Source organism: Pogoniulus pusillus, chromosome 27 (assembly GCF_015220805.1).
Source record: "Pogoniulus pusillus isolate bPogPus1 chromosome 27, bPogPus1.pri, whole genome shotgun sequence".
In the NCBI taxonomy this organism is placed as follows: Eukaryota; Metazoa; Chordata; class Aves; order Piciformes; family Lybiidae; genus Pogoniulus; species Pogoniulus pusillus.
The window spans coordinates 14789314-14911209 of record NC_087290.1 but is presented as its reverse complement, the minus strand read 5'-3'; the positions used below and the strand labels follow the sequence as shown (position 1 = coordinate 14911209).

The window sequence follows — 121896 nt, the reverse complement described above, 5'->3', positions numbered from 1 at the left end:
TGCCTGACATTAGCAGTTGCTGGAAATGTGACGCAGACTAAATGGACCATGCATTTATTTATGCAATGGTCTCAGCCATTTTTGGTGGTGTGGCTTGGGTGTCTTTGCCTGCCTCCCACCCCCTTCAAATCCAACCCTTTCCTCTCCTCTGAGCATCACTGTTTGCATTAAACACTCTTCATTTCGCTTTGTATTAACTGCGGAGCAGTGGCAGCTGGGGATTTGTTAAAGATGGAAAGGAAACCATGAAATTTGAAGCCACTGGAAAAAAAATACAGTGGAAACTCCTATCTCTACAGTCATTCCAGGCAGCCTTTGAAACACTAAAGCAAGTTTTATTACAGAGATCATGTTACGTTACACTCGGTTATTAAAACCTAAGGACATCTTTATAAAAACTACTGTATATAAAGATGAGCAGTGCAATAGCAGTGTAAAACACGTTTTTGGTTTGCTTGGCAATCACTTCAGAAAGACAACATGATTCATAATATGAAGTTGGAGGATGCTGCAAAAAATAGGACAGGATTAGATCAAAACCTAGATTAGCAAATCACTGGACACTGGCACCTACTGATTTCAAACACCAAGTGTTGTGTAAACAGTATTATTGTCAATGTATTAAAGAGTGAGAAACCACTGCAACCCCAGAACTTCTAGTTTCTTAAATAGCCTAAAATGTTTCTGCTATTAAAACAGACTATTTTACTGTATATATTATCATCTTAGTGATTTACTATTTATGCAAAAGGAGGACTAGAAGAAATGCCTTGTCCTGTACAAGAGACTTTTTGAGGCTGAGAAAAGATGCTTCTTCCTGGTGAGTGAGGTTTTCTCCTTTGCATGACTTTTCACTGTCACTGGCAGCAAAAATAGAACTGACTTTAAAATTCACTTTGACATGTTACTTCATTGCTTCAAGTGGACAGTCCTCAAGTAGAAATTACAGCCATAGTAAAACTATTAAAAACAGTTATCTAAAATAGCTGCTACAGTATGCTGAAGTATATGTTAAGAGGCCAGATTGTTTTCATTCTGTTTTTGTAAGATCCATAACTAGGCACAAAAGATGGTTAATTATAACACTAAGTCCTGCACAAGCTTTATAGCTGCATTTTATTTTCTACCTTAAACTTAGCAATTAGTAAGGAGTTGGACACTCAGCTCTCGAGCAAAACCAAAGAGAGAAAATGAGTTGGACGAGGAAAGAGTGTGAAGGTCATTATTAGTCACTAAGATAGACAGCTGCCATTGTTAAAGAGGGTGTATAATGGATTGCACACTTCTGTAAATGGTAATTTTAGATTCTTTATTTTTCCAATCATATCAGGATGGACACAGAGGAAAGTGCACCTGCTTTATTCTAAGTCTTGTCTTTTCTTTTAGAGACTGCTTGTGTTTGAACCAGCCTCTCTGCAGCAATAATTGAAGAATTGATTGCAGTTTATCTGGTTCACCATAATTTGATCAGGTTAAATGCAGAGGAATGTCAGAGCTACACAGATGGTTGAGATGTTCAGGTGACTGCCTAGACAGTGCTATTCTACAATGTCCCTAACACTAGGGCAGAAGGTCCAACAGTGATGGTGAGAGTGAAACACGTGTGGTGCACTATTCCCCTTTAGTTTAAGGCCCAGTAAGCTTATTCAGGATCTTACGTTCTGCTAAACTAGAGAAGCTATCAGATGATTGCAACAGCACAGCTGATGAACAATTGTTCATCTACTTACGTGGAATTACCCATAAATTAATTAGTAGGCAAAATCAGAATTTCTGCCAGAGAGTATCTTCTTTACTGGCTTGGTAGAGAGAATGAGAAGGGAAGAAGCGAACCAAAAGCACAGCAATTACAAGTATACAGGTACCAGAAGTAAAGCATAAAACTGCTCATTAATAACGCACAATTCCCAAAAGGGAAAAAAAACCCTTACAAAATACAGTAAGTCACACAAACCATTCTCTAGTACAAATTCCTCCATGAACATAAGCTTTTTACAAAGCTCTCTGTGGTGGTCACCATCTCACAATGAAAGTAGAAGTGGGTAGAAGGTAAAAGAAGCAAACGGTTACGGCCAAGCGCCAAGGTAAGACTGCTTACTGGGGATGTGTGCTGCTTTGGGTGTCTGCAGGAGTAGCGGAGCTTGGGAGCCAATGTGGGAGTGTGGAGATATGATATTAACAGAGCTATGCATGGCACTGCTTCCAGCTACTTGGTTTCCACTGCTTTGCTTGCAAGTTGGCTCTAGAGCACCACCTTACATCTCAGAGGATCAGCTCTCCCACTGCCAGGAGTGCTGAGCCTTTCCCTGCCGAAGCTCTCATCATCAAGGAGAGAGCAGTCTGCACGGTTTGCCTGTATCTGCAAGCTACTTGCAGCTTATCTTTGAAGGTCCTTTTTGTTCCCTGGTGAAGTGCTTCGAGTGGTTCTACAATGCTCTGATCAAATACTCTTTGGAAAACTAGAATCTCTCAGGTTTATTGTGAATCAAGGTTTTGGAAACACTGACTCCATCTTACTCAAAGCTTCTCACAAGGTAGAACATCCTAGTTGCACTGTGGCAGCTGTGCTACGGCTCTACAAGCTGTGCTGCATGATGTGGTGTGGAAGCAGTAGCTTCAGTGAGAAGGGGTCAGGCATACCTAGGACAGGATGGAGTCTAATGCCTGCAGGGTGGCACTTGAAATCTGTCTTACCAGCTCTTGCCTGTCCTGGTGATACTCTGCATTTTTTTATTAGATGGCTTGCAAAAAAAAGAGGCATATGTGTGTGTTGGTGGCCTACTCAGACCCTTGAACTGCCCATTCCTCTGGTCTCCAGCCTTGTTGGGTCCCTCAGCACTATTTATTTCTCTGTGGCTATACTCATGTACTGTCATGCACTCTGGTAGCCAAGAGATAGTTCGAATCACTAAGTAGCCTATCCTGTGTTCAGCAGATTAAAATCCACTCAAATTGACAAGCCAGAAAAGGAAAATTTGACTGCTCACTGATGAGGTGCTCCACACATGTTGGTTATGCAGTAAAATATGTGATGTCCTGGAGTTACTCAGGTTTGCAGGGTGAAATATTAAGTGTGAAGGAGTAATTTGGCATCTCATGCCTTAGTGTCACAATTTCTAGATTAACTCCTCTGTATGGTTGTCATTGCCAAGTTCTCCATGTACAGATCTTAAATAATTGAGATTTGCTCATGTCATTGATACCTTATGATTGTAAAATAAACTTAGCCTGTGGAAAGCTAAGTCAAGCTATTGCAATCTAGCAACCAAGTACTCCACACACTTTCTCCTTCTGGTTTACAAATGGGTTCTTTTATTTGTGAGGGATAAGCTGAGGAAGTTGGATTATTGCCTCATAAATGCAGAGGGAGAGTGGTATTATTGCTTTTAAAATACATAGTTGGGTGTATTTTTTTTCCTGTATCTCTTTCAGCTTCAGGGTGTATAAGGGTGGGATGGGGTGTCTGTGTTGCAAGCTGCTACCCTCTTCAGGAGAATGTGAGGCTGAAGCTGAGATGTGCCCAGATGTTTGATGTTTTGGCAGAATTGTTGCCAGTTAATGTTCAAATATGCATTAGGGCTGACGTCATCACAACCCTGCAGCCTGACTTAATGAAAGGGCTTCATTTACTCAGTAATATGACAATATGTTTAACAGAGGTGAGGACTGCCAGCATCTACCCTAGCCTGATACAGCATTGACCAGAGAACTTTGGAAAAACTTACATTCAGTATTCTGACACTTAGATTAGGCTCAAATGGCAATAGATGGATGGGAAGGCAAAGAAAATTTATCTACCAAAGGTTTGTCTGTGATCTTTTTCCACCTTTGTGTATAGGTTTGCCAGAACAACTTGATTTTTTTTTCCTATTGAGCATTTCCTTAAATATGATAATATCCTCAGTCTAGAGTTAAAATATTGCTTGCAGACTGCTTTCTTCCAGAGACTTTCTACACCATTTGCCTGTAGAAGTTGTCTGAATGGTGTTTCTCTTCAGGTGACTTGCTTAATCTCCCTCTTGTAGTCTTTTTCTCTCCTGCTTATCTACCATTGGTTTCCATCTCTTGTCGCTTAGTTGATTTTCTTGAAAGCTGCTCCTTGAAGTCTGATCTTAGCTCTCCCATCTCGAGGCACATCAATGTAGTTTTCTGGAAGACACAAACCAGAAATATTTCCCTAATGGTTCATGAGCATACAACATCAAAGTATTTCCTGTAAAGAAAAACTGCCTTTTTTTTTCCCCCAATGGCAGATTTATTTTGGGGAGGCAAGAGAGAGGAAGGAAAAAGGTGAGCAAGGAAGGTGTTAGGCAGCTTCTACCTTCCCTCATTAACTCATTTGGTGCAGTGTAAGCTTGTGTGATATGGATTGTTGTGTTCTTCTTTTCTATGTTGTTGGGGTGGGAGGCTGACCTTGTTTTTTCCTGTTCATATTAAAGTGGTCCTGGTTCTGCAAAACATTAACCATGCAGTAGGTGTGCAAGTTGCATATTCGTACCTGTTATCCTGGAGGAACAGAACATGGATTGCTGCCTGGCTAACACCTGGGAAGAGGGAACCCTGGCAACTCATCAGTGAAGGGAGATGGGATTTTTTTTGCAGGTCATGGAGCCTTAGCTGCTGGAGACAGCAGGGCTGTAGGCTACACAATCAAAATTTCACCTCTATTGTGTACATAGTCCACATTGTTGTGTTTTCTACTACGTGTCAGGTGAAAAGATTAAACACTTGCGTGAAAAGGTGAAAGAGGAAATTCAAGGAACTGCTGCAGTCTTCTGCTTGTATTCTAATCTGAAAGTAGAAAGTGCAGAGGGCTTCCTTCTGCAACCATAAAATTACTTAGAAGCAACTTCTTTTTTTCTGTGGACAATCTCACTGGAGCTATTTACACGACTAAAGTGTGCCTTCATCGAAGGTCATGCAGTCCTCCTCTCAGCACTCATTACCAAGGTGTCCATCTGACCAAGTATAGGCTGCTTGCTTTAACCCCTACTCTTCTCATTCTCTTATGATGAGCAAATGCACTTCTGTTTCCACATATGTAAAAGAGCAAATATTACATTCATGTGCTTTCTTCACAGAAGTGTTATCTTTCTTACTCTGTAACTACAGCTTCATCTTATTTCCAAGCCATCTGAGCTAGTCTGCTAAGTCTCAATTTTTTGCTTGCAGTGACTCCTGAACATAAGTGCTTTACCTATGCCCTTCCTCACCTTGTGCAGAGTGTGTGTAACTGGCTCTGTGATCCATGTATGAACTATGACAGTGTGCAGATAAATTGGCTGAAAGCCTAACTAGAGGAAGTTTTGAGGTAAGCCAAGGTTACTAATCGTAGAACTACTGAGGCTGGAAGAGACTTTGAGGTCAAACCAAACTGCTTGCCTACAGCTCCCAATCCCACCACTACTGCTAAGCTTCTACCACTAAACTGTCTCTCAAGCAACACATCTTTTAAATATCTCCAGGGATAGTGATTCTACCACCTCCCTGGGCAGTCCATTCCAATGCCTGATAACCTTTGCTGTGAAGAAATCTTTCATAACATCCAACCTGAATCCCCTTTGGCACAGCTTGAGGCTGTAAATAATTGTAATAATAAATCACAACAACACATCTGTTTGTTCAAGCAGGCAAGCATAATGGTACAAATACAAGCTGTTGGAGGCACAAATTGGTATCCTAGTAGCAACAATACTTAATTAACTCCTCCCACCAGAGTTCTTTGCATATGGTGTTTTTCCAAGTCTATGTGGTAGGTGATACGTATTGCGTTCCATTAATGAAGAAACATCTGGTTCAGGCAGCAGGGTATCTGTGGGAAGCAGCATGTTGGAGGTTATCTACCATTTTACCCATCAAATCTATTTAGTATGTGAGGCTCGAGTCTCAACTTTTGCAGCAGTGTAACTCCGTTGAATTTGCAGTGTTGAATCTGCTCTGAAGTGCAAGGCTGGGCAGCTGTAGCTCAGGTGTGTTAGACTGATTTCAGTATAAGCGTTTCCTACCATACTGTAAGCCAGGGAAAACCTCTGAGCAGTTATCTCATCATTAACTGTGAATTTAAGCCTTTGCCCAAAAGTCAATCAAATGAAGCCTATGTGAAGGAAGGTCTGACAGTTAATCACCTTCTGATCTTTGAATAGCCTGGATAGCCTTAGGGATGTGAGAAGTAAAAGAAAAAAATGCATTACTTTGTGGTGGTTGGTTCTCTCACTATTTTGGTGTTGGTGGAAAGAGATATTAACAAAGCATGCAAACATGGCTCTTGTTTGCAGGCAGGCAAAGTTTAAAACAAGTTGTTTGTCTCTCCAAAAGAGTCTTCTGAGCCTGTAATTAATTTGCAAAATACCTAGGGAGGGAGAAAGTAAAAAATAGGAGCCCTGTCATGGCTTGGAGCTACACACATCCTTCAGTTCTTTCTTCTCTTCTGCAGAGTCCTATGTGTTTAGTGCAGATGAAATGTTTTATCAATCTACAGCCTGTATGATCACTGGATTGGGTGGCAGGATGCAGTTTTAGTTATTTCGGAGGTGGAGCTGTTAATTGTGTGCTCTCTGCAGACTTTCCAAACCCACCTGGATGAATTCCTGTGTGAACTACCCTAGAGAATCCTGCCTTTGCAGGGGGGTCAGACTCTGTGATCTCTGGAAGTCTCCCCAACCCTCTAAGGCTCTGTGATTTTAGATGTCAGACCTGTCAGCCAGTTGCTCCCTTTTCTGTATCTCAGAGTCCCAGAGTTGTTCCTGTCCAGATCCCCTTTCCAAGGCTAACGTAAAATCAGTTGTCACCAAAGTGGTGTAGGATGAGAGTTCCCAGATCCAAAGACCATAGGCAAGTTTATGAATATTTATATGCAGCACAGAAGGTAAAATACCATTTGTGTGAGTAGCTTCAGTTCTCTGACAGTTCCCCTAATGTGCTTATAAAGCTATGGGAGAGTGAGTGGGAGGATGTGAACAGCAGAGCCAGCAACACATAGACCATACTCGGCTCTGAGAGACTCTTACATCAAGTACGAAGTATTCACCCTGCATTTTCTTAGCTCCTGTCTGAGCCTGGTGCTGAATTAGCAGCTTCTGCCTGAAACTGAACCCTGCCAGGACAGGTGGCAGGATAAAGTGGTCTTCCTCTAGTAAGAAGGGAAGTGTATGGTTGATTGATGGCTGGACCAGCAAAAGTGAGAGGTACTGCTTCAGATCACTTTACAGTAGGGGAATCACTGAAGATACTGGCATTATCCTAAGACAGACAGATGTTAATTCCCATGTGCACTTTGCCAACACAGTATGCTTGGCAACAGAACCCTGCATTTGTCACTTTTGGTCACTTCTACAACAGTTTAATGTATTTAGAGCTGAAACATGCTCTAGAGGTGGCTCACATTGCTCTTACTAGCAAAGGTTAGTCATTGTGTAGCACCCTAGATGGCCATTGCTGCTCTGCTTGACTGCTCAGTGATGAGCACCCAGTTGAGCTGCAGCAATTTTCACTGCCTGAGAAGTAACTAACTTAGATTGCTTCCTCTTCCAAAGCAACACCTTTTGCATATAGGCTTAGTTCTGCTGAAAAAAAAATTACTTTGATTAATAATGCAGGAATGATTCAGAGCCTCTGTAGACAAGGTGGGTTTTTTTTTTTTGGAGTGGGGGAGACACTTTTGTCATTTTCAGACAAATGAAGTAAACAGTTGCTACATTCACTGTTCCAGGGTGTCTTGCTAAGGTACTGTTCACATAAAAGTGCCATCGATCACCTCAGTGTCTTCAGAGCTCAGATAACAAAGCACAGAAACTTTGCAAATCTCCAGATCTCACTCTGGCATAAAACTGCATCACAGTGATCTAAGCATCTAAGTGATGCCTGCCTGTTGAGGTTCTGCTGCAGTGCATTCAAACCTGGTCATGGTGGGTGTGGATGAAAAGCACTTGCTCATCCTGTTCATAGGAAGAGCTTGGATACCAGGCTCAGAAGCAGCTTTCTGCATTAAGGAGCCCTTGGTGGGTAGGCTATCACAGGCAGCAGGAATATCCTTCTTTCCCATAAATGGAAGGACAAAGGAGGATGAAGCACAATGCACTATGGTTTGGAAAAAACCTTACAAGATTAAAAGGAAGGGCATGAAAATGAATTGCAGGACAAGTACTAAATGAAAAGCCATTCAGTTGTCTAAATGTATCACAGACTAGAAAAAAGTAGGACATAATCAAATCCCTCTGCTTGTGGAGTCTGCCAAAGAGCAAGGAAATAACTTTCCTATCTTGGCATCTGCACACTTTGATGGCTGTATCATGTACAGCATTTAGTATTATACCCAGGATGTACACTGAAGTGCTGCTCAGGTTACTAAGTCTTAGTTAGAGTAAGTTCTGAAATGCCAGAAAAAACACTAGCAGTGGAACCTCAGTTTGGCTCTCTGGGGACTATGGAAGAAAGCAAAAAGTCTCTCACTTTGAGGTGGGGCTTCTTGTCTTTTTCCTTTAGGAGAACATCAAAATAGCTTTGGGGTTTTACATGGGAGGTGGAACTTGAACGGCAGCTAAAATTTGCTTCAGGTCAGCTCAGTCCTGAAGCAGTCAAATGTTTTGCTTTTGTGAATCAGCTAGGGATACTTCAACATTAAGCTGTGGCACTGGATGTTGCCATCTTGCCATAAAGGAGTTTGGCCCTCAGGCTGAATGATCTTTTACTGGGTTGCATCACCTTTGATGTAGTACTAATTTGCCTCTAGTCCAGCTGTGAAATGCATCCCAGCACCTCCCTGATGTGAACTGCTTCCTCATTCAAGAGCAATAGGCAAAAGGCAGGTCAGTTGCAACAGTGAGTGGAACAATGCACTTAGCTGCTTTCTTCTGGACAGACAAGGCCTATGTACACATCATCTGTGACATACTCTGAGCAGAGCTGGGATGTGCTACAGGCTTCAACATACGTAAGGCTATCAGGAGACAAAGTTTTTGCTGGGGTGGGCTAAAAATTATACTAAGTTCATAGTAGTCCTACTGAAACACCAGAAAATCTGCTTTCCATCACTGATGCTGGGAAAGCCATGATTCTCTTGGCAGGTGGCAATCAACCATTTGGATTAAATAGGTTTCCTTTGGACTGTGCTTTGCACCACTACATTTGCTGGTGCTGCAGTGTGTTTGTGTCAGTGCAATGGCACACTGAGGAACAAGTCAGATGTGAGATGTGGAGGGGACCATCTCAGAAGTGAAGATACCCATCAGGGGAAATGGGGCTGCATGTCACTGGTCAGACCATTCACCACTCTTCCACTTGGGAAACAAGCGGTGGGAGCCAGGCATGTCCCTACTTGCATTGTGCTTTCAGAGCAGAACTGCCTCTCTGCCTTATGGAAACAAGTTATCCCATAGATGTTTTATATCTCTCTAAAGTGGCTTCTGCAGCTGTCTTAGGCATTGGAGCAATATATTCAAGAGTAGCACTGACTGCTTATAATGCTTGAGAAAGGGTTACTAGGGGAAAAAAACCCACAAGAGCACCACTGCTGAACTCTTATGGAATTTCCATGCTGATAACTTGTCATAAGCATTGGTAAATTTGTCTTTTGAGTTGCTTGCCCTGTTTCTGAGGAATCGTACCTCTTTTAGCCCAGATTACACTTGTGTAACTCCTGTGAAGAGTGGGGGACATAAAACAAACTGCACTTCATATCAGTGCTGAGAGCTGCTCACTGTCTGTAAAGGAGCTTCAGAAACCTTGGGAACATCTTGCATTCCCTGGGGGTACACTGGCTTGGGCACTTGTATGGGAGAACGAGCTTCTGGTGGGTGGTAGCTACCTACTGGCTTGGTCCTTGTTTGTGCTGCTGTCCTGCAGAGGGAAGGTTGGTGAAGCAGGAGGGATGCAGGGCTGCTCTTGGTACTAGAGGGACATAGAGCATCTTAAAGGATCTACACTCTAGAGCTGCTTACTTCCTAGCTAAATCTGAGCCTCATATTAAGACCTGCTAATTAATGACAGCCGAAGACCCATTATAAGTGTGGTTACACCTGGTAAGGTTACCCACATTAATAGGTGGTCTTTGTTTGCCTCTTTTACAATACTTATACATCTACTTCTATGACTTCTTGTTGCAAAAGGAGGTAAAACTTGGTTTTCAGAGGAATGCTTTGTCAACAGCACATGTTCAGGCTTCCTACTACTGGGTCCAGTGGTTCTGATTTGTGTCTAGAACAGTGCCACCAGAGGGCTGGGAAACCAGCTAGAAATTGCTTCCAGCTCTCCCCTGCAATGAAGGGAAGGGCCTTGCCTCAGTGCTGGTTTTGGCATGCATATGGCTTCGTTACCAGTGATCTGGCTGCCCTTTTTGGTAAGTGAAGCTTGGGATCTGCTGAGATTCCAAGTCTCTCTCATAGGCAGATGTGGGAGGAGACCTGGCATTTAGAGCTGCTGCAGGCAAGGACTTACCTTCCTCATCTCCTCCACCAGAATTGTAGATGTTAAAACAGCAGTTGGCTTAATTTTTGTTATCAGTATGGCTGCCTGGCTAACAGATTAAAGCTCAGGGAGAAAACAGGTTTCCTGTAGTGTTGTTGGAGTATCTACAATTGTACAAATTAAACATGCCTTTTATCCCATCAGCTGGAGGGGGGGGTGGCAGAGGATGAAATCACACAGGCTTCAATTTTCTCTATTATTTACTAAAGGCCATAGTTGACAATTCTCACAAAGAGCAGTGATGTGAAACCAACAGGCTTGCTAGCATAAATAAATATTTCTTGCTGTGAATAATGGCTCTTGAAGTAATCCTATGCTTCTGAAAGGCAAGTATTTTTTCAATTAGTAGCAGTGCTTCCCATTTGCTAGTTCCTGAAATGGTAGATATCTCTGAACACAGCTGTGGAATGTGAAAACATCCAGGAGAATCTCTGAGGCTGGGGGGTTTTTAACAGAAAATATGAGGCATTCAGAGTTCTGATATATGAATGTTGAACAGAGAAAAGATGAACACTTGAGGGCATAAAATGAAAGATGATCACTGAAAGTATGCATGTGTCTTCCATCACTGAAAAGTATCTTTAATGACCTGAAATGAAATGCTTTCTACAGCTCCTTAAGTTTACTTACATACACAGTTTGATTTTTCAGTTTCTATATATATCTGCACTCAAAGCATAACAAACACATATATTCAAAACAAAATGCCCTGAGCCTTCCAAAGCATCTTAAGACTGTGGTTGGCCAATTGCAAGTAAAGCTGAAACTGAGCTGGTCTTAGTATTTTGCCAGACATCTATGAAATCCTTGAATCACTACCACAGTGCCCAAATGAGATGCAGTGCTTGGGGCTGAAGTTCATCTGGCTGATTGTTTCCAAATTTGAAGGCAAATTGCATGGTTCACACACACACTCTCTCTCAATTTCATTGTGCATAGAGTTTGAACTGCCTTTGTGTTGGTTTTCTTTGAGACCTCCATGGGTCACAATGCTAAACTGAAGAGGAGTATCATGTAATGAACTCAAGACTTGTTCTACTTCAGACTGTGCTCCTTTTCCACATACTTTCAGCTAACTGGAGTGACCAAACAGCACTAATTGCCTTCCTGTACCACAGGAAAACGATTTGAGATGTTTAGACATAGAAAAGTCGTGAGGAAGTATTGCTAGAAGCAAGATGGTATTTTTTTTCCTGCTTTTTTAACATCTAGGGCAGGCATCATGCTTTGGAAAGGAGATTATTGCTTTGTGTAATTCAGTGAAATAGATGCTATAAGAGGATTTCATCAAAGGGGTTAGATGTCTTCACTCCCAGAGTCATTTCTGGTTACTTTATTGTCAACAGAAAGCAACAGGCACCTTTGCAAAGCTACTTCCCTCTTCCTGGGACAGGCATCAAGTAAGGTGAGGGATGCTGTGAGGACTGCCCTTTGCCATTACTGGCTTCAAAAGAAACTAACAGTTAATCTATTCAGATTCTGTGGGAGACAGTGTTGAAAACTCTGCTGAAATCCAGGTAGACAACTACTAAATACTCCAGGCTCTTCATTCTGCTGGTAGTAATGAAGGTGCTGCAGCAGCAGAAGGTGCCCTGAAGCGTAGCAGTTCTTGCGTTCATACCTAACAACCATCCAGCAGCAAGGTGGGTGGTGAGCCTCTCTGGATGTTGGCACTGCTCCTCAGTTCTCACCTAGTCTCTGCATTTCATTTGACTTACAAAGCTGCTCCTCTGTCTTCCATTTTTTGTTTTCTCTCCCATGCACAAAAGATCTCCTATAATACTCACTGCTTCCTCCAGAAGGGATGAACCAAGACGTGTGTGGCTGATGAGGGGGCTGGAGGGCAAGTTTTATGAGAGGCTGAGGGAGCTGGGGCTGTTCATCCTAGAGAAGATGAGACTTAGAGGGGACCTTATCATTCTCTACAACTATCTGAAGGGAGGTTGCAGTCAGGCGGGGGTCAGGCTCTTCTCCCAGGCAACCAGTGACCGGACAAGAAGGCATGGTCTAAAGTTACACCAGGGGAGGTTTAGTTTGGATACTGAGAAGCACTTCCTCATGGAAAGGGTGATGAGGCACTGGAATGGACTGCCCAGGGAGGTGGTGGAGTCACCATCCCTGGAGGTCTTTAAGACAAGCCTGGATGTGGCACTTGGTGGCATGGGTTAGCTGATGTTGTGGTGCCAGCTTGTAGGCTGGACTTGATCTCTGTGCTCTTTTCCGGCCTCAATCATTCTGTGTGCTGCTTCCCTTAACCTCACCAGAGGTTGAACCTCCTCCAACTGCAGAACAGTCTAGTTAGGAGAGTGGAATCTGTTTCACCACTTGAATTTTGATCTTCAAACCTGAGGTTCAGCCTGGAAATGGTTATTCACTCCCAGCTAAACTGGGGTTCTATTTACTTCCACACAACATGTTTCTGGAAATCTTTCAGTTCTGGAAATGGTTATTAATGGCTTATGGAAAAAACCAAAAGCTGTATTTCTGGAAATGACTATTTCATTTATCAGAGAAATTACCTTCTGCTTTCATGTTTCAGTATTAAGAGGGCTAGTCTTCTGAGTCAGAGCTTGAGGGGAAAAAAGTGGTACTTACTGCGTGAGAGTGTAGTAGATTTTCATGTTGGCTGGAACAGTCATTGTGTTTCCTTTATTCTTTCTGTGCATGATTCCCCCTGCCTTCATTTGAATTCCTGTGGCTTTTCTAGCAGTATGAAATCTAAAACTATTTGTTTTAAAATACATTTCTGAAGATATTTTTTTAAAAAGTCACAAACCAGATTTTAACCATTAACAAAACTACCAACAATCAAAAAGAAAAACAAAGGTGAAGCTGCTGTGCTTTAACCTGGTACTCTGCCTTTCTGCTGTAGAGCCACAGTGTGTTTCCCTGCATATAACCATCCAAGCAGTAAATCATTTTAAACTTTGTTTATTTGTAGTTAGAAGAAGGGTGTTCCCCACACTGCATCACTGGAAAAGGACAACATGCTAGAAGAGATGTTAGAAAGACAATTCACAAGAGATAGGGACCTGCTGGAGAAAAGTCCAGCAGAGAGCCATGAGGATGAGTGGGGGACTTGAGCATTTCCCCTATGGAGAGAGACTGAAAGCTCTGGGGCTGTTTAGTCTGGAGAGGAGAAGACTGAGAGGAGATCTGAGCAATGTGTACAAATATCTGAGGGGTGGGTGCCAAGTGGATAGGGACAATTTCTTTTCACTGGTCAGCAGCAATAAGACAAGGAACAATGGATACAAACTGGAGCATAGAAGATTTCACCTCAACATGAGGAAAAAAACTTGTTTACAATGAAGGTGACAGAGCCTGGAACAGGCTGCCCAGAGAGGTTGTGGTGTCTCCTCCGGAGACTTTCAAAACTTGCCTGGATGAGTTTTGTGTGAACTACCCTAGGGAATCCTGCCTTGGCAGGGGGGTCGGACTCAATGATCTCTGGAGGTCCCTTCCGACCTCTAATACTCTGTAATTCTATGCAGAAATGTCTCTTCTATCCTTTGTCCCTGCCTTTCCCATGTAAAAAGCCATAGGAGAAATTGAGGTGTGTTGAGATGCAGACAGAGGGCCCTGGACAATTTCAGCAGAGTGCAAGAGGCAAGAAACAACTTCTCTTTGGTGGCTACCTGAGCTAGATTGCCAGCTTTCCAAACACACATGCCTTGACGCCAGCGCTGGGGCTGTCGCTGGTTTATTACCTTTAAGTTGTCTCACAGTTGTGTCTAGGTACTCGTCTGCTGGCACACCACATGTCCTCTGGCTGCAGTCGGATCTTGGTGCGTGGCTCAGTGACCGTGTACAAGCCCTGCTGAGCAGCGTTTCTGGAATCCCAGGGAAAGAAAAGCAGCGCTCGCTTAGTGTCATTGGGCTGAAGTATTTCGCTTGGTCTGGCTTGGTTTGAGTGATAATTTATGAAGTATGGAAATTGCTCAGAATCATTCTGACTGCCAGCTGCTGGGCTAGTCTCTGTGTTCTTCCTTACTCCTTCGTTTGCATGTGTGTGCATGCTTTGTATTGTGGGTCAGCTGCGTGCTCCCTATTTGATGACAGACACTCAGGCTTCTTGCTCAGTGATGAGTCTGGCTTTCAGGTGTGCACCTTAATATTAGATCATCATCATTCAGGATGAATAATTCAACAATAGCTAGCTAGCACAGGCACACACTCTAACACACTCCTGCTGAGCTGAGTCCACTGTAATCTTGCAGCACTTCCACATAAAAAATTGGAAGCCAGTTACTCACAAAAATAACCCTCACCTCTCCAGCTCTGCTACCATCACCATTTTGTTGTGCTCACATAATATGAGAGATGAGAATTTGGCAGGTGGTGCCAAGATGAGATTTTTGCCCAGAGATTTCCATTCTTTGGTGTGATTATACAGTCACCCACAGTCTCGCTACCATCAGCAGCTATTATGCAGCAGCTGCATAATCAGGCATTTATGGGTAGAGGTGGGGAGGAAAAAGCCACACATTTGTCCCCCGTGTTCCCTAATAGTGGAGGATGAAACAAGCAGAAAAAGCATTGTGTGATTTTTGATGTGCAGATGTTGGCCAGTGAATACTGGCTGCTTTTCAATCACAATTTCTTTAGAACTCAGGTGGAACTATGCTGGAGATGAGCTGTTAGCATCAGACAGATAAAAGGTGTGGGGTTCAGCAGCTCCCTATGACTCATCACTCTTCAGAGATGGGGAAATAGGGAATGCGATAGAAAATAACTTGCCTCCTTTATCTGTGTGTGATTGACTACAACCCATACCACCAATCAACACAGAATACAGCTAATGACTCTTTAATTAATTTACTCTAATTTTTAAGCAGCACACTGCAATTACTTTTCCACATTTTGCTATGTGGCAGTAATGATCTCTAACAGAAAAAGACAACCTGTGTGGCAGGTGTCAGCTCTCAGAGCAGCATCACTTTGCCTGTAAGGAATTGCTGTAATACAGAATTCAGCTGAGAGATATGATTAGCTGGTAACTACAACTCCTGTAACTACTAAGGCTCCTTTGTGCACAAACTACTCAACTATGTAGTGGAATATCAGTCCCTCAGAGAGGAAAAACTGTAGTTAAACCTCATGCCATTTGAGATTTGAGCCCAGCAGCCATTGCTCTGCCATGTGAGCACATGAACTGCTGTGCAAACACCTTTCTATTGCAGCTTTTAACGCTTACAGTATGTGGTTATGCCCCCACAGTGGAGTCTGAGTAGAAGTTACCAAAACATATAAACACCAGGGAACAGCCTATTTGGGACTAAAGTGAGGTAGCATATTTCAGAGATAAGCACTCTTACAGCTTTTTTTACTCTGCTGTCTCTCATTATGAGTGGTTTCCACCACCCACTCATAAAATGGTATAGGTTGGAAGGGACCTTGAAGATCATCTGGTTCCAATCCCCCTGCAATGGGCAGGGGCACCTTCTGCTAGACCAGGTTGCTCAAGCCCTCATCAAACCTGGTCTTGCACACTTCCAGCAAGGAGCATCCACAACCTCCTTGAGCAACCTGTTCCAGTGTCTCACCACCCTTACTATGAAGAATTTCTTCCTAATATCCAGTCTAAATTTCCCCTTCTCAAGCTTTAATCCATTCCCTCTTGTCCTATCACTAGAAGCCCTTGTAAAAATGTCCCTTCCAGACTTTCTTGTAAGCCACTTTCAGGTATTGGAATGATGACAAAAGGTCTCCTCAGTGCCTTCTTTTGTCCAGGCTGAACAGCCCCAACTCTCAGCCTGTTCTCATAAGGGAGGTGCTCCAGCCTTCCGATGATCTTTGCGGCCCTCCTCTGGACCTCCATGGATCCAGAAGGTCCATGTCTGCCTTATACTGGGGGCATCAGAACTAAATGCAGTACTCGAGGTGAGATCTCATGAGATCAGGGTAAAGGGGCAGAATCCCCTCCCATGCCCTGCTTCATTCATAACACTTCTTTTGATGCATCCCAAGTCATGGTTACCTTCTGTGCTGCAAGTGCACCTTGTTGGTTGTCATGGGGTGAGTTGAATCTGCTGCTGATATTCAATCCCATGTGTTGCTGTCATGTCAGCTTCAGAATGGAATTGCTGGCTGGACCAAAATACCATGGGGATTGTAGTTTGGACTGTAACATGAGAAGTTTCCTCCTCCAGTTGCTGCTTCTGGTTTCCAGTTTGGGGTGTTGGTCCTTTCTACTGGGCTGGCTGTGGGTCAGGCAGTGGGGAGGAGGTCACTGGCTTCTGCTTCTCCTTTTTGCTGCACTTCTCTGCAAACAGGCTCAGGTAACTGTGCTTTGTATTCTTACCAGTAAAACTCTTGATCTCAATCCATTTTCTTTTTTTTGGGGTGTTATTTTCCCTCCTGTCTGTGTGGGGAGGGAGGAGGATTTGTGAGAATGGCAACCCAGGACACTGTTTCATGTTGAGTTTTTCCATCAACTCACCCCTTTGATGCTGCCCTGTACTGCTATGCACTGTTACGCCGATGAACCTAATTTCTCTGATGTTTAAAGTTCTGCTTTAGGGTTGTGTTATCACCTAACATGGAACCAACATTAGCAGCATTTCTAATCATGTTTGTGACATTTGTTGTATTCCTGTCAGTATTTTAAACTGGTTTTATCTCTTTCATAAAATCATGGAATGCTTTAGGTTGGAAGGGACCTCAAAGATCCTCTAGTTCCAACCCTCTGCCATAGGCAGGGACACCTCCCACTAGAACAGGTCGTTCAAGGCTTCATCCAACCTAGTCTTTAGCATTTCTGATTTCCAAGAAATTTTTTCTAGTGGATTTCACTGTCTATTCAGAGGCATGATTTTTTTTCTGCAGTGAAGAGACTTTCTTCACAGTTATGGCTGCAAATGTCTGTACGTGTACTTGTGACAGTGTTGGTCATTTAACTTCTCCACAGCTTTTAAAGTTCTTGAACACTGTTTGCTGATGGACACTGGCTGAATGAACATTAAAACGACTCCAGTATCTCTCATAGGTCAACACTTTTTGATTTATTTTGCTTATGAGCCTTGAACAGCCATATATCTCTCCTCTTCCTAGTGATGAACAAACCAGCTGTGTCTAATTGCTGGCCTCTTCTTGAACTGTGCAGTGGTACATCATTATAAACCCAAGGTCATACAAACATGTTCTATCACTTTCCTGATCAAAAGGCCTAATTGCTTGCTTGCAGTCATCTTTGTCATGATCTAACCAGGGAGAAGTGACAACAAAAGTAATGATGTGGTAGAACCTTGACCTCAGCTCTTGCTGCAAATAATTGTCTGATATTGTTACCATTTATGGTCATGCACTCATCATTACCATATAAGCTTCTGATGAATTTATTACTCTTTGATATTCCACAGTCTACCATTACTTCATGTACAAATGTCAGCTTGCTCTCGAAGTTTTCCAGCAGAAAAGGGTTGTTGAATATGGCTGATCATTTAATAATGCTTAGAATAATACACTGGTATGTACATGACAGAATGGTTCAGGGTGAAGGGGACCTCAAAGATCATTCACTTCCAACCCCCTGCTACGTTCTTCCTAACATCTAGTTTAAATCTCCCCTCTGCCAGTTTAAACCCATTACTCCTTGTTCTGTCATTACAGGACCTTATAAATAGTCCCTCCCCAGCCCTCCTGCAGCCTGCTTCAGATACTAGAAGGCCACTCCAAGGTCTCCTCAAAGCCTTCTCTTCTCCAGGCTGAAGAGCCCAAACTTTTGGAGCTTTTCCTCATAGGAGATGTCCTCCAACCCTCTGACCATCTTTGTGACCTTCCTGCGGACTCGTTCCAACAGTTCAGCTCCACTACCTGCTTGCTGCTCCTTGAGGTAAGGAGCAATTTGTTTCTTGATATCCAAAATATACTTCAGAGACAGTTTTTCATTATGATTTCTGCTAGAAACACTAAGTGTACATAGATTGTTATTTTGCAGATGCTGTCCATTATTTTCTTTCCTTTTTCCCTCCCTCTTTTCACAAAAGAGCTTGCTTTCAGTTCAAAAATCTCCTGCTACAGCAGGGCCTGCCTGATCGTCAACTCTTGCTCCTTAACACCTCCCCTTTTATTTCTTCTGCCACTTATGCTATCTTAGAATGGTTCAGGTTGGAAGGCACCTGAAAGATCATCTAATTCCAACCCCCTGCCATGGGCAGGGACACCTCCCATTAGAACAAGTCACTCCGAGCCTCATCCAACCTGGCCGTGAATACCTCCAGGGAGGGAGCATCCACAACCTCCCTGGGTAACCTGTGCCAATGTCTCACCACCCTCACTGTAAAGAACTTCTTCCCAACATCTAGTTTAAATCTCCCCTCTGCCAGTTTAATCCTACTACTTATCTGATGTTGCTTATTTTCTGTTGTTTGCTTCTCCATCTGCCTTATTTGGTCTCTAGAAAACAAAAAGCAATGACTTGAATTTTATCAGTGCAAAAATAATGTTGGTCCCTGCCAGTTAAAGCTTTATGTGGCTGTGACTGCACAGCCCAGTACAAGGTGCAGGAGCTACTTGCTGCTCCACCACCTTTGTCTTTTCTACTCTAGATCCAGATACTCTTAAACATACTGGGGACAACTAGGCTGAATTTCAGTGACTTTTGTACTTGCAGATCTAAATCAGGGGTGGTTGTGAACACCTGCCTTAGCTTCTGAAATGCCAATGTGAAAGTGGTATCCAGCCTGGCCACCTCTGCTATGCCATGGAGAGAAACGAGCAAACTGCACAAATGTGTGTGGATATGAGTGAAGCTCAGCTCAACTTGCAAAGTGGCTGGGCCTGTTTCAGAGTTTCTCAGTGATGCTTCAGGGTCTAAGTGAGAAGCTTTAGAATAACCCTGCTATTTTATTTCTTAGTGCACATATACAAGGTGTGCATTTGCTATTACAACTACTACTGAGCATCTGGCACCTAAGAGGAAGTAAGCAGCAGGAGTTCTGTAAGTATTATAATAAATACAAAGTCTTTCAAAATTAAATGGTTTCTGCTGTGACAGATGATGGAATTGGTTGCTAAAATCTCAGATGTCACACTCATTCCTGTGTGTGATGCTATAATATTGTGACATTACATGGTGCAATCATGAGCTTAATTGGACTCCTGATTTCAAATGAATTTTGCACTCCTACCTGCTACTTCAGTAGTAGTATTCTGGTTTGTTATAATGTAGATTAGGTAATGATCTCACTGCAAAACAGTCTACTTAAAATACAGCAGAAACTTTAAATGTGGCAGACATCCAGAACTGGTTTCCAGTATTTTAACTAGCTCTCATTTCTCAGCCTGAAGAGCTCATTTAGCAATAGTCTTCAGATAACTTTTTAAATACTCATTTTTTGTTCCAACTGTTATTTTCTGACACTTTGTTGCCACACTTAAGTTGTGTTAGATCACTTCAACCATACAGCTCATTTAAAAGATTATTCTGAAGCCAACAAATACCCCAGTTTGGATGGAAAGGCTGACAACCACCATGAATTGGGAATATCAATCAGCCTACATCCAATTACTCTGCAGCTAACAGGAACGTAGAGAAATACATGTTGCAATATGGAGCCTACTATTTGCAGATCAAAAGGAAAAGGAGAATCAGGCATGAGGTGAACAGTATGCATTACATATGAGTCAGCAAAAGATGAAGTGTCTGTCAGTGTACACAGACATGGTCTCTATTTAATTGGCATGGACAGAAACCTTGCATATTGGCTTCACTTTACATGCTAACAGTGAACTTCTAAACACAAGAAAGAAAGCTCTCAGTAGCTTATGTGTCTTGGATGATTCAAATGCAGATGATAGAACTCAAAGCTCAATCTTCCATTTATTTGCATTATTATAGGACTGTGGCAAGTAAACAACACTCAGAGCATTGCAGATTTTTGAGATGTTTGGTTCCGAGCCCACTGACTGCTGGTGGTGTTGGTCTCCTGCTCTGACGTCAAACGGGAAGCCAGACAGGAGAAGGGATATGCAATGCAAAATGATTTCCAGCATCTGGCTCTTCTAGGAGCAGAAAGTCATCTCCTCAGCTGTGTCTTTTTTCTTTTCTTTTTAAAAAAGCCATTTCTATTTTTACAGCTATGCAGGGATATTTAGAACAAAATAGCTTCAACAACATCTGCTACTCTAAGCCAATATATTTCGAAGGGGAAGCACACAGGTAGATGCTGCCTGGCACATCTAAAGTCTACTACAAGAGAGAATCTCCAGATGATGTTAATTCTCAGTTCTTTGCTAAAAGCACTATGTGAGTATGCTATTTCTTTCCAACCTAAATATGTGTGTGTGTATATATGTGTGTGTGTGCTTTGATATGCCATATTTAGTCTGAGCATGTAAGAATTCAGGTAGGGACTGTAGAGAAAAACTAGGCTTTACCCTGAGATCACAGTATCACAGTATCATGCCATCCTGCTTCTGCTTAATGGAGTGATTTTGCAAATATAAATTCAAGGCCCTTATTTTAGAGACTCATTTCACTTAAAAAGGAAAGAGACAGATTTTGTTCATTCCACTACTGTAAATATCTTGTACCAAGAGCAGTCTAGGTTGCTGGTGGACTGCAGCTATGTTCACACTGCACAGCCACCCCAGTTCAGTGCTACTGTGCTGTGCTAGGTGACACAGGCAAGACTGAGTGCATAGCTCTTAGCAATTGCCTAATCACACTACCTGCTGAATGTGGACATTTTGCTCCAGTGGCAGTCTGTATCCTGTGTCAAAATTTGATTTCAAAGGGAATTCTTTCACACAGCCTTTTTAGCCACCAGCAAAGCATTTATGCCCTGTGTTTGTTGCACAGCTGCTGTGGACAGCCTCAGTTTATCTGCTGGCTTCTAAATTGCCAATATTTTTATAGTTTGCTTTTTTTTTCCTCTTTTTTGCTGATAAGTGCTTTGGTAAGTCATTTGAAGAGGTGTCATGCAGCAGGTTAAAAACTGGTCTGTTTCTTGTTTGAAAGACAATGTGACTCAGAGAAATCTACAGCAAAACCAGACTGCAACACTTTCTAAGGGGAAGTAAATCAGATTTGACTTTGTCTTACCCACTCCAACTGCACAACTTACTCTGCTGGGCTGACACTTCTCCTGCCAACCTGCAGGTTTCCAAGACTCAGAACCATGTAGCATAACATGTATGATCACACATGTTGCCTCTGTGTGCTGTCAGGCAGAAAGGCAGGGAACAGAGTGGCAAAAGTGACTTCAAGGCAGTATTCCCTGTGATTTGAATCCTTGACAGAGATGGGAAGGGGCTTAATCTCCCTAGAGCAAGACAAAAAGATTATGTTCCAGTCTCAAATCTGGAGCATGATGCAACCACAGAGTTTTTCTGGATTCTCTGCCTGGCTGCCCTGGTCCACACTTCCTCTTATGTGATTTTCCTTGCTATTCTGACCTTTTCTAGTCACTATTAGTTATTCCCATGATCGTGAGAATAATTTGTTTTTTTCAGTAGTCAAGGTTCTGAACTTGCAATTTACAGTATTTTATTGGCTACCTGGCTTGTACTCTGTTGAGCAGTACTAATCATTTGCCTGCTGCTTGTTGCTTTTGATCTCCAGCTGTTAAAAAGCTTGCTCAGGCTAACCAGACCACAGATTCTTACATGGATCAGTAAGCACAAAAGGGCCCAGCTCATGCATCTCAGCCACGACCTGGAAGAACCACTGCAAGGCAAGCCACAAATGCTTAATCCCATTCACTTGCAGTCTGTGATGGTGTTTCAGTTGTAGAATGTACATCCACCAGGACCTTCAGCCCACACAGGCCTTTGGACAGCCCTCAGATGGTTTCCATACTGAAGAAGAAATCAACATTATTTGAGCCATTATGAAGCAATATTATTCCACACTGGGGGTTGATGTTTCTGGGATCACTAGTTGCACAACACCGTGAGGTCGCTGTAGAACAGCCAGCAGCATCCCAGACTCCTTTAGTTATAATCCTACAGCTACACATGGTCCTCTTTGTCTGAAGTAAATAATGAAGTGAAAATAGAATGACAGAATCATAGAATGGCTGGAGTTGAAAGGGGTATTAAAGATCATCTAGTTCCAACCCCCCTGCCATGGGCAGGTACACCTCCTGCTAGGTTAGGTTGCTCAAAGCCTCATGCAGGCTTCCTGGGCAACCCCTTCTGGCGTTTCACCACCCTCACAGTAAAAAGCTTCCTCATGTCTAACGTAAATCTGCCTTACTCTAATTAAAAACCAGTGCCCCTTGTCCTATCACTATCTGCACTTAAAGTCTCTCTCCAGCTTTCTTCAGGTACTGGAAGACTGCTGTAAGGTCGCTCTGGAGACTTCTCTCTCCCAATCTGAAAATACCTCAGCCTGTTTTCATAGAGTTGCTCCAGCCCTCTGATCATCTTTGTGGCCCTCCTCTGGAGCCTCTCCAGCTGAGCCATGACCTTCTTGTCCTGGGGGCTCCAGAGGTGGATGCAGTACTCCAAGCAGGGTCTCATAGATTACAGAGAGAGCTGCTACAATAAAACACTTCTTGGAGATGGTTCTACCTACTCTACAGTATGACTTGCTTGACTTTTCTCTCTGACATATCTGTTTCAGTACTTTTAATTGGCAATTCCTCATATTTAAACTAGAGCAAGGGAAGAAATGATAACATAAAAAGCCACTTAGCTATTTTTTTTTCATCCAGGAAGATTCCAAACTGATTTATTAAACTGTAGGTAAATCTTGTCTTCTTTTCTGGGAGAGCTTCTTATCCTGACAATTCTCTGCAATAAGGATACCTAAAGTCTTCAGTGCTGCTCAGCTTTTTGATGTGCAAAAATCACTTTCCTTTTACCACCAGGTAGTGTCTTCTGCAATGGGTGTGGGCTTTAATGACATTAGAATAAATGTAATAGTGGAAGCTAACCACTTCTACACTGTCAGCATGAAGACTTGTGAACTGGTTTGGAAAATGCTTGCAAGAGTATTTAAATTTGCATGTCCTGGGATACATGCATATCTCACAGGATTCAAGAAAAAATAGATCAAAAAGCTCAGCTGTAAACAGGAGTAATTCTTATATGATACCTCTATAGAAGTGTGTCTGTGAGGTGCCAAGGAAAAATGCTTATTTTCTCTACAGAGTTTAAAAGCCAGGATAAGTTAAGGACACGCTGAAACTGCCAACACAAACTGAGAAGCTGGGTCTATAGACTGGAAAGCTGCTGTTAACAAGCCAGCTAGAGGCTGGTGTTAGTGTCTAGAATAATAACAAAATCAGGTATACCATCAAAAAAAAAATTAGGCAGTTTCCAAACCAGTGGTGGGAACTATAAACCCAGTAGCTCTGTAACACCAACAGCACAATTAGATTTTGAGAAGACAAATACAGACTGAAGAAGACCCAGACTCTCTACAGCAAAATTACCATATTTTCACATCTATGACCTGCAAATCAGCTAAGAGAGAAATAAACAAACACCCAGACAACCTCCTCTGTTGCAGGACACAGTTTGAGGGAGCCGTTTGCTCAGTGACACCTTTCACTTGCTGAACACCTCACCTGTGACCACCAGAGCCTACTATAATTCTCTTGGTATTTTTCATCTATGAAACACAGAGTGAACCATCTCTGCACTTAGACAAGGGTTTGAAACTTTGCAGGTTATAAGCATGAAAATATGGGATCTTATGTAATGTTTCCATAAGGGCTAAATACAATTTCTCTAGGAAGCATCTACTTATTTCTTCCACTGAGCAATGAAAGGACTGGGAAAAAGAAGAAAAGGTTATGGGAGCTGAGGGGAGTACGACAGCACTGGGGAAGGGGTAAGGGTTACTGGAGTGAATTATCAATGCTCATCTCCTTTAAGCACAGGAAATGAAGCATATGGGATATGCTCACCTGATCCTAACATACATTCTCCGCTTTATGCTTAAACCCACACAAGAAACAGAATAACAAAAGTCAGTGATGGAAAGTGACCAAGAATCCCTCAAGAGTCAATGAGGAGTTTCCTGCAATTTGTAATGGCATCATAGAATAATCAAATATTATAATCAGGTGAACAGTGTGCACACACACATGCAGATACATATCTATCTACAGCTGCAGTTGTCATGTTGTTGTAGAAACCCACACATGCATGGCTTAAGCTGGAATACAATTACTGTATAAATGTTGGTCTGACTCTGTATGGCAATTCTGACTGAAGCCTGGGAAATCATTGCAGAAAAAAATCTGAAGGAATTAGAACAAAATAGGAGAGAATATGAAACAAAAGTGAAAATCTGAGTGCTTACAACTAAGCAAAAGCAAGTCTCTGTCTTAAGTAGTGATGTTACACTCTTCTGCTTAGACAAAGCCTGCTAGAATGGGCCTTAAGTCTGTTATGCATTGGGCATACAGTATCAGCTACCAGGCAAATGACCTCTTTCACTCATTCTTGCCCATGGGTCAAACCATCACTACCTTTTCAGCTGTGAAATATCTGCTGCAGCCCTTTGTGCTCCAGATTTACACTTAAAATGAAAGGGAAAGTTAGGAAATAAAAGGTCTACTGCTATCATCATCCCATCTGCAACACCGTTCTACCTAAAGCCTTCAGACCGAGGTCAGTGTTGTCACTTTACATGCTCTGCAGCTTCAGGAGCTGCTATCATCTGTTTCACCCTACTTGTTCTTAGATCACTTTGTCAAAACTCATCACTCAGCCTTCTGGAAGAATTCTAAAGTACAGAGGTAACTCCAAACCATCCCTGCTCCCTTCCAAATCTTTATGTTCTCTTGCCAAGAAAAAAGTCCCTGCCTCTCATCGCCCTTTTCAGAACATTGCTTTATTCAGTTCTCTTCCTTTGCTTCCAATTTCTTTGGTTAAAAAACCAAACAACACAAAATCATGAAATACAGTTTTGTTCCATGGCTATCACTGTTATTTCTTCTATTACTATTGCATGTTCTGCCTGCTCTGGGGCTTTTTTATTTTTTGGGGGAGGTTGTATTGTTTTTGTACCATCTAACTTTACAGTAGCCTACTTGTGTCACTCTGACAAATGAGATCAAGCTGTGCTTTTTTGGCTGTGCATATAAAAAACCTAACCTGGTTTTTATGTTTCTCATACCACAAATAATGTGAATTTGCAGCATCTTGCATTGAAGCTATTTCAGTGTTGCTATTCATATAACCTTTTAAAACCAGACCAACAGCTACATAGAGCAGGTAGTCTCTGACACCAGATTAAAATTCATTTTGTAATGAAACGTAGAACAAAGATTTATATTTCATTTGTACCACAAAGTAGTAAAACTAGCACTGAAACCTGGCAGCATCTATTCCTCTAAGAACAGCATTAAAGGATGATGGAATGTATTTCAGAGTAAAACCAAATCTCTCCTAAAAAGAAATTCCCTAAGTCAGTTTATAGTATAAACAATGATGTGGTAAAATGGTGCTGTTCAGCCTGGGTTTGAAGGTACTTCAAATACAGGCAATTGTTCCCACTACAAAACAACAGTCAAAAAAGGTACCATAATATGTCTTCACTTACCAGGCAGATGTACTCTGAAAAGACATCAGGGGTGGGCTTAAAGCATCTCCTTTTAAAGTATGTACTGTCTGGGACGGTTGAGGCTGTGGCTGAGTTTGAGGCTGTGTCTCTGGCTGAGGCTGTGTCTGGCTTGGATCCTGAGGAGGGTTAATCCATCGACTCTGTCCCTGCGTCATCCACTTTCCCTGGATTCCCCACCGTGCCAGGTAAAACTTGCAAATATCATAGTTCATTGAAGAGTAATATAAAAGGTCCAGTACCAGCAAGATCACCACAAAAAAGCCATAGATCCACACTCCTAATAGTGCACTGTAGTTGCTGTGAGAGACAAAAAGAGGAAACAAAATTACCTCATGTAGCAATAATGTTCATTGATAGTTTAATCACAGTAGCTGACTTCATTATATGAATAGAACACATAAGCAGATGAAACAAAAGGTTTTGTTCTAATGTATGCAGCCTTAAAAACTGGTTTAATATAAATAGGGCCATAGGCATGATGTGAGAGCTGTCAAAAACTGGAGCCCCTCCCCCCCCATCTTACAAACATTTTTATTTCTCCCTCTGTTCTGTGTATTTGTATCAGCATGTAAATAGTAAATATGCTGTACAACCAGCTTCAATGCTTGAAGTGAGGCCCCTGATACACATGTGGTTGATAGCCTGCATGGCTTGCTCTGCAAACTCTCACTCCCTGTCACCCTGCTGAAAGTGGCAGGGCATTTATGAGAGCAAGGGTCAGGCATATGAAAATATGCTGTAATAACTGAAGCAGAGTAGTGCCTATGCTACTGAAGGCTTTCATTGCTGACATGCATGATAAACCATGTTAAATGTACTGGGATTTGCTTGCCTTTAATAATTATTGCTGGATACAGAACATACTGGGGGAAGCACAGGCTTTCAAGAGCAACTGCTCAGGATCCCTGAGTTTGATGACAATAAACCTAGGAAGGAGGCCTATTGACAAGATGATGTTATACAACACATTCCACAGGAAGGAAAACCTGTCCTACATCTACAGGTAGATGTTGGTGTGATTACCCTGTGTGTGTGTAGCAAAAGGCCATGAACATTATCAGCTGCTGACATAGTGCATGACAGGCAACTACAGATATTAGAAAGGAGGGGCAGGAAGGAAGGTGGAAAGGAGGAAAAAAATGTAAGAGGTCAAGAACGTGGAGTTCATAAAGGGGAAGAAGTGCTAAAGCTCTGCTGGAGATGCAGTATTGAAAGAAAAATGACTCTCAGGTGTAAACGCAGTTTGGACTTGAAACTGTGAATGGGGAGGGTGAGGTCAGAACAGAGAAAGAAAGAGATGAGATTGTCAGGTATAAAGAAGGCTAATCTAGCTGGATGAGCTGGTGTGGAACTGTGTATATCAGAGACTGAAAACAAGGGCAAGCAGAAAGGACACTGGTAAGAAATATCAGGCAGAAGGCAGTCTTGGAGAAAAATAATAACAAACAGGTGAGCAACTCACTTCTACATGAACCTGAACTTAGAGGAATAACTCAACCATGATCTCTGCTACAGATAATTCAGACCAAGATTTGAGGAGACTGTATTTTAACAGAACACTGCTCAAAATCCACCTGTAAAGTTACAGTAAGTTCTACATCTGTACAAGGTTTAAACTTCTCTGGGCAGAGCTGTATAAGAGCTTGTTAAGGAAGATGACAGCTTACTGACTTCATGAGCTGGCTGCTGCTGGACACAGCTGAACACTCAGTAGTTAAGAGCTGCCATCAGTATTCCAGCACCATGGTCTCCTAGCAGCCGTGCTTCCATGGGAATGAACAACAACTCACCAATGGACTTCTGCACTACAGAAGAAAACACTAAAATCCCTGATGTGAACAAGAAATCAAAGGACTTCAATTACAGTTGTCTTCAATCTGCCTCTTTGTTGTCCTAGGGGGGCTGAATACCAGAATAAAATGGCAGAGGAAAGCAGATAGATCAGAATTCAACCTTGTGAGTTTGCATCAGCACCAAAAGAAATCACAGCAAATGTCAAGCTGGAGACAGAGCACAAGTAAAGATTTTGTCACCGTAATCAGGAACAGAAATCTAGTTGCTCCTTATTGGTTCTTCAGAAAACCAAAAACAGTTGTTGACTTTTATCTTAGAGGACAGGCCCCAGAAGTACATGGAAGTGTCCAAGGACACAGGCAAGATGACCACCCAGCATTGGCATACAAACAAGCCAGTTCTGTTCCCCAAGGTCAGAGACTGCAAGAGATTCATATTCAAAACATCAGAGCAAAAAACAGTGCATTTGTGCTGATGTGGGGAAAGTCAGCTCCCTTCTCCCCTGCTGAACGACTTGGATTCATTATTTCTGACACACATTTAAACATAGCTTGGATCAGATTGAGGTCAAGGGAGAGACTTTTGTAACCTTCACATGTAACTTTACACTTGTTACATTTATACACAACTTTTACACACACCCTCTTCCAGCAGCGTTTACAGCCCATGTCAAAGCAGAGAACACACCACTAAAATAGCCTTTCTTTTAGGAGTTCTGTACCAGAAAAGGAAAAAAACCATCCTTTTAATCATGTTTTTCTGTATGTGCAATTATTCCAATTGCCTCCATCATTAAGTACACCTCAGATGATGTTATTAGCCCAGGAACAGTTTGGTGAAGAGCACTTTAAAACTCATTTACTTACTTATGCATATATCCATCTGTGTTCCCTGTTAAGTTCATCTGCATAACAGTCTGAAATTCTGTCTCATTGCAGCAGTATTTAAACACTGTGTTGTTATGGTGACAGCAAAAGATGTAAGATTTATTGTCAGAAAGACGAGGGCAATGAAAACCAAAGTGGTAGCGACCTTTGTAGTCTGTATATGGCTCGCAGACTCGAAAGTGTGCGGACAACACTGCAAAACAAAGAACAACATTGGCTTTGTGAGTCACTTGTATGTTATGAACTGCAATCTTTCAGTGCTTAAGCTTAAACAATGGCTGCTCCATTTCTGAAAAGCAGAAATAGATCAGGACTTCCACCATCATAGTGTTTAGATCTAGAAGATTACAATATTTCACCTCTTGTCCTATTTCAGCTTTTACTGTTACTATATTTCTGCTTTAAAGGGAAGAGAAGAAGCACCAAAAAACCCCAAACAAACCTTGAGGGAAAGGCTTTCGTACTGCTGTTCTAAATATATGATTATCCATAAACACCAAACAATGTTCACATTTCATTCTCCTGGAATAACTCCATGACAGCAAAATGCCTGTGCAAAAGCTGGGACAAAAGTTTGAGGGCACTTGATTTACAGCCAGCATTCTTGACAGAAAAAGCTTTTCTCCACTGCAGAGGTCATTCTTTGACAAGGACTATTGTGCCAGAGACAGTAACTATAAAACAGTCTAGCACATCTGAGCAACTTTGAATGTGTAAATAGACAGAACTAACTCTAATAGAGCTGCACCTGGGAGTTCTCACACTTCACCTTTATTAAGTTCTCATGTAAAGTGCTTATTGCATCTCTAAGAACAGTTTTTACATCACAAAGATTTCACCAGCACTTCTCTTGGATAAAAAAAACCAAATGTTCTCCACACATATATCCTTCAGCTGCAAGCTTGAGGCTGATTGTTGTGTGGTGAGATGCACACTGTGGTTATACTGACATGGTAATACCATGGGCAGACACAAGTTCTCTGCCTGTGCTCTAAGCCTACTAATTGCAAACAGCTCTGAACTAGAAGCTGTGCAATCATTTTGAGCTTCCCTGAGCAATCATGCAGAGGAACGGGGTACAGATCCCCTCCAGTAAGGTCATAAGCAACTCCATGTAATTTCCTGGTTGGTATGAAAAGTCTGGAAGGAGATAATATCTGGTTCCAAATACTGCCAACATGTTAAATCATTTTTTTCTGTATGTTTATGTGGAACCTCCTGTGTTGCAGTTTGTGTCCCTTGTCCTTTCAATGGACAGGGCTGCTGAGAGCCTGCAGCCCAGAATCAGGTCAGGATAGTAGCACAACTCTGTGGCACATCAGCCACTTCTCAGTTCTATATCAACAGGCAGCTTGCCAAGGTTGTGCTCTGTCCAGTCACAATTTTAGTTTGAACTACATCTCATTTATTTTTTTTTTGAAAAGTTAAATGCAGAAAATAATGGAATAGAAGAAATTAAGTAACTAAGCATAACTTTGAATCTGATTTCTAATAGGAACAGAAGCATGATTTCATTTGCTTATATACATTTTTCCAGCACCAGCTAAGACTTCCCCAGGCTGTTCTGCCTGGTCTTCAGCTTTCAGTGGAGGGCATAAAGGTCTCTTACAGGTCCAGCACACACAGGGATGATCTGGGGTAAGTCAAATGGCATTAGATGCACACGGGCAGGCACTTAGAGAGGTTTCTAAGTGTTTTGTGAACGTTTGATATCTGCTTGCAGGGATGCATTACATGCATTACAGTGGGTGTAGCTCCATTAGTCAGCACTACTGAAAAAGAAGGTGAGTCTATGCTCAGTCTCAAAGAACAGAAGTAAACCTTACTGTTTAGCATAGGTGAAAGGGCAACCTTCAGAGCATAGCACTGCACTGTCAGTAGTGATCTTTCTCCACAGTATTATTTACAGTAGCCAGCACAAGAACACCTACCTAATCATCCTGTGATAAGTGGCCAGCTTCAAATGAAGATACATGCTGTATTAAATAAACCCCCAAACTGCAATAAACTCTCTAGGAAGAAAAATGTCTTTTCATTCTCTAGGGATTTCTTACATCCCAAACACTGGTGTTTGGCTTTTTATCTCCCCATATAGTCCCATATTCTCCCCATGCAGCTGAAGGATGATCTTCACTGAATCTACACATTTCTCATCAGAATCAGATGGCTTAATGTATGTACCACTTCAGCTGCAGCTGTGGGGAAAAATATAACTGATCTGATCAGTTTGACAGTTCTCACTTTTTAGCCATCTTGACATTTCTTCTTAACAGAAATATCTGCACCTTGATCACATCAACAGCTCCTAGGAAACAGTTTTTTCCTTTGTGATACCTGCAAAGCCTTGGAGTGCAACAAAAATGTCATTTATCATGCACTGTCAGCAGAGCCCTCTTTTATTTATTTCCAAATGCAGGTATCACACCTTTCATGGCTAAAGATATATTACCTTATTTTCCTCTTTTAAAAATGACATTATTATGACAACTTTGATGTTAGTAATTTTTGAAGCCTCCAGTAGAGTTGGTGGGGTCAAGTTTAGGATGTTTTAATGGAAGATATTTATTGCTAGGAGTAGCTTTGCAAGTAAACAGGATAGCAAAAATGTCACTTTTCATGTTACTGCTACAACTTAGCTTAGGTGAATTACACCTGTGTTAATCTGCCACAGTGAACAGCAGCTCTGCAAGGTTATACCTGACTTGTATGTGTATTTACTGCATGTTAAATAATGAAATCTAGATCTTTATGTTTCTCAGGCTGTCTACACTTTGTACACTTCTGGAATTATCCAGTGCCCCTAGAGACACTGCATTGTGAGAATGCTCTAGAAGGCTACATGACCCTAAATTTAGCTTGCTCGTGGAAACCACTGCAAAGTGGTTTACTGAACAGCAGATGTGGAAGTGTCCCCTCATCCTCAGACAGACACTTCCTTTGCCCATTTTAGAAGGAAAACAAGTCACAAACTTCTACAGAGCTGGAAGGTGGGGGGAGAGAGAATGACTACAGAGTGAAGACATCATCAGGTCAGAGGAGGAGTGATGTCTGCAACAAAATGCAATCCTAGGCAAATCCTTAAAGAGTAAAAAGTGTGTCAGTGATGAAAATAAATGCACCAATAAGTGCATCCATGATGGTTGAGTTACAGTCTGAATCCGGCAGTCAGTGTGAGGTGGGTTAACCCCGGCTGGCAGCTAAGCACCACACAGCTGCTTCCTCACTCCCCCACCCAGTGGGATGGGTGACAGAAACAGAAGGTCAAAGTGAGAAAATTCATGAGTTGAGATAAATGTCTTATAATAAATAAGAAAAACCTACCCTAAACCAAAAGGCCACCCCACAAGTGTTGCTAGAGCACTCACTCACTGCTGTCAAGCCTGATGCCCAGCCAGTCACCAAGCAATTTTTGGATAAGCTCCCACCTCAGTTTTATTGCTGAGCATGCTGTTGAATGGAACACAGACTATCACTTTGGCCAGTTTGGGTCTGCTGTTCCAGATGTGTTCTCTGCCATGCTCTTGCCCACCTCACTCTCCTTGCTTGGATGCATAACGAGAAACAAAAGTGGCTTTGACTCTACGGGCTGCTCAGCTTAGCCTGATTGATCTGCCTTAAATAGTAAAGGTCCAGTGTACAGAATCATGGAATGGTAGGGATTGAAGGGACCTCTGGAGATCATCTTGTCCAACCTCCCTTGTAGAGCAGGTTGAACAGTAACATGTCCAGGTAGGTTCTGAAAGTCTCTAGAGAAGGAGAACCCACAGCCTCTCTTGTCAGCCTGGTCCAGTGCTCTGTCACCATCAAAGTAAAGGAGTTTCTCCTTAGGAATAAATATGTTCTAGTTTGTGCCCACTGCCCCTTGTCTTATCACTGGGCACCAATGGAGAGTCCAGCCCCATGATCTTCACTTTTACATATTGATAAGTATTGACAAGATCCCTTCTCAGTCTTCTCTTCTCCATGCTAAAGAGCCCTACACCTCTCAGCCTCTCCTCATCAGGGAGATACTCCAGTCCCCTAAACAATTTTGTGGCCCTCTGTTGGACTCTTCTCCAGTAGTTCTCCATCTCTCCTGATCTGGGGAGTCCAGAACTGGACACAATACTCCAGATGAAACCTCTCTAGGACAGAGCAGAGGGGAAGAAGAACTTCCCTTGACCTGCTGGTCACACTCTTCTTAATACACCCCAGGACCCTTCTTGGCCAAAAAGCACATTACTGGCTCACGGTGAACTTGTTCACCAGCACTCTGAGGTACATCAAACCATCTCTTTCCTGTGTTCACAGTCACAGATCTGTGTAATACCAATTAAATTTCCAATTTAGCTACTAAATCTTTAAAGCTGCAAGGCTTTCAGGATGGCTGGGCTTTAGAAGCTTCCCATATGGGCCCACAGGAATATTCACACGTATGCATAGTACTTAGCACAATGCCAATCATTTGAGAACTTCTGACAGTTTTTGTTCTATGGACATTCATCTCCTACTGCACCAAAAATTACTGTCACGTGCAAACAATGCCAATCTTTTGCCATGCTGCCATCTCCAATTTTATGACTATGTTTTAAAGCAACAAATTACCGTAAGAACAAACATTGCTGCACAGCAAATCTAAGAGCCAGTGCTCAGAAAGGGTGTTCTTGTGGCGTGACTGTAAGCTGTTGCTCCCTTTATTATGCATTCCTTGCATGGGTAGTACAACTAGCAAGTGTTCACAACTCTAAAATTGCATGCCATTGTCATCTTGAGAGCACAGGAATAAAATCAGTCTGAAGCTTTTGTATTCTCAATCCAACTCGATCTTGTTTTAAAACGGAGCCATAGCCTACCTACTCTGAACCAAAGCCTTCCCTTTCAGTGTTATTTCTCCCTGTTCTGAGAGCATTCTGCTCACTGCAACTCCTTCCTAATCACAGAGCAAAAGCTGCCAGACTCCATCCTCATTCTGAATCTTGACCTCAGTACCTGACCAAACCCTGCTCCACTGACATGTTGCTGCTTTTCTCCTTTGCTGCCACAAGGAAGGCTCTGAGAACAGCTGCTCTGGGAACCTTTACTTCTTGTCTATTCTACCTGTGGAGCCAGTGACAGTTGTGTTTCAAATTGCCAAGTGCAGTTCTCAACAACACAGGCAGATTTCAGAAATCTAATGCCAAGAAGTCCAATGGCATTCTGGCCTGGATCAGGAACAGTGTGGCCAGCAGGACCAGGGAAGTCATTCTGCCCTGTACTCAGCCCTGAAAGGCCACATCTTGAGTGCTGTGTCCAGTTCTGGGCCACTCAGTTTAAGAAAGATGTTGAGGTGCTTGAATGTGTCCAGAGAAGGGCAGCAAGGCTGGTGAGGGGGCTGGAGCACAGCCCTGTGAGGAGAGGCTGGGGGAGCTGGGGGTGTGCAGCCTGCAGAAGAGGAAGCTCAGGAGAGACCTTATTGCCCTCTATAGCTACCTGAAGGAAGGTCGTAGCCAGCTGGGGTAGGTCTCTTCTCCCAGGCACCCAGTGACAGAACAAGAGAACACAGCCTCAAGCTGTGCCAGAGCAGGTTTAGGTTAGGAAGAAGTCCCTGGCAGAAAGAGTGATTGGCATTGGAACGGGCTGCGTGGGGAGGTGGTGGAGTCACCATCCCTGGTGGTGTTTAAAAGGAGACTGGATGAGGCACTTAGTGCCATGGTTTAGTTCATTAGAAGGTGTTAGGTGATAGGTTGGACTCGATCTCGAAGGTCTTTTCCAACCTGGTTAACTCTATGATTCTGTGACTGTTACCTTCATATATCAAAGACTTGAAAGATATGCACAGTTTTAGAGACAGAAGTCTGTAAATCTGAGGAACTCAAAAGGAGACTCATCATTAGATGTTCATTTCGTTATTGACTGCACTCCTGTGTGAGTAGCAGCTTTTTTTTCTCTTTGCCTGTCATTCTCACTGCATAACTCCAGTAGTTTTCCCTTACAGAAGCTGGCCTGTCTTAGAAAAATAAATTCAATTTGGTCTGACTGCAAGATAATAAATAATTAATTTCTTCCTGTAAAATGCTTGTGAGTTAGGGAGGAATTAAACCCACTCCCATGGATGCCAGTAGTAGAATTCCCTGAGGAGCAGGGCTAAGCTGGCATGAAAGGCTGGTGATGATTTCTAATAAGGCTCATACTCTATGTGCTAGTAATGGATGTCAGGTAATAAAATACTGGGAGCCAAAGAGCAATGAGAAGATAAAGTCCACATTTATAAAGATAAGAGTTTGTGATGCTAACAGATAAATTATGTAAGTAGTAAAAGCTGTCTGTAATTATCTTAAACTAAAACCATTGTACTTCAGAGGCAATACTTCCAGGAGGAAAAAGAAACATCCTAATTCTAGCTTTACATCTGGGTTAAAGGGAGCAAATCTGTACATATATCACAGAATCACTCAGGGTTGGAAGGGACCACAAGGATCATCTAGTTCCAAGCCCCCTGCCATAGGCAGGGACACCCTACCCTAGATCAGGCTGGCCACAGGCTCATGCAGCCTGTCCTTAAGCACCTCTAGAGACGGAGCCTCAACCACCTCCCTGGGCAACCCATTCCAGGCTCTCACCACTCTCATGCTCAACAACTTCCTCCTCACACCCACTCAGAATCTACCCATTTCTAGCTTCGTTCCATTCCCCCCAGTCCTATCACTACCTGAAATTCTAAAAAGTCCCTCTCCAGCTTTCTTGTAGGTCCCCTTAAGATACTGAAAGGAAGACTACTTCTGTTTGCACACAGTGTCTCATTGCAGTGCCCCATTCAGCTGGGATGGGTAATGATATACTCTGGAGGAAAATGGTTTGAGACACAGAATCTGAAGCAGTTTCTAGCACAAGTCCCCAATAAAGAGCGGTAAAGGTATGAGCAAAAATCAACAGAAGAGATGAGCAGCTGGAAAAGGTTTCTGATTTTGATCACTGAGATACATTCACTGAAGCCTTCTTGAATAATTGGCTTCATTGGTGCAGTAGGGAAATGGCTTTCTGAAGTGACTTGAAGCTGGAAAACAACCAGCAAGCCTGAGCCTGTACAAAGAGGGTAATTACATAACTAGGAATGCAGAGCCAGACACAGAGGTATCTGTGGAAGGACTCTACAGAAAAACTGATTTCAAATCAGGCAGGGAAGTAGCCTAGTTGATAATGTCCTAACATTGTTAGCAAAATTACTATGTCTATTATAGCTAAATAATGAACTATCATTAGTGAGAATCACCCTGGACACCTGTAAACAAGCCATGAGACTGGGCAACAAAATGCATTTCAACTAACTGATGAGGATCTAACACAATATGCAGGCATCACACAGACAGCAGCAGCAGCTCTTACTGGAATGTGATGAGATTTTAAGATAGGGAGGGAAGGAGTCTGTGGTCATTGGACACTTGGTGCAATTTCAGGCCATTTCCTCTCACTCAAATCTATTAGGACTAAGAAGTTTTAAAAGTATATGTTATTTATATATATATATATATATAAAAGATTTTAAACTATTAATTCATAACTACAGAAACCCATGACTTCATAAAAAAACTCCTGAACAAACACCACAACTAATACTCACAGCACACAACTAATTCTCAGTCTAGCAACTGACAGAATCTTGCACAAACCCTTTCTGTGCACCAGCAGCAAGCATCTAGGGCAGATCTACCAAGCATTGGGAAAAATGTCTCTGGAACTACTCCCTTATCTAGTCAGTTCTTTAGATTCAAGAAGATACTTGTCTACCAAGATGTCAATTTATATGTAAAAATAAGTTGTGTTATATCTAACATATACATCTCAAGAATAAGAGAAGTTCCAAGCTGAGTCCTTCACATGCTTACATACTCTTCTGTGCACGCAAAACCAGACAATTGGAACCTGACTGGCTCTGCTTAATGTATACATCTCAAGAATAAGACAAGTTCCAAGCTGAGTCCTTCACATGCTTACATACTCTTCTGTGCATGCAAAACCAGACAATTGGAACCTGACTGGCTCTGCTTCCAGCAGGTGGTTACCTATCAAGCTGGCTGTGTTGCATGGTGGTGCAGAACTTGCTTTTATTCTTTACAAGGGGCTGAAAAATTAGCACATAAACGCAATAACTTTGTCTCTCTGAAACTTTCAGCCTGTTTGACCACGTCAGCATCCCACCACCTATCCCTTCTTAAACTGATTTTTCGATTGCTTTTCAAATTCCAGCTTCCAGGCCTTACGTACAGAGAGGCTTTATTTATTTATTAGTCAGTTACAATCTCCTTGATCATGCTTGTTTTGTAGGAACGTGGTATTTGCAACTAATTTTAATCTGTGGCAGACATCAGTGGAAGATAAATTTAAACTAGAAAAGTTACCTGCTGACAAGAGTAACGAAAGCAGGACCATCAGCACATTCAAGGACTGTTGACCACAACTTGTCATCATTGGCATTCATTGGTCCATTACAGAATTACCTGTTGGAGAAGATAAAGCATCATGGTTAAGCATCTGTTTCATCTCACTTTCACTGTTCAAACTTACTTCCTCTCAAAGCTCTGGTAAAATGAGAAGATGGTTTCACACACTAAGACAAAGAAAAGAAATAAGTCTGGAATTAGCAGTGAAATAAATTCTCCTTTCCATGGTTTTGTTAAAATGCTTTTTTCTTTTCCCCATGAATGCACACAGCTATTTATGTACTTCTGGTTAACCCAGAGCAGAGATGAATCACAAAGTTTTTATTGGATATTCACACCTCCTCTGTAATCTGCATTCAGCAAAACCCTGCTTGTTTTACTGGCACAAGAATGGGCTGTTGTATTATGCCTGTAAGGACTCAGAAGGATATAAACAATATAAAAATAAACTGGCTGCTTGAAAAGTCAATCTGGTTTACCCCATTAGAGGGTGCAGTCGTTCAGAAAGTGGGCTGGAAACATGTCAAAAAGTGTCTTTTCATTAGAACTGGAGCATTTAATGGCATTATTATTTCTTGGTTTCCTAAAGACAGGGGTGATTCATGATGCAGCTCAACTAGTAGGCATCAGAAAAAGGCTGTTCTATCTTTTCACAGAGCAGTCCAGCAACTGAGCGAGTCCAGACACATCTCATACCCACACTGATTCAACAGCACCAGCTGCACATTCTACAGCTCTAGCAGAGACTGTTCTGATGCAAGTGTTGTTATCACCACCAGTAGGCTTGTCTGGTACCCTCTCCTGCTATCAATGCTAATACAGGTTAATGCTGAATGTCTGAATCCTAAAGCATCCTGGATCCATGCTGACAACGAACAACAAAAAAAGTAACTTAGTAGTTTGCACAACAACATTAGGAGCTTGGGCTACAAACTGAAAAGCCCAAGTGGTGATACTGAAAGCTGTCAGGGTGAGTCTAATCATTAGGTTCTTCAAAAAATTTGTTCTAAGGTGTTTGTTATAGAGAGCAACTTGGACAAAAAGAAAGGAAAATGGCCATTTATGTGAAAAATTACTCTGCTTCTGACAGCTCAAGAGCCACAGGGCGCTAAATGCTTATGAAGTCAGGGCTGGGTTGTTTACTAACAGGTGCGCACACCGGAGGTGTCTCTGCCTACAGCAAGGGTTGGAACTAGATGATCTTTGAGGTCCCTTCCAATGCAAACCATTTTATGATTCTACAATCTATTGAATCAAATTTAAATTGCAAGACAACTGCACCTGTATGTAACAAAAGGGAAGCAGGTGAAAATCATCACTATCACGAATATCTCAATTTTGAGTAGCAGACATAGACAAGAGAGTAGAGCAGTGCTATCTACAAAGTGACAAAGAGACAAAAGATTTCTTACTAACAAAGAATTCCACATCTGGCACAAGCAGAACTTGAAGAAGAAGTCACCTTAGCATATGAAAGCCAACAAATCAGGAAGCCAAAAAATCAGTTTGAATTATTTAAAAGAAATCATCATAGTTTATAACATTATCTGCAAGCATGAGTAACATCCAAACCTCTGTATTTGTACTGTGCTCTGTATTTGTATTGTACTCAGCTCTAGTGAAGCCATGCCTCTAGTATGGGGTTCAGTTCTGGGCTCCTCAATAAGAGAGAGATGTGGAGGTGCTGGAGCGAGTGCAAAGGAGGGCAAAGCAGCTGAGGAAGGGCCTGGAGAATAAATCTTATAGGGGAGCTGGAGCTGTTTAGTTTGAAGAGGAGGAAGCTGAGGGGAGACCTTATCATGGTGTACAGTTGCCTGAAAGGAGGTTGTGGAGAGGTTGGTGTTGCTCTTTTTTCACAGGTAAATAGGGATAGAACAAGAGGGAATGGCCTCAAGCTGTGACTGGCTAGGTTTAGACTGGACATTAAGAAAAACGTTTTGCACAGAGTGGTCAGGCATTGGAATAGGCTGCCCAGGGGGTTGGTTGAGTCACCCACCCCAGATGTGTTTAAAGGTCATTTGGATGTGGTGCTTGGGGATATGGTTTAGGGTGAACCTTATAGAGCAAGGTTCTATTCCAGTTGGAATGTGTGATCCTGAGGGTTTTTTCCAACTGGAATGTTTCTGTGATTTGCACTGTTAAAATAAATCAGCTCTTCCAAGGGGAAAACAAGTAGAGATCATAACACTGTGGGGGGAGGAGGTCAGAAATCTAATACTAATTAAGAATGTTTTTCTAAGCATCAATCCTGTTTGAAAAGGCCACCACTGGTTTGTTTTCTTTTTGAGAAGGAAAATCATATTAATTAAAACATCAAGCAGACTTTAAAGTTAGAACTGCATATGGAAGAGTAATACTGAACATAAGCCAGGGGATAAGAATGTAGATGTTTCATCAAGTGAAATAAAGAATAAGCTATTGCTGATATTGCTAGGAATAAGAGGAATCAGATTTTTTTCCCAGCCTAAATAAAAGCTGCAGGAATTCTGATAGAAATCCATTACTAAAGGGAAATCTTGGCTTTAGTAACACTTAATTAGAAAGAGTTTGATGAGCACTTCTGTTGTGTGAAGAGAGATATTTTGTATAGCTGAGACTATTAAACATTTCTATATCAAGATAATTTAGGATGACATTAATAAGTTGATAATAAGGTTCATAATTTGATATCTGCAATTCTGTGTAATTTGTATCCATATATACACACACACACACTCCAGGGGCTGGAAGGGACCTACCTCAAAAGCTCATCCAGTCCAACCCCTCTGCTAAAGCAGGATCACCCAGAGCAGATCACACAGGAAAGTGTCCAGGCAGGTCTTGAATATCTCCAGAGAAGGAGACTCCACAACCCCCCTGGGCAGCCTGTTCCAGGGTTCTGTCACCCTTGCAGGGCAAAAATTCCTCCTGATGTTTACATGAAAATTCCTATGCCTCAGCTTCCACCCATTGCCCCTTGTGCTGGCATTGGGCATCACCCAGCACAGCCTGGCTCCAGCCTCCTGGCACTCACCTTTACATATTGATAAACATCAATGAGGTCACCTCTCAGTCTCCTCCTCTCCAAGCAGCACAGCCCCAGCTCCCTCAGTTTCACCTCACAACAGAGATGTTCCATTCCCTTCATCATTTTTATGGCTCTGCACTAATTCTCTCAAGCAGTTCTGTGTCTTTCTTGAACTGAGGGGCCCAGAAATGGACACAGTACTCCAGATGTGGCCACACCAGGGCAGAGGAGCAGGAGAACCTCTCTTGACCTATACTAGCCACAGCCCTTCTAGTACACTCCAGAATGGCATTGGCCCTCGTGGCCACAAGAGCACATTGCTGGCTCATGGTCAACTTCCCATCCACTAGGACCCTCAGATCCTATTTCCCTTCACTGCCTTCCAGCAGGTCAGTCCCCAACCTATACTGATCCATGTAGTTGTTCTTGCCCAGGTGCAAGACTACATTTGCTCTTGCTGAATTTCATCAAACTTCTCTCTTCCCAACTCTCCAGCCTGTCTCTCTCCCTCTCTCTATATATTTCCCACACCCCTCCACCCTCCAGTTTGTTGTGAAACAATAGCATCTTTCACTGGACCTGAAAAAAAGCCTAAGGATATTTTTAGAAGCAAATTAGATAACCCAGTGAATTAGCAGCTTGTAAGCAAGATGTGGATCTAGAGGAACTTACTGGAATGGTTAACAAAGAATCTACATAATGACTAATTAAGGAGAGTGATAACTAATGCATTTCATTATGGGCTTATGGTAAATTTTATTTCTCTCACTGTTGCTGATGAAGGCAGCTTAAAGTTAGAAATAATAGAGCAGATGTCTGTAATATGTCTCACCTCGTAGCATGCAATTTGACTCAGCAGTGAGGATGATGAGACAGTAAGAAAAGTTTATCACTTATGGAAGACAGCCTGGAAATAAGATGCTTATTTTTGGAAAAGTACAGCCTTGCTAGTAATTGCTAACAACCTTACTGCTAAGTTTTCTATCATTATGTAGGTAGAAATCCAGAAACTTTTCAGGCAGAGGAAAAATTACTCTACTCTATCCAGTAGAACTGGCAACAGCAAAATTGGCATTTTAATCCAAGTCTTGGGAAGCCTGTATTTTGTGAAGGGCCATCTGAGAATATCAGAGCAGGAGATGAACACTATAGCCCCACATCAAAGTCCAGGAGAGTGGCAGAATCTGTATGTATGTATATACATCTTTGTGACAACAGGGATATGCTCCAATCCCATACCTTCTGCTTCAGTGATCGTTACACTGAATATAGCCATTTGAGGAAGACAGAGATAAAATGAACCATTCACTACTTGGCAGCTTGGAAATTGTTTTTACAACAAACCATGCAGGGGGGAAGAGATGGGCAGAACAAGTGGCATGCTAGAAGAAATGATCTAGATTGTACATATGATTTCCTAAAGCTAGGCGATAGAAGCGAGACAAGGGAAATGTGGTAGCTAGCGGTGATCTAGCTGAACAATACTTCTCTGACTAGAATGACTTCTTCTGACTATTAGTAGTCAAGACTGACAAAACACTTAAGAGAATTATACTTGAAGGAAAGAGGAAAGACAGATCTGGTTGTGGCTTCTTTTTGGTTGGTTGGCTTGGGAATGTTTTGTTTGTTTGGGGGTTAATAAAATGTGAGAGCCCAGAGGCTAAGAGCTAAGGTGTTATTTCTAGTTCTGTGACTCTGCAATCAGAAGGGTAGTCACACACACCCATTTCAATTTGGAATGCGTCACTGTAAGCTTTTGTGTGGTCACTTGGAGGGAAGGAGAATGCCCATCCTTTTCAGTACCTTTTGGGATCTCCAGCCTCGCATCACCTCCTCCCTTCCGTTAGCAATCACAAGCATCTCTGCAGCTACATCATAAAAAAGACTAAAGAAATGCTTGAGGGATCATCCTTTTAGAGGCAAGTTTTTTCCACTTGGTGTTTCAACATGCCTGTCTGAAATAGAAGAAATGGCCCTCTATCTTGTTCCTCACTATCTTTTCACAGAATAAGGTTCATGTAAGGAATATTGCTTTGCTCTGAAGATGCAACAATGACCGATTCAAAGAGCAACATTCAAAGGAAAGGTGCTGTGATGTTATGATCAAGGAGAATAAACATTAATGAGACACAGCAGGTGGGTGCCTTTTTGTTTCTGCCAGCAAAGAGCCTGCAACTGCACTGTCACTTCTAATCTCACCACCATCACAAAAACTGAACTCTTTCTCCTTTAACCTCCCTCCTTACCATGGAGTTTAGGTGCAGGGACCACAGACATGTACCAGATTATGACACCAGGTTTTACTGAAACACACTGATACCTCAGCTTTTACTCTGCTGCTACGTACATTGCTTTGGTTACCCTTAGAGTTTTATCTATAATCAGTGAATCATTGAAAAGAAGAGCTGTCAAAAGAAACAACCATTTCATGTGGCAAGACCTTTTATGCAGAAATAATTCTCCCCTCACTCTGAAGGAAAAGAAAACCTATGTTTAGAAGAGATGCTTGAGAAACATTGCATTTTTGAAAGTGAGTCAAAAGAACAAAAGGAGCTAGCAGGAGAATGTATCAAATACATTAGCAGTGCCTCAGAATAGATCAATCTAGTCTCTGTATAGAAAAATCAAAAATAAGGCAATTAAAGAGACCACTTATTCTTTCTGTCACAGGATTAAGACCATCTAAACTCTTAGCAGAAGTGCACAGAACCTCCACCACCAGAAGGGTTTTCCAACCTTCTCAGGCAATTCCTTTACCATGTTTCTCTAACCTCACGGTAGGAAGGTTTTCCTCTGTCTAACTTGCAGCTCCTTTGCCTTGATTCAAGTCCATTCTATCCCCAGTGGAGCTGGAGAATGATTTACTGATGTAACCAATGTATCTGTAGGTATTTAATACATACCAAAAGTGCTATCATGTCTTCATTCAGGCTTTTCTTAGGCTATTATCTTCCACTTCTTACGATCTTTCCTTAGAAACCACATTTGCTATACCTCTCTGAAATTGGGCTCTACATTTTATGGCAAGCTTGTGTGTCTAACTTCAGTGTCTTTTTTGTTTCAGTTGTTTCTATTTTCTCAGTGCCCAGAAAGTCCTAATAAATAACTCAATAGCTGCTATTTTTTCTTAAGGCAAATAAAATCACAGCACTGCAAAAGCACAAAGATCCACAGAGCTTCTGCTAATCCTCACAGTTAATTGAAAGATACACAAGTATATCACTGCTATCACCAAGAGAGGTACATTTATATACACACAGAACTACACAGGTAAAAAGGCAGTGATATACTGAGGGTGACTCCCTCTTCCATTAACCTCCAGCCTTAGTGGCTTGGCCCTGGGAAATCATTCCACAGCAGCAGCTGCAGCAATGGGCTTCCCATCACTTCTTCCTCCCTTCTCTTGGGGCACGATCATCTTTCACAGTTATGATTAAAGGATATTTAGAATCAATCACTTCTTATTCCCCAATCTCCTCCTGGAAAACCACCTCACTAACCCCAGACACGTAATTATTTCTGCTGCACATCCTACTCTGTTGGAACTAAGGAGTGTCACCAGCAGGGAAAAAGCCTCCTCTCAACCTGTTTGTCATCTGAAGACAACACACAATACTGGATGCACTGTAGCAGTGGCAAGGGGATGAATAACGCAGCCAAGACAATCAGAGTAGTTGAGAAAGCTGTTTAAAATTAGATGGAAAAGAGAAGGATGTGCTCCAAATGCAACTTCTAGTCCAGCTCTGTTCACTTTTCACTTTAGAATAGGCTTAAAAATACATTTAGTCTGAGTTAATGAATGCTATTACAACAAAATTACAGTCTTATTACAAAGGCAGCCATTTAAATGGCATGAAATACAACCTATTACTATTAAAAAATGTGTTTTCACACTGCAATTATCCCAAGAAAATGTTTTATAAAACCCAGTTACTAGTTTTCAGTTGACAGTTGTCTGGAAGAGACTGAAACAATCTACAAAAAGGAACTGCTGGTAGAAAATCTTTCAGATTCTAGTACAGCATTAACATCATTCGGTGTCTTCTCTCTAAGAGACATCTTACTACACATATGCTTGAAGTTAAGCATGTGTATCTACACAACAGCAGATAAAGAGGAGTAAACTTACTTACACACTAGCCTGGTCATTAATGAAGTTACTAACTTTAGAATTCAAAATATCAACTACTTTGTTTCATTTTAATCCCCTCTCCTGTTTATTTCCCTCAGCTATGCCCAAACAGGTATGAAGAGGCAACAGACATGAGTCCTACAAAAATAAAGCTATTAAATGCAGCCTGAAGATGATCTAGTGAACTTCAAGCAGTCTGTAGCTGTTAATAGGACAAGGTCAAGAAATCTGCACGTGCTGAAACTGTCAAAGTCTTCTGCCTGTTACCCATTTCCCTTTTCACCAACACATTTAGCCACCTGTCCTACACCTACATCCTGAGACACACATTATATGCACAAGTGTGAAATGGATTTTGGCAGTTGCTACCCTGACCATGCAGGACATTGTGCAGTAGACTCTCATAGAGAGGTTAAAGGATTCCTTTATTACATGAGAAGTAATTTTAGAGAATCAGTGGTACATTCAGACCTTTTGATTACATCATTTAACTGATGAGAAACTGCCTGAAGATAGCACAAACTCAACCAACCACATCCCTCACTCTCTCCATAGTAAAGCTAATGATACTCAAGATACTACTACAATGCTGCTGTAGTACCAATACATTTTAGGTGACCAGTTTCTTGGAGCAATTTCATTCCTCCCTCTCTGGAGGCTTTCAAGACCTGTCTGGATGCACTCCTGTGTGACCTGAGCTAGATTCTCTGGTCCCGCTCTGGCAGGTGGGCTGGACTTGATGATCTATGGAGGTCCCTTCCAACCCCTAACATCCTATGATTTGCATTTGGCAGGATTTTTGATTTCCTGGATCTATTGCTGATGAAGGTCAGAAAAATTTAAGACTTTTGTCTGTCCTGCAGCTGGCCCTTCACTGTACACATCTGTCCTCACTCTGGGGAAGAACACCTAAATCACTTTATGGAAGCAGTCAACTATGTCAAAGTAACAGTTGCAGATGTGGTTATTCACTGGCACTGATAACTAACTTAAGCTACAAGTTAATAGCAACTTTCTCACTTTTCATAAGCAAAATTCCTCCTGCAGCCAAGAGCTGCAACCTTTCCTAATGTTCTGAAGACACTGTCAAGAGACTGAAATATTCCTGTATCTGCCTTTGCACGTACTGCACCAACATGAGTGTGGGCAGCTGCCAAAGACTTGTGCCAGCCATGCTTGCTTTTAATGAGCTAGCCCCACCCAGTCCAGATGTATACCTGGATCGAGTCAAGCAAGGCAGATGAGTGATTCTGTGTAACCAGCTGTGAAAGAACTTATTTGTTAATGAATTAATAAATAAATCTAGTGTGATCAAACAATCAAGTATGGCCTATTCATGGAACTAAGCAACCTGAAACAACTGAATCCTGACTGAAATGCTGAATACTCGTGGTCTCCCACGAGGCAGGAACGATAAGGAAACATACTCAGTTCTGTAATTTTCTGAGAGCTTGAGTGCAGGACAAGATTAATTTTAAAGCCATTACAGATCCCTATTGTTAATCAAGTTATCATTTCAGCTTTTAACATATGCAAAGCTCTTCTCTAGGGAAACTTAAGCTTGTGGTTTTGAGCTTCTGGTAGTAGGGAACCGGATCAAAATGTACTTGAATTTCAATTGTAATAATTACCAAGTCTTACATTAATAACATAAACCCTACTAGTTTATTGCAAACAGTTTGTCAATGTGATTTGGAAGATGTCATTAAGTTAGGAAAGTTGGGGGGTTTGTAACAGGTATGCTTTTTTAAATCTTCCAAATCTAACAGACAAGTGTTGTTCATCACTACATAACAGCACAGCTTTCAAGCCTGGGGATGTGTATCTATAAACATGTCAGCAAAATTAGCCTGTGTAATTTTATTATCCATTTAGGGGAAAAAAAAGTGATACCTCAACTGCTTATCTAGTGAAAAGTAAGTGAGAGTAAATTTTCAGATGCATCAATATTGTCAGCTGCATGTACAGAGGAATGAAGTCTCTATGGGAACACTTCTGCTATAATTTCCTTCCAAAATGGCCTCTTCTGAAAAATAAACCTTCCTGTGAAAAGTCTGTTCGTGCCTAAATTGCATTTAGTTCTTCTTTTGTTGAACATTGTTACCCCTGCTCTGTATCTAAACAGATTGGTCTCTGATCTCCTGTCACTCTGGGCTTCTTTCAAACATTATTTTGCTCAAAAGTGAAAATATATGAGGGGGAAGTTAAGCAAAAGTTGAAATGGACTCAGAAAAAAAAAGGATTCATTTAAACAGGTCAAATTCAAATGAATTCAGAGTTCTCATGAATACATTTTCCCTCTTTCCATCAATTGTTTCCTTTTAGAAATACAATTTATTACCCTCTTCCTTTGTAATCTAATTAAACATTCCATTTATTAAATGGAAATTAATTAATTGAATTAATTAAACATTGCATCAGGGGAGGTTTAGGTTGGATGTTGAGAGGAAGCTCTTTACTGAGTGGGTGGTCAGGCACTGAAACAGGCTGCCCAGGGAGGTGGTGGAGTCACCATTCCTGGAGGTGTTTTGAAAAAGAGTGGATGTGGCACTTGAGGTCTAGAGATTTAGGATGCTAGGATGAAGGTTGGACTGGATGATCCTGGTGGTCTTTTCCAACCATAGCAATTCATAGTGATTAGGTGTTGTGCTGAGGGATTTGGTTTAGTCAAGGACTTGTCAGTGTGAAACTAATGATTGGAAAAGACCTTCAAGATCATTGAGTCCAATCTATGAAATTATCTCATTCTGTGATTCCAAACCCCTGTATGACTACTAAGTTGTACTTCTAACTCTGGCTAACCACTAGGCAAAAATCCTTGCATGATTAATACCTTAAAGCATGTCCTGCCTCGCAGAGTTAGAGCTAAGTTCTCTCTAAAAGGCTTTAAAATAGTTGTCTGGCTAGCAAGAATTCAGATGACAACTGATGTTCCTGCTCAAAAATGTCACTGTGCTATTTAACACATTCTAAAACCAGGACATTCTGCAAGGGAAAAACCAGATAATTTTGCTGGCACAGTTAGCTAAGTCAAGGAATGGTGCAACCCCTGATTAATGCATCAGTGCTGGAAGAAGATGGCAGCTGTGGTTTAAAAAAGGAAAAAAAACCCTCCCTTTTTAACTCACAAGGATCATTTTGCTACAACAACACAATCTGTGGCTTATCTGACATAGATATATCTGCAGCACCATAGTTTTGGCAGTATTATTCCAACTTTCCCAAGGGCAAAATTAACATGTGCTACAAAGCAGCTCTAAATGTGATCTGAGAGCACGCAGCTGTCCTAGCCCAGACCTATGACTTGGGTCATCCACTCCAGGAAGAAATATAGGTTGGTTCCAGTATTTAGGTTGGTTCCAGTATTTAGGTTGGTTCATCCAGAACCAGCCTCAGCTGTCTTTATTCTAGAGTTGTGCAGTGTTGATAGAGAATCAGAGAGTTATCATTAGCATTGAAAAAGATCTCCAAGACGATCAAGTCCATCTGTCAACCCAAGACTGCCAAGTTCACCACTTTCTTGGGCAGCCTGTTCCAGTGCTTGAGCACCCTGTTCAGCAAAGAAAATAATCCTAATATCTAATCTAAACTGTCCCTGCTACAGCTTGAGCCTCTCCTCCTATCAATAGTTACTTTGGAGAAGAGACCAACTCCTATGCTGCTCCAATGTCCTTTCAGGTAGTTGTAGAGAGCCAGAAGGTCTGCCCTCAGCCTCTTCTTCTCCAGACTAAACAGTTCCAGTTCCCTCAGCTGCTCTTCAGAAGGGCTGTTCTTCAGACCCTTTGCCACCTTTGTTGCCCTTCTCTAGACCCACTCCAGCACCTCAGTGTCTTTCCTGTAGTGAGGACACAAAACTGAGCACAGTACTCAAGGCATGAGCTCACCAGTTCTGAACACAAGGGGAGAACCACTTCCCTGGTCCTGCTGGTCAACACTGTTCCTGATACAGTTAGGAGACCACTGACCTTCTTGGCCACTTGAACACATGCTGACTCACACTCAGCTGGCTGGACCTGCTACTTGGCCTTCTTAAATGAACCTCTTACAATTGACCTCAGCCCATCAATCCATCTTGGCCAGGTCCCTCTGTAGAGCTTTCCTACATACTTGGAGATCAACACTTCCGCCCAGTTTGGAGGCATCTGCAAAGTTCCTGAGGGTGCCCTCAATACCCCAACTCACATCACTGATAAAGATACTAAAGAGAAGTGGTCCAAGTATGGAGCCCTGGGGAATACCTCTACTGACTGGGTGCCAATTGGATTTAACTTCATTCACCACTGCTCTTTGGGCTTCACCATCCAGCCAATTTTCAACCCAGTGAAGGGTACACCTATCCAAACCATTAGCCACCAGCTTCTTTATGACATGATGACAAAAAAACCCTTCTGAGTAATCTGAGAAAGAATTTACCTTCTTCCTTAGAACATCTGTGATGGGATATTCACACTGCACACACTGAAACGTTTCCCAGTAACATCACAAATGAAGGCTGTTCTTAAAGCAGATTGGCATAGGATAAGTAGCTCTCACTGCACCTGCTAAGGGAAGAGGAAACTGTGGGGGAGCTCTCAACCAACAACTGTTAGAAAGAAAAACTGTATAATAGAAGATGGGAATAACTTCCCTTCACCCATTCTTTTGCCTCACACTGCAGCAGAAAATGCTGGTTTTCACTGCTAAACACTTAAATACATTGAGAAGCTGGTTTTAAGAGCAGGATGTGCCTGTGCTACTGCAATCATCCTAGCTCATAGCCACTCATTTACAAAAACCTGGATTATGGAGCCCCAAGAACACTCACTATTAACAATAACTTAGTTTTGAAAATTGCAAGGCAGCAGAACCACGAAAATGCTACCGATCTCTTTGTCCTCTCCCCTTAGGCAGAAAGACTTGCAGGACAAAAGGAAGGCCAATTTTAGTAGTCAGAACAGCAGGTGTGGAAGTTGCCAAGCAGAAGGAGAAAAGGCATGCAGAGCAACAGAAAAGTGGCTTTCAACAATTCGTCTTTCCTTCCTTGTTTATTGTTTAGCATGCCTCTTTGGAAGGGAAAATATCAGGTAAAACAAAGCTATGCTGCTGGTGGTCACATCACAGGTCCCAGCCTTTGCTTCACATTCTTTGTTTTACAGGAAGGAGAAAGTGTTTATATCTAGCCTGGGGTTTCTAAAGATTTTTTCTTGTGCACAGAGGTAGGTGTGAGAGAAGCTATTTGAAAAGACTCCTATAGAATTACACAGAAATCCTGTTCCTTAACCTTGTCTGGATCAAGTACTGAACACTTCCTCCCCACTGAACCCAGAGGAGTTGAGCTAAAGCCCAGGAATGTACCAGAAGCATTAAGTGCAGACTAAAAATTCATCTAGAAGGGGCTTCCTTTGTTCAATATTTGTCTGTGCTCAATGGGCAGGCATACATCATGCATACAGAACCTATTCCTTAGTGTTCCAAGGATTACAGCAGTACCTGTGATACATAGCCATGATCTACTGATGTCAGCACTCTACTTTGCTCCGTACACCCAGGCACCTAAGAAAAGGCTTCCACCCAAAGCACTTGCTATTTGTATGTCTACAACTACAGCCATCTGTATGGAAGAGATGCTCTGAAAGAATCACCAGAGAATGACAGCATGGTCAGAGTTGGAAGGGACCTCCAAAGGTCATCCAGTCTAACCCCTTCTGCAATAAGCAGGGGCATCCTCAACTAGACTGGGTTGCTCAGAGCCCTGTCAAGCTTCACTCTGACTATCTCCAGGGATAGGGTCCCAACCATCTCCCTGGGCAACCTGTTCCAGTGGTCATAGTAAAGAACCTGTTCCTAACATCCAATCTAAATCTGCTCTTCTCCAGTTTGAAGCCATTGCCTCTTGTCCTATCACTGCAGGCCTTTGTAAACAGTCTTGCTCCATCCTTCTGGTAGGCCTCCTTCACCTACTGTCAGGTTGCTATTTGGCTTCCCCAGAGCCTTCTCTTCTCCAGGCTGAACAACCCCAGCGCCCTCAGCCTGTCTTTGTAGCAGAGGAGCTTTAACCCCCTGATCATTTTTAGGGCCTTCTCTGAACCTGCTCCATCAGGTCCATGTCCTTCCTGTATCGAGGGCTCCAGAGCTGGACACAGTACTCCAGGTGAGGTCTCAGAGTAAAGTGGCAGAATCACCTCTCTGGATCTGCTGGTCGCACATCTTCTGATGCAGCCCAGGATGCCATTGGCCTTCTGGGCTGCAAGCAGATACTGCTCATGTCCAACTTCTTATCCACCAGCACTCCCAAGTCCTTGGGGGAGTCCCACCTCCTCCCCCAGTCTGTATTGATAGTGAGGACTGTTCTGGCCCAAGTGCAGGGCCCTACACTTGCTCTTGTTGATCCTGCCCTGTACAGGAACTTCCTTCCCCAATACTGAAATTTACCAGACCAGCTCATATGGCTTGGAAGTAAGATAAAGCTCTATTTACAGCAAAGCTCAATTTACAAGCACATATACACAGTGTATTTGCAAAGATTTACAAATATATGCAAATCAGAAATAATATGGAAATCCAAATTCTCTCCTGGACAAAGAAAAGAAGCCCAGAAGGAACTCAAAGCCTCCCTTTCTCTCTCCCAGACAGAAAACAGAACAACCAGTAAAGCTTACTTTGTTATCTGGAAAAGGTTGCTGGGGTTAGTAGAGAGGATCAGAGTGGAGAAGAGATCCAAAGGGAACAATCACTCAGGAAGCAAAAAGGGGACATATTGTTTATACTTTGCCTTTTTATCCCTTTTAGCAAACCAATGAATGATACAGACTTTATCATTATTCTCTTTTTACAACCATGTCTCTCATTAGAATGTTCCAGTTAGCCTCAAACCAGCACAGTCTAAAGCCTTAAACAGCAAACACTAATTAAAGATGCCATGCTCCTGTGGAAACCAACCAGGTAAGGAAACAAACAAAAGACCCCAACAGATCTATTACTCAAAATATAATCTGGCTTTATGTCTAAATTATTTTTGTGAAGTCTACACACAAAAGTGAGCACAGCTGGGTAATTCTGCTTTATTTAGTAAAGATCAGCTTTGAGCTTCGATCATTATAAGCCTCAGCAATGCCTTCTGTGCTAGGGAAGTTGGAAAGCATCAGCCAGTTTAACTGAAGACTTTCTGATGGGAATGAGATGCCTGTCATTGTATCTCTGAGGTACTCCTACAAGGTCTCTGACTCAAAGACCTTAAAAGAGAACTATTTAAGGTGTGTATAGTTAAATACACACCTCAAGTCATTGAAGGATTGTGATGAAGGGCTATGAGGATAGCAGTATCATTTTAAACCACTACTGCAGGAAACGAGCTTAGCTATCTTGATCTCCAGACTGAGAGACAGTGAGAAACAGGGCACAGCTTGGCCACGTTAAAGAAAGAAAAAAAGAATGTAGAGTTTTAAACCACAAGCATATTTAAAAACTGAACTGCTTTGTTTCTAGAAATTCTGGCTAAATAACTGCATTTCCTCAGCAACAATACCACATCATCAAAGGCTCTGTAAAGATTTACTGGCACAGGGAGCAGCTTCTCACAGTTTGGTCCCCAATGACCCATTCTTTAGGGTAGCTTACTAAGATGATATTAGTTAAGTTTGTTAAGTGACAATTTTATTATCCTGTAACAATCCTGTGATTTTATTATCCTGTAATTCAAAAGTTTTGCTTGAATGGGGAACACAGAAAACTTATCATAATTCCCTGTTATAAAACGTGACCAAAAAAACCCCCACCAAACTGATGCTACAGCATCTAAGGCAGGGAGGGGGAGGGAACAATATGCATGTAAATTTTATAAGCAGAGTATTATTTTAATCCCAGTATCTCAAAGTACTTTCAAAGTCTGTTCCCAAAGATCATATCTAGGGTATCACTATTTTTTTTTGACCCTCTTGTCTAATTAAAGTATAATCCTTTTGGAAGCCATCACAGATGCTCATTGTGCAGTGATTTTCTTTCCACCTACCCTAAGGCCTTTGATGCTACGTAATCTGTATGTATCAGTATGGATGAAGTCACATAGCCCAGACAATCAGTTGTGTCTTGGGCCAGTAAACTGCATGCAAAATACATCAAATTATGAAATCTTTACAACTCAAATGGTAGCTGAACTGAATCTAACAGAGTCCATAAAAGACAGAGGAGCTTTTTGCATTCGGGATGAACCCACTTCAACTAAAGGTTTCAAATCTCAGTTGCAGCCTACCACCAAATAAGGAGGTCTGATACGGGGGGGAAAAAAAAGGATTCAAATTTGCCTTATTTTTCCTGGAATAACAACTCCTGCAGACATCTCTGGAAACTTCTGTGGGAAAGATGGCTAATATGCTAAGAGGCAAAGAAGGGGATGAGATAGAAACTAAAGAACAGTGTAATGAAAAACACAGTCTTTCAAGTAAGGAAATAGGACCCAGATGTAGATGTGATTTCTCCCTTCCTGTATAACCCTATTCTATTCTTTCCCATCTTCTACCTCTTTCAGCTGCTAAATTATGAGTTTTCTCCCTCCTTCCAAAGTGGTAGGAAAAAAAGTGAACAGATGACTTTTGAAAAGTTATTCTCATTCTTGAACTTTATTCTGCTTTCTAGTTGCCTCTAAAATCCTCCTTTAACTCCCCAATACCTCGAAGTCCATTGACATACAAACTGTTTCAGCCAAAACTTAAAGTCAGCAGTTTGTTCCTCAGCTTCCTTGAAAATCAATTTTCTTGTACACTATTAAACATAATACTTTGGTTTGTGGTATTTGAGCAAAAGTCATGTATTACTTTTGCTCCTTCTACAATACTGAAACCAGGTAGTTCAGACCTTGAAAAACGTTTGTTATCATTATTATGAGCAATGAATCATGTAGAGCAGCTCAGAAGAGCACAAAGTTTTAATTGTATGTGGACCTTTTCACTTGTTAAATGTCAAAGAATAACAGAATTAACCAAGTTGGAAAGGACCTTCAAGATCATTGAGTCCAACCTATAACCTAATACCTCTAATTAATAAACCATGGCACTAAGTGCCTCATCCAGTCTCCTTTTAAACACCTCCAGGGATGGTGACTCCACCACCTCTCCAGGCAACCCATTCCAATGCCAATCACTCTTCTCTGAAGAGCTTCTTCCTAACATCCAGCCTAAACCCGCTCTGGCACAACTTGAGACTGCATCCCCTTGTTCTGTCCCTAGTTGCCTGGGAGAAGAGACCAACCCCTATCTGGCTACAGTCTCCCTTCAGGTAAGTTGTAGGGAGCAGTAAGGTCTCTCCTGAGCCTCCTCTTCCCTAGGCCTAACAACTCCAGCTCCCTCAGCCTCTTCTTGTAGGGCTGTGCTCCAGTCCTTTCACCGGCTTTGTTGCCTTTCTCTAGACACATTCAAGCACCTCAACATCTTTGTTAAATTGGGGTCCCCAGAACTGGACATATACTCAAGGTATGGACTAACCAATGCTGAGTACAGGGGCAGAATTACTTCCCTGGTCCTGCTGGCCACACTATTCCTGATGTGGGCCAGCACCACCTGCAGGCATTGCCCAGAAACGAGCAGTTCTTGAGTGGTACTACTATTTGGGGAACATTCATGAAGTCATACCTGTTACAGAGGGCCACATTAAAGTATCCAAACAACAGAGGATGTAGACAGCGTTTTGCTGTTTCAAAGCCCAGCAAACAAACGACCTCCAACAAGGGAGGCACCTCAGCTGAAAGAGGATAGCAATCTTACAGGGGTATGGTTCCCTGACGACTCATTCTATGCTATTCATGCTTCTGACTGCTCCCTTTGAAGGGAACCAGACCTACAGCAAAATTAGGCTGTTGGTGTGCCTGGTGTCAGACCTATGACAACCCATGCTAACTGGCACCCTCAACTGATAAAGGCAAAAGCTGCAAACAGCACACATCTAAGAATGCTGATGCATATGAACAAGTGAGCCTACTTATGTATCTAGCAGAAAAAAGGGAGTTCTTCAAGCAGATAAAGCAAACCCTGAAGAAAGGCAGAAGTGATTGTCTATTAAATTAAGCAGAAAGGAAAATTGGCTAGAAGTGAAGACAAACATGGCAATTAATGTTTACAACCCAACAAGCAATAAGAAAAGTCAAAACAGTCACATATGTGATAGCAATACATACACATCTGAACTGAGGATCTGACTGCTAAACGTGTGCAATGGAAGACAGTTAAATAGATGCACTTAGGAAGAGGTCTGTGGAGTGAGTGCAGGGGAGGGCTACAAAGCTGGGGAAGGGCCTGGAAAATTAATCTTATGAAGAGCAACTGAGGGAGAAGGGGATGGTCAGTTTGAAAAAGAGGAGGCTGAGGGGAGACCTCATGGCTATCTACAGCTACTTGGAAGGATGTTGTGGAGAGGTTGGTGCTGGTCTCTTCTCACAGGTAAACAATGATAGAACAAAAGGGAATGGCCTCAAGCTGCGACAGGGGAGGTTTAGATTGGACATTAGGAAGAATTTTTTCACAAAGAGGTCAGGCATTGGAATGTGTTGCCAGGGAGGTGGTGGAGTCACCAACCCTGGATGTGTTTGAGAGTCATTTGGATGTGGTGCTTGAGGATATGGTTTAAGGGTGAACCTTGTAGAGTAGGATTATTGGTTGGACTTGATGATCCTGGGGGTCTCTTCCAACTGATATGTTTCTGTGATGTGAGTCTGCATGACTACCCACTGATGTTTTCAAACTTTCTGTGGGAACAGAGCAAACAAAAGGTTTTCTGAAAGCAAACATTACTATTGAAAAGACAGATCTTCCACAGAACCACACATAGAAGGTTTCAAAGCAAATCTGGGCTGAAGAGTGCTGTCAGTTAACCTGAGCCAAGCGTTTGGGCTCTATTTGTCTCGTAAGTGGTGGAGAAAATGAGCCGACTCAATTCAGCCTTCTTGGCATACAGGTCTCTGAAACTACTCACATAGAGCAAACATCAGCACCACTAGTGAAAACTTCCATCTTAGTGTTCTAACAAGGGCAGAGTACCCCAATCACCTATCTTTTCTCCACTGGACTAATAAACTACCCAGCTAGCAGGAAAGCAGCGTTTCCAAGATAACAGAAAGACAGAAGAGAGAGCCAGCTAAGACATGCATGGTTCAAGGACATACAGAGTCCTTGAGCATCATGGCCTCCTACAGCACATCTCTGGGCTACAAAGGCAGGTCTTTCAGCACGCAAAGAAGTTTCTGGCAAAGCATGAGCAGAGGCAGACAAAGGGAAATGTGTGTGCACATGTTTGTATATTTAAGAGAGAGGAGACAATTGAAGAACTCTAAAGGTAATTTGATTATATTACAAGCAGTTACATAGTGGGCACTAAAGCAAAAGCATTTTCACTATAATGGATCTATCAACTTGTCAACACCACATGACATGGCACCTAATTAAGCCTGCTACTCTTTTATCCACCTTCCCTCCTATTTCAGCTTGCTTTTGTAGTTGGAGCACGAAAAACATTCTGGAAAGGTTTGTTGTACCTTAAGAAAGAAATAAAATGAACAACATATATTTATGTCACCTATTATTATAGCTAAAAGCCAGACTAAAGCTTCTTTGCTTTTAATACAATTTATGATGTGACAAGCATATTCATACTGCCTTAACAAAAACCACTCCCCATTTGTGTGTAGCAGCCTGATTTTCATCCTTTGGATTTTGCAGTCATCACTACCCTAGTCCTTTTGGTCACCAAAAAGGATTCTATATTGAAGAAAAGTCAGAATACTTCATGTAAGCAATACGTGGGAAGGAAAAACAGATGCCAAAGACTTTCAAACAGTCCTGCCTTAAATTACATTCCAGAAAATTTGCCTCTAAAAGTTTCCTGTCACAGGTGTTTTCCAATGCAACGAGAATGATGGCATTTTCAGGCTTTCCTGCTTGAACATTTGTCTTTAGCTGTTTGTGCTAAAATAACTGAAAATGATGTGTGATACGATATACAGTTATAGGATATGTACAATGTGATATGTATGCTAGATACAGAAGGATACAGATGATACACAATATTGCAGATTCAATATATGTGGTATGGTAGAATAGTGTGACAGGTTTGAGATGTATTATCACTAGATAGATATGATGCATATAAATATATAAAATAAATGTTACATGATATTAACTATGCTGCAACATAGTTTCTTGGATTGCATAGTGCACTAACATAAGATATTAGAGAAATTAAGAGGGAGAAGATGGGACAAAGAATAGGAAAGCCTCTTAGCAACAAGGTGCAGAAATTAAAAGGATGCTGCACATATCAAGCAAGTTTACTAAAAACATGGGCTAGAGTCCAACTGAACAAGTATCTATCTTAGTGTCATGAAAGCACATTTCCTTCAGATGCTTAGGAAAACATACTTAGTAAAAAACACTTACTACTGATTACTGGACCACCAGGCACAGGGGAAGTATTTTTGAAGACTGAAATGGTTAAAAGAGTTTCCTGCCCTATACTTGAGAGTGAAACCACTTATACAGAATGAGAATTCAATGCCTATTCCAAAGCTTTCAAGAATCAATGCAGCTAAGGAAGGACTGAAGTGACAACAAGTAGTATTTTCTATTTCCATAGTAATTATCATATAAAACTTCACCACTGAGCAATCTTCTAAGTTACTTTACAAGCTACCTCAAAAAAAGAACAATTCCTTCAGCACTTGAAACAGTGCAGTTTTGTTGCCCAGTTTCTCAGATCCAAATGGCTCAACTGGTGCCATGCAGGAGAAAACTTTCTGTGATAGTCACCAGCTCACAATCCCTTCTTCCTAGGGATGTAATCTTAACAACCACAATCAACCAATGAAAGCAAGCTACAGAATTTAAGACACTTAAGACCAATAAACTAAATATTAATTTCATTACTAGATTAACTAGCTGAACAGTGTTGCACACACACCTGTGAAGGGCCTTATTTGTAATATCAGCTTTGCTATTGCCAGGCAGTAGTGAATACAAACGTCTTGAGTTTTTGCTGTCTCCTGGACCTCTGCTGTCCCAGCTTGCTTTGCTTGTCTGAGATCAGCTTCCTGAAAAGGATGGGTTGAATATTTATCCAGTAAAGCTATTAAGAAGACAAGGATATTTGGAGTGAGTCTTCTGGGTAAGCTTACATTATCTAGAGATTGCCTTACTGGCCCATGATGACAGACTGACCATCTGTGATGCTTGCCCTTGCTTCTCATCTCTAGAGACAACCTTGCAGAGTCCAGCTCTTGTGGAAAAGACTGCTGTGCCCCATGCTTCTCAAATGAAGTACAGAAGGGTATTCCAGGAGGAAAAACAAAACAAACCACAACAAAATTACACTGGGACAAGAAATCTTTTCTCTATTCAATGCCTCTAGGAGAAAGAGGGGTAAGTTAAGGGCTCCTAAGCAGAAATTCCTCTGGCAGGTATTTAGACATTCCTGGGATACAGCTCATCTATCACTGTGCAGCACACAGATCTGCATCTATACTCAGTTCAGTGGAAAAGGAAGCACTTTCTGCATGCAAATCACTATGAACATCTCCATTTGGAAGATAAGGAATGTGCTGTTGACTCTACTGATTGATGTAGGTGGACAGAGCTCCACTGAGCATGAATACATGCAGTTTAATGAACCACATCCTATTTACTAGCTGTGAACACCTGCTAAGTGTGAGGTAGTTTTAAGAAACCTTATTTCTGACAGCAGTTGATTGCCTTTTGGTCAAATCCAACAGAGAGGGTCAACTATGGATCATCCTTATAGATAAATGAGTAATACTACACTGAGAAGAGAGCAGACAGTAGCTACAATATGCAATGTTAGCAGAGAAAGACCATTGGAAGATGAGACTTGATATTTCTTAAGGAAATGAGAATGTGCCAAGTGAAGCAAATCCAAGCAGACAAAAAAGAGCACAACCACTGAGCAAACTGCAAAGAACTACTACAGCCAAAGGAAATCTGATGCAGAAAGTTGCCTATGGACCTATGGTGATCCAAGAGCAAGATAACTTCTTGTCATATGAAGACAGGATGAGGTGACTAGAAGGTAATGAAGTCACATAACATACAAGAACCAAAGCTTGCATTACATGAATGAGAACCATGTCAATAACACAATTAGTTCAAAACTATTCTACTTAAGATAAGCAAGACTAGCAGCCTGAAACGAAACAGGCTGTTCAGGTTGAATACAGTGTACAAAAGTTGCCATGGTTAACCAAATCACAGTACCAAAACTTTAAAAAACAACACTTATGGAAAGGTTTGAGAACACTTCAGTTTCACAATGAGAGAATACAGGAAAAAAAAGGGTTAAGTAAATGAACTGAGAAAAGCATTGCACAGTCAAATGCTGGAGAAGGGATTAGCCACCACCTAGTTTAACCAGGTTCTCACTAGATGCCTCATTCCTGTGTGTCTAACACTGTTAAAGCAGGGTTCAAGGACAATGTTAATGTGACACAGAAACAGAGAGAAAAGAGCTCAAAAGTTCTTCACAGAGAGAGTGATTTGCCATTGGAATGGGCTGCCCAGGGAGGTGGTGGAGTCACCATCCCCGAAGGTGTTCAAGAAAAGACTGGATGGGGCACTCAGTGCCATGGTCTAGTTTATTGGATAGGTTGGACTGGATGACCTTGGAGGTCTCTTCCAACATGGTTGACTCTATGATAAAAGCTTCAAGCACTGTGCAGTCTGTACCTCAAAACACAGATTACAAGATGAGTCTTTTGTCATGTCTGTTAGAGTAACACGTAAAGCAAAGACAGAATACACCTGCAATACAAAAGATGGTAGAACTTACATATTAGCAGAGAAAAAACAATCAGCACACCTGGCAGTGCCAGATCATGGCTGGATTCAATGATCTTAAAGGTCTTTGCCAACTAAAACTATTCCATGACTCTACAATCAAATCTGGTGAGACAAATTATTAGAAATATGTCATACACTTAGCAAGCCAAATGTTATGTCTAAAGCTGTTAGAAAACCAGAATACCTTTATGGGACTCCTTAAGGGAATTAATAGAGATTATTTTCCCAGCAAATAAGGTAATTAAAGGAAAAATCACAGACATTTCGATTATGCAAAAGGTTCATGTTGAGAAAGCTGGTGCCTTAATCTAAAAGAAATGGCAAAAAGCATGACTGCAGGGTCTAAACAGATGTGAAGAACCAGAATTTACAGAGTGAATCAAAGCAAGAGGTGAACCCTATAAGAATGACACTAACATTAACACTGTATTTGGAAACAGAGGCATCTCAAACTGCTCAGGTGACCATAAGGATGCCACAAATAAAAGGGCTGCTGCTGCAAAAAAAAAAACACCCTCCATTTTTCTCACTATCTAATCTGATCTGCTACTGATGTTCCATGATTATTCTGTCTCCTCCAGATAAACTATTGTGAAGACTAGCTGGATAGCAGCCCCCTAAATTACTTTATCTAGTTACACCCCATGACTGCACAAAGAAACACATTCTTCTGCAACACCAATAACTGACATCTGTTTTCCCAAGGACGTCCTGATTATCTGCACCTCAGTCAAAATAAAGGCACAAGGAGAGAAAAAAAACACCTGGTGATACTGAAGACATTGGACAAAAGTTATGATTTATAGGGGAAGATCTCACAAGCTTTATTCTGCTCTTCTCAAACCCCCCTGGAGTACTGTGTACAGTTCTGGAGCCCCCAGCACAAGAAGGACATGGAACTGTTGGAGCAAATCCAGGAGGCCGTAAAAGATGCTCAGAGGGCTGCAGAAGCTCTGCTATGATGACAGGCTACAAGAGTTAGTGCTCTTCAGCCTGGAGAATTTGAGGAGACCTTGAAGTAGCCTTCCAGGATCTGAACAGGACCTACAGGAAGGCTGGAGAGGGACTATTTGCAAGGTCTTGTAATGACAGAACGAGGAGTAACAGGTTTAAACTGGAAGTGAGGAGACTAAAACTGGGTGTTAGGAAGAAGTTCTTTCCAGTGAGGGTGGTGAGACACTGGAACAGGTTGACCAGGAAGGTTGTGGCTGCTCCCTCCCTGGAGGTGTTCAAGGCCAGGTTGGATGAGGCCTTGAGCAACCTGTCCTAGTGGGAGGTGTCCCTGCCTATGGCGGGGGGTTGGAACTGAATGATTTTTGAGGTCTCTGCCAACCTAAACCATTCTATGGTAACCATAAAGATTGTTTTTCTTGTTTTGTACTTAGTGAACAGACACCTTAGGAGTGCCTTGCACAAGACCCCCATTCCTGCAGACACACACACCAGTTTTAAAGCAGTCTGAATAAGCCTGAGAAATTCAAGTTACTTTGAAAGAAAAGCTCATTATAGCGTGGGACTAGTTTGTGTCTATCTACATCTTTAGAGCTGGAATGTGAACAGGAGGGAATGAGAGCAGTAGGAAACAGAGTTGGGGTTTTTCTTCTATATGCAAACATGTAATCAGATCAGGAAGATTCAGCTGGGAAGGCATCTCAGAAAAGTCTATAAAAATCTGTAAATGGCATTGATGAACTGAATAGGCAGCAATCATCCATCACTTCTCCTAACACAAGGCTAGCATTATCAGACAGCAATTCTAGAACAGATAAACAAACAAACAGAAAAGGTGTTTTTCCCCACACAGCATGAAGTTGGATATGGATAAAAAAAAAAAAAACTAGATTTTTAAAAAGTACTTATCTCAAAGAACAAATTAAACACATTATGTGGATAAAGACATTCACCAATTAGACACAAAACTATGGCCTCTAATGGAGAAAGTACCTGTGATGCAGGTGACCAGAAGCTGAGGGTGCAAAGACACTTACATGAGCTGTAATGTAAAGCTGAGCTGTAAATACACTTAGATGAAAGGACCCCTTGTCCAGCCAGTGTCAGGGTCACAGCAGCATGCTAGACTGATGCTCAGATTGACTCTAAAAACCTATTTTTAGATCTTTTTTAAATGCCATCTGCCCACTCCAAAAGAGCCACGTCAAAGCCCCTGCCCTGAACGCTCTCTCTGCAGAATGTCTACACAAAAAAAGAAGAGCAGACTTCAAATTGCCTTTTGATGGTCACAAAGATTGGAGCCTGCTGAAACTTCTTGATACCAGAAGCCATTCTCCTGAAAGTCTGCTCCTGGGCAAATACAAACTACCATAGCTTCAAGTTCTAAAGTTCAACTAGAGAGACAGAAATTTCATCACTGGAGACTCCTAACTCACCAATTGCTGTGCCTTACTGAAAAGCTGACCCAGCTTTCTATTTTCTAAGCCTAGAGCACATAATGAAGTCAAAACTCGAGGTCAGAACACACAAGAGAGTTCTTCAAATGAACTGTTATATATTGAAAGACGTCCTGGCAAAGGACAAAGCCACTGTAGATACACAGTTATTAGTCTACAGACTATCTAGATACTCAAAATTGTTCTGGACCCTACAGAGGGCTTAGAGCAGGCAAAAGCTTCAGCATACTCTTTTGAACACTGCTTAGGTTTTGGCCTCTGGAGAGCAAGGTCTTCAGAAGAAACCACTCATGCAGCCCCTAAGCTGTTTCCAGGAATGCAGCTGATCCATTTAGTTGTCATAAAGCAGGAGAGATTAGTTTGGGGATTTTTGGTAGGGATCTAATATTTATGCCTTACCTGTGCCCTGCTGCTCACTTGTGTTTTGAGGGGTTTACTTTTTACTTACATTTCCTTGTTCTGTGTACAGTGAGAAATAGTAAAGTGCTTGTGTCCTGGTGACCTCTGGCTTTGACAAAAAACTGAGAGCACACCAAAGAGACTCTGCAGAGAGGACTTTCAATTTTTAAATAGTACTTTACTACTTTGGTCTTAAGCATGTTCTTCAGGTATTATTTCATCCTTCTAACGTGGCAGATCTGATGCTAAACACTTATCTAACTACATTTTCAGAGATCCTTCACTCTTGCAACAGAACCAACTTCAGGAGTGGTTAGGTGCTGGCTTATGTATGTTAAATCACTGACAACCCTGCTTAATCTGGATCCCTTTCACAGGGAAAGGAAGGACAGAGAATCTGCCATCCTGATGAATTTTAGTTGCGTCCATCATCACTTGGTGCTTATAAGTTTAGGCTATTTGTTGTATAATTACATTTGGGTTTCTTCTGTCATGACACTTGTTAGCAATGGCAAGCCATAACACATGGCTTGCTTGGCTACTACCAGTAGCAAGGCAATTTAATTAGGGTGACATTTTCCCTCTCTGCTCTACTGAACAAAACCATCCTACTGCTGGACTGCATTCAGCACAGACACTGAAACAACAGGTGAGGTAACACCACCATATGAGCCAAGAGGAATCCATAAACAAACACTTTCACATTTCACAGTAACAGTGCTTTCTGAAATGAGATTAAAAATTATTTCTGAGTCTGTGATTAATATAGCCAAAAGAAGTTTAAGAATTGAAGATACTGAGTTCCTTGAGGGCCATCTCTTAGCTTTGCTTTCAAGAAAAGAAAATAGGTAATTTACTACCTTTAAAAGAAAAAAAAAAGCTTTGGAGTTCATGTAGGAGTTTCTTAAGGTCTTCAACCTCTGTGAGCTCTGTGAGTATCTGGCTTTTCAATGAAGGAAAATGCTCTTATGCAATAAGACAGGACCTCTCTTTCAGGAAAGGGGATTTGCAATGATGATGACTCTGGAAATAAACTGAAAGCATCATCTGCTCAGCATCCCAAATTCCTAGGAAACCCCATGTTCTTCAGAGGGGCCACTCTGTGCCAGATATAAATTCTCCAGTAAGGCTACACAACTGACTGATGGTTTTTGTTGTTTTGGCAGCTGAACTGGAAAAAATTAGAAAAGTTCATGTTTAAATGGAACAAACATCTGTTTGGGTTTGATGCTCAAAACTAAAATACCAGAACTTTTACTTCATCCCAGACAGAACAGAAGAAGAAAGGAAAAAGCAAGGGAAATAGGGATTAGGCATACAAAACAGAAGGATTTTCCTGGATCCGATTCATATTTCATGAAACAAACCCTCTGCTACTGCACCTAGTGCTATTTCCTATGCAAGACATGAAGAGGAAGAAAATATACTAAGTATTTGACATAAAAGTCTGGCAAATTTTGCAAGTTTGTAGGCAGCTGCCTGCTGGACACCCATGCTCTGTTAGCCTTGCCCAAACCACCGCTACACTGTCAAAGTGTCAGTCCTGACTTTACCAACTAAAATAAATGACAGGAGTTCCATTACTTGCCACCGTGTGCCTGCCTAAATCCATTTAAAGAAGGCTGCAAGACTGACAAAGCAGACAGAAGAATCAAAAAGCAGCAAATTATTAAAAAAGAAGCAAGAGATTAAAGAAAGAAATCTCAGCTTTGATCACGCTGAGTGTCGGCACTACAGTTTCATTTACATTAGTTTCACACGGGGATTTTAACCGTTTGTTGTGATGGAACTACTGTGCACAAGGTTGCAAAAGCAATGCTAGCTTTTAAAAAGAATTATCAAAGCAGACTGTTAGATAAAGACATTCTTCTTAAGAAAGATGATGGCTTCTTTGAGAATGCTGCTCCTCTCTTATCATTCCTTAAAGAGCACCTAGCACCAAGAATCTTGACCAAGGCATACCACAAGGTGCTTCTGAGCAGTGTGCCTGCGCTCTTCAGGCTCTTACTTGATGCTTTGAGATTGGACCATAATTACCATTGATTTCATAGAATCAAACAGGTTGGAAGAGACATCCAAGATCATCCAGTCCAACCTAGCACCCAGACCTATCCAATCAACTAGACCATGGCACTAAGTGCCTTATCCAGTCTTTTCTTGAACACCTACAGGGACAGTGACTCCACCACCTCCCTGGGCAGCCAATTCTAATGCCAATCATTCTCTCTGTGAAGAACTTCCTCCTAACATCCAGCCTATAGCTCCCCCGGTACAACTTGAGACTGTGTCCCCTTGTTCTGTTGCTGGTTGCCTGGGAGAAGGGACCAACCCCACCTGGCTATAATCTCCCTTCAGGTAGTTGTAGATAGCAATGAGGTCTGCCCTGAGCCTCCTCTTCTCCAGGCTGCATACCCCCAGCTCCCTCAGCCTCTCCTCATAGGGTTTGTGTTCCAGGCTTCTCACCAGCTTCACTGCCCTTTTCTGGACACGTTTCAGTACCTCAACATCTCTCTTGAATTGAGGAGCCCAGAACTGGACACAGTACTCAAGATGTGGTCTGACCAGTGTGGAGTACAAGGGAAAAATAACCTCCCTTGTCCTGCTGGCCACACCGTTCCCGATACATGCCAGGATGCCACTGGCTCTCTTGGCCACCTGGGCACACTGCTAAGATTATAGGCTTAAATTACATACTTAGGAAAAAAAAGTGAAAAACAATCTCTTGAATGTTTAGAACTGTGGAGCCTTGAGAACATGCTTATTACATATTTAGTTTTCATGGCTGCAACAAATTTAGAACAATCTTACTTGTGCTCAATGGGTAAAGTAATTAATTTCTTCTTACTTGTTCTCAATCATTTGGACTCACATTCATGCTGCTTCAAACCTTCCACTCCAAACTCAGAATATTTAAGGAGAAGCTAGGTGGAGTTGGAAGATAGTTATCAGCCTAAGGAACTCTGGACCAAAATTTGCCATAGGCATTGAACCTGTTGCAGCCCTCATATTATCCCTGAGAGATCAGGGAACGCTAAAACGAGCATAGGTAATGAAATTAATTTTAATGAGCTATGGATGCATGGCTGTGTGAATGCATGTGGGTACAGATTAATTTCTCTTTTGTAAAAAGATTCTAATAAAAGAAACAAAAAAAAAAAAAAAAAAGAAGAAACAAACTTTAGACTCTGGCCTTAGGGCTTCAATGACTAATGATGGATAGAATATCCCCTGCTACAAACACGTTACTGTGAGAAAGGATATAGAGATGTCTAACAAAGACAATTAATGGACTGAAGAAGTGTTTGCTGAGAATGACCCAAAAGTGTGGCAAGCTAATGATAAAGACTAGAAAGGCAAAGGAAGTACTATTACTGACAATTCCCTTCCTCATAAATTTCACATTGTTATATTTAGATTACTGGCCAGGACTGCATCCTGACTCCTGCAGAGCAGACTCTGCAAGCATTTGCTCTCACAATAGCATTCCCTCAAACACATGGGGCTTGACTCTGCTTCTGTTCAAATAAATAGGAATTTGCTCAAGGGTTTATAAAAGTAGGATACATATATCAAAAATTTATTTCATAATAAAAAAAACCAAACAGAACCCTGCTCAGTAAATTTTCACCTGTGTTATTTTACTCTGAAATAAGGGTGAACTGTTTGTTTTGCAAGATAAGATTTTAACTTGTATACTTCTACATGTGAGGCTCCTGAAAAGTAATTTCCATAAGCAATGTATGATGCAAGCTGCTATCTAATGTAAAATTTGGGTTTTACTTTAAATTCTATTTCTTATGCAAAACTTCTATGAGTTCCAAAGGGGCACCTTTTGACTGATAGATACTAGGTCAAGGGAGTAACAGTGAAGCTCACCTTGAGTGAAAAAGAAGGGAACAGAAATGGGAAGAAGTTAAGAGTGACAGAATTCAACCTTTGCAGTAAAGATGCTGACCACATATTGATTTGCACACCCTGCTGCTCTTCCAGCAATAGAGCAACTTGGCAGCTGTTACAAATGACAAGTTAGCAAGAGAGCACCAAGACCACTAGACACTTTCCATCTGCTTCCAGTCCTTGAAGGTTCTGAAGAACAGGGCACAGGATCATAGAATCAAACAGGTTGGAAAAGACATCCAAGATCATCCAGTCCAACCTATCACCCAGATCTATCCAATCAACTAGATCATGGCACTAAGTGCCCCATCCAGGCTTTGCCTGAACACCTCCAGGGATGGCAACTCCACCACTTCCCTGGGCAGCCCATTCCAATGGTAACCCTCACGCTAGCAAATGCTCCTGCACTAGAGTCATCCCTCTGCAGCCAGTTATGCTGCTATTCACAGATGTGACCAAACACAGACAAGCAAGACTGCAAAACAAAGTAATAATTAACAGTTTCCAATTTGTGTGTATAGAGTCTCCTTGCACAGTTAGCTTCAGTGATGGTTTATTTTCTGGCTAAACCCTGCCAATAACATTTCTGAAAAGGAAAACTCAGCAATAACTCAATCGAGTAAATGCTGCCATGTCACAACAATCTACAACAAGATCACAACGAGTGACTCTTAGAAGGCAACACAATCAAAAAAACATAACAAACAGGATCCTGAATTTGCTTCATAAAAGTCCTTTCAGTACTGAACAGACACTCACTGATTGAGAATCCTGGAGCAATTTGGTTTGGAAGGGACCTTTAAAAGTTCATCTAGTCCCATACCTCTGCAGTAAGCACAGACATCATTAACTAGATCAGGCTGCCCAGAGCCCTGTCCAACCTGACTGTTTCACCCATTTTTCTTGTAGGTTCCCCTTAACTATTGAAAGGCTGCAGTAAGGTCTCCCCAGAACCTTCTCTTCTCCAGACAATTCAAAGTATGAGAATTGTAGTCCAAATATTTCCTTGGTACTGTCCAGCAGTTTCCATACAAGCATGGGAAAAGGCATTTTGCTTCTTCAGGTACACTGAAATCTCACTGCCTTTTCTGCTTGGCATATGCAATCCTTTCTCTGACAACCATTATGGCACATGTCACTGCTTCTAGAATTCCTTGCCTGATATAATCTAAGGAGCCTGAAGAGTGTCCATTAGAATAAATAAGATTTTATCAGTAACATGATCAAGCCTCAATTGTCTCTCAGGGCAGAATGAGAGCTGGTAGACCTTCACAGTCCTGCCAGGAATGCCCTAAGATTTGTTGTTTTCAGCACTGGGTCTGCAAACACATCACTGTTGAGAGCTCTGAAGCCCAGAACAATGCTTGATGTTTTGTGCAATGTTGCTGTCTGGTTCTTTATTAAGAAGTTTCTTTCTAGCTACTGAAGTATGTTTAGGAATACATCTTGTTCCTATGGAAATCAGTGAGAACTCTGCCCTTGACTCCAAATAGAGCAGGAACAGACTCCCTGTCTGCAACATCAAACATCCTGGCACAAAGTGACAAAATTGGATGGGCCTGCTAAGCCTCACTAGTGTGAAAAGGTTAGCCTGCAAAACAAGAGGCCCGAAAGGAGAGACACACAAGCTGCTGCTGGGCCTGCTGTAAATTCAGGTGTGAGGCTTAAGCCTGCTATATCTTCTAGAAAGGCTTCAAATTCTCTTTCGTATCTTTGCCAGTGATCTGGATGAGGAGATTGAATGCACCCTTGGTAAATCTGCAGATGCAGATCCAGTTCTAGGCCCCCCAGTTCAAGAAGGACATAGAACTGCTTGAGAGAGTCCAGTGCAGAGCCACAAAGATGACAAAGGGAATGGAACATGTCTCTTATGAAAAGAGACTGAGGGAGCTGTGGATCTTTAACTTGGAGAAGAGGAGACTGAGGAGTCACCTCTTTCATGCTGATAAATATGAAAAGAGTGACAGCCAAGACCACAGAGCCAGGCTCTGCTCAGTACTGTCCAATGACAGGATAATGGGCAATGGATGGAAGTTGAGGCATAGAAAGTTTCATGCAAACAAGAGGAGGATTTTTTTCCCTGCAAGTGTGCCAAAACACTGAAACAGGCTGCCCAGGGGAGTTGTGGAGTGTCTCTCTTTGGAGATACTAAAAATCCACCTGGATGTGTTCCTGTGTGATCTGGTATAGGAGGTCCTACTCTGCTGGGGGGCTGGACTGGAAGATTCTCCAAGATCCATTCCAGCCCCTGACTGGCTACGGTTCTGTGATGCCACAAAAATGGGGGGTTCAGAAACAGCACTGAAGAGCTGAGATGCCACCCTGAACTCAGGGGCACTACATACTGACAGAAGGCACTGAGCTCTAAGTGGGGAACATGCTACGTGCTTTTCTTGCTGTGCACTGATTTGCTGAGGCTGGGCTGGGGTTTTTTGTGTTTTGGGAGGCTATGCTGTGGGCATCTGGGGTACCAATCAAAGCAGAACTCTACCCTCTGCCCTACAAGCTGCTAGCAGATAAATCAGCCTACATTCTTCCAGTTTTCAGAAAGAAAAGAAAAACAAAACAAAACAAAACGAAACACAAATCATTTTTCTCGCGGTGCACATTAAATCTGATCTATTCTAAAGGCTGCACTATGCTGTTCTGAAATCTTCAAGAGTTGTCCCAAGAGTAGAGGCTTCTGAAGTCTACTGGATATTATCCAGGTACCAGAGCAAAGCCACATTATGGCAGATAAAGAATTTGCCACGTTTTCTGCCTCTACCTCTAGACTCTAATCAGGTTCTTGGAATCAGAATTACATCACTGCTATTTCCCACCACCAGTGGATGAGCTCTTTACAATCAAGGCAAAGGCTTAAGAGAGGGATAATGAATACTCCATACTGCAGCACCCATAGAAGCCAGCAAACAGCTTTGTCTTTGCTTTCATGGCCTTTGTAACTAATCCTAAAGCAGTAACATATTCTGCTTGCTCCTGGGTTTGAGATACTCCATGATTTTATTTCTGCTCTTACTGAACTTGAGGTGACTGTTAACACCTCTATTACTACCCAGTTCATCAGTACCTGCATAACTCTTTTATAATGCTGTCCTCTTCAATGGTGTCCTATTTCTTCCTCCACTTTTAAATCCTTATTAAAACTTCCATGTGTTCTGTTCCTTCATGCAGGGGACCACACTACAATCAGTGGGACTCTGCAAGAAGCAAGACTGGCTTGGCTATTCAGACTTCCTATACTCTATCTTGCAGTGATGTACAAATTGATCACTAGCAGAGCTCTACAACTACTGAACTCCACTATCAGTTTGCACAATAAAAAGATTTGGAATTAACTTGAATGTGGAAGTAATCTGAGCTGATGCCCTTTTATTCTGTTTTGCAAGTAGAAAACACAACCAAGTCCAATATTTCCAAAACAACTGGAGTTTGTATATGTGAACCTTTAGGCATGTAACATGAGGCATTTTAGAGACCTGGAAGATGTTTCCCTCCAGAATAAATATAATAAATGCAACAACAACAATGACAAAACCCACAACAAACCCACCCAGATTTCTTTGGGTTATTTTGAATTTGGGCCTTAAAATTCTAAGTCACTTAGAAATTTTTATATATATAATTCACTAAAAATACATTTGAGCAAATGAAAGGTTGAAAAAGAGCTTTTCTATATCTCCACCTTTAAGAAGACTAAAATGATAAAGACTTTACTTTCTCCTGGTACACAAAAATACATCAATTTTCTTGATGTTTTCACTTGGGCTCTGATGAACGACGTAAGTAAATTACCATATATAACAGAAAAAAAAAGAGATAACTTTACAAATCAGGTTTTTATCTGTAAACCTTCCATAGGCAATAACCCTGCCTTGATCTAAAATCCTGGTTTATCAGAAAACATCAGTATTGATTAGTATAGTGATTTTGAAAAGGAAGACCAGACCAAAAAAAAAACCCTCAACAACTAAACCCAAAATGTGATGTACTTGGAAGTGTAAACATTTTATATTAGTTTATGAAGAATATATCTAAGCTCCCAAATGGAATAATACAAAAACAGCTCTCATATATTACTAACATCATTATTCACTCCTGTCAAATGGAGCTCTGCGCTTTGTAAGCTCAAAGAAAGTACTTGGAGGCTCAACTGCCCTTCTCCATCCTTAAAGGGGAAAAAAAGTAATAAAAAACAATCAAGATCCCACTTTTGGAACTCCAGTGCTGGTTTCTGCCCTCGATAAGCCCTTGCTGCTAATATGTATCTTTTAAATTCCTAACTGCCTAAATTCCTAACTTCCAAAACCTGAGTACTTTCAACCTGATAGAAAACACATCTTCAGGAATGAGCCATTATTTAGTCTCCAGTCCTCAGAAGATAGATCTGTGAACTTCTCTGAAAGCTATTATCTTCAAATGTATTTAGCCAAACTAGGACTAGAAGCAATTCCTCCATTACATCTTATTAGCTCTCAGACAGTAACTACTGATCATACATGGCCTCATGGTAACTGCCACAGGAGAAAAATGCTTGCTATCGTCTCTTGTTATTTCAGTGCAATAGCATTTTGCTGCTCCAACAGAGATCTGTCCAGACACAATACATGCATGTTACAAAGCTCTACGCTGAAGATTCTACACACCAAATAAACAAGCCTGAATGACAAATGGGAAGGTTTACCTGGGGGAAAGATGAAATAGAAGAAAGTAAAGTGACCTGCCCAGAACAGATGAAAGAAAGTAAGGAGTTCAACCAGGTCCAGTATCTCAGTCACTAGACCAGTTGAGGGACATGCAACGCTTGAGACAAACATTTCCATGCAATTTCAGCATTAGCAAAGTTTCATCAATATGCTGCTCGTGCAGTATGTAGTCTGAGTATGAGCTCAGTCAAAAGCTTTTTTGTTTATGAAACCCTGTGTATATTGTAATATCCATGTTACTTTGGTGTAATACTGAGTAAAATACAATACAGATATCATCCATACCTGGATTTATAGATTTAGTCTTCACATTCACATACTTTTTCCCACTCCCCAAACAGAACACTATCTGTAACAGCTCATACACTCAGATGTCTTAAGTGACTACTGTTCTGAAAAACAACCATTAAACTAATACAGTCACTTAGGAATTATTATTCTTGCTACCCTGTTATGAGTCTTAAAAAATAAAATGACTATTTTTTTACTCCCTCTCATGCCAGCCTGGGGGTGAGAATTGAACTGGGATAACCTGTTGTTCTTAATACCACCAGCAACAAAAGACTGAGCTTTGCAGAAGACACAAAGCACAGAGTAAAACCTAGACCACTTTGTCTCCACCTCTAATGATTGTGAAGCACTTAAGTAGTTAAATTTAATAGTTCAGCACAGAAATTTAAGTCAATTACATACAAAGGAGACAAGATGCTGACTAAGATATCACTTTTTTCTGTCTTTCTCTTCACTGGACTGTCATAAAATTACTTCACTGGTAATGGTTAGATGGTTCTCAATTCCCAAGGAACATTTCAGACAGATGACTTCCTACTAAGCTGTTAGAAAACAGAACATAAAAGTCAAGGTCACAAGCCTTGATTCTTTAGCGTATTTAAGTAAAAAGCCTGAAGAGCGATTTGTCTACTGATATTAGAGAACAGTAATGCATTTGGAATGAGGCATGTTTTAGCACTTTGCTGAACTGAGATGGCCTGGGGATAGACTCTTCCCCACAGTATAAAAGACAAAGTTATTTTATAACAGTTTGTTCATGAAAAAGGAGCATTTCAAGAAAGAAAAGAAATGTACACTTCATACCGAAGTTCCCCCACTGTTGTAACTTGCTACTCCTGTCATCTGAAATGGTCACAACTGAACATTGCTCAGCAGTACTGTGGTTTAGAACTGTATGTTCTAAAACATCTCTTACACACACCTCATGCTTCTCAACAGAACGTCACATACCAAAATGTTTGTTGTGAAACAACGAAAGCTGGCAGAACAATTTCAGATGTTTAACCTGACATACAGGTAAAAGTGCATCCCTGCTCACTGCCTCTCAAAAAAATAAAAAAGAAATCAATTATGCCACTCTCAAGTTGCTATGCTATGGTAAGTGAGCAAGACTGCCATTTAGTTTTACAGTCTTCACTACTTCATCTCCTTGCTGGATGTACACTCTTTGACAGAGGAGAAATTCCATAGTTTAAGAACGCTAAAAACTCTGCTCTTTCACCTGACACTGATGAAGTTAACCCAGAAAAGCAGTGACTGTTAGCTAGGATAAATGGGATTAGGATGAAATGACTGACTTCAGGTGGATGACAGCAGTACACATCTCTTAAAAGCTAATATGACTGTGCCATGTTAAATAAAGACTTAAGTTAAAAAAAGAGGCTTTTCATCTGCATCATTAAGGGAAAGAGATGGCTAATATATGTTTCCTTCATATAAGAAAACAATATATTCAGTTTTAACAGTACTCCATCTTATGTTTTGTTCTATTACCTCAAAGCACTTCACAGGTACAAGTGGGCAACATTTTCTTCTGTTGTGATAGGGTGGGATGTAAGAAAGTTGATAGACCCCCCAAGGTCACACCACAAGAAGGTGACAAAGTTACACAGTAAGTCACTGATTGCCAGCTCTGCTGTAGCAGTAAAACCAGAGACTGCAACACGATGACTCTCAAAGAGGTCTGCACTACTACATGATACACAAACAAAAAGATCCCACCACACTTTTCAGTGCTAACAGGTATAAACAGTACTTTGAACAAGTGACAAGACAAACCCTACCTTAGTCTCAGTTTTATAGCTAAGGGACATCAGGCAGTAAAACAAGTACTAAGAAATCCCGCACAGCTCACACACCTGCTTAATCCTATCCATATATCATTAATTAAGGCTGAAGAAGTAACTGAGCACTAAAAGGCTGAATGAAAGCAACATGATCACACAGGTTAATTTGCTCGGCTTTTCTCTTCAGTGATAAAACACGATTCTAGTACGAACACTCTTCATGAAACCAAACAAACAACAACAACAACAAAAAAGAGAAATCGGACTAACAGATAACCCCGAAGCCTCAGAAGGGTCCTGTTGTCATGGAAACAAGTCACCACTAATGAGCCTTCCAAGACAGGAGTGATTAATACCCGAGTCCTGCAAATAAATATTGATTCAAACCTCAAACACATCTAATCAACCTACTGCCAGCAGCCTAGATAATGGACAAACACGACAGTCCTCCCCATCGGGTTCCTCGGTAGCGCTGTTTACCCACCGCCTCAGCCTCCTTTCACACCGAGAGGCACACAAAGTTTCCCACACGCGAGCTGCCGGCTTCGTGCGCCAGGGAAAGGCGGCAGTGCCCACCCGGCCCAACACGGGCCGGGCCGAGCCAGCTCCGCTCCCCCGCTCCGGGCCCCTGCGCCGGGGGATGGCTCCCGCAGTTCTCCTCTTAGCGCACAGGAGCCAACGCGCGACCCGCGACACCCTGCTCCCCAAAACCGCCATACGCCTGGACCCCTAACCTTGCGCTAACTCACGCTCGGGGCACGACAGCCACTTTCCCCAACAGCTGCACGGCGAAGTTCCAGAAGAAAAACTCGCCGACGACCCGGGGTCGGGAGCAGGAGCAGAGGGGCGGCAGCTGCGGCGGTACGGCCGACCTCCAGGAACAAAGCAAGGTGCTTCACTCCTCAAGCCGGGAGATAAAGCCCTGGCGATCAGAAAGAGCCACTTCCATCTCCCTGCTCTGCAGCTCTCCCGACCCTTTCAGTCTCCACCTGCTTCTCCACCTTTTCTTTTCCTCCTCCCGCCCCCGCTGCACACAGCTGCGCTCCCTCCACCTGGGACCGGCTCTCCAGGTGCCGCTCGTTGCGCCTGTCTCCTGCCAGCAGCCGAAGCGCGAGGCGCGGCCGCGCTGCCTCTCCCCGCTCCAGCTCAGCTGTCCCGCTTGCAAACTTCCCCGCCGCACCCGCCGGCCCTTGCCTACCGCGGGGCACGGAGCGGGCTGCTCGGCTCGGCTCGGGATATCGCTGCACGGAACGTGGCCGCTCTCCTCAGGAAAGCCCGTCGGCGTCCTCCGGGGGTAGGAGGTAGAGGCATCACTGGCGGAGGTGAAACCTAACGGGTGCGTCCCATGGTCTCCTCTTCCTCCTGCGGGGCTCGCCGAGGAGCACCACGCCGCTCTGCCTGCCGGCACCAAGCGCCCTGCCGGAGAGCCAGGCAGCCTCTGCGGCTTGCTGCCCCCCGCCCTGCTGCGGGAGGGAGCGCGCTGAGGGGGAACGAGAGGCACGGAGGGAGCGGGAGCGATTAGCAGGTCAGGTGCGGCCGGAGCGCGGCGCAGCTCTCCAGTGCCCGCGGGGCGGGTCCCTCCGTGAAGTTGGTCTTTGTCACTAGCGAGCGGGCGGCTCGGCCCCTCTCAGGAGGGGCAGAAGGCGAAGAGTGCGGCGTGTTTCCCCGCACCGAGCTCTTCGCCCCCCTGGGCTGGCAGCAGTGAAGCGTCGGCTCCTAACCGCCTGCGCCCGGGGGCCGGCGAGTCGAGGCTGCTCCGTACTCAGGTGTCACGTTCCTTCCCCTGCGCCCCCTCCCCGCTCAGAGGGCGCCGGGGATTAAGTGTGCTTGCAGTTTTAAGAGCATTACATTAATAAATACCGTCTCGGTGATTTGAAATTATTCCGGGAGCATACAGAAGCCCGGTAAGTAGCAAAGCTCTCCGGGGAACCAATAAGAGGGATCAAACCCGGGCACCACGTTCTCGCACGGCCTCTGTTGCAGTTTGCCCACCCGGGATTGAAGTGGCACAGAGACCCTCAGCTGTTTCTCCTATCTGCTTCAGATTCCGTTGGAAAATGAGAGATTTAAAGAGAGCAATAAGGAAAATACGTGAGCTGTCAGTTGTCAGAGATGGCAGCTCTCGTCCTCTGAACCTGGGGAGCCGGAGCAAGGCCACAGCAGCTGTAGCAAAGGCTGGCAGCCTGTGCCTGCACGGGTGCCAGCCAGCTGCCATGGGCACTGGTATGCACCACAGCGGGAGCATGCCATGAAGGGTGTATGAAGGCATTGGCACAGCATCTCCTAGGAGCAGCATGACGCAATCACCAGCTTGGTAGTGCTGCTGGCAAGCCTCAGCCTCTGCTTAGTAACAGCATAAGGGATTTGAGTCCTGCGTTTCACTATGAGTTAAAATAGCCAAGACTAGATGGATCCTGTCTGTTGAGCAGGAGTTTAGGCACTGGACTAGGAGCACATCTGCACTGGACTAGGAGCACATCTGCACTGGACTAGGAGCAAGTCTTGCAGCAGTCAAAGCCCTTTTTTAGTTTTTTTTCCCTTTCTTTCTTTTTGCAGTGTGACTTCATTAGAGGTACACAGAAGTGCTCTGGCAGGGCAACAGGAGTCCTCCATCGGGCTTTTCAAGGAGTGAAGCAAAAGCAGATCTGCACAGCCAGTGCACTAACCCTTGCTGCTGCAACGGCAGAACCTGCCCCTCTAAGACAAAGAGTAAAGCATCTCTGAGAGAAGACTTCATACACCCACTCACAGTTTTCTAAAACTGCCTAAAGCTTCCTCATGTCTCACTCTCTGCTCTTGTGTCCCATCTCCATTGTCCAACAGATAGTCATGACCTCAGACAAGGAGACTGCTCTAAACTAATGTCTATAAATGATCTCTATCATATGAATTAAATTTACAATAAAAACTACATTTCATTTCCATTTCGTGTGTGAAATCATGCAAAGCAGGGAGCTCCATAAACACTCCACATCACTAGAGTGATGTCTAGTGCTTACCACATGTACATCATTTACTGTTTGGGGATGGAGTTATATTTAAATTAGGCAGCTTGATAACATAATTGGGATGTTCTAAACTGCTTCCCTGTAATTACTATCTGGAAGAAGTAAAGCATCATTTCTCAAGCCTAGTCTCTCTCCTTGATGTGTTTTAACTCATAGTCTTGTGTGAAACTACGTTTTGCATAGTTGAGCTGGTGAAGTGCACTTCCTGCAGGGGTGTTGCACAGGCAAAGAATGATTGCAAGTGTATTGCTCTGATAAGGCAGAAATATGACATTCTTCACAGCAGCAAATTCAGTCAGTTGTTTAAAAACTGTACAGCTGAACAATTGCAAACAGGAATGAAGGTCCCCTGTCAGCTTGTGCCAGTTTTTCATAGTAGGATGTCTCATTACACAGCCATGTAAAACTAGGCTATGCTGTCCCGTTGGGACTAATTGTGTTACAGGCACCAAATAAAACCTGTGACTAGGTGGGCTGCTGTTAGTTTTCCAGAAAATAATTACAGAGCATAGGAATGGTGGACCAAGAGCTCTGTAGTACTGCAGATTTCTCCTCTGGTTCACTAAACCCTGAAAGAACAATAATCTGTTCTATCCCTTATTTTTCCTTTTTAAGCAGATGGTGTCATGGAAGCGCTTCCCACATAGGTACAAAGATTCAAAGCTGTTCTTGTGAGGTACTCAAGCTTCAGCCACACTTTTCCTTCTGGGCATCTCTTTTGAAGTGGCACACTCAACCTCATCCATTTCAGTGACCCAAGAAAAAGCTTGGCTAGTCTTAAGTATGATACAGACAATTCTGTCTTACTCATGCCTGTTTCCTGAGGAGCAGACATTTTTGAGAGACTATATATATGAGGGGAAAGAGCAGGAGGGAAGGTGTTTGACTTTTTTGGAGGAGAGAAAGTAACTTCACTGGTTTGATCCTTTAATTGGTTTTTGGTCAGATCTCAAACCCAAAGGCCTGAAACACAACAAATAATGATAGGAAATGCAAATTAGGACAAGAAATGGAGATTAAATCCTGATCACTGATTCTGCCATTCCATGCTAATGCCAGATGCAGCAACCAAATGCTTGTGTCTAAACAGCCTCAGAATACTCCACTCAATGTTGTATGACTGCTTTGCAGTAAATATAAAATAAACCCAGTCTTGCATTTTAGGTAGACACTTTTTTTTTTTTTTTTAATAGCTACAAGCCCTCCTGCTCTAGGACTCTTGTCTCATGTATACAAAAGCTGTTTAAACTTACATTTTACTATCACTGTGTAAACCTCAAGTACATATCTTGTATGTAGTATGGAGAGTGACACTGAACAGGAGTGTCTGTTGATGATTTCTTTAGCACTCCTGTCTAAACCAGTGCCAGACCTGGTATTAGGACTGGGTTTGTTGAGTATGGCAGTGTTCCTGATTAAGCCTATACTAGTTCAAGGTTTCAGATTTAAAGCTTTGTATAAAAATATAAAAGTTGGTTAGAATCCAAGCTGTGACCATAGAATCATAGAGGTTGGAAGGAACCTCTGAAGATCAAGTCCAACCCACCTGCCAAAGCAGAATCACTCAGGCAAGGCCACATAGGAACATATCCAGGGAGGTTGTGAAAGTCTCTAGAGACAGAAACTCCATGATCTCTATGGGCAGCCTGCTCCAAGACTCCATCACCCTTGCAGTAAAGATCTTCTTTTCATGTTGAGGTAGAACATGCTGTGTGCCAGTTTGTGTCCATTGCCCCTAGTCCTGTCAGAGGGCACCAATGAAAAGAGACTGGTCCCTTCTTGACATTGACCCTTCAGCTATTTGCAAACATTGATAAGGTCCCCTCTCAGCTTTATCTTCTCCAGACTAAACAGCCCAAGGTCTCTCAGCCTTTCTTCATGCAAGGGATGTTCCAGTCTCTTAATCATCCTTGTAACCCTTCCCTAGACTCTCTTTAGTATTTCCCTGTACCTCTTGAGCTGGAGACTCCTGAACTGGACACAGTACTCCATATGTGGTCTCACTAGGGCAGAGTAGAGGCAAAGCGCATGAACCTCCCTCTACCTCCAGGATATCATTGACCTTTTTTGCCACAAGGGCCCATTGCTGTCCACTCGATAACTTACTGTCCACTAGGACTCCAAGGACTTCTATAGAGATGGTTTCCAGCAGGTCAACCTCTAATCTGTACTAGTGCATGGTGTTAAGCCTCCCCAGATGCAGGGCCCTACACTTATCTTTGCTAAACTTCATTAAGTTCCCTTCTGCTCAACTCTCCCATCTGAGGGATAGCAGCCCATCCTCCTAGAGTATTAGCCAGAAGGTTACTCTCTAGGCTTTACAGTTCAGAACTCTGTGCTGAAGCAGCCATGGCAGAGGCCAGATGCTGTAACAATCTGTATGCTTGAGTTATGCATAAAGATAATCATATGTGTAAGCCTTTGTGGGACTGACCCTAACTTTCACTAAAGATTGCACTCTGCCAAAGCCAACAAGGCTGCATTGTTCCATCCTTGGGGCTCCATACACTTTCTCTCTCACTATAGTTGTTAACATACACATACATTTTTATCTAGGGCACGTCAAGAAAACCTAATAATGCATTATGAGCTCACAAGTACAGCACATGTCAGTGTCAGCTTAATTTTTGCAATGGCTAATCCACCTTTCCTGGCATTTCAGATTGTTTTCATTGGACTATTACAATATGAAATGCACACTGTTTCCACATAGTGTTTGGAAAAGAGAGGGTTTTCAATTAGTGTTTCAGTCATGCTTCATAACTCATCTTTAAATATTATCTAGGAGAAACTTGCATGGGTTTTTTGTGAGGGCTTTGCATGCTAACAAGGAACACCTGAAGTTCCTTCCAGATGAGAAGTGCTGACATCTGTAAGCACTTAGCAATCAAAGTCCTGACTGCAAACACAGACGTCCAAACTCAGGTGGTTTGGGAATGGCCCTGGCTACCACATGGTCCTGAAAGATTGCCAAAGATGGTTTTCAGAACTAAATGTCATGGAAGTGACTCAGGGACAGAACTTACCTGTCCAAGCTGTATCTGTATCTGTATTTATCTATATTTAATTTGCAGGAATAAGCTGGAATTTAAAAAGTGGATGACAATGAAGAACTCTGGCATGTACTTATGCAGACATTGCTGGAGCTGTGACTTGGGAAAGGACTAGCTACAGCACTTTCAAGTTCACATCTAGAGAAATAGAGTGGCTCACAACAATGCACAGTGCCCCGTTTGCTTGTGGTGAGAGCCTGTATCAATAAATCCACCTCAGAACACACAGAAGTGTGTGGGGTTGGTATTAATCCTGTTATCAAGGAGGGAAGGACATTCACCACTCCTCCCACAGAGCAATATACTGTGAATTCAGGATGCTCTCTCCTCCATTTGGTTGCTAAGCAAGTCAGAATGCACCACCTTTCTCCCACTCACATGCACCCCAGCCAGCTGCTGTTAGAAGGGAAAGACAGGAGGGTAACTATTTTTGTGTAAGCAAATAAAAAGTACTGCTTACTTCTTTGTGTAGACAACACCTGACATTTAAAACCCATTAACACTTGTCACAGAAATGTTACATGATGGGTGGATTATCCCTCAATAGTTCAGTGAAGCCATCCCTAACCTCTTTCTTTTATCTTTTAGATGCTTCTTGCTCTTTCCCTTCCTACTGATTGCCTAGGAGAAAAAGTTCATGGATCTGTGCTTTTAGATTGTTTTACAATGGACTTGTAAAGCAGAGGTTGGAGAGCTGGAGTCTGTCTTTAAAAGCAAAGGTATCTTTATTGTTTTCTGTAAGGGTGCCATTTTTTTCAAAGACTACACACTCTTTTGGATCATTCTGAGCACAGCAGTGTCCTGGAGTCCTGGAAGTTACCAGTTCCAAAAGAGTCAGAATTGGATGGGACTGGATAACTATGTAATGATGGAGAGAGGAAGTAGAAAAAAAATAGGATTTGGCTCAACAAAATCCAAGTCGGGCTGTGTGGCCACAGTGTCCAGCCAAACCCTCTAGTTACAAAAGCAAAACAAACAAGATGCAGCTAGATGGAATATTTGGACTTGGATGCGAAATCCTTAGCAAGAAAAAGAAGTGATGGAAGGACAATTGCAGTGCAAGTAAAGTTATGCAAAACAAATTGGAAATGTGAAGAGAGAAGAGAGCAAATGCTGGGAGAAGTTTTATGTTCTCCAACATTTACAGTTTAAGTGATTGTACAATGTGAATCAGCTAATATCTTTTCCACAAGTTCTATTTTGTCAGTGTTCACTTTCTATCAAAGATTATTACCCAGAGCCAGATTATTGAAGAGTGGCTACATTTCATGGCAAAACCAGCTACAGGATTAGTATTGCAGAAGTGTATCTTTCACAGATTTTTAAGGGATCCTTGAGATGGGGAGATATGGGAAGTGTGATGACTATATTTTACTAGGAAGTGCTAAACCAAAGCTGGGAGGGTAGCAAGTAAGCTGATTTACTCCTAGTTACAGCACAAGATTCTTGGGAATCAGGAGGTTTTCTCCCAAGCCTTTGATTCTCTGCTTACCATTGACAAGTGGAGTACTTTTTAATTTAGCTACCCTTATCAGAAACACAAAAGTGTCTGATTTCCCAAATGTGCTGAGGAACATACTGCTTGTAAAGTATTTTAAGGTTCTCCAGATCAGACAGAATTTGGATTGTTGTATTTTGCTTGCTCTAAACCAGCAGGGGTTCTTCTACAGATAACTGCCTCCCTCCTTGCTCGCTTTGTGGAGTTTGGAGGGTGGTATGCATGAGACAAATGGCACTGAGCCACATTTGTATTTCTTAGCCGGCATAAATGACCTTTGCAGGATAGATTGCTTAGAGTTTCGTTGGGAACACAGGTTAACTTTGGGTTCATTGGTCTCTTTCAGTGGTCTTATACCTACAGGACATTCAATGATCTGGTCCAATGACAAAAAAAAAGGGAAGCTCCTTTTTTTTTAATCTGAGTCGGAGAAGGTTTTATTTTGATGGGTGCACAAAATGAGATTTCTCCCTAATCTGCTCTGCAATTCATTCACATAATCTCTTTGTAGGCACATAACATTAATCCTTATCATTACAGAGAGAATCTAAAAACATTGACATTAAAACAGGACAGGAGAGGCTGAGCAGAAGAGGCCAAGATGTTGGATCTCCCTACTCTTTGTACTTTAGTAAAGATTTACGTCGTTTGTATCTTAGCACTTCACTGGAAATAGTCCCTGAAGTTAGCAGTCACAGAAATAAAAAAAAAGATCATAAAAAGGGAAAGTATTCAAATGAGAAATATGCAGTTCAACACTGAGCCATGCCAGCTAAGGGATTTTTCTACTCTATGGTAATGAACTGCAAAAGGTGGGTGAAAGAGATTTGAATATGAGCTAAACCTAGACACTGAAGCATACTTTGCAGCATTGCTTATGTTTTCCTTTATATCCAATCTCTATGGAATCTGTTTGTGCAGAGCAGATGCACAGAGAAATTAACCTATAAGACCATCAAGTAAACAGATTGCTCTTGCACAGTATTCCATGTACACAATTTTATGTAGCCATCCTTGGGCTAGAATTTACATATAGTAAATGTGCCTTTACTATTAATGGGCACAGCTCATAGTCAGAATCCCCTGTGTACTAGTAAGTGCTTTCATCCAGAGGAGTATTCCATCCTTCTGTTTAGGATATCTGTCCTGGTTTTAACTCAGCCAGCAGCTGAGCTAACAGTCCACTTGCAACACTTTCCCCTATGCTCCCTCTCCATGTGGTCAAGGAGGAAAAGAACCTGAGAGGCAGGGTAAGATAAAGGAAATTACTGCAGGGATATCTGGTAACAGTATAACATGAAAGGAAAATACTGGAATGTGTAGCAGAAGAGTAACAAAAAACGCAAACCATGCACACCTGTGAACCAAAGCCATAAAAAGGAAAGCTCCTCTGCCTGGAAGTAGGGAAGGAGCCACAAAAAATAGGGACAGGAAACTTTGAAAACTGTAGAATACACTCCAAATCCCATAACCTCCTTTTGGCCCCAGAGGGCCCTTTTCTTTTGCCGTGAGCACGACATGGCGTTGACTAACAGACTGCCCTCCTGCTTTCACTGCACCATTGCAGGAGGAGAAGCTCCCCTACCCCATCCCCTATCCCTTCTAGTGGGGCCAGCCAGCTAAAACAAATACAGTGTCTCACTGTTGGAATTGAAAAGGACACTTTTAACTACTGTAGAAGTCTTCTCCTGCCTGAAGTGGAAACTGGGCTGGTCACCTTCCCTGCGATGGCATGCTTCTCCCTCACTACTGTTGGATCCTCCTTTCCATGGCTGAGCTACTGTAACCATTCACAGAAATAGGTCTAAGAACAGTGTACCAAACTGCTCTCACCAGGGTCCAGGCATGTTCTAGAAATGCTGATGAGCTCATACAGTGTTTTCAGTTCTCTGTCATGTGCTTTCTTATATACTCTTTGGTATTTTCTCCTTTGCAAGCCTTTGAAAAAATGGACACACACCAACCAGAGGCACTTTGGAAGACAGATATTTAGGTGTCCTTCAGATAATCTGTGCCCATATCCTAAGAATTATTTAAGCATCAAACAGCTACATATCCTTGAGGATCTGGGTCACAGATGTATTACAAAATTTTATCTTCACTTTGAAGTGCAACTTCAATACGAATTTGCTTGCTTCATGCTGCTTCTTCCCTTCTTGCTTATTTATACCAGCCATTTTTTTTTTGTTAGGGATAGAAGCAGAAATAAGTTCTCTTTTATTTCAGTCCTTTAACCGTGCATTCTTGAGCCACTGCTAATTTTAAAGGGAAAAAAAGATGGGGTTTTTTTGAGTGGCACACACACGTTAGACACCACAGATCACTTACAGAAAATGAAAGAAAATATTTTGGCTAATGGGCTGATAGTCAAATTGAGGGAGAAGTGAGCAGAGGTGGCTCCAGTGCATTAGAAGTTCCTTCTCTTTCTGGAAGCATTGGTTGAAGCTGGTCCAATTCTGTCTGAGCTAGATAAGTAATCCTCTGTGGGTCTTCCTACAGTAAGGCATTATAAGTGAGACTTCCAAAGCAAAGGTCCTTTTCTGTTCAGCACAAATGTAATGACATGTTGCAGTTTTGCTGTCCTTTGCTCAGTGATGGCTGCACATCTGACTCCTGACATTTGTTTTTTCATTAGGCAGTATCAGTGTCTGCAAGCAGTAATTACTGGCCATTTGCTCATAGAATCACAAAATTAGCTTTGTTGTAAAAGACCTTTAAGATCACCAAATCTAACCATTATTCAACCCTATCAAGTCTGACACTAAACCACATCCCTCAGCACCACATCTCTGTGTCCCTGTCCTCCAAGGATAGGCTCCCTGGGGAGCCTATTCCAGGGTTGAAGAACCCTTTTAGTCAAGGATTTTCTTCTAATATGCAAACTAAACATCCCCTGATGCAACTTGAGGACAATTCCTCTTGTCCTATCATTTGTTACTGGGGAGAAGTAACTGACCTCCACCTCTCTATTACCTCCTTTTAGGTAGTTGTAGAGATTGAAAAGGTCTCCCCTTAGTCTCCTTTTCTCCACACTAAACAATCCCAGTTCTCTAAGATGTTCTTTGTGAGACCTGTCCTCCAGACCCTTCACCAGCTTCGTGGTCTTTCTCTGCACCTTCTCTAACACCTCAGTGTTTTTCTTGTACTGAGAGGCCCAAAACTGAACCCATTATTCAAAGTGTGGTCTCACCAGTGATGAGTATTGGGTGACAATCACAGAATCAGAGAAACAACCAGGCTGGAAAAGACTCTCAGGATCACCAAGTCCTACCTATAACCCTACTCTACTCTATATTCATATTCCATGACTTCCCTGGGCCTGCTTGTCATAGTATTAAGTTTATGATTTCACCATTTCCATAAAAATAGAAGATTGTTCTGCATGCTGGTTTCTGGGGAGATACTGCCTTAGTTAAAACACTTCTTTGTCCTTCTCACAGCATTAACTATATTCTGCCAGGCAGCATATCAGTCAGTGACGAGTTATACTGAGGATGCCTAACTCACTGAGCAATCTGCATTGTGCTGAGTTCTTTGCTGTGCATAAACAAGGAAAGCAATCTGGACTTTGGGGCAGTGGGTAGTAGGGGAGAAGCTCAGAGAAAAAGAGAGATGCCAGGTGTTAGGGTGAGTGGAGAACAGAGGCTAGAAAAACATGTTTCAGAGTATCAGAGGAAGCAGGTAAGAATCAGCTGCAGGAGGGAAAAAAAGAAATAGAAACATAGAATCATAGAAAGAGGAACAGAAGCAGTTCAACAGAGAACATACTTGGAACTGCAGGGGGTGAAATGGAAACCAGTTCACTAGTAGGATCCTTTATAAAGTATGTGCTGAATTAGGGGGCTGGAGATCTTTAATGCCAAGCATGGCGACAGTAACTGTGGTTGCTTCTTGCTTGTGGTGGCATTTACATATCAGAATTTCTGAATATTGCTGTGTTGGCTGTGATACTAAAGCCCTTTCAAGGCAGCCAACACCCACTGGAATTCTGGACACTTTTTGTGGCCAAAAACACTTTTGAAGGAAAAGGTACAAATCAGTAAATAAAAAGAAGTCACAGATATCTTCAGAACTATTTATCGCTTCTGAAGGTAAGCATTTGCAAATGCATCATCTTCACCCCTCCCACAGCTTCACCCAAGCTGCCAAGGTCAAGAGCTTGGTCCAGGCTCCTAAAGACCAGAAATGAATGTGGGAAAAAAAATTGCAATGAGTCTAGGTGGAATATAATAATAACAGTTTCAAATATTGCCTTTATTTTACACAGTTCCAGTTTGTTTCTGACTCTGTTTAATCAGTAGTGTCACTGCTTTAATTATAATAGCAATATTTGCTCTACAAAGCTATGTAAATCAGGCACACTCATTTTCTAAGCTGGTATTTCTATATTCCATTTATTTGCAATGTTCATAAGAATCTTGTGAGAAGGTTTTTTTTTAAACTGTATCTGGCCTCCTCTGCTGAAGACCATGTCCCTCAGCACCCATCTCTGTGTCTGTGAAACACCTCCAGGGATGGGGATTCAAACAGGCTCCCTGGGGAGCCTATTCCAGTGTTTAAGAACCCTTTCAGTCAGGGAGTTTCTTCTAATAGAGGAGTTTCCTCTCTTCCAAGGACAGACTGAGGGAGCTGGAGCTCTTTAGCTTGGAGAAGAGGAGACTGAGAGATGGCCTCATCAATGTTTATAAATATGTAAAGGGCGAGTGCCAGGAGGATGGAGTGATGCCTGGTGACAGGACAAGGGGCAATGGGTGGAAGCTAAGGCATAGGAAGTTTCGTTTAAACTTGAGAGGGGATTTTTCCCTTGTGAGGGTGACAGAACCCTGGAACAGGCTGCCCAAGGGGGTTGTGGAGTTTCCCTCTCTGGAGATATTCAAGGCCTGCCTGGACACTTTCCCGTGTGATCTGGTATAGGAGATCCTGCTCTGGCAGGGGGGGTGGACTGGATGAGCTTTTGAGGTCCCTTCCAGCCCCTGATATTCTGTGATTCTATGATTCTAATATGCAATCTAAACATCCCCTGGTGCAACTTGAGGACATTCCCTCTCATTCCATCACTTGTTACTAGGGAGAGGAGACCAACTCACACCCTGCTCCAACCTCTCTTCAGGTAGCTGTAGAGAGCAAGAAGGTCTCCCCTCAGCCTCTGCTTCTCCAGACTACACAAGCCCAGTTCCCTTAGCTGCTCCCCATAAGTAAGCACTAAAGTAGATTTTAGTAGGCTTCCCTGTGAGTAGAAATTCTACCCAACTGTTGCAGCCTTTGAAGCATATACAATTGTGGGAGATCTTGCAGCCTTGCCACAGAGAACATTCCCACTAGAATTAATAGGGACTTAACTGAACAAGGATCGAATGACTACAGGCTTGCAGCCCAGCCCTACAAGCTTCTTCTCATGACAGCATCCAATTAAAATTAATGAAGTAACTTGTTCAGGATCACCCAGGGAAATGATGGGAGAGGCAGGGGGGGGAACTCAGATTGCATGAGTCACTGCCAAGTTCCTTGATGTTACAAAGTCAAAAATAGTTAGAAAACAGAAATGCTGAAGACCAGTGAGAAATGCTGGTCATTAGAGTGGCTCCCAGGCAATCTGCCTAGGGTGATCAATTTGCATATATGTCACTACTGAGGTATAAAGTCCTGCATTCTGGCAACATTTCTAACGTTTTTCACATGTAATTGGGTATTATAATTAAAATGTGAGAGTATCTTTTGTAGAGGAGAGGAATTATGTTTTAACATGCCAGGTGGACTTGACTGCTCTTCAACTACACCATATTTGAACTCCTCCCTGACATTTCCAGAGATGCCCAGAGATGATGCTCTTTCACATGCAGCTGGCCACACCTGATTTTGCCCCTTGCCCAGCTCAAACTAGGAAATTATGTTCTGTCCATGACCAACCCTCCACTTTCCTCTGGCTTGCCCTCAACACTGAATGCAGCTGAAGGGAGATCACAACTCCTTGCGGTTAGGCTGATGAAGCAACTGCTAAATCAACTTATCATCACCTATTGTGTTAGAGAGGCATGAGGGTAATAGGAATGAGGTAAGGATTTGACCTACTATTTCTAAAACAACCACGTTTGCTTGCTTGTGTTGCAAATGCCACATGAAGAGTCACTAAACCCAGGAAGAGTTTCATAACTCTAACTTGCTTTTCATTGTGGATGCTCTTTGATTACCTCGTACATGTCTTGCAGTAAAAATAGTTACTTTCCAGCCATTCTCATGTTAGGTCTTTCTCTAACACTCACACATCACAATAACATTTGAATTGCAAATATTCTAGGAAATATTACAGATAGTCACTTCCTCTGGATTTTATGTATATATGCATCTCTCTCTTCCTAACGTTTCCAATTACTCTAAGGGTTTATTCTGTCTTCTAGCAGGTGACTTGTACCTAGCTCGGTGTGTAAGTGAGAAAGAAGGGAGGAGCAGTAGAGTTAATGCGTTCAATCACAGCTTTTGAAAGAAGCACCTGAGTATGGTGTGAGAACTTCAACGTGCAGAGGAAGCCCCCCTTGATTAGACACTTAGTAACACCTTGCCTGACATCCATGCAATGTGAACAATGATATTAATTTAAGAAGTAATGAAATTTCATCCTCTCCTGTTTCTCTTTTCAGCTGCTTCCCCCTTTCCTAGCTTATCTAGCTCAGAATGAGGAGCTTGCTTGCTGTGGCCCATTGTGATTCAAAAGAAGGAAGAAAGAGTGTCTGGAATGAAAAAATATTAAATGTGTCAACACATTTCTGCAAACACCATGATGGTGCCACCCCAATGCCTGAATGCTTATTTTCTCCAGTGTTAGGTGCTCATGGAAACAGTACAAGAGGACTTATGATAAAAAAATCCAACCTCTCTAACATGCAGAAGAAAAAAGTCACACAGGCCACTGATAAAGCCAAAATGGTAAGTCAGTGCCCCATGGGAGAAATATTTCTTCCAAGGAGAATATGAAGCATTTTCCCATTAGTGTGGACACTGTTAACCTTTTCTGGAAAGGAACAAAGGCCACATTGGATTTTTGCTCCCTTGGGCTGAAGTTGCAGAAGTCTGTGAGGCTGTGCAGGTGCACGATGGAAAAATAAGAAGGATCTCTTGGTAATAAGGTCTCTTGGTCACTAAGTTATAGAAAGGAGACCTAACATGCTCAGATTTATGACCAGCATTTCAAAGCAACTTATATTTGCTGTTCAGTAATTAATTCCCTGGGAAGCCTGTAAATACTTACTAGACTTCCATAGAAGAAATAGTTGTTAAGATAATAAAATAGGCTCCTGATTTGACTCTGTCCACATGGTCTGGATGATCTTCCATGGAGGTCACTTGTATAGACATAAAGCTGGCATAAACTCAGGACCTTTCTTGCTGTCTTAAGAACAGTGATTATGGTGGCACTGCCTGTGACAGGGTCAGGCAGTGAAAAACCTGAAGCCATGTAAGTTGTAGGCCAATTTCAAACAGAAGAGTACAATTAAACTGAGGGGGTGCAGAGATGCCCAACTATCTGGCTAGCCTTCTCTCCACCTTTACTACCAGCTTGTCTCTCTGGTTTCAGCAACATTACTCATGACTTATACTAACATAAGGTTCTTTGATTTCTCCCCATCTCTAAATTTTCACTTCACTCCTTTGTCAGTTTAGGTACTTTATGATTCATGAGCTGTAAACAAATCACTTAAGAGGGAAGGGGATCAAGAATCCAGGTTTGTTTTAATGTCTAGATCTGTGTGTCTAAGTGATAGAAGACAACATAGATCATTGCTGTCAACCATTGCCTTGAGAAAGGACTTTCAAATCCAAAGGACTGCACTTCTTCCATTGAAATCCATGAGAATATTGGTTTGAATAGGTACAGAATAATTGTGCTTCAAGAGTCTGATTTTCAGAAGCTCTGGGCTCCAGATTTTCTCATGGACCTCAGCTGAAGTGGAATGAGATAAAAAAATTCTGGTCCTAAGATAAGAGGTCATCAAAGCTTTGCATGGATCATTTGTGTGATGGAAAGGGGGGTTTCTACTTGTTCACAGCTGTTGCACACTAGCGACAGGAAGCATGAGCACCAGGATCAGCACTCATATTGTTGGCAGCTCAGCTCATATGTGCAGGCTTTCAAAGTGTACAACATTTTACATGCCACGTAGGGTGCCCTGTATATTAAATTGCATTGTGCCACAGTATAAGCCAGAAGAAAACTAAATGATTAGTTATGCTAAATGATCTTTGAAATTATTGAGTGATGCACGAAATAGGAGCTACAGGTTACAGGGAATAAAATATGCTACTGTCATGAAGTCAATGCATATAGCACATAGAAACTTATACTTAAATCATGTTTAGAGACTATGGAATGACAATGCATGGATCACAAAGCCAAACAAAATCCCAAGTGTCTTCAATTTCCTCATAAGTGTTATTTTAGCAGCAGAAAACCCCATTCTCCTAGGGTTTTACCACAGTCATAAACCCAAATCAATATTTTCAGTGTTATTTGCAGTCTAAATGATGCTAGATGTTTTAACTTTGAGGTTGCTATGTTAAACTATGCCATCAAAGGGATTTCCCTCCTCTCAGACTCCTCTAAATGATGTCCTTATTTTCCTTTCCACATAAGTTTCTCTACTGCATTTCCACAATGCCAGGTGGAAGAAAGTGTCTATTTTTTATTACAAAATGTATTTTAAAGGTTCATTTTCTTTCCTTTTAAATGGTAGTTGTACATATAAAGCTTTTTCAGAGCAGCACCGATTGAAATACTATTTGAGTTTGGAAGGATACAATTACTAATGTAGAATCAGCAGGGAGACCCACAGGCTATAGAAAACCATTATTTCTCTAAGTTGCATTCATACTTCAGTGAGTCTGGTGGTTTATTTTTAGGAGGAACTTACACCATGTGCTTCATCTACAGGCAAGACTCATTGCTGCTCTCGTTCTTTTTACTCTTGCAGCAGCTTAGATTGGCATCACAATGAAAACTGAGATGTGAATTCCAGAAACAGCCATGGCTGTCATTGGACCTTTCTTCCACTGAAGAATGTACATATTATTTATGATAAATTCAGTATTGCAGCTCACCTGGACCATCTATCACAGAATCACAGGAGCATTCTGGTTGGAAAAGACCCCTAGGATCAAGTCCAACCATTATCCCTACTCAACAAAGTTCACCCTTAAACCATATCCTCAAGCATCACATCCAAATGATTTCTAAATACATGCAGGGTTGGTGACTCAACCACCCCTCTGGGCAGCCCGTTCCAATGCCTTGCCACTCTTGCTGGGAAAAAATTCTTCCTAATGTCTAGTCTAAACCCACTCAGTCGCAGCTTGAGGCCATTCCTTCTTGTTCTATCACTAATTACCTGTGAGAAGAGACCAGCAACAACCTCTCCACAATGTCCTTTCCGGAAGCTGTAGAGAGCAATGAGGTCTCCCCTCAGCCTCCCCTTCTTCAAACTAACCATCCCTAACTCCTTCAGTTGCTCTTCATAAGATTTATTGTCCAAGCCCTTCCCTAACTTCTTTGCCCTCCTCTGCACTGGCTCCAGCACCTCTGCATCCTTCTTGGAATGAAGTGCCAAAAACTGAACACAATATTAAGGTGTGGCCTCACCAGAGCAGAGCACAAGGGGACAATCACCTCTCTACTGCTGCTGGAGACAGCATTTCTATTACAAGCCAAGATGCCACTGGCTTTCTTTGCCACCTATCTATGGCAAAAACCTGCCAAGGTGCCCAATTCCTTCCTAATAAGAAAAAAAATATTTTGCCAAAGTGTCAGCTTACTGCAGCATGGAAAAACAAATGCTCTGTGCATTGGTAGGCAAACATAAACCTCAGTGGAAGTCAGTGAAGAGAAAAGAGAGAGATGTGGGTTTTGTTGAGACCAGGTGAGCATACAGATCACCTTAAAACAGCTTTCCATTTTCAGATGGAGTAGAAAGAAGAAAGAAATTAGACTGGGTTGTCAATGCTTCAGTCTGAATGAACTGAACTTTCCTTTTGCTTGCAGAGACAAGGTGATATGATTGACTTCATCCACTTTCATTTACATAAGATGTATGTGTGCAGTACCTCAGTCCCTGGCAGAAACTGGGTGATTTATGCTGGGAGGGTATCCTTGCTGTATTATTATCAGAGCACACAAGAGGACATTACTTTAAGTCATAGCCAACAAAATCTTTGGGCTTGCCTAGGAACCAAGACATCAAGAAGATGTATTGGGAGAAGAATCATCTCTCTGGCCACGCTGTCTTCTCCTGCTTAATGTTTCTGTCACTTCCACTGACAAGCATTGTCTTCTGCCCTTATGAAGTGTATGAGCCAATTAAAATGTAGAGGGCCATGTTTGGAAGCAGAAGGAACTGATCAAAGTGAAGCCTTTCAATTCTGATTGAATGTCAAGATTACTTCATATGCTAGGCATGGTCAAACGTAATTAGTGACTCAGAAAGAGAAATACTAAATAATACAAGCGTATGAAAAGCAAGCAGTTCCATATTTATACCACATTGTCTTTTGTAAGGCAGATGACATGATAATAAATGGAAATCAAATTTCTCCTTGATATTAAAAAAATGTTGAACAAAGCCCCACTGAACTGCAAACACGAACAACACCACAGCTTCTTATACATTCTGTTGGTTATTTGAGAAAGTTGACTCTGATCTTGACATTTGCTCTTATATTCATGGCAATAAAGCTCTGGAAATTTGTAGAGGAAGTTTCTGAATAGTTTGGCTTACAAAAATATCCAAGAACAGCCAGCCAGCTAACCAGTCCAACCAACAGCAGATGCCAGCTTCACTGCTAATTGCCTGCTTTAAGCCAGACCATCTGAGTGTCTGCTGCTTTACATTTTTTACTGGGCTAAACTGGATGAGATTTCCCCCCCCCCCCCCCTTTTTTTTTTCAGCAACACATACTCTAGAAGAAAGAATTTGGAACTACTGCATGTCTTGGCTGACCAGAACCAAGGTCTTCTCTTTAATTCTTGAATCCTTTGGGTTGTTTTTTTTTCAAATATTGACAACTTTAAAATGATTTCTACAGCAAGAACTGAAAAATCTTGTTTGAAAACAGCGAATTGCAGCATGTTTATGTTTTCAATGTTTTCCCCAGTTTTAAACTATCAGCCAAATCAGTGAAGAATTGTGACTGTTCAACAAATGCATTTTTGGTAAACAAATCATTAGGAAAATTGATAAGCCTGAGTCACTCCATTCTCAATGTTGTATGTCATGGTTTTCTAAGAGCATCATTCTTTGCTTAGAAGTATGTCTCACTTTCATCTGTTTGCTAATGCACTGAGTATATATCTAACCTCAAATTATGTGACTGATTGTTGAATGTGCTGTTTTGAGGCTAATTGGAATATTTTAATGAGAGAAATTAGATCATTGGCTGTGAAAACAAAAGAATAGTGATGTCTGTATCACTCATTCGTTCTGCTGAGGGACATTGAGAGAGTCATTGGACACTGGAATGGGCTGCCCGGGGAGGTGGTGGAGTCGCCATCCCTGGGGAAGTTCAAGGCAAGGTTGGACGTGGCACTTGGTGCCATGGTCTAGCCTTGAGCTCTGTGGTAAAGGGTTGGACTTGATGATCTGTGAGGTCTCTTCCAACCCTGATGATACTGTGATACTGTGATAAATAGTCAAAATATAAGATGAGGCACTCACTTCTCACTTCTTCCTCTTTGAGCTGTCTGTGTGGTTACATCTTGCCCTAACTCCTTTGTTCAAAACCTATGTAACCAAATCTAACCATTTCCTCTAACCTCCTTGTCTGCTTTTGACATCTCACCTCAGATCTCTGCAGATTTATTGCATGAGCTATGCGGAGATTTATCTGGTTACTTCTGAGATTGGGAGGAGGGGAGGGGAGGGAAGGAGGGAGGTTGGTCAGGAGCCCTCTTGGGCAGTCTGGCTGTTTGGGAGGGATTTTGAATGTCTGTATTACCTTTAACTTGTATATTATTGTAAATATCTGTATGTATTGTGTGTATATATGCTTGTATATTTGTGCATGCTGTATATACAGCTTCAGTCCTTAACTTCCAGCTGGCTGAGTTAGTCTGGTTAATCTGGTGGAGGGAAAACTAGTATTTCTGTAACTTCTACCACAGGACAATCTAATGTGCCTAATCTAACATCCTTCCCTGGGAGCTGGACTAATTGACCTGCTTCTTTGGAGCTCAGTGCCAAGACAAAAGCAGAGTGAATGATTTCAAGTTTTGGAATGAATCTGCGGAAAGGATCAGAAAATTGACCCTCCTAAGACCTTCTGTGGAGACTCACTACAAGACAATCCTTCCTGGAAAGAAAAGATGAAACATGTTATAATTTCAGCATTTGCCCTATGAAAAGTGGCTGAGGGAGCTGAGGTTGTTCAGCCTGGAGGAGAGGATGCTTGGGGGAGACCTTACTGCTCTCTACAACTACCTGAACGCAGATTGTAGCCAGGTGGGGGCTGGTCTCTTCTCCTAGGCACCCAGTGACAGAACAAGAGGACAAAGCCTCAAGTTGCACCAGGGCAGGTTCAGGCTGGATGTCAGGAAGAAATTCTTCACAGAAAGAGTGATTGGCATTGGAATGGGCTGCCCAGGGAGGTGGTGTTGTTTAAAAGGAAACTGGATGAGTCACTTATTGCCATAGTTTAGTTAATTAGAAGGTGTTAGGTGATAGGTTGGACTTGATCTCAAAGATCTCTTCCAACCTGGTTAATTCTGTGATTCTGAAGCTTCTAGGCCAAGGATCACCTCAGTCTCCATGAGCATGATGCTGGTGCAAAACAGTGTAAGAGCCTTCAGTCTCAAGTAAACCAAGTGGCTTTCTCATTGTAATTTGCTATGTGTATATTGTCTTTGAGTCTAAGCCACAGGTTCAGATGAGGCTGTGGTAGGCACTGTACCATATAAACCAGCACTTTTTTCCAAAGATGCCAGAGTTTAAGCACTGCTTGTACCTCCAGCAAATGAAATCAGGAGTGTATAGCAACAACATATGTAAGGCTTCATTATTTTTATAAATAATGACAGGCTTAGAGGCATATGAGGTTCTGAGTTTCAATATGCTGATGAAAGGTTCTGTGTTTAGAGTCTCATAAAAACAAATCTCTTTGAAAGACATTTATCATAACAAGTTTTTTGTTGGTTTTTTTTTTCTATGCTATGTTCTTTTGGAGATTTTGAATATTGATTTGCAATAAAATTTCCAAGCAGAAAGGGAAAAAAAGAAAGCAAGGAAATTACACAGAAATTTGAGAAGGTGAAAGCTATTTTTCTTCTAGCTGGCCTGAAGCTGAAATGGATATAGTTTCCTTTAAGGATATTTATTTGTTCAAAGTGATTTTTGACAAAAGGAAAGATAAGGGAAGATCATGAGATTAAAAACTGAAGGAAAAGAGATGTAGCTAAATTCTTAACTACGATCAGTAAGGTAATGAATGGTCTTTAGATTCTGAATCCAAGGAGTCTCTTTCGAAAAAACATGAAATAAAAATTGTTGCTGGCAGCACAGATTGTGTATAAATACATTTAAATTAGAACATAGTTAGGCCTTTGTTAAGAAAACTAACTTTTATTCCACTTATCATCATTAAAGATAGTGAGCTGAGCCATGTCATCTACACTGTCGCAGAGAGAGCGCATTGAAAATGTTGGAATAAAGCAGGCACTGTTCTCTTAGGTAGCATCTCACACTTCATGCAACAATTTACTTGTGCAAGAGCCACACCTCGCCAGCAAAACAAAACTTGCATTAAGAGGCACATTTCAGTCCAGCAACAGCCTTTTTCCAAGAAGAAGCAGGTAACTGGTGCATTTAATTAATGTCACCCAACAAATCAACTTTGTTTCCATCTTTTTTAGAGTACTTTATGGAAGGTTTCTTGCTTATTGAGTATTAAAAACTGCAGTGGCATCTTATGTAAATGGACAGGAAAATGCCTTTACTTTTCATTACTGCAGCAAAGACTGGTTACTTTCCCATGGGAAATGCCTCTATGTGATTGAAACAGAGCACTTAGGCTTCTAAAGAGAGGAATGTGGGTGAGATTGGAGCTTTGGAATAGCTAGGATCTTAAAGAGTTTTCAGCACCCTGTTCACCTTCCATTAACCACCCTAGTTTTGATCATTCTAAAATGTAAGAGTTAGCTAACAATGAAATTTCTTGTTTTCATCTTCCTGACCTGAATGGACATTTGTTAGTCATTGTAGAAAAAGTATTTTAAGGAAAATGCTGAAAGGGGCAGCAGCTCATTGGTGCTGAATTCAGCACACTGGGTTTCAATCTGTATTTGCAATGATTAGAGCTTCCAAAAAGAAAGTTTCCAGCATGTAGGAAGGCAGGCTGTATCCTTGAAACCATTGCTGGAAGTGTTTTCTAGCAGCCTGTACCACCATTTGTTTTGAGTGAGGTAGATACAGTTGATTCTTCCTTAGGCAAAGTGACAAACTAAATGACATCCTGAGATCTTTTGCAGCTCTATTTCTGTGATTTATGATTAGTCTTTGCTGGTGAGGCTTCCTTCCGGGAGCTGTACAAGAACATGTGTTTCTCTTGGTGTTTCTTTTGCCTTGTCAGGCATGCTAAGAAGAACTGGCACTTCTCCCAGGCCATGGCTGAGCTGCCGTTAGGCCTTCCAACTAAAGCTGTGTAAAGCTGAGTTGGTACTGGAGTAGGAGACCTTTGCAGAACACTAAGAGAAAATGTGGAAGATGACAGAACTGCTGTTTTCTGCAGGAAGCACAGCACTGTATTTCCAGTGCCTTATGATTATTGTTTAGGGCATCATCATCATCCTGGCCATACTCACAGTTGGCTAAACACTTTGTGCTTCAGAAGCTCCCTTTGTGATTTAGTGGATAAAATGATTGTTCAGTCTTTCTGTCCCAGCATTATACTCAATACATGACTGAGAATTGGCTGCTGGGAGTGGAAGTCTGCAAACAGCTCTGGGGCAATCATAACTGCTCCTAGTCCTTATGGCTTTCTAGGAAAGGGTTTTTCTGATGATAAGTTGGAGCTTTAACACACAATACCATGCAGACATGCATCATCTGTCTCCAAATGAACTGCACAATGAAGTACCAGTACCAAGTTCAGGTATCTCTTTGTATTACTGCACTGATATATATCAGCTTATGCAATGAACAGTCAAGGTTGAGATCTAATCTTGTTTTGGGGTCCATTGTTAAACTGAAGCTGTGCCCTATTTCATGCCATGTTACTCGTAGGATGAAAAGTCACCGCCAGGCATTTAAAAACAAATATTTTGGAGGGACTGGAGAGGGCCATACCATCATCTTCACAGATAATTGTTATAGTGCAGTGTTTACATGAAGATTCATTCCAGTTACTGCTTTGTGTCAAGCTCAAGAGAAATGGCCAATATCAATGAAGAAACACATGAGCCTCAGTGTAAAATCTGAGGATACTTGAAAAGGAGTCTTCTCATGGGCAAAATGAAATTACCTGAACATTCCAGACACAAAGAACATGAAAGCACCACTGAGAACAATCCCTTTTGGCTAAACCACCTATGAAAACACTGCACAAAATTAGATGAATTCTCTCTTCACAAAACCAAACTGATAAAATTTTGAAAACCAGCATTGAGCTTTCATACTTTCTGTGCAGCTGTTGCCAGAACTGAGAACTCACAATCGGTCTTGCTCATCTAGTGAAAAGTAGAACTGGTACAAATGATTTCTAGAGTTGTGCTGTGGGTGGCAGAAGCAATATTGTAAATTCTTGAATGCTTCCAAACCAGAATCAACAGTAACTATATTGTTGCTCCACATGTATTACAAGTACAGGACAAGGGGTAATGGCTTCAAATGGAAAATGATGGTTTGAAATTAGGAAGAAATTCTTTCCTGTGAGGGTAGTGAGGCACTGGAATAGGTTGCCCAGAGAAGTTATGGAGGCTCTAATCCTGGAAACATTCAAGAACCTATCTCTCCCCATGGCAGGGGAGTTGGAACTAGATGATCTTTAAGGTCACTTCCAGATCAAACCATTCAGTGATTCTCAGTGATTCTCAAGTAAGAATTGTAGAGTGCTCATTTTAAAGACTCATATTCCATGAGATCACTTACAGGAAACCTCAGTTATGCATCTGCCTTTTCTTTCCCAGAAAAATGCAAAACTAAGTTATCATGACAACACTTTATTGTGTACAAAATCAGCTCTATTACTAAATCAGAAAAGAATTCCAGTAGAAACAGATATAACAATAGTATGGCAAATGAAATCCTTATGGCTCTCTCTTTCTGTACTTGGAAACTGAAGAAGTATTAGCCACATATTATAGCAGAACCTGTGTTCATTTGCTGTATAAAAACATTAAGTACTGTATTATGGCTGTTGTTTTATCCTATCCTAATAATCTTCCTTGTGTAGGAAAACTATCTAGCAATGGAAGATCCCAAACATCTGTGTATTTTATTTTCATTGTAGATTTTGATGTTAGGTTTGTGTCCCAATGGCTGTGGTGTGGTTGCTGTGGGTTAGAAGTTTGAAAGAGCTGATGACTCTTCATGATACATGCAAATAATAAACCTCTAAAAGGGTATAAGGTACAAGGATAGTAAGTTCTGTTTCTACCTAAGTCAAAGCCTTAAGCAGTTAGACACTTAGCTGATGTGCTTAAATTAGAAACAAGCTTGTGTTAGGCTTCCTACATAGTTAATTCTCGAGGGAGATACAGCCCACCTAAGACATGAATCACCCACTGCAGGTGTCTAGCGTTCTTCATTGACTGCAAAGGGACCCTACAGTTACCTTGATCCAAATATAGATTCTTTAGCTAGGTACTTTAGGTTAGTTTAAAGGAATTCAGGACTCTTTAGATAGGTAAGTTTAGATTAAAGGGGAAGGCAAGATGAAACGTGTTCAAAATACCCAAGCACATCTTGTATCTGAAATTTTGATAAGAAAACCACAACACTTTAGAGAAGAACTTCTATCACTCTTTCTTTATGTTCTATTTTGGCTTCTGACCTTCCATTCCAGGAAAGAATGCTTGTCAAAAATAAAGATGCTTACATGATGGTTACTTGCTCAGGAATGTAAAACCACCTGTCTTGAGTCAGACCAAAGGTCCATGTCTGCCAGGACCTAGTTTCCAACAGTAGCCAAAAATACTTGTCTAGGGGGGAGCACAAATCTTGGAACAAACATGGTGTGCTATTTTTCTGCAATATTCTTCCAGTTTCTAAGAGTGTGTGGCTCAAGGGCACCCTTTGTGGTTAACAACCTGTGGTTGTATTTCTCTTAACCTGTCAAATGTCCTCTTTAAGCTGCGTAAACTGGTGACACCCACAATTTCCCGGGGCAAGGAATTCAGCTGCTAAAGGGAATGCACACTGAGCATGCAGTTCAGCATACTGTTTCAAGAGTTCCCTTTGTTTCTTCTGATTCTGTGATGTTTTCTGTGCCATATCCTTTTGCATTCAACACCAGGAATTATTGGTGGTCCTCTCCTTCAAAACCTCAAAAGGGTGAGTAGGTAATGATCCAGTGCAAGCCCAAGTGACTGAAAGAGACTCCCTCTTTTCCAGACTCAAGAAGACAGAATTGCCCAAGTAGAAGTGGAAAGGCCTCGCAAACACCAATACCATGGAAGAAAGACTTCAAAGGGAGAATGCTGATGATGGCTCAAGTGTGAGAGTTTTGTAGCCAGCTGAAGAGAAACAGCTATGTTAAATCCAACATATCAGAGAATTTCAAAAGAAGTTATTCTGCAATTGGAGGAGTTACTGAGAGGACAGAGAAAAGCAACCTCTGAAACTGTGCTCCTCCTACTCCTTTGTTAGGCTATTGTCTTCTAAACAAGCATTGAATGCTGAACCTCAGGAACTGAATGGAACGTTTTTCATATTCTCCTTAAAAAGAATGCACTTAGCCTGTAATTAAAAATCCCAAACTGTATTAGCACAGTGTTAAGACAATTATTTTTAAAGGGCTAGGCAAAAGACAAGAAAGAAGAGATCAGATTTTGGAAGGAAATAGACTAAGCAGAGAAAGCCACATTTCTCCATGAATGCTCAGCCCAGCTTTAAATCAAAGTTGGTTACAAAGTGCATCCTTTGTGGAAACCAGAAAAAAGATGAATAATATTTGTGCTTGTAATTGTTAACAGTCTGCTTTTCCACAACAGAGAAGGAAGGGAAAGATAAAGAGTTGAGATGAAGAGCTTTAATGAGAAAAATGAGACAATGCAATGCACAATTACCTGAGCCTATCTGCAGAAAAAGTGCAGCCCAATGCAGCACAGCAGCAGTAGAATGCAGCAAACTAACCCACCCACCACTTCTGTCCCACACCAATACAGCAGAAGAAAAAATGACACCCCAAACCCAGAAACTGAAAACAGCAACCAGAACAGGAAGCCTCTCCTGTTACAATCTGAGCTTCAAGCTCCACAAATAATTTGCTCCAGCCAGCATTTTCATTTTGAAGCTGGCACAACAGCAGCATGGGATTGAATATCCTGCAGCAGGGTCACACAGAATCACAGAATTGTTAGGTTTGGAAGGGACCTCAAGGATCATCTACTTCCAACTGCCCTGCCATGGGCAGTCACAGAATCACAGCACCTTAGAGGTTGGAAGGGAACTCCAGAGATCATCCAGTCCAACCCCCCTGCCAAGGCAGCATCCCCTCGGGTAGTTTGCACAGGAGTGCATCCAGGCAGGTTTTGAAAATCTCCAAAGACTCCACAACCTCTCTGGGCAGTCTTTTCCTCACTGTAAAAAGGTTTCTCCTCATGTTGAGGTGAAACTTTCTATGTTCCCGTTTGTAGCAGCTGCTCCTTGTCTTATTGCTGCTGATCACCAAAAAGAGCTTGGCCCTATTCACTTGACGCCCACCCCTCAGATATTTGTGCACATTGGTCAGATCCTCTCCCAGCCTTCTCTTCTCCAGACTGAACAGCCCCAGGTTTCTCAGACTCTTTTCATAGGGTAGATGCAGAGGTCTCCCAGTCATCCTCGTAACTCTCTGGTGGGCTCTTTCTAGCAGGTCCCTGTCTCTCCTGAACTGAGGAGTCAACTCAGCCCACGACTGTACTACGTTTTTTTCACCCCAAGCTCTTTCTAGTTGTTACAGTTGCCTACCCTACTTGTATGTAAAAACTTAACTAGTGGCTATCACTAACACCATTTCTGCTTTACTATCTCCTGGAATAAGTATAGTAAAAGTACTGCATGCTTGAATATGAAATGGTCCAGAAAGAGAGTAAAAGACCAAATTCCACAGGCTTCTTAGGGTACAAAGGATGCATTTAAGGGTGTTATGAGTTACACAAGATTTCTTTGGCTCTTTGAGCTGTGGCAGACAGTTAATGACACGTTGGCAGGCATACCTAACTGGAGGGATCGATACAGATAATTTGTTTGCAGGTGGCACAATGTTATCTCAGCACTGAAGTACACCAAATAAATGGTTTCCCTGCAGGAAAGCACTAACTTTGTTTTTGAAGTGCAGTGCCTGGAGAAACCCCCTCAGTGCCATCGTGTCTGATATCCCTCAGGTGCTTGTGAGTCCACGTGTTTCAGCCATGGGAAAAAGGTGCACCATGTGAGGTGTGAAAAACCTGAATGATCCACTGATGGGGAGGCTGAGAGCAAAGAAATGCAGACAGGTTGCTGAGCTATCAACTACTGTGATTTTTACCCATTTAAAGCTTTTCCTTGCCTGTAATTTCCTTTGATTTTGTTTTAGTCTCAAATGAAGTATTTAGATTGTCAGAACACAAAGCCCTGCTGTGTTTGAGCACAGTGGTGTGGCTACTTACTCCAGGAGCTGTGATGGTGCAGCACAGAATCTTTCATCATGGTACAAGAGGGCAGTATGTTAGCAGTTTGAATTTAAGAAGAGCATAAAGGACATTCTCACAGGGATCCACACAGCACTCCTTAAAGCTTTTTTTCTTATAAGGTACAAGGACAGTATGAGAATTATTCTGGGGGAGTGACGTTGAGGAAAACTCTAATGTTTTTATGCTCCCTGACTAAATCATGCTATGTTTTAACTTCAAACAAGTATCTCTTTTCAACAACGCTGGTAGATGACTGGGTAGAAACTGATACAGATAGAATGAGTCCTAGCAGTGAGCTTGAAAATGGGTTTGAGTTCTGTTTTGCATCCAGTATGGCTTTTATTTGTTAAATATTTGACAGACATTGGCAACTTATCTGTACCTTTGCATGCAAACCAGGCATTATAGTGTGTGGGGTTACATGGAGAAAAGGAGGTTTATCTTCCACTATCTACAAACTTCTGGGTTTCATCCTGTGCTTAATTCTAGCACTCAGACCTTGCATTCTCACCAGCTTCTCACATCATGAGGTACAAAGTCTCTGACACCTTCATTATCTTCAGAGGCATTAAGCCATCATCACATTATTCACCTTAATTTCTTTCTGAAGCAAAAACTTTGAGAGTTCACCTAGACAGCAGACACAACAGAGTCATCCAATGGGGCATAAATTAATAGTATATACTGAGTAATGCCCAGTGGTACGTGTATCCAATTCTCCAAACCAGAAAATCAGCCCTGTTATCACTTCATTCTCAAAACGAGTCAATATTTGAGCCTGAAATTAATTGGGAAAAATGTGAATTGTTGGAAGTCTCCCAGCAGCCATGTAATGGAGAATTTCCCTCAAAGGAATCTCCACAGGGAAATGAATGTAATTAAGAACCAAGGTAATAAACTGCCAAGAAATTTTAACTAGCTAGAGAAACCTTATTTAAACTCTAAGGTCCCTCAGTGAGGTGAACAGGGAGTGTCATCTGTCTTTGAGCTGCTGAAAAAGATTTTTAAGCACAAAAATAGATATTCTACATAAATATCTATATTTTCTGATGCCTTTCTGTATATACCCTCCTAACTTATTAAATAGAAAATAATAGCATTTATAGAGGTCTCCTGTAGAATTCTGGTTAGCAACCTGGCTATCATTTTGAAGAAATCCAAATTATTATAGGCAAAGTGGCAAATGTGTTCTCCCTTTCCCCATGCTGAACACTGTTCTGGATTGCTGCCTTTATTACTGTAGTGATAACTACAATTAAGAAACTAGTTCAGATACTCCTGAACTGTCGCTGGTCCCAGTGTACCCTACAACACTTCGCTAATGAACAACTGCACCAGACTGAAGCTCTTTATGAAAGCAGGTCCCTCTTTAAGAGGGACAAAATGCATCTTGTAATAAAGGCTTTCTATGGCTTGCAGTCAGCTTCATACAAAAATATCAGCTCTATCAGATACACTATGGAGTTTGAAGCTGGCAAAGACCTTTTACCTCCAATGCCTGAGATCACCGTAATAAAGAACACAGGACACTGGTAAGTGTGGCCCAGGACTGTCCAGCACTCAGACAGCTGAAGGAACAATGTTCCTGTGGAACTTCCTCTCGGTGTTCCTGCTGTAGCAGGGGGTTTGCCTTACATAATTTTCACAAGTCCCTTCCAATCCCTACCAATCTGTAATTAAACTGGTCTGTAATAGGCAAACTTTGCTGGAAAAACCCCCAATATGTTCACTATGTTTATTTGCTGTAATGTACTGTGGGAGGCCACAACAACTTTTTCACTTCTGACAGCTGCAGACACCTTGCCTGTGCATGAATTTACAGAAAAAGGAGAAGTAAGCCTGAGTCCAGAACAGTGCTTGTCTGTCTTGAAGAGCAGCACTCAAAGAGCAGCTTTTCACCCTAGAGTGCAATGAGACAAATTCAAAACCACTTGGAGCATGCAACCAGACACAATTGTTCAAGAACCACTGAGACAGCTGAAAGAATTTCATCCCTCTCTTCCCCCTTCTGTCCTTGATTCATTCATTTGCCTGTTATGCACATCTCCTCTTATTTTATAACTGTTATACTTACCCTAATGTGTTATGTCTATGATGTATTGTCTGGCCTTGTACTGTCTGCAGCTTTGTCAAGCTTTAAAATTGTCTAATTGCACAGTTCTCTCTGAGATCTCTCTGGGAAGCATGCAGCATTTGCAAACATGCAAAAAAACCCCTCAAGTTATTTCATTTCTATTTCTGTCTTTGGATAAAAAAAATAATTTAAAGGGCTTCCTCAAGCAGGCTAGAATACAAGTCCTCCAAAGGCATATGAGAAACCTCATCTTGAATGTTAAAATAATTAGTGTATGCTTTTACACTGCTGTCACTGTGAAATGCTTTATTTCTGCTGGATGTGATGGCAACCAGTGAGCAGCAGCAGTATCAAACAGCATGGCAAAAGCTGGTGTTGGAACAGAGCTAGCACAGCTCCGATTCTGCAACAGAACCTATAGAAGGAGGGAGCTATATTTGACTGTATCAAGAGAAAGAATGTGAAAGGAAAAGAGGGCAGCAAGGAGATGTGCATGCCTGGAAGCAGTGGGATAAGTGCCAGGTAGAGACTAAAGACAATAGCATTGGAGTAAGTAAGAACTGAGAAGAGATGTTGCTAACTTGGAAACAGTCACGGGAGACAGAAGTTTTTGTGAAGAGAATGCTCTGGAAACTGCATGTTTGAATGAAGGGAAGATGGACAGCACAGCTCAGAATGTAATACACAAAGTCCTTGTGTAAAAATAGATGGGTTAGGGGAACAGAAATAGAACTGATGGCTTGGATGAAAGATGAAGTCAAGCCAAAGTGCACAGCTAAGGAATTCACAGAAGATTTTGCCAACCCAATGGATTATAAAATCTTTCTACATATTTGAAAGTTGCATATGTGGGGAAAAAAGTTTATAGTTGAGTTAACCTTGGAAATGCATTCTAGAGCAGGAGTTCCTAAGCCTTCTGCTCACTAAGTCCTTTCAATTATCTGAATTCCTTGCAGTTCTTCAGCTGAATTGAAAACATACTTTATCTCTAAATGAAATTATTTCTTAGGTCATTTGCCTTTGCTTCATGGACCAAATGTTTGAGAATTAAACCATTTTCAAAGACTCCAGAGGGCATGAGACTGAAGGAAGAGGTGGCAGCAGGAGTTGGCCAAGTCTGGGGTAAGGACAGGTGACTGTGCCCTGTCTTGGTGAAGGAGGAAGATCTGGGACGAGAAACACAGGGAAGAGGAGATGAAAGCAGGATAGTGGGCTACTTTGACCTGAGAGACTGGGCTGATAGACCTAAAATGCATACAAAGCACAAAGGACAAGGATGGGGAAGGTTGGGTCTAGATCAGAGATAGGTAGGAACAGTTCAAAATAAGGAGGGTTTCTCGTTGCAAATCCAAGACAGTTGTCCAATACCACCCTCCCCCCAAAAAAAAGTCTCAAAGCATTTGAATGCTTGTGTTAACCTTATATTGAGAACGGTATGCTCACACTGTGCTGGGAATGACAGCCCTGAGAGGGCACTGGCTGGCAGACAGATTTGCACTTGGTATATCTTTAGTGTGACTTGATGCTGCACCTTGTGCATTGCATCTGTTTGCTCCTTTCCAGATCTGTGTTTTCACTGAAATTCCATTTAGAGTGCTTACAGAAAGCTCCCAAGTCAGGACAACCAAGAGGAAACCACCACAGACAAATAATACATTATATACTACAGAAACAATTCATTAGGGTTTGGTGATGTGAAATAACAAGTCTAGCATTGCCCTGTAATGCAGCTACAAAATAATGAAGTGCAGATATAAAATAATGAGTATTTTCAAAACTAGCTGCTATTAGATGTATAAATGACTCCAGATCAGGTGGATGTGAAAGGTCACAGCACTAGTGATTTTTCTTTAGCTTAGGATCCCCATGGTCCTACTGAATTTCCAACTGGTGTAAAGGATGTGTGATGCTGATGAGCGCAACGCTAACAATGGCATTCCTGTAGCTGTAATTGTCTACAGCTGCTAGCCAGGTAAAGTCTGCAGAGAGCAGTAGTAATGGACATGGAACTGCTGGAGCAGGTCCAGAAGAGGGCCACAAAGATGACCAGAGGGCAGGAGAACCTCATCTGTGCCAGAGTTGGTGCTGTTCAGCCTGGAGGAAAGAAGGATCCAGGAAGACTTTATAGCAGCCTTCCAGTACTTGAAGGAGGCCTACAGGAAGGCTGGGAAGGGACTTTTTACAAGGGCTTGGAGTGACAGAATGCTAGGGAACAAATGGACTGAAGTTTGATGAGGGTAGATTTAGACTGAGTATTAGGGAAAAATTCTTTATAGTGAGAGTGGTGAGATACTAGAACAGGTTGCCCAGGGAGACTGTGGATGCTCCCTCCTTAGAGGTGTTCAAGGTCAGGTTGGATGAGACCTTGACCAACCTGGTCTAGTGGAAGATGTTGCTGACTATGGTGAGGGGGTTTGAATTAGATAATCTTCTAACTGAAATAATTCCGTGCATCTATGAACTGGTATATTTGGGGGAGAAAAGGAGAAAGCAAAGGAAAAGGAAAGGAAAGGAGAGGAGAAGGAAAAGAGAAGAGAAAAAAAGGGGAAAGGGGAAAAAGAGAAAAGAAAAAAAGAGAAAAGAAAAAAGAGAAAAGAAAAAAGAGGAAAGAAAAAAGAGGAAAGAAAAAAGAGGAAAGAAAAAAGAGGAAAGAAAAAAGAGGAAAGAAAAAAGAGGAAAGAAAAAAGAGAAAAGAAAAAAAAAGAGAAAAGAAAAAAAAAGAGAAAAGAAAAAAAAACAGAAAAGAAAAAAAAGAGAAAAGAAAAAAAAAGAGAAAAGAAAAAAAAGAGAAAAGAAAAAAAGAGAAAAAAAGAGAAAAGAAAAAAAAGAGAAAAGAAAAAAAGAGAAAATAAAAGGTCTAGACAGTATCACCAAATCACAGAATTAACCAGGTTGGAAAAGACTTCTAGGGTCATCGAGTCAAACCTATCACCTATCCCTTCTAATTAACTAACTCATGGCACTAAGTGCCTCATCCAGCCTCCTTTTAAACACCTTCAGGGATGGTGACTCCACCACCTCACCAAGCAGCCCATTCCAATGGGTATCATAGGTATCAATTGCAGGTTTTTTTGTATGTCTCTCATGGATGCCAATTTGTGACTTCCAGAGGAGACATTAGGAATTGGTGATACTAAAGTCTGAACTTTTCCTTTCTTGCTGCCTTTTGAAGGTATTCATTGAAATGATTCATGTATACAAGAAACACAAATTCTGAATAGGAAAACAAAAACTCAGTGCACTAAAGGGTAAAGTAAATGCACGAGCATGAACTTATCTTTAGTTTCCAGAAGTACAAATGATTGGAACCACAATCCTAGAACTAATGTTGTTTAATCAGGACTGATATGAAGACTGCTGTCAACTGAAGACATAAATTGGTGGAAGCATCAGTTTCCTAGGCAGAATAGAAGCCCTACCAGACCATGCCAGCTAGAAGATACATGGGCATTTCTTCTGACTGAATATAACATTTTCCTTGTTTGTATCTTCAGAAATTGAGCTGAAAAGCTTGACTGTTACATTAAGAATATAACTGCTGATATGAGGAACCTATGCTACTTCTGGAAGGTCAAAACACAGAGTGAAATCCTGTTTGAATTAATCAGACTACTCTAAAAAAACAAAATCCAATCTTATTTGGGAAGACAAATACATGGGTTAAATCTCACTGAGAGTGAAACATGGCTTCATGCAGGAAAATTTATTAGGCAAATCTATAACCAAGACCAAGAACTCAGCCTGATGTTCAACAGTGCATCTGCAGAGCTATGCTGGCTGTTCAGCATGTATGCCAGAAGATTTCTAGTTCCAAATAAATCAGTATGGTACAGTCTTTGACTGCAAAAGAAAGTGGCAGTGGTTTCACTGGGATTCTTTCTTTAAATCAGTTTCATTAAACATGAAGCAAATTCGCATGTAGGCATGGTTAAATTAATTTACATCTGGCTTGTAGTGATTTAGCTTAATTCAAAGGGTGGAATTTTACATGGCAGCCATACATTGATTTAAGTGTGTCTACACAAGACAGTTGTAGTTCAATTTAAATAGGCTTAAAAGATGACTTCTGTTAAGCCACTTTTGCCACACTTTTAATAGCAGATTAGCTCCCACTAAGTGAACACACATAGAAGTAGATGACAGCCACTTTTCAAAGAATGGAGAAATTTAGATCAATCTGACTTAAATTTTATGGGGTAAACTTGAGGTAGTCAATTTGCACAGAACTATGAAGGACCAGGAAATTTTCTTCTCTGACCTACAACGGTTTAGGTTGGAAGGGATCTCAAAGATCATTTAGACCTGTGACCATGGTGTTACAAAACTGAGCATATTTTTTTAAAGCTATTTAAGGTCTTACATCAATCCTTTTTTCTCTTTATTTGCTTGGGAGGTTTTTTGTTTGGTTGATTGTTGTTGCTGTTTTTTTACATATCTGTTTACTACAATGACTTTTTGTTCATACTTATGGGAAGTTCATGTTCAGTAGCATAGTAGTCTGTGAAGGACACTTAAAATTCAATGGCTTTGATCATCAGAATGTTTTCCTACCATGCACAGAAGAAAACAATGGAAGTTTCATACAATATAGAATACCCTTTGTCAACATACTGTTGACATACTGAGCATATATTGTGATGTCTTCCATCAATCCTTTTTCTCTTTATTTGCCTTTTTTTTTTTGACATATATGCTTAACATCTTCCCACTGCTACAATGACTTTTTGTTTATACATACGAGAAGTTTATGTTCTGTATCATATTAGTCTGTGCAGGACACTTACAATTCAATGGCTTTGATCATCAGAATGTTTTCCTACCATGCACAGAAACAAAAAAATGGAAGTTTGCTACAATATAGAATCCCCTTTCTCAGCAGTGTGGCCAACTCATGCTCCAGAGTAATATTTCCTATTGCAGGGCTCTGTCTATTTTTCTACCCTCCAGTGGAGGATCTAGGTCATGCAGCAGAGAACAGGTCACTGATTCTCATCTGCTTCTAATTCTGCAGTCAAGTTATGAATCCTCATTTTATTTCACATCTGAACAGAAGGGGAAGAAAATAACCAAAGAGAAGAGGTGAGTTCTACAACATCCTTCCTGAATAAGCTGGGAGGTTGGCACTTTTTTTAATTCAAAGCTTTTTTTGTAAAGTCTTTGAAAAAGTGAACAATGCATACCTGGGGTAAATAGTCATTGGTCTGTGTAGGTTAAAATGAGCTACAGTGACTCTTCATTGGAATGGTCTCATCAGCTTCAGCTGGTAAGAACTCAATGCTTTTGAAAATTAGACCATTTATTTCAGAGCCTAACTGGGCACCTGGGAACCTAAATCCAGGTAAGCATTTCTCAGTCCTATGTCTGCTAGTCACTGAGATCCACAATCCCTGAGCAGAGTCCCAAACTAAACATTTAACCCATCTGAAATCAGCAGAAATTTTCAACACTTCCAGTGTTTCCAGTGGGACTGGGGTCTCTGTCTCCTCTTTGCTTAGTTTAATGTTCCACCTGCCACCAACAGTTAAGCAGCACAAATAGGGTTCCTTTGTTTGGTGAAAGCAGGACTGAGTTGGTAGTGATTACTACATTTAGCAGGTTTAATAACAAAAAAAATGTTGTCATCTCTCTGCCATAACAAATCTAGGAAGCACCACTAATGTGCAATCATTTTATGGGTGAAAATACTCTTTGTTTTCATGGTGTTTTTCGTGTACCAATTTGTGACATTAGACGTGAGGGATTGGGAACTTTACCTGGGGAATCAGGGATGTTAAATTTCTTGGAAAATAATTGAATTCCTTTCACTGGGAATTTTGTGTGTGTCATATCATCTTCTTTTACTTTTAGTTGTTGTTTTCCTGGGTTTTTTTGGTTGTTGTTTTTAAACTACAATATAATGTATGTCAAAAGGCAAATGTTTTATTAGCCTCGGAGCTAAGTCATCTCTCATAGTTGCAAGTAAATGATACGTGAAAAGGGATTGATCTCTGAGGCAAAAGATTTTCTGCTCATAAAGTGGAATTTTAACTAGATGTTCTTGTGAGCCCCCTTCCAGCACATCTCTGGAAAAGGCTTCTTATGCCATTACCAGTCCCACAAGCTAACCACTTATGCACTAAAGAGGGTGATGAAGAACAGCTTTTAGCTGCCAGCCAAGACACAGTGCTATTGACCTCAGAGCTACTCCAGACTCTACATCTAAATATAAAAAGAACAATATATATTCTGTCTGCTGAGAAGAAAAGAAGTCTGTAATTACTATGTGTACAATAACAGGAGTCTGTTTATCAAGAGATTAGGTAAAGGCTAGTTGAGAAGCATTATAGTGAACTTTAAAAACCACTGAGTATAAGAGAGGGAGAAATGCAATAATAACAAAACCAGAGTATGTTGGATTTCTCTCAGTCAGACTTTCTGTGGGGTCTAGAGGTATAAATATGAAAAAAACCAGTGACAAGAACAAACAAGCAAAATCAAAACCAACCAACCAAAAACCCAAACCAAAACCACATAAACATAAAACCTGGTTGCACTGAAGTCAATGGTAAAATTCCCATCAACCTGGACAAGAACAGAATTCAAGAGCCCTGTGTGCTTGTCACTGTACTAGATGCTAGTCAGCATTACACCCTGCTGTGGTCATCAATGCCATGTGGCTGAGCCTGGAAATATTTTGCTGTTACTTTCATAGACCTGTCTGGATGTGCTCCTGTGCAACCTGGGCTAGATTCTGTGCTCCCCTTTTGGTACTTGGAGACAGAACAAGAGGGAATGGCCTCAAGCTGAGACTGGGGAGGTTTAGATTGGACGTAAGGAAAAAGTTTAACACAGAGAGAGTGGTCAGGCACTAGAATGAGCTGCCCAGGGAGGTGGTGGAGCACTGTGGAGTCACCAGCCCTGGATGTGTTTAAGGGTCGTTTAGATGTGGTGCTTAGGGATATGGTTTAAGGTGAATCTTGGTGAGTAGGGTTATGGGTTGGATGTGGTGATCCTGAGGGGCTTTTCCAAACTGGATGTTTCTGTGATACCCTTCTTACTTGCATTGTGATTTCCAGAGTAGCACACATACCTGTCAAAACCAGATTCAGACAAAGGGAGCACAGACTGGCTTGAAAATCAAAAGATGCAAAAAAAAAAAGTACTTAAATATCATAAAATGTTGTTCAGACTTTACCTGAGAATACTTCCAAGACATGGCTCAATGTAAGCACAATACAAGCAATTAAAAAAAAAGGGACAAGTTGAGAGTAGCCATTTCCAACTGTGTCCTGCAAACTGTTATAGTGCTATGAAATATCCCTTAAAAAACTTAGATGAGGCAATGAGGAAAAGCATTTGAAATGCCAGCAAACATAAATTTACTCTACTGGTGGCCTGCACTGCCCATGAGACTTCTCAAGAATCCAAAATTTCAAAGAAGTTGAAGATTCAGATATGCCAAACAGTGATTTTGGCTAGACTTGTCAGCTAAACTTCCTAACAAGGTTCTGTAAATAGACTTAGAAAGTGAGGATTATATATTTATGCAAAATGCTTAGCCCAAAAGGACTGAGTAGTAAACCACTTTAAAAGGGGAGTTACAATTTAGATTCAAGGTTATTTTCTTCAGGCTGAAATTTGTGTACATTTGATAGAGCTGTTTAGCTCCAGCCAACTTGTGGGTTGAGATAAAACCAATTTATTAATTGTCCTTGGAGGTGATAAAAAAAAGACTGGAGGAGGCACTTAGTGCCATAGTCTAGTTGATTGGATAGGGCTGGGTGATAGGTTGGACTGGATGAGCTTGGAGATCTCTTCCAACCTGGTTGATTTTATGATAATAGATGTAATGAAGAATGATATAATGGGGGGAAAGAAAGAGAGGAAGGAAGGAAGGAAGGAAGGAAGGAAGGAAGGAAGGAAGGAAGGAAGGAAGGAAGGAAGGAAGGAAGGAAGGAAGGAAGGAAGGAAGGAAGGAAGGAAGGAAGGAAGGAAGGAAGGAAGGAAGGAAGGAAGGAAGGAAGGAAGGAAGGAAGGAAGGAAGGAAGGAAGGAAGGAAGGGATGCACAATGCATCACAATGCACAATGCTCCCCACTAACCAACCAATGCCTGAGCAGTGGTCTGCCCTTCCTTGACCATGTCTCTTTGAGTTTATATACTGAGCATGATGCTGTGTGGTATAGTATGGAATATCCCTTTGGCTAGTTGGGGTCAGCAGCCAGGGGACTGTGTCCCTTCCCAGCTTCTTCTGCACCTGCTCACTGAAGAGCAGCAGAAACTGAAGAATCCTTAACTATGCTAAGTGCTACTTAGCAACAACTAAAACATCTGCTATGTTATCAGCATTATTCTCACACTAAATCCAAAGCACAGCACTGTACCAGCTGCTATGAAGAAAATTAACTCCATCCCAGTCAAAACTAGAACAACAGGGAACCTATATGAAAGTGGATTCCTTGTGGTTACTAAGTTATTAAACTGATTGTCTAAGGAACAGAAACTTCTTTACTCAATTTTTGTGTACTTGTTTATCTTGTCTTTCCAATCGATCACTGCAACCCAAGAGCAGACAAACTTGACAATAATTAAATTTCTACAACTTCTATAAGTACAGCCAGGTAAAAAAAAAGCAAGACAATATGAGCACCCTGGCAAGGGAGAGAACCTGCAGTGTGAGTTTTACTTTGCTTGACACCAGACTCCACACAGAAAGCAAACATGCTAAATGCCATTGTCTTCAGTCAGACTTCAAAATCACTTCAGAACATTAACTCATAAATTGCAGACCCACAATGATTTGTTCTGCAAATAGATGTAACAATACAGGTGTTACTGTTTAGGAGTTTTGCTGCTGCCTCAGGGTATTCAGGACTTTAACTTCACACACACAGGGTAAAATGGACTAGTGCTGTGCCTCTATTAAGAGCAGATGATGTAGTCCTGAATTCTTGATCTTTAGTCAGGCTGAGGTGACTGACTACACAGTCCTGCATTTGTAATTATTTCAGTACTTATTGATTTACTCAAGATTCCCGAGTTCCTTGATAGTCTTGTTTTTGATTGGGATAACACACTGGAAAAGGTGTGGTAATTTATTGTTAAATCACAGGCTCAATTCTGTAAAACAGGCTTCCTTCAATGACTGGGTAGATGTTTCTCCCATTTCAGAGCTGCATGATGTCAATGCTAATGTTCTCTTACTATAATACTTTAAAATCATACAAGCCAATCAGCTCATCTGAAGTCAGAGTGATAGATCTAAACATCAAAACCGAATGTGTATTAGCTGAACACATTGGTTTTACTGTACAAAGTTTAAACAACTGGAGCTAAATTACAAAGTAGTTACTTTCATTAAGTAAGCTTAATGAGACAGCAGAATCTGAGGGAGGGAGTTATGTTTTCAGAGCACTTCCCCACTGCACTGTGCAGGGAGGGTGCTGGACCACAGGCATCATGTGACAGCAGAAGTGGCTGAACTGATGCCAGGGCCCAGCAACGTTGCTTAGCAACTTCCCGGGACTGACTCTGGCAATTAACTCTTGTGTGTGCTGGATGTGCCCCACCACTTCATTTGAAATGGGAAAGGACAGAGCAAACAGCCCTCCAGAACTGAGGCCAGTGTAACTGCCTGTGCTCTTTTGATGCTTCAGGACTTCAGCCAAATTGCTGCTGTGAAAGAAGCCGTTGTGTAGTAGTTGTTTCTTAACTAGCTCCTTTTCTGGACGCCTTTGTTCTTTCCATGCAAAGAAAAGATCCTTTTGAAAAGGATTAATCAATATAAAAATATGCCTAGGACATTGCTTCAAACATGGCCTTTTCATTTTACACTCACACATGAATCTGAAATGACTTTCAAACATGAAGAGTCCTTATTTAACCTGAACTATAGATTCAGGTATAAACCCATTTTGTATTGCAGACTACATATTACTTCTGCTATTAGTTTGAAACCATACTGAAGTTGTTTTAGTTGAGGCATCCCATAATACTGAGAATGGAAAAAGAAAAGGATTGGTCAATGTCCTTGTCTTCAAGATGGTACTGGGTGGCTCCAGAGCTAGGCTGTAATTACAGTCCTCCACCTGGCTTCCCCTTTCTTGATTCTCCAGGAAAATTAACTATGTTCCACTCTGTGCCCAGCTTAATCTTTGTGGTCTCCTCTGCTCTGCAGGGAAATTAGACCCTGCTCTTCTGTGAAGTGGAGGTCAGCTGCCTCAAAGAGAGAGAATAAAGAAGTTCAAAGTAGCTTTTTACTTCCTGTACATCTTGTTTTAAAAAAGGCCTCCAAAACAGTGGAAGGTCTTCTGTAAGGAAGGAAAAAAGCATTTCCTGTGTGCAGTGTGGTTCTTTAACAACATTGAAAGGCCATACTCAGTCTACTACCAACCAATACCTCCAGGTGCATCACCAAGCTGCAGCTTTCCAACCACACAACCCCAAGGCTGTAGTTTACCATGGGGTTGTTGTGACCCAGGTGCAGGACCTGGCACTTGGCCTTGTTGAACTTTCTATAGTAAGCCTTGGCCCATTGGTTTAACCTGTCCAGATCTCACTGGAAAGCTCTCCCAGCCTCTAAAAGACCAACACAGCCACCCAGCTTGGTGTCATCTACAGACTTCCTGAGGGTGCCTCAATCCCCTCATGCAGATCATTGCTAAAAATACTAAAGAACACAGGCTCCAGTACTGAATTGTAGAGGACACCACTAGTGACTGGGCACCAGCCAGATTTAATTCCACTCCCCACCACTCTTTGGGTGCTCCTCAAAACCCAAAGCAGCCTCTTTTGTAATGGCCATAACAGCTACTGGCTTTTCTGCAATTCAAAATGTAGTGATTTAGAACATTACAGAGCCTTCTTACTCCAACTGCTACTTTTGTCTGCTTAGTCAAGTCATCCAAAACGTTATTTCACGGTGGAAAACCTGCCCTAATGACAATGCATGCAATTTGGAAAATATTTCACTGCAATCATGATTTTACCTAATTTACATTGGCTGATTATTAACATGTCAGTGATTTATGAGCTACCAACTAAAGAAATTAAAATAGCCTGTGGAGAGCATGCATTTATGTGGCCAGTTTACATTTCATTAGTAGGTGAATATGCATTACCAAAGCTCTTTTCACAGGCTGAACTCTCTGCAGATATGTCAACTATCAGTCACTGTGACCACTTACAAACATGCCATATCCATGCCAGCTATCTAGGGGGTACGTGGTTTTCAGTCCTCTGCCACTGCCCTGCACCAGCATGAAGCAAAGTGACTCAGCCATTCAGGAGATGAACCCTATGGATTGAACACAACAGAGCAGCTTGGCAAGTACAGTGGCACCACTGCTCTGCTATGGTCATGAATAGTCAAAGAGAGGAGGAAACATATAGCACTAAGCTAGGGTTGATCTAATTGCTAAATATCAGCAAAGAGCAATCTAATAAAGCAACTATAAGAGGTAAGGTAGAAGCTGGAAACACACCTGCCTGGAGTTTTTCACTGTCAGTACCAGCCTGACAGGATTTCCACAGCCTTGCTTCCTTACTTCCATACTTTTGTTTTTAACCTATTTGGGATTTTTCACCATCTTTGATGATGATATTTTGTCATCCATCAGAAATAAACCTAGCAAAGCCATGTAATCCCTCTTGTGGAAGTTTCAGCTATTGAGGAAGAGAGAGTGGGTATGAGAGTTCCAGGAAGCAGGTCCCTCTATGGATGCACTGGGAATATTCACTTTTGGTTTCTAGGCAATGGCATCAAAGATAGAAACTCCCATAAGCTTTAGGATGCAGGTATTTGACCCAAGCTACATTGAATCAAATAGCTTTTGAAGTTAGTTTTCCTGCTGTTATTAATGTTCTTGTTTTCTAAAATATTAATTCAGGCAGATATGAAAACCTATGTCATTGCCACATTTCCATCTTCCCACCCACACACTGTCTAGCTAGGTATTACATTATCTGTCTGAAAACTGAGCTAGTTCCCAGGTTAAATGAAGTTCACAAAACTTTCAGCAACACTGGGCTGAACTTTATAAGCATAAAGCTACATTACAGCTTGGGAAAAGGATCAGGGTAGGCTCCCTGGAATTGCTTGGTTTCATTGGAATCGTTTCTCAAGTTCAGTTGGATCTTGGTTTGGATTTACTAATGTTCTCAACTTATAAATTCAGTCTATAGGGTGGGGAACTTGCCTGAATTCAGTACAATAGTGGTGTATTCATGAGCTACTCAGTCAGCTGCACCTTGTGTAGGTTTTTCTTACAGCATAATCTGCAGTCTCAGACTGCTAGTATCAGTAAAAATGCTCCAAACATCTTTACAAGCTCACTTCCCTTATGCTAGTCAGATCAGAAGGCATGTAACAAGGTATCTGTTCTTACCAAGACAAGCATTGTGTTCTCAAGTATTGACAGCATAAAGGGCTGAAAATTTATTCCTTAAAATGTATTTGGCAAAAGAGAGTAAAAGGATGAGGTTGAGGGATTATATTCATTATACAGGAGGTTGAGAGATTATCACATGGATACCACAGGAAAGAAATCCAGGCACATGTCTAAAAATCAAATTAAGAACTGTGCTAAGGGAAAGAGCAAACTCATTCTCCAGGCCTCTCAAATAGCAAAAATACTCAACACTACTTTTAGGATGCATGCAAAATACTTATCTCCCAGAAAATAATGGCCTTTGGGAGAGGACTGCAGCACATTGTCAAGACAAGTTAAAACTCACACTGTCTGTATGAGTGAGTGTATGATGTTACTCTCCCACGAATGAGAGGGTTTGGTCTGCACACCTATCAATCTGTCAGACTTGTGACACAGCAAGCTCTGTGGTACCAGCTGCAGAAGTGTATCTTTTCTACTGCTTTCAGTAGCTACCAGGCCCAATTCTTGTGAAATAAACCCAGGAATCAATATAGTCTCTGAAGTAGCTTTCACCTCTGATTTCATCTTGCTTTGTGTTAGGGACTCTCAAAGTACGGTATACAAACCATTTCTAAGTGCTGTGGCTGTACTGTGCTGCTGCTGTGGTAGATGGAATTGAATCTCAATTCATTTAACAGCACAGATAACGTGAAAAGCATTAAGTGCTCAGGCAGCTTGTGGGGCTGAGCATCCCTGCAACAGATGTCCAAGGGAAGAGCATGATCAGGACTGGGATAGGTCCCAACTCAAACACAAAGCTTAGGACAAAAATGCTCAGCCAGAGTTTCCCTTTACTCTGGTCATCTGTACAGCTGCTGTCATTTCTGACAGTGGTACTTGTCACTGTTGGGAATGACAAAATCTGGTCAAAGAAACTTTTGTCAGTATTGTTTATGATCAGCAACACAAAATGGAGGCAGCAGGGAAAAGCAGAAAATGAACAGGGAGTCTTAATGAATTTCCTCTGAGCAGCTTTCACTTGATACATCACACATTAATGCAGCAGTTAAAATTTTAAAGTCAGTAATAGAAAAATTAAATTACACATAATTAATAAAATTACTTGTAGAGAGGCTAAAGCTGTTCAAGGTGAACAATTATCAGAGGCTCTGGTGCAGAAGTTAGGATGAATCACAGAACTTCAGAGGTTGGAAGGGACCTCCTTGGACAACTGAGTCCTACCTGCAGAGGGAAGAATTTAGGATCCTTTCAAAGACCTCTCAGAAATGTTTCTGGACACTATGAGCTGCCAAATGGGATGGCCACTGTCAAAGTTGGTGAAAGAAAAAGCCTAGGCATAAATTTGGCTTTGCTGTGCAGGACTGATTAGTGATCACTCCTCAGTCACAGTGCACATTATGCAGTATGCTGTATCACTTAAGTGCAACGGGAGTTCTGTGAGATTAATCAGTCTAAGGACAATTAGACCTCATTAAAAATAATTGCCACAGAAATTACCTTCCTCTGCAGCAAAGACATGGAAAACAGATCAATCCCCAACTTCCAGGAAGACTTATTAGTAGATAAAAAAAGGGTCCAGAAGTTGGTATGCCAGTGTTACAGGTATGTGTGAGCTGAGCCTCGTGTGCATGATAGCCAATGTGAGGTTAAACAGCAGACTGGATACTAACCAGTCTGCACTTTTAGAGGCATGAAGTCCACAAAAAAAGGTAAGAAACACTCCAAAAGAGATATAGGTTTCACACAGCTCTAATAATGAGAAACTGGGGGGGAGGGGGGGGGAGCTCAGGAGACCTGATCTGCTGCCCAGACTTGCCACTTACTTTTAAATGCCTTCAGCACCCATCCTCTCAACACCATTCCTGCTTCCCCACTCTGGAGCATGGGCAGAGCCACGTTCCTCTGCTCTGCAAAGACCTGTAGGGTCTTCTCACCAAGGGGCTAGTGATGCTGTAACAGTAAAGCTTCTGCTACAACCCAAGTGGTTGAGGGAACTGGGGTTGTTTAGTCTGGAGAAAAGGAGGCTGAGGGGAGACCTTACTGTCTACAAGTACCTGAAAGGAGGTTGTAAGAAGGTAGTGGTAACAAGGGAAAGAACAAAAGGAAATGGCCTCAAGTTACACCAGAGGAAGTTTAGGTTGGAGATCAAAAGAAACTTCTTCACTGAAAGGGTTCTCAAGCCCTGGAACAGGCTTCCCAAGGAGAAGATTGAATCCCTGTCCCTGGAGGTGTTTAAGAGATGCAGAAATGTGGTGGTGAGGGACGTGGTGTAGCACCAGACTCAGAAAAGTTAGATAATAGTTGGGCTTCATTATCTTAAAGGTCTTTTCCAACCCAAATGATTCTGATTCTATAAAAAGCATTACTTCTGCTCCCATTTAAATGGCTTGTTTGCATATTTACACACATTGCACCTGCTTTCACGGCGAAGTAGCACATGGAACCAATTCCTTCCTGTAGCACAGCTCCCTGCACATATATATTTATTCTTGTGGCAGGGCACTCTAAAACCCTTTCTCTCCCCACCCTCCAGCTCTGAAGGTCTGAATGGGGGAAAAAGCTGTGAAAATACTTTCCCCCACCCCAATCCATTTGCAGGCTGGAAGGGGGAACAGCAAAGGGCACCTTTCCCACATGTGTACTGTACTCACGGGCATGGGCTGGGGGTTGGCCTGGATTGTTCATGCCCAGTATGTATTTGGCATTGGACACATTGTCTAAGAAGATTTTAAATAGAGGGAGGAAAAAAGTGCATACAGTTCCTGCTTTTACACCATTCTGTGCACTTCCACTCTAGTGCCACTCTTGCATAGTTTGTTCTGCTCCCTCACAAGTCTGCAAGTCTGGCAAGGCCTTAGGTCCATTCCAGAGAGCTGCCAGCAGCACTCTGACCTGGCTTCTCTCAAACCACCACATCCTGGCTTCCTGCTGCAAGGACCCTGCCTCTGTCTCTACTGTAAACTGCTGTTTGTGGGAATGGCAGCAGCAGTTTGGCTTTTTACCCTGTGCTGCTAAGGCAGTGCCTCTCCACGATCTTGGTCTTGTGGAAGCTGTGTCTGCAGACACTGCACTTTGGTGGCTTTTATTCACATTGGACTTGATGCCATGTGGATCATGACTGGATCATAGCTTGCAGTTTCAGAGGCTGCCACAGAGATTCAGCAGGGACTGTCTCTACATTCCTACTCCAGTCTTGTGAGTAAAATCTGTTGTTCCCTAGGCTCTCTGCTCAGCCTGATTTATAAGTGGGGTAGAGCTGCCTTGTAGCTTAGCCTTTTCCATCTTCTGACTTTCCTAAATTACAAAGTTTGCCTATAAGCATCCTTTTGAAGACTCCTGAGCAAATTAGAACCAGTAAATAAAACTTTAACTAGTTTTGTATATAGTTTGGGGGCAGGGCTTTTTTGGAAAATAAAATAACTGTATTCTTATAATTCCTGCCTTGTCAATTAATCCCCAACCAAATCAATTCTTCATTTATTTCCACCTTCTCTAGGGTAATGGAAGATGTGTTGACAAATACTGAAGATTTGTATCAGAATGACTATGCCCATATAAGTATTACAATCACAGGGGGCTATAACAGTTCCACCAGCACAAAAACTGTGGAGACAAATGTAAGCCTGTCAACATATAATCCAGAGCAAACAAAATACTGGAATTTGTTACTGCACATCATCTGGGTACCATGCTAATTCATAGCCTTTGACGAATGAATGTGAGTGCTTAGTTTCTTCAGGCTAATTCTGCCTCTCAGTTCAGATGGATTAAAAAGGTCATGAATACAGTTGCAAGCAGAAATTTTCAGAGCTGTGATAATTTATTAATTGAATGTCATAATGCAGTATCCCATTTTTCTTGTCCTGTCAGATCTAGGGTGAAGTGATGTTACTGCAAAAGAAAGATCAGGTTTGGCCTCCTGGGGCACAGGCAAGGCCTTCCAGTGGGGTACACCAAGTTGAAAAAACAAAATAAAAATCAAACCTCCTCCCTTACTGCAGTAACAAAACAGATCAGAGCCAATTACCCATGGTCTTGTGCTAGTTTGAAGCTAGCTGGAATATTTAGGTGAGAATTAGATGATAGGCTGTGAAAAGGAAACAATGGTGATATCTACTGCACTCAAAGGCTTGATGAGATGTATAAAAACATAGATAACAGAGTTGCTCTCTGGCTCTGGCTGCCTGTACTTTTCTCCCTAACCTGCTGTCTAACTAATCCTTCTGCTGTCTAACCCCCCATGCCAATTCTCCAAACCCACCTTGAATGCAAGGCAAAGTCTGGGATAAGGTAGAGGTGTGGAAAGGAAGTGGAAGGGTGGTTGAGAGTCCCTCCTGGGGACTCTGGTTTCTGGGAGGGCTGTTGTGTTTCTGTATTACTTTTTTAAACTTGTGTATTTCTGTATATATTGTAAATATCTGCTTGTATATTGTGCTAAGCTGTAAACATAAAGCTTCATTCTAATTTCCAGCTCAGCTGAGTCTAGACTGGATGATTTTCTTAAGTGGGGGGCAGGGCAGGTAACACTCAAACCATCACAGGTCTTAACAAAGATTATTTTAATATGGGACAGAGCACTCTTAAAGCAATTATAATTGCCTGAAAAATCCCCCAAACTCAGCAAGGTAGGTAAATTTATCTACAGTTCTGCTATGGTTTCAGTCAGGCACAGCTCATACCATGGTCCTAATCTGCTCCATGGTGGTGCTTTTTTCTGCTGCGCTTTGCTACTCCTTCTTCCCACAGAACTGTTATGTGCTTTAGCAGTGAGTGGAAGTGATCTCTGCCTACCGTAGTGATAGTTTATGCAGCCCTTTTGTTTGCTGTTATGGAAGTGTCTCTTCACACCCTGGCACACAGGCTGGGCAAGTCTGCCTCAAATTTGGGAATGTTTCTTTCTCAAACAGGAATAGAGGTGAGGAACAGAAGTGTGTGGTAGAGGTCTGGGAGGCAGGGAAGCTTTTCTGCAAATCACAGAATGAGAAATATAAAGCCAATTTTAAAGTGGCAAGCTCAGAATCCAGTTCACAACATTATCCTGGCATCAACATTTTAAAAATAGACATTACATAACCTGGATTCAACAGAGTCATAAAAATACAGCTTGTTTTTTGTGTAAGCAAGGTCTTGACTAATTTATTCAGATTAGAAGCACTTGGTATGGAACTGATTTTCCTTTGCTATTTGAGATGTGTTTCCTCTCATCATCACCTCAGCACGGAACATATTTTTGAACAGTTTTCAGTATATATTGTGTGAAACTTTCTTGATTTTTCTTCCAAAATACTGCAAATTTGGGTGTGATAACAAGAAATAATACCCAGAACTACATGCAGAATGTTTGCTTTAGTCGACTCTTCCTAACATTCAGGGCTTCCCCAACACAGCGACCAGAGAGGATGCTCTGTTTTTTCTCTTCTCTTTGCATCTATTTCTGGAAGAGACATCTTGCTGAGGGTTAATTAGTACTCAAACATGGCTAACTTGATATGCAAAGGAGCATGCAAAGTGGCCAGATAATTCCAAAGAGGTGACAAGAGATGGGATTTCCTCTAGGGTGGATTTTCTACCTCTGTTCAGCTCATACAGAGACTCAGGTTCTATAGGTGACTTTACATTTTTGGCATCTTTCTGATGAAGTTTCAACACCTTTAAAAGATTACTGCTTCTTACAACATTCTCTTCCAAACCTTGGAACTTTGTTCTTAACTGTCTTTTCTCTCATACTCTTTTAGAGAACTACACTACTAATGATGGGATTAATATTAAGCCATTTCATTATAAATGGGTTGGATGTACCATTAATATCTTGAATTAGTCTGCATTTGGTGAGTGTATCTCTGCCCTTGTCCTTCTTTCTTTCCAAAAGAAATTTAGAATGACAATAATTAGATGACATAAATAAAGTGTCTGCAAGGTTAATGTGCAAGATAGGACTGAATACCTTTTATAAGAAGAGAAGCTAAGCATACCTTTCCAAGAACCACAGGACAAAGCTAGAGAGATATTTTTGTTTGCTTGGGTTTTCCCCCCAATTTCTATTACATGTGACATTTATTCCTAGAGAGGAATAACCCCCACATATCAGTACAACTTGGGAGCTGACCTGCAGGAAAGCTGATCTGTAGAAAAAGACATAGGAATCTTGCTGAACAACAGGATGACATGAGACAGTGATTTGCCCTTATGCCCAAGAATGCCAATGGTATCCTGGAATGCAACGGGAACAGTGCAGTAAGCAGGTTGAGGGAGGTTCTCCTTCCCTTCTACTCTGCTCTGGTACAACCACATCTGGAATACTGTGTCTGGTTCTGGGCTCCCCAGCTGGAAAGAAGAGGATAGAGCAAAGGGCAACAAAGATGATTAGAGATCATCTATCTTATAAAAAAAGGCTGAGGGGCTTGGGGCTTTTTTAGCCTGAAGAGGAAAAGTCTGAGGGGGAATTGCATTAATGCTTGTAAATATTTAAAAGGTGGGTGTCAGGAGGATAGGGCCAATCTTTTTTTCAGTGGTACCCAGTGACTGGACAAGAGGTAATGGACACAAACTTCAACATATGAAGTTTCATTTAAACATGAGGAGAACTTCTTTACTTTGAGTATATTGGAGCACTGGAACAGGTTGCCCAAAGAGGTGATGGAGTATTTTGTCTCTGGAGTCATTTAAAGCCCACCTAGATGCCATCCTGTGCAACCTGCTCTAGGTGAACCTGATCTGGCAGCAGAGTTGGCCTAGATGATGTCCAGAGGTCCCTTCCAATCCTTATAATTCTGTAATTCTGTAACAATTGCTTTAATCCTGAGGGCTTGGCTCTTCTTTTTGTACTGTACAGGCATGAAAGTGCAAATGCTGACACATTTCTCTTTGAACTTGTCAAATCTAATGACTTTGCTTTTGAGATGGCTTTAGTCTCCTGGCTCATCTTGTCTCGACCACTGACCCTAGTGACATGGCAGCAGCGTGCTAGCAGCATCCTTCCACAGCCAGCCTTTCAAACATCCACTGCACATGCAACAGAGCTCAGCCTGAAGCAAATTATGTTTTGCTTTCTGCAAAAGGGTTAGGGAATTGGGCAGCAATAAAATGAGGGGGGAAAAAAGACTTCCTGAATCATCTTCCCCTTTGCAGCACAGCTAGCTAAATGCAGCCTCCAGCATTCTGCTTGGCATAGAGACATCTGCAGTTGGATCCTGCTTTACATGAGCGAGCAGATGGAAGCGTTGAAGGGATAAGAAGTGCTCCTTCCAGGGATGAAACACCCTTTGAGGGGAGGTCAGGGACAGGATGATTTCCATGACTCACCTTTTGATAATGGTACAAAACTAGTGTCCAGGGAGTGGTTATTATCAACCATCTTATTGGCCACATAAATCAAGAAGACTTTCTAGAACAGTTAAAGACCTGACTTACTGCAGCAGCTATTCCACTGTCTGAACAGGGGCACAGGAAATAAGGGACTTCAGGCTTCTGCTTACCTTTGAAATAAACTATTGCAGATAAGGTGGGGAAAAAAAGGTGAAGAAAAGAAAAAAGATTGATTTTCTTTTGGCAA

General features: G+C 41.8%; 1 protein-coding gene and 1 long non-coding RNA gene across 8 annotated transcripts; one reads left to right on the top strand and one right to left on the bottom strand.

The window, feature by feature from the left end:
• Positions 1-314: 314 nt before the first annotated feature.
• Positions 315-73784, bottom strand: SHISAL1 (shisa like 1). 7 transcript variants are annotated; one of them, XM_064166675.1, is made up of 5 exons: positions 73233-73500; positions 37023-37121; positions 28648-28861; positions 25967-26284; positions 315-4149 (listed from the first exon to the last, which is right to left on the bottom strand). In XM_064166675.1, coding segments are annotated over exons 2-5 (609 nt in total). In that variant the 5' UTR covers positions 37099-37121; positions 73233-73500; the 3' UTR covers positions 315-4148. The 7 variants fall into 7 exon arrangements, with proteins under 7 accessions (XP_064022745.1, XP_064022744.1, XP_064022747.1 ...); XM_064166674.1 differs by lacking the exon at positions 315-4149 and adding an exon at positions 20262-22263; XM_064166677.1 differs by lacking the exon at positions 315-4149 and adding an exon at positions 22419-22436.
• LOC135187708 (uncharacterized) lies at positions 73744-75631 on the top strand. Its single transcript, XR_010307420.1, has 2 exons — positions 73744-73834; positions 75055-75631. It is a non-coding gene; the product is annotated as an uncharacterized LOC135187708 (long non-coding RNA).
• Positions 75632-121896: the final 46265 nt, after the last annotated feature.

Bases quoted from the DNA above. Each gene is read 5' to 3' on its own strand.
- SHISAL1 (XM_064166673.1), bottom strand. From the start codon at position 37,098: ATGCCAATGATGACAAGTTGTGGTCAACAGTCCTTGAATGTGCTGATG. The intron at 28,862-37,022 runs GTAACTTTTCTA...TTTGTTTTGCAG, and splicing joins TTCGTTACTCTTGTCAGCAG to TGTTGTCCGCACACTTTCGA. The intron at 22,948-25,966 runs GTAAGTGAAGAC...GTTTTATTGTAG, and splicing joins TTTCAGAGTACATCTGCCTG to CAGCTCTCTCTGTAATCTAT.